The 137,837-nt window shown below is 42.9% G+C and overlaps 3 protein-coding genes across 14 annotated transcripts; all 3 read right to left on the bottom strand.

Annotated features, from left to right (window-relative positions):
* Positions 1,549–64,247, bottom strand: RHOT1 (ras homolog family member T1). Of its 7 annotated transcripts, none has more exons than XM_018064249.1 (21): positions 64,032–64,247; positions 45,611–45,669; positions 43,385–43,466; positions 41,328–41,371; positions 40,989–41,042; positions 40,787–40,839; positions 37,822–37,930; positions 37,414–37,515; positions 30,334–30,432; positions 29,706–29,814; positions 28,831–28,951; positions 26,574–26,658; positions 25,841–25,986; positions 24,465–24,565; positions 22,929–23,059; positions 22,202–22,285; positions 21,067–21,186; positions 19,684–19,886; positions 16,714–16,836; positions 4,082–4,225; positions 1,549–2,648 (listed from the first exon to the last, which is right to left on the bottom strand). In XM_018064249.1, exons 1-21 carry the CDS (start codon positions 64,105–64,107, stop codon positions 2,531–2,533), a joined length of 2,163 nt encoding a protein of 720 aa, XP_017919738.1. In that variant the 5' UTR covers positions 64,108–64,247; the 3' UTR covers positions 1,549–2,530. The 7 variants fall into 7 exon arrangements, with proteins under 7 accessions (XP_017919738.1, XP_017919739.1, XP_017919740.1 ...); XM_018064250.1 differs by lacking the exon at positions 4,082–4,225 and adding an exon at positions 18,529–18,624; XM_018064252.1 differs by lacking the exons at positions 1,549–2,648; positions 4,082–4,225 and adding exons at positions 13,388–15,217; positions 18,529–18,624.
* Positions 76,929–91,112, bottom strand: RNF135 (ring finger protein 135). 2 transcript variants are annotated; one of them, XM_018064257.1, is made up of 5 exons: positions 90,719–91,112; positions 86,450–86,575; positions 83,209–83,368; positions 79,271–79,360; positions 76,929–78,525 (listed from the first exon to the last, which is right to left on the bottom strand). In XM_018064257.1, the coding sequence occupies exons 1-5, from the start codon at positions 91,073–91,075 to the stop codon at positions 77,996–77,998; spliced, it is 1,263 nt and encodes a 420-aa protein (XP_017919746.1). In that variant the 5' UTR covers positions 91,076–91,112; the 3' UTR covers positions 76,929–77,995. The 2 variants fall into 2 exon arrangements, with proteins under 2 accessions (XP_017919746.1, XP_017919745.1); XM_018064256.1 differs by having other exon boundaries at positions 76,932–78,525; positions 86,432–86,575.
* Positions 101,617–130,778, bottom strand: ADAP2 (ArfGAP with dual PH domains 2). 5 transcript variants are annotated; one of them, XM_018064259.1, is made up of 11 exons: positions 130,575–130,778; positions 129,623–129,753; positions 127,692–127,783; positions 123,509–123,588; positions 122,177–122,289; positions 114,372–114,518; positions 109,847–109,930; positions 106,522–106,584; positions 105,102–105,179; positions 103,591–103,819; positions 101,617–102,339 (listed from the first exon to the last, which is right to left on the bottom strand). In XM_018064259.1, the coding sequence occupies exons 1-11, from the start codon at positions 130,666–130,668 to the stop codon at positions 102,305–102,307; spliced, it is 1,146 nt and encodes a 381-aa protein (XP_017919748.1). In that variant the 5' UTR covers positions 130,669–130,778; the 3' UTR covers positions 101,617–102,304. The 5 variants fall into 5 exon arrangements, with proteins under 5 accessions (XP_017919748.1, XP_017919747.1, XP_013827385.2 ...); XM_018064258.1 differs by having other exon boundaries at positions 105,102–105,248; XM_013971931.2 differs by lacking the exon at positions 130,575–130,778 and adding an exon at positions 128,112–128,231 and having other exon boundaries at positions 105,102–105,248; positions 129,623–129,705.

Raw genomic sequence — 137,837 nt, forward strand, 5'->3', positions numbered from 1 at the left:
CGGCTCAGCAGGACGCTTCCTCTGTGTTGCCTCCCCCTACAGGTGATGGGCTGATCTGCACAGATGCCTACAGCGTTCCTATCTCTTCTTTCACAGACCACTTCAGAATGGTGACATGCTCCCCAAACTCCTGACGTCAGGGCCCACTCCCACCAGCACTGGGAGCTCCGGCAGTGTGGGACATGGCCCATTGTTTTGGTCAAATGTGAAAGAGAAGGAACAGATGGATGGCAAGAAGCAACAGCATGGGATGTGCTCATTAAGGCTAAGTGACTACATCACGACAAGGGACTACAAACCTACAAAGTGACGCTCCTTCACAGGATCGCCTCAAAAATTCATTAAAACGCTGTAGCAAACAGTTTTAGAACTGTTCTTTTAAAAGAGAATGCCATTGGCACAAAGTGGAAGGTTTCCTTTCAACCCTCAAATTCCTATAGCGATCATCTGAGTATACTGTAAAAGCCAGAAGCACCCTTTTGCTGTATTCATTCACACATTTTCCTACATTAACTAGTCCCTAACATGGATATGAAAGAAGGAAAAAGACCTGCATGAGCCTGGAAGTTAAAGAGGTGAAGGCAGTGTTTCCTCTGCAAACCCATTCCCGCCTGGACTGAGAGGAGAGGGAGGCTGCTGTCAAGAGCAGGGAAAGAAACAGGGCAGCTGCCAGTCTGCCTTCTTGACAATCAGACACTTCAAACGAAAAGACTGAGAGAGAAAAATCGCAACATGTAAACACACTGCTTTTCACCTTTTTGGCAAACTACCTTCTCTCCTCTGTTTCTCACAAACACAACAATCTACAAAGCATATTCATGTAAAATAACATTTTAGTTGGAACAAGGAAGAACTTGGGAGGAAAGAATTAACTGAACTGGAAGCTGTATAACTGAAATTTATTTGGTAAATGAGGAATTCTCAGGAAATAATGAAAATGAGGTGTCACCAGACTTTTCTTCGCTCAATTCTCCTTTTCCTCAGATTCAGAATGAAAATGTGAGGGAGGGAGATGGGGAAGTGTGCAGATGAGCATGGCACACAATATTTTACAAGCTCATAGCTAGTAAATTATATTGTTACTAGCTGCTCAAGGAATGTGATCTTCGGAGAAAACACTCCTCAGAATGGCAAAGGGGAAAAAAAAAATCCATGTTAAAGGAGAAAATAAACATGTAAATCATAGTAGTAAAACTATATCAGTTAGGTATGTGTAGGGAAAAACAACTGCCTTTTCCTAATAGATTTCCCCACAACTTTAAAATAGATTTCCTCCTAATAAGTCTTCTTTCCCAATAAGTATTATCTTTCTGTATAAAAAATAATTTGCAAGATAAGAAAGACAGAAACCAGAGGAATTTCATTTCATCTGTACAGAAATAATTACTCCCCCCTCCACCCCTGTTTTGGCCACACTGTGTAGCTTGCGGGATCTTATTTCCCTGACCAGGAATTGAACCCCGGGCCACAGCAGTGAAAGGGCTGAGTCTGAACCACTGGACCACCGGGGAAATTCCCAGAAATACTTACTTTCATGAGACAAAAAACTCAAGAGCACAGTACACAGCAGTTATTTATTTAAATACTTGAAAAGGTCAATGATGGAAAAAATAGGTTTATCATGAGAGTTTATATTCATCAGATTTATTTTACCATTTAAAAAAGTGCTGCTTCTAGGTTATCCTAGCCAGATATAGAACAATTCATGACACATGCAGCTACGGTAATATACTATAATAGACACAGCCATTATAGAACAATTTACACTTTGGGAGGAAATTCAGTAGTAGTAATGGTGACCGTTTATTTAAACTAAAAACATTGATAATATACAAATCTGTTTTCTCTTTTGATTGAAAGGGCTATAAAATTCAACGTACTGACAAAGGAAGCAACATAATCACACGAGTGACACCTCGGCTAAGTGCCTTTAGCTTCCTCCTTCCTCAGAGGAGAGCCTCACGTTCAACCACACGATTTTCAGACTGCACGATGACTTCAAGGCTGGCCTACCATAAAGGACGGGACCGAAAGAAATTCATGTTTTTTAAAAACAGAGAGAAAACGGCAAATTGTGCCTTGTGTACTCAAAGTACCCAAAGATCATTCTGAGTAAATGTGAAATAAATAAGTGATTGATGAGTAAAATACAATCTCAGAGCTGACTTAAATCCAGGAGAGTGAGCCAGCTGAGCACTAACAATACCATGTCGTAACGTCCAGAAACATCATTTCTGGAACTCAGTCTGGGAGACCGTATCTTGCCTGAATATGTACATTATTTACAAAATATTCCCTTTTGGCCTCTGAAAGTTAGCCGTTTTAGTTTGGCTGTTAAGTGGTTTTTTTCATATGCTAGCCAATACTGCAGTTATAACTATCATTAAAATACTCTTATGCATGAATTACAAATATTAATAAAGTAACTCTGCAATGTATAAATATCTCAATATTTCTAGCGGAATTTAAAGCATTCAGAATGTACATAAAAGTATTTGTTTTTGGTAGGGCCAGTATTTTTTTTTTTTAATCATCGCTGTTTCAGTAATGCTTTGTACATGGCAAAGCCCAAAACTGCAAAAACAGTAGCACCAAAACTTGCTCGAAGCCAAAACGTGGAGCTCTTGAGGTCAGCTTGTGTCACGTGCCTGTAGTCAAAAAATATAATTAATGTTTAAAACATGATTAGTATGAAAAAAACAGTTATGTGGACAGTCTATTTTTAGGGAAGTATTAGCACACTTGTCAGACTAATTGCATACAGTAATGGTCACCAAAAGCATTTGTCAATAAGGCCGTATGTACACTGCTTAGAATGTCACTGTCTTAAGACATACTGTAGACATCTGGGAGTAAACAACATCTAAAATGTTAAAATTTTCTTCACAAGAGAAATGGAGAACTTGAACAAATCAACCTGCCACTGTTTAATACCAGCATGGTCCTCCAAAATGAGAGGCTAAGGCTGAAACCACACAATTTTGAGAGTCAATTTCATGGAATCGCCTGTCCCCAGGAACCAAAAGCTATCTTGTAAGCAGTTAAGTGACAAGTGACAATACTTTTCTAACAGCAACGCTTAAAATCAACTTTAGAAACACTGAGTCCCACAAAAATTTACCAAAAAAAAAAAAAAAAAAAAAAAATCCCAAAAAGGAAGGGGGAAGATTTACCAGTTTGCATTAATTTGGTTACTGCTGATTAAAGAAAGAAGAAGAAACAAACAAACCAAACTCTGGTATTAGTCAGACAGGCAGTGACAATGGTACCAACCAAAGGACATAATGTAACATGATGGACTGAAAGGTAAATGACACAAAGGAAGCCATACTATGCATGACAAGAACAAGGACAGCCTGTACCACAAACTGAGTTTGTGAGCATGCTCAGTTAATAACACTGCTAAGCACCCTCAAGGGTCTCAAGTATGACAGCTTACCATAGAGAAGATTAAGCTTCAAAGAAAAAGTTGGAACATTTTATTCAAGTGTCACTGAAGGTTTAGTTAAGTGAACATAATTGAGGTGATATAGAAAACTTACAGGATTAAGAGTTTAGAGAAACTGCCTAGGTTACTTTACAACTGAACTAATAAACAGATTTGAAGCAAGAGTCAGACATCATTAAAAGACCAAGACACTGACACAAGCGAAAGAGTTAAGAGCCAAGAATACAAAAACTGTACAAAACTACTTTGCCTTAATAACAGTCAAAAGTGAACAATCAGATTAGTTATCACACAATGCAATCTGTACGTCCCTAAGAAGCAAGGCTGTCGTACAAGCAGAGTGCTCCATGCCTTACCACCACAGAGAAACAACACACAGCACTCCAACTCCTTATCCTCCCCAGTTCCTATTTTAAAAAAGTCACTCCTTACACAATCATCATTTTACAAAGCAAAGTGATAACACAGATTCATGCTACCTTGCAAGTTAGTTCTTCCAACAGGCAATATTTCATTAAAAAGAAAAAAAAAGAGTTAGGGAAGAAAATACTTAGGTTTTTTAGTTTTTTTTCCAGTTTTTCCAATAGGAAAAACTCTAACATAGCCAACCCCACTGGTTGTGGGAAATGTTACCTGGCTTCAAGAAAAAGTGGACCGTGAGATGACTCCATGAAGATGGAATCTTCTACAGAGCTGACGGCGTGCACCTGGTGAGTAATACTGCCTTCGTCGTCTGCTAACAGCATGGCACCCCACTCAGCTACCCGGGCTCTTAACCTTTTATACACATGCATACAGTTTGCAGTTCACAGCACAGCTCACAAAAGAAGGGGACTGAAAGTAATATCTCTTGATTAAACATCCCACACATAAACTGAGTTGCCATCCTATTATATGATGCATCTCATGATTTCTATATTTAAAATGAATGTATCTGCTAGAATATTGCCAAACTTTGGAAAAAAAAAATCTATCTATATATACTCTTTTAAAACACTCACATACCATGCTGGGAAACCTAAGGCTGTTGTATACCTTCTCTATGTATCCCCCAGAGGCTGGTTCTTGGTATATCTGAAAGACTAAGAGAAGCCCTGGGAACTAATACTACAAACAGTACTTGACAATGACTTCGGTGACTAGAAGTACTTACTCAAAATGAGGCTAACAACTATTAGTCATGAAGTTGAGAGATACTTCTAATTTCTGATTACTAAAAACTACAAACATATATCTATTAAAAAAAAAAACGAGAGAGTAAAACATCCCAAACTCTGGCTGTCATGGTCCTATGACGAGTGTTTCGGAGTTTACAACTCCGAGTCAGCAGAGGTGTAGAGGACGGAAAGTGAGAACATGGACTCAAAGCGCACCAGAGTCCTGCTTCGGCTTTGGTCTCTCTGTGATTTTCATGCGTCTTCACGAACAGAAAATATTTTTACACATTTTTTTTTTTTACACTTAATTATAAAGTAGGTGTAAATGGGGTTAGGATGTTAGCTATAGTGACATTAAAATCAGTGAAAATAATTTCTTATAAATATTCTTCAAGTCTGGAATCTGTTAACACAGCTTAGCTCTCCTTGCTGTTGCTGTAGTTGTGTGGCCTTTTTTTCCTACACTGCATGGCATGTGGGATCTTAGTTCCCCAACCAGGGATCGAACCTGCAACCCCTGCAGTGGAAGCAAGGGAGCCTTAACCACTGAACCAGCCACGGGGGAAGCCTCTCCTTTTGTTGTATTCTGAGAAGTAGTACCATTTATGAAATAATATATTTTGCCTGACTTTATTGCTTAGCTTTCTTTTGCATCTCCAGATAGTAATTATTACTTTTCCCTAAGCTATAGTATAGCCTTCAATAGGCAAAACAGTGCTTCATATTTATAGATGACAAACAATACAGATACATATTCAATATACAGCTAGTTTAAATCTCAAGGGAACCATTAACTTATAAAGTACATTTCAATGACTCCACTGATGTTACAGTAGTTGTTTAAGATACTTTTAGACATGGAAAACTACTTTTTAGACAGAAAGCTACTTAAGAGAATTATTTTATGCTTTTACCATATGCATTTAAAAGCTACATTAACCAGGCTCTATTTATAAGGAAAACACATTTATAATGGATGGCACATTTGCACTGCCTGCCTAACAACACCTGAATAGACAAGAGTGTAATCTTAATTGTACCCCATAAGTGTGAAGAACTGAGCCATGCTTGTCATTTCAGGTCTCAAGCAGAAGCAGAGCAACAGTTTCAAAAAGCTGCTTCCTAATTCATGTCTAAACTCAAGCAAAAAGCAATTCTTCCACAATTCTTTCCAAATGACTCATATAAAATATCTTAGAATAAATTATAATGTCTTACTGTATGTTTTTTCTTGCGTTTTTTTGGCTATTAAAAAAGTAATATAAGCACATTATATGAGAAAATGAAAGTAGGAAGGAAAAAACCACTTAGACTCACCTAAGGCAAATAATTAAAAGTTGTGGTATTTTCTTTTAGGCTTTTTTCAAATGTATTTCTTACATAGCTGCAAACACAATGCGTATAATTTATATATTTTATATCCTTTAAATATATTACATAAGGTCTTTTCCATGAATATAGAAACATCCTTTTAAATGGCTGCATTGTATTTCTATTGGTGGCTATTTCCATTTACAGATACCTGTAACTAAAGTGATAAACACTATTTTACATAACATTTTCCACTACATTTAAAACAGTTTCCTTAACATACCTTCCCAAAATGAAAATTACAGGGTCAAAAATGTGTGTGTGTGTGTGTGTGTGTAAAAAGGTTCTTTTTTTTTCCCCAATCTATTGAATCACACATTTCCCTATTTTATGTGGAATAAAATAATTTAGGTTCAGCAGTATCTCTTTTTACAACATAAGAAATAATGACTAAATGGTAAAATATAACCTTAATTAATCATATAAAGCTTGCTAGAGCTTTTGAGTTCTTAGGCAGAGAATCCCTGTGTTCTGAATGCTGGCTTTCTGGCTTAAAAGTGCTCTGGGCCCATATGTCAATCAGACAACAAGCGCTCTTTGACCCAAGAGTGGGAGCAAACCAACAAGTTTGGACCTAGGTATTATTAAGGCTGCTACTTAATAAGGCAGAAAGAAGGAAATGTTTCCAAAATTCAGGCAATAAAGAGGTAAATTAAAAACTGTGTGAAGGTCACAGAAGGTGCGTAACGATGGACCAAAATTCCTATGCACCTTTACACAGAATGCCTTAAAGAAGGCATACAACATGCTCCAATTAACTCTGCAATTTACAGCAAATATAACAACATGAACTAAAATCTTTATGGGGTTCAGTGTATTTAACCAATAATAAAGGGAATGTTATCAATTGCAATGTTCAGAATCATAGAATAATCAAATCCTTTATAAAGGGCTCAACGGAACTAAACCTATTCCAGCTATTCCCAAGTAGGTATTTTTAATTTTGTTCTCTATAATGTGTTACAAGACTTTACATATGAGGTATAAAAACTATACAGGCATACCTCAGAGGTATTATGAGTTCAGTTCCAGAACACTGTAATAAAGTGAATATTGCAATACAGTGAGTCAGATGAACTGTTTTGTTTCCCAGTGCACAGAAAAATTATGTCTATGCTATACTGTGGTCTATTAAGTGTGCAACAGCATTATTACTAAAAAAAACAACCATACACATACTTAATTTAAAAATACTATAAATATCACTAAAAAAATGCTAACGATCACCTGAAAATGCAGTTACCACAAACCTTCAATTTGTAAAAACCACAACATCTTCGAAGCACAATAAAGCAAAGCACAATAAAATAAGGTATGCCTGTACTGCAGAGACCTAAATGTCTGAAAAAATTAGAATTTGAGGCAGGAGGAGAATTCAGAAAGGTCCAGCTATCAACTAATCTAGCCTTAGATTGCAGGCTATTATGCAGTGGAAAGAAAAGATCAATAGTACATACTCAAAAGCAGTGAAGTTAACAGACTGTGGAAGAGTAGCTTCCACCCAGTCACTTTTATCAGTCCTCCCATACAACTTCTCAGAAATAAATTTGAATTTCATATTTTTTATTCTTCTATCTCACCACTTCACCCTTCCCAAACAAGGTGTTCAAAGGCACTAAAAATGAATAATCTCTTAGTTTTATAATTCTTTTCATACATGTATCTCAGGTATGCATTTTTAAGTTAATACTATGAAACAGTCTATGCAACTGTAATGCATGTAAACCTAAAGTTAACTAGGGTTTACAGATATCATACACAGCTTTTTCCTATTTGTAATTACATATCTCAAATTGAAAATTACACTGAGGTCATTGAAACTATAGTTAAATCTTTTGTTTTTAAACTTAAAAAAAAAAAAATGTCTCTGGATCTCCCTGCTTTTCTTCCTCTCCCTGCTTTATGTTTCTTCCTGGTGAAGTAGTTTTTTATATTTATCTCTAATAATAATGCCATTACTGTTAATTATAGTTTTAATAATGACAATTCTCCTAATTGAACAATTCATACCTAGTAGGTATGAAATATTTTAATATTTCTCAAAATAGGTTAAGAAATCAAAATACAGTGTTCAAGGAAGATGAACTGCAACACAAATTGTAAGAAAGCTGTTAACTGAGCATGCCTAAACAGTAACAAACTTAGGAAAAGGACACAGGTGTGCAACGTCAAATGCTTCACCAAGCATTAGAGGAAAGAAATTCACAGATGACTGTAAATACATGGGAAATAAATAATGTTTATATGTTAACTACTGATAAAGGTTGGAATAAGCAAACTCCATTCTGTCGTGTCCTTTAAAATACTAATCAAATGGCAAAAAATTTTTAAATTATATGCAGCAGCAGCTTACTTGGCAAGAATCTATAACACAACTCTGGTGCAATTTTAAATGCATGATCATGTATATGCATTCAAATTCAAAGAAAAGCCTTGTAAGGACCTTTCATATAAATATAGAAGTTTCATATGAAATTAAAACACAGGATGCACTTCCTTAAAATGCAGTATTTTACTGTAACATGGTATCTTACAGACTCTTATATTCCCAATGGAATCTCTGCAACATTAAGATTTCTAGGAAACCACCCTCTTTATAAGGCAATCCTGTGAAAGGCAGTTCATTTTGGGGTGACAACTGTAAAACGCCTTTCTTCAAAAATAGAGTTCCTATGTTAAGTAACATGACTTTAAGAGATGTGGAGGCACTTAGGTGATTAGTAAAGTAATAAGGGCAAATGAAGTAAGTCATTAATGAATGGACTAAAATAAATGTCTCATGTATCCAAATTTTAAAAATACATTAAAAAGCAGAGTGAAAAAATACATGGGTATGACCGTCCATCATATTCAGTATAGAGCTACACACTTTGTTGCTGAAGTAAAATACTATTACCAAACTTAGGAAGTAATAGGAACAAACAATCTGTACAAAGAAATAAGAGAACCAAAATATGTATCAAAGAAAACTACACCAAAATGATAAATTGTAAAATAAACAATATGATTAAACTACAGGTTAGAAAAATGGGAAGACTAGACACTGAAACGCAGCTGGGAAAAGGATCAAGAGGAGTTAAAAAATGACTAGGTGGCACAGACAGACCAATCAAAGTGAACATCTAAAGGAAGGGGCAATTAAAGTGCTGGCTAGAGTGCACTGCACACTAGAGTTCACTGCACACTAGAGTACACTGCACACTAGAACACACTGGTGCACTACAGTACCCTGGTACACTAGAGTTCACTGCACACTAGAGTACACTGGTGCACTAGAGTACCCTGCACACTAGAGTACCCTGGTGCACTAGAGTACCCTGCACACTAGAGTACCCTGGTACACTGCAGACTAGAGTACACTGGTGCACTAGAACACACTGGTGCACTACAGTACCCTGGTACACTAGAGTACCCTGGTGCACTAGAGTACACTGCACACTAGAGTACATTGGTGCACTAGAACACACTGGTGCAGTACAGTACCCTGGTACACTAGAGTACACTGCACACTAGAGTACCCTGGTACACTAGAGTAGTACACTAGAATACACTGGTGCACTAGAGTACTCTGCACACTAGAGTACATTGGTGCACTAGAACACACTGGTGCACTACAGTACCCTGGTACACTAGAGTACCCTGGTGCACTAGAGTACACTGCACACTAGAGTACACTGCTGCACTAGAGTACCCTGGTGCACTAGAGTACACTGCTGCACTAGAACACACTGGTGCACTACAGTACCCTGGTACACTAGAGTACACTGCACACTAGAGTACATTGGTGCACTAGAGTACCCTGGTGCACTAGAGTACACTGCAGACTAGAGTACATTGGTGCACTAGAACACACTGGTGCACTACAGTACCCTGGTACACTAGAGTACACTGCACACTAGAGTACCCTGGTACACTAGAGTAGTACACTAGAATACACTGGTGCACTAGAGTACTCTGCACACTAGAGTACATTGGTGCACTAGAACATACTGGTGCACTACAGTACCCTGGTACACTAGAGTACACTGCACACTAGAGTACCCTGGTACACTAGAGTAGTACACTAGAATACACTGGTGCACTAGAGTACTCTGCACACTAGAGTACATTGGTGCACTAGAACACACTGGTGCACTACAGTACCCTGGTACACTAGAGTACCCTGGTGCACTAGAGTACACTGCACACTAGAGTACACTGCTGCACTAGAGTACCCTGGTGCACTAGAGTACACTGCTGCACTAGAACACACTGGTGCACTACAGTACCCTGGTACACTAGAGTACACTGCACACTAGAGTACATTGGTGCACTAGAGTACCCTGGTGCACTAGAGTACACTGCAGACTAGAGTACATTGGTGCACTAGAGTACCCTGGTGCACTAGAGTACACTGCAGACTAGAGTACATTGGTGCACTAGAACACACTGGTGCACTACAGTACCCTGGTACACTAGAGTACACTGCACACTAGAGTACCCTGGTACACTAGAGTAGTACACTAGAATACACTGGTGCACTAGAGTACTCTGCACACTAGAGTACATTGGTGCACTAGAACATACTGGTGCACTACAGTACCCTGGTACACTAGAGTACACTGCACACTAGAGTACCCTGGTACACTAGAGTAGTACACTAGAATACACTGGTGCACTAGAGTACTCTGCACACTAGAGTACATTGGTGCACTAGAACACACTGGTGCACTACAGTACCCTGGTACACTAGAGTACCCTGGTGCACTAGAGTACACTGCACACTAGAGTACACTGCTGCACTAGAGTACCCTGGTGCACTAGAGTACACTGCTGCACTAGAACACACTGGTGCACTACAGTACCCTGGTACACTAGAGTACACTGCACACTAGAGTACATTGGTGCACTAGAGTACCCTGGTGCACTAGAGTACACTGCAGACTAGAGTACATTGGTGCACTAGAGTACCCTGGTGCACTAGAGTACACTGCAGACTAGAGTACATTGGTGCACTAGAACACACTGGTGCACTACAGTACCCTGGTACACTAGAGTACACTGCACACTAGAGTACCCTGGTACACTAGAGTAGTACACTAGAATACACTGGTGCACTAGAGTACTCTGCACACTAGAGTACATTGGTGCACTAGAACATACTGGTGCACTACAGTACCCTGGTACACTAGAGTACACTGCACACTAGAGTACCCTGGTACACTAGAGTAGTACACTAGAATACACTGGTGCACTAGAGTACTCTGCACACTAGAGTACATTGGTGCACTAGAACACACTGGTGCACTACAGTACCCTGGTACACTAGAGTACACTGCACACTAGAGTACCCTGGTACACTAGAGTAGTACACTAGAATACACTGGTGCACTAGAGTACTCTGCACATTAGAGTACATTGGTGCACTAGAACACACTGGTGCACTACAGTACCCTGGTACACTAGAGTACACTGCACACTAGAGTACCCTGGTGCACTAGAGTACCCTGGTACACTAGAGTAGTACACTAGAGTACCCTGGTGCACTAGAGTACTCTGCACACTAGAGTACATTGGTGCACTAGAACACACTGGTGCACTACAGTACCCTGGTACACTAGAGTACACTGCACACTAGAGTACCCTGGTGCACTAGAGTACCCTGGTACACTAGAGTAGTACACTAGAGTACCCTGGTGCACTAGAGTACTCTGCACACTAGAGTACATTGGTGCACTAGAACACACTGGTGCACTACAGTACCCTGGTACACTAGAGTACACTGCACACTAGAGTACCCTGGTGCACTAGAGTACACTGCTGCACTAGAGTACACTGCACACTGGAGTAGAGCAACATCCTCATGCAAAGCAAGTGTGCTGAAATTAGAACAATAAATGCTTAATAGACTAAAACCCTGGGGAGTTCAAACCAATAAGCCAGTCCACTCCTACATAGTTCATTTTAACACCTTTAGATTTAAGAGGTATTTATAACTAAAATATAATCACAAGGTATTTTTCTCCAATGACGTGATTTGCACGGTTTGAAATGAAAGCATTGCTAAAGAATGCAATCATCTGGCCACATACGAATCACCCTCGAAACGTATTTAAATTCAAATAATTCCAGCTATTCATAAATTGTTCTCAAGAAAAACATAAACCTATCCACATCTAAAGGCTGAGACCATAATTACCCAAGAACAAAGTCACACGTCAGATATGAGTTAAACCAATATTCATTCAATTAGGGTTGAAAGAAAAAAAATTTGTATTACTACTTTCTACTTGAAATATGCCATGATAGTCAATTAGCTAAAAACAAAAACAAAAAAAGACAATTTTTTCTGGTCAAAGACAGGGCAAACATGGACAATTTCAGAAATGTTGGAACTGTTGAAACTGCCTAAGTGTAAATTAATTAATTTGACACAGATCTTCTCAGATCAGGTTTAATATTAGCATAAGGCACTAAGGTCACTGAAATATAATCAAAGTTTAAAAAATTTTAACATAATATTTAGAAACGTATTTAAATACATGCCTAGATCTTCACATTTGTATGATATTTTGCCCCAGATCACAGCAGGATCCTATCTAATGCAGGTACTTAAGTACTTAAATGAATAAATCAAAATGGTGGGAGAATGACACAAGGGGAGAATATGGGCCCAAACATGTATTATCTGGAAGTAATTTCTATTTTGGTGACCAACATTTTTATTAGCACATTAAAACAATGTACTAACTTGAGAACAGCATGCATATACCAATATTTGCATATTAATTTCTTTGCAGACATTTAACAAAATTTTTGCCTTAAAGGAAAAATTTTTAATTGTTTATTTACACATCTAAATCAAATGCTAGGCACAAAAGATTTCTAAATCCAAAGACCTGAGACTTACTGAGTAAGAAATCCTCCCTATTGAATGAAGAGGAAAAAATTCTTGTATGACTTTTACTCAATTACTAAATCTCTTTTTCCATTTATGTAATATTAAGATATACCTGGCTCAGCAAACCAATGGTGAAAAAAGTGGTTCCATAGAAAGTGGTTCCATTCTCACTCCACCAATGAGATTACTTTTTCAAGTTTTTAAAGAGAAAGGAGTAAAACTGTATGTGGGGTGTTTGTAAAAGGCATTTTCATTCCTTGCTGCTGCTAAGTCTGCTAAGTCACTTCAGTCGTGTCCGACTCTGTGCGACCCCACAGACAGAAGCCTACTAGGCTCCCCCGTCCCTGGGATTCTCCAGGCAAAAACACTGGAGTGGCTTGCCATTTCCTTCTCCAATGCATGAAAGTGAAAAGTGAAAGGGAAGTCGCTCAGTCGTGTCCGACCCTCAGCGACCCCATGGACTGCAGCCTTCCAGGCTCCTCCATCCATGGGATTTTCCAGGCAAGAGTACTGGAGTGGGGTGCCATTGCCTTCTCCGTTTCATTCCTTAGGTGTACTTATTTATTTATTTATTTTTGGCCTGCATTTTCACAACTCTAGGCTATGTCTTAAGACTGAAGTTACAAACTGGTGGCCTGCAAACATGTCTTCTTTGTTCTGATTAATACTTTAACTTTTTAATATTTCATTGCTTTCATTTAAACAGCAGGAATTTTCATATAAAAATCCCGACATCTGATGTCAGAGAATCAGAAGTCCTGGCAACATCACACTTGGACAACGACCAACAGCTGGAGCTGAGACACGGCTGCCTCTTTCAGACAGGACCTGTCATTGTCCCCACCTCTCTTACTTCTCCTTGGCCACCTTCTTTCATTAACATTATCCATCCAGGCCCTGTAGGCATTTCCATTTTTGGCTTCCACCCTCGCCTACCTCATCTAACAATCCTTTTGTGAATTCGAAGAAACTTCAATATGGAACTCATAAATTTCCACTGGACTTCTAGAAAATAAATTAGTGAAATACCTACTAGGGAAGAGGAAGGAGTTCTTTGAAAAGTGCAGGGGTTCCCCTCCTCATCTTTTTCAATCTTTCCCTTCTTGATTACCAGATGTAAGTGATGTATGCTGACATTACCATTAAATTATTTCTAGTTTATAAGCAGGCATGACAAAATGTACTGATTCTTCTTCAAGGATCACTATACAGAGCAACTTATGATGAGCAATCTCATCCAATAATGCACACCCAACCTCTTTCACTGGGAAGCTGACTAAACCAACCTAAAACTAAAACTGTCACTGAAGATGCAGACAACAAATCAATCTGCAATTATGTACAATCGAGAGCTTCTAGAAGGAAACAGATGGTTTATGATCAGCAATTATTAGGAGCCAGGGTAAGTTCATCAAGAATAAGACACCAAATAGATGTCACTTTCTATTTTGATAAAATTAACACATTGGTAGATCAGAGGAATGTGGTAGAAACTGTAATGATTTCAAAAGAGCTCTCCATGAAATTTCCTGTAAGATAACAAGGTAAAACATGGGCTGGATAATAAAATATTTTTAATTGGCAGAATAATCTTTCCCCCAAAATTCTGAATCTGTGTCACTGGGAAAAGAGTTCTCTAGTAGAGCACTAAAGGGTTTGCTGGCTTGATCAACCTCACTCTCTAGTTGCTGGGTATTCAACATTACTTTTTATCACTAACTTGAAAGATAAAAAACATAGCTACCAAATTTGCAAATAACACAATGCTGAGAAAGATATATAATGGGACAAATGACAGAAACAATGTCCGAAATGACTGAGCTAGAACAAATGGACTGAAAAGAATATGACATTTAATAGAGAGATATATGTATCTGCAGTTAGATTCAGAGGGCCAACTAATAACGTCAAAGACACAATTAGGGAGGGGACACTGCTTTCATAGCACTTCACAGGAAAAACAATCTGATTTCAGTTAACCCCAAGATTAATACACATCCACAGTGGGTTGGGGCTTCTACACAGTGAGTTCATGCAGTAGACAGGTGCTGGCCTAACTGTGGAACATGACTGCCCACCGTTATGGAAAGTCAGATTACACTTGAAGCACCATTCTCCATTCTCAGGGGCGCTTGTTAAGAGGTACTCTGAACACCTAAGGGGCTTTCAGATGAGGGAAACGAGAAATGATGAGGTCACTAAACCGACTAAGTTAAGAAACAGCTGAAAGAAATGGGGATGTTCTACCTGGAGAAGAGAAAATTAGGGGAGACATGATGGCCGTCTTCAAATGTCTGAAGGATTGCTATGTTGAAGAGGGAGTAGAATAGTCGTATGTTGTTCTAAAGGGCAGAACTAAAACTAAAGGAGAAAAAGTTAAAGGGCAATCATTTTAGTCAAAAAAAAAAAAAAAAAAAAAAAGCAAAAACAAAAACCTTCTCCAATGAGGAAAGCCATCAGCAGATAAACAATACTCTCTCAAGAAGGCTCTCAGGAAGTCAGTCTAACGGGAGGTTAGGCCAGATGAATCCTAGAATCTCTTCCAACTCTACCATTTTTGACTCCACAGCTCCTGAATGTTGTTTAGTTTAAACTAGCCTTGCATTTTCTCAGATAGCCATCATGAGAGAATCTGTGTTACTTTTTATAAGGTGCCATTCAAAAGACAAGAGGCAGAACTTCACCACCAAATGAGAGTGGTGATCCCTTCAAAGCAACCACCTGAGACAGCTGCATTCTTATTCCAGAGCTGACAGTTCTCAAAAACATCACCAAAACTCTTGTAGGATGCCTGCAGAGTCCATTTCTGATTCATATACAATACAGCCTCACTGTTTAGTAGCCATGTCTACACTGCTGGTGAACACAAACCAGCCTACTCATCTGGTACAGTTCTGGCCCTCTGTGGGAGTCCAACAGTAACCCAAATAAGATTCATTTCTAACCAAAATCTACTTAGCTTGATCATCTGTCTTAATTAAGCCCTGCTCCCAATGACATCAGGATGATTTCAAAAACCTAATTCATCCATGGACACATAAAAATTTGACATTAGATACAAATTAATATTACATTAATTAGGCTCTTAAATGCTCACAAAATGTAAAATCAATTTGAACAAAGGCAGCATGACCGGAATAAGAACATAACTTCCAAGTTTATTGCTTTGAGGGACTGTATACAACCTATTTTGTTGTTGTTGTTGCTCTTTTTTAAAAGTGTATTATGTTCTAAGCAAACTTCATGTGTTGGGTTCCGTTATAAAGACCTCAAAAACTAGTACTATAGATCTTTTTCCTTTTCCATATTCCTTTGAATCCTTAAAGTTGGCTATTGTCTTCTTTTCAAATAAATATCCAAGGTACTTAAAAAGTTAAAAAAAAAAACTATAAATAATTTAAACAACAGAAAAGTTTTTAAAACCCAAGACACTGTTCACATTAGTATGGTTTTATAAGTCGCACTGTTTGAATGCAAGCTGAATACATTATAACATTTGGGATCAATGTCTCTTTTCCTTACTAAAGTCCTAATCTATTTCTGCAACTCTCAGCCGTAAGATTTTCAATCTCCCTACACATTTTTATCCTCTAATTTAAAAAATACTTTAACTTTCTGAATTAAAAAGGCAAAAATCTTACTTTAGAGTCCCCTAAATATATCTGTTAATTTTTAAACATTGAGGATGATTCCAGAACTAAACATTATCACCACGGTGAGAATTTTAGTGGAAGTTAGTTGGGCATCAGTTGGCTTGTTGTCTTGGTAGTGAGTATCTATGTAATAAATAAGCCATCCACTTTTCTCCTTTTGTATTTTAACAGAATGCCTGGTACCCAGTAAATAAAGTTAAGAACCTGTTAAGAACTGCAGTGAAGATTTTGTTCTTTACAGATTGCAGCAAGTCTGAGTTGAGGAAGCTCTGACAGATGCAAAAGGTACACCTGTTGCAGGTGCACATACAGCGTAACCGGGCATGGCTGCGAAAACACACAGAAGGACAGGAGTTGAGTTCTTACTTACAAATATGGCACAAGTCAGAGAGTGCCAACTTAAAAAAAAAAAAAAGACTTAGGCATAAGCAACACTAAGGAAAAGGACAGTGCGGGGCATGCTAAAGTTGTGCAGAATTCCACGTTTACAAAAAAATATAATCAACAGCAATAGCTCCCTCCTCCCTCCCTATAGAAAATCTGAGGAGAATCAGCTAACACGTTTGCTTCTTTTTCGGAGGGGGGATAGAATTATTAGTACAAGGGTTTTAGTGGAATAAATATGCACAGCAATAGATGGCACCCTCATCTAAATCAATAAAAGAAAAACTGAGTAAGCCATAGCATCCACTGCAAGGTCAGAGTTGGCTAGCACTGAAACCACCACCCCCTCCTCCTCCCTCAGATCACACATGCCTGAAAACCAGGAAGGAGAACAGTGACAAATACACAAAAGAGCCGAAAGACGAGTGTGTGTATTCAACCTGAGGGGATATGAGCATCGTCTTTAGTCCATCAAGCACCATGGCTCCCCGAGGAAATCAGAGTGCTTCATATATTTCTACTTGAACCCAAAATATGGGGTTAATTTTCATCTGCTACCAGCAGCTAAGCATCTGCTAGCATAGCAGCTAAGTATGATAACATGAAACTGTGGGTAAGGGTGTAAAAATCAACAATGGATCCAATTGATCTTAGATACAAAATTTAGGGAGGCTTTCTGACTCCTTTCTGGTTGAGTGAGTTGTACTAGTTGGTACAGGCACGTGGAGCCATTTCACCTCCACTTTAAAGACCAAAGTAGGGGGTCTCCAATGACTGCTCAGTGGTCAGAGCCACTCAGACAGACAAGGCCATCACACCACCCCTCAAGAGGTACTGGCGCAGAACCCACTCAGAAGAGCGCCACTTGATGAATCGATTATATCCTTTCCTGTAACACCTGAACATTTTTCAGAGGCTTCTCTAAAGGAGAAGTCCTTCTCAAAGCACTGGCCCAAACTGACTTGGCTTAGCTTGTGAAATCTGATGAGACCACAGCACACGGTGGCATGATTGTGGAGATTAGCAGCATCCCAATAATGCCTAATTCTCAACATGAAGAAAAACAAGAATTAATTTTTCAAAAGGCTCTTATAGGCTAGAGATACTCCATTTTAAAATTTGACTTGTGATGATGAACATAGCACTGGTACTAAGTCACTGCCAGCTGTCATACTGGAATCCATCTGTTATTTTATAATTGAATCTGACTCTTCAACATACACAGGCTCCGCCCACCAAAAAGGAGGGATGCAAAGTATGCTTAGCAACAGGGAGATGCTTCATGAGTAGTTGTTTCAGATTAACCATATAAACAAGTGTCCATGTATGTACATTTATCATATACACACGTGCACACACACACACACACACACACTCACAAATATTGCAGTAAAATTTTAAAAACACAGTTGCAATTATTTACAAGATTAAGATAGTGCATTTACATAGTGAAAAAAAAAAAGACACCATAGTATACAGTTAGGCAGTAAGACTGACCAAGCAGTGCGTTTCTGGATAATTACTAATTACGGTGAAAGAGATCTGGTCATCTACAAGAAAATGTCAACAAAATCCCACAGAAGCCATAAGGAAAAAGTAACTTACAAAGGAAGCCATAAAGAAAAAGTAACTTACAAAGCAGTTTTTAGAAAGACCCAGATTTTTCTCAAATTCTCTATTCTATCAGTGCTGCCCATGTCTCGGTAGAGTCTGTCTTTGTAATGATCCTCTCTGTAGATAACATACACGAGAGTTTTAAAGCAAAGGTGAACAGAAATAAGGTTTTGCTTATCTAATAGTAATAGGAATGACTTCTCTTCCAATACAAATAGAACTTCAAGGGTTTGCTGCATTTTTTTAAAGTATTAGTTAATGGAATAGCAATAAAGTTAACTCTGCTTTGAAAAATCTGTAGAGATTAACACGCTTTTTGAAAAACCTCAGCTTCTAGCAATTTTTGAGTATTACTGTATTATACTGTTGTCTTCATAAGAAAAAAATAACTTGGAGAATAACATAATAATAAATGAAATAAACTATGAAGTTCTGAGAAACGCACTGCCTGAAAAACTACCTTGTCACAGAACAGAATTTATACGAACACAGTACTTGAGGAGAATGCCATTAAGAGCCATGCAATTTTAAGGCAGTTAGTAAACTACAAAGATGACCACAGTTATGTGCTTGTGCATATGCATGTATAAATATATAATAAATGTACATAAGACTTGTGGCTCATAACACTCAATGTAAAACATTTTTATAGAGGGAATTCCAATTACAACTGCTTTTAACAGCACTAACAAAAGATGTTATATCCTGAATTCAAACATACCCATAATTTAAACAGAGATTCATAAATGATTTTAGAATCCTTCACATACTCAAAGTCAATTGATCAGCAGAAAAAAACATAAAAATGAAATTTTTGTTCATATGAAAATGCTTTATTAGCATGATGTCAATCCCACTTTATGGCAGTAAGACTAATTTTTTAAATGCTGGGTGAGGGGCTGAGTTTTACTATACTATCTTATTAAGATAGTTACAGCCTACTCAAAAATATTCAAATATTGTCAGATTATATATACTTTATATAATTATATTCATACAATTTTATTCTGGTATTCAAACTAAACTTGCATTACTCAAACTTGTCCCTTCTCATTACAAAGTCTCTGTTGCTGAACAACTTCCCTGTGACAGAGAGTCCACCCTCATGGCTAACAATGACATGCAATGCTACCACGAACCATGCAACATGAAAATGACGGCCGAGCAAGTACTTACGGGTACATGGCCATCGTTGTCAATTTAACAAAGATATCTTTGCTGGGTGCATCAGCAGTATTGCAAGTGAAGGCTTGTGGCGGAGGCATTTTGTGTTTCCTGCAGAAATCAGTAGGTGAAATACTATACTCTTGTTTAACTTCATGCAGGTCTGACTTTGCAGCTACGATTAAGCAAGGTATTCTGCTGTCCATAAAGTGTTGCTATAGAATAAAAAGTGAAATCAAAATCTGATGACAAGCTCAAAAATTACTAAATTTCATTCAACGGGCACTGAAATTTTTCTCTAGATAGGCAATCATTAACAGTTTCAGAGAGAAAGTAAATGAAGAGGCAAGGACTGGCAGATGTCTAGGTCACTGACGTAATAAGACCAGGGCCACTTTTCTAATGCAGATAATGATACAAACCTATAACAATTCTTCAAATTCACTGTAATTAAAAAAAAATTTTTTTTAAAGATCTAATACTTTGAAATAGAAAGAAATCCACCTAATTTCTTCTATCCTAAAACACACTATTTTCATTTTTTTATATTACCTCTAGTCCTTAGGGCTTCCCTGGTAGCCCAGGACAGTAAAGAATCTGCCTGCAATGCAGGAAACCTGGGTTCGATTCTTAGACTGGGAAGATTCCCTGGAGAAGGGCATGGCTACCCACTCCAGTATTCTTGCCTGGAGAATTCCATGGATAAAGGAGCCTGGCGGGCTACACTTTCTAGTCCTTAAGCACATGCATATATATATATATACACACACACACATTCACACACACACACAGATATTTACATAGTGGCAGTCTTGCTGGATATTACTATTGAAAATACTGTATTTTCCATGTTTTCAGAATTCAAAACCTTTTTAATGACTATATAAATTTCACAGGATTATTTTATCTCAATTTGGTAAACTACCTTCCTACTGTTAGATATGTGGATTATTTCCAGGTTTTTGCTATTAAAAACAATCCTAGAGGAAATTCCTTTGTACATTTAGTTTTTTTACTTTTATTGAATCTTGTTGACAATCTCAAAGTAACTTACAACTTCTGAAGCCTCATGTTTATCTCCTTGCTCTATTAATCTTCTTGGTATAATTGGCAATATGTAAACCATGTGCATTTCTAAGAATTTTCACTAATGCAGAGGTTCTTAACCAGGGACGCACATCAGAATCACTCGTGGAAAAAAGTATTTTTAAAAATACAGATGTCTGGGACTGTACCACCTCAGAATGAAACCAGAACCTTTAGGGATAGGATGTATCTATCTTTAAAAAGCTCCACAGATAATTTTCTTGCATTTCCTTGGTTAGAAAGCACATTACAATTCCATTAAACTCCTTACAAAGTTAAACTCAGTTATAGGCCAAAATTGAAACAAACCTTAAAAATCCTGGCACAGTATTCAAAGGATTTAGGGTTACTGACATCATATACCAGGCACACAACATCACAAAGGATCTCAGCCTCAGTCAAAAATTCCGATTCTGAGATATCATGCAACTTGGAAAAAGAAAAAGACAGTGAGAAACATAAGTATCATAACACTGATGCAAAATTAAAGTCATGAAGTTTTATTACTTGCTTAATTTGACTTAATTTAAAAATACTAGTTAAGCATAATTTTCCAGACTCATTAGAAGTAAGACACAGAGATAAACAAGTAGCTTTCTGATTTTTGTAGATGAAAAATGGTGATTAAGGTCCTATAGAAACTAACATTTACTGAGTGATTACAGTGTGCTGGGCAGGCCCTTTACATGCATTCTCTACCTAGTAAAGATAACAAACAGGTTACAGAGATTAGGTCAACTGCCAAAGATAACTCAAACCAAAATATGAATTCAGATGATTCCCAATGGGAAGCCCAGGTGGCGCAGTGGTAAATAATCAGCCTGCTAAGCAGGAGACCTGGGTTCACCCGGGGTCGGGAAGATGCCCTGGAGAAGGAAACGATAACCCACACCAGTATTCTTGCCTGGAAATTCCATGGACAGAGAAGCCTGATGGGCTACAGTCCATGGGGTGGCAGAGTTGGACATGACTGGGCACATACACACGACTCCCAGGTGGTTTTTCTTTCTGCCACACCACTCTTCCTCCCCACCAATCAAAAACACAAAGCAAAGGATGGTACACTAAGGTTATCACTGACCACAGATAAACTACCACACACCTGCACTAAAGCCTTCAAACTAATTTCTAGTCAATAGTAAAGGATGTAATTTTTAAAAATATAAATGAAAGAAAGACCAAGTGGACTGAATTTTTTTTCTTACTTTTTTATGGTGGTATTACATACAATTAACCGCACAAATAGATAAATTTTTACCTGTATCTACAACCATGTAATCACCACACAGATTTAAGAGAACTAAAATTAAATCTAATGACTAAGTCAGGTAGAAAAATAAAGTCACACAAAAGCCATTAAATTAAATCCAATTACGTTCTCAAAGAGTCATTTTAAAAATGTACCCAATAATTAATAATCTTTATATGCCAGAAAATTTCTTACCAACAAATATTTCTCTTGTCCATAGACATAAACAGTGTTAATTGCATAGTACGACTTATGATCATCACGAATTTTCTTCTGCCTCTGAAAACAACCAAAAATCTCAGTATTTACAGTAAGAAATCACAGTAACTAGTTTTCATCAGCACATGTACTTTGTGTATATGTGTGGGCGTGTTACCAAAAAAAGGACATTCTTCCCTATGCTATATATTATTTACCAGTACAAAGAGCATATTGATTTTGTTTCTTAGTTCTTAGGCTCTAAAATAAGAGATGCATTTGTTCCGCAGAAAGGGAAAGCAGTAGCTGACAAGGAAGTAAACTGTATTCACTGAGCCACCTGCTGGCAGTTCTCATTACACTATGATTTGGCCTGCTATTTCACCTGAAAATATGTCAACCTCTTTACTCAAGGCAGTAGTCACAATCAGATATCAGCAATGTAGAGTGCTACATTTACTTCATGCCAAGCGCTGTGTCTGATACTTTCATATGTGTATTTATTTAATCTCCAGCTAAACGTTAAAAAAAGACACCATCAAATGATGGCTAATACCAATGAAGCAAAGATAAAGCTAGTTCAAAGAGATTACTGTTGTGTTTTAGTTGTACTTTACTATTATACCTATATTTCATCTAAAAAGGTTAACGGTTATGAAAAAATTATGTAAACACATGACTATAAGAATCTACTGAGTAAAGTTCTAACTTTCTGAGCTCTCACCGTTAAGTTTCTTCCAAGAAGAGCCTGAAGAACTCCACTTTTCCCACAGTTTTTCATCCCAATTACATTACATCGGAATACGTTTCTTTGAGTTTGTTTTTTCTGAAGGTCTATCTTTTTATCTCTTGTTACTAAAAAGGAAAGTAAAAAGCTAATTATGTACCACGTACACTCACTGAGCCTTTACTTCACCTTCTGCAAAATATGATACTGCTATTTATTATTTTTATGAAGCATTTGATCAATAAACAAACTGTATGATAGCCAACCTGTATGAAAAATGACGTACAGAAGAAAATACAGAAGGGCCACTCTAGCGAAAAAGGTGCATTTCTGAAAGTCAGTTATAAATTTCTAGCAATCACATATTTATTTTATCATAAAATAAGTAGTACCTTTACATAAGAAAACAATATTCCCAAAAGGAACGAAAATTACAATGAAGGTAGCACACACTACATCCCATCTTTTTTTCTATCACTGTCGTAACAAATGATAAACTGAAAGATGCCACCTCAAAACGTTAGTCTCTTGGGTCTGTAAACAGAAAGGTGATAGGCACTCTAGATTTCCAAGGTAAATCTGTAAAAGAGGCAATGCTGAAAACAATCCTGTATCAGCAGAGCAACAGGCATCTTCCTTGAGGGAAAGAGACCTCCTTAAGCTGCACCCAAAGATTTGATTACAAGAAAGCTCACCAGAGACACTATTTATAGTAGCAAAAAACTGAAAATGATTAAAAAACACAAAATTATGGAATAGTTCAGTAAGTTATAGACTACGCATACGATGATACGTTATATAATATTAAAGATATATAAAATACACATCGATAATAGAAATATGTCCACAATATTCTGTTGAGTGAAAGAACCTCATGCTGGCTAATTCCTTATTCTTTGGTGCTGAAGTAAATACTGTCTAATTGGTTAAGTATTTTAAAGGGTACTTGCTCTGTCAATTTTTCACAGGTTGTCTTCTTATAACAAGGCTTCCTGTAAGATACGTGCCTATTTTTCCCCACCAATTAGGATATAAAAACTTCTTGAAATGATCAGTTCCCTAATTTATTATTTCATATTACATCTATATATATTTTTTAACTGTAGCACATTGTTTGGCAAGAATGCCTGTTTAACATTACAAGATCTGTAAAAAAGTTATTAATGGTAAAAGGTTATAAAACTGAGATGTACAATCAGTTCAATATGAGGATCATGCGTTAATACCCATTGTTTTTATTATTTAAAGAAAATTAAAACACAAGATGGACTGTAAATACTTTTAATGTCTATAGCCTTCCCTAATTTTCATCCATGAAGTTACCCTCAGGGGTAGACTAGAAGTAAAACCTTTACTCTTTCTTTCTTGATAAATAAGAAATCAAGCACTTCAATTCAAAAGAGATTATCAAATCATGGGCAAACAAGAGTATAAACAGGAAGACTAATGAAGATGCATTTATTTTCACTCTTTTTACATATGAAACTCGAAACTTGAAAAAAATATCCAACTAAAGAGTATTTACACACTTACCTGTGATGGCTGAAGCCTGAGATTCTTGTTCAGTCAATATTGAATAGCCTAGATAACCCAAATACTCCAGGCACCGCTGTACATCTAAATAGGTCGTGAGCCTAGGAAAAAGTTGAAAACGTGAGAAGTTTCTAAAAGAATATCTATTTAAAAAAATCACAACAGCTCAAATAGCTTTAACACCAGACCCAGATGATTTTTGTCAGACTGCTTTAATTCCCCACATGCCCAACCATGGCTCTTCCTACAGTGACATCCTTAGGGCAGAGAAGAAAGGGGACCACCACGTAAGGGGTGGAGGAGGCTCCTGTACCTATTCCACCGGCCTGGAAAGAGCAAAGCCACACAGATGAGCAGTGAGCACCAAGAGCACCCAGTGCTCTAGGTAAGATCTACAGCACAGATATTTTATGTTATCTGCTTCCCAAGTTACACACTGTACTGCAAATACTGGCTAGTTAAGGATTTAATTCTGAAAGGGCTTGCAAAAGGTGCAAAACTGAAACGTTGAAAGGCACTTGAAATTAGTTGGCCTGTCTTAGGAGATGAAAAAGAACAGAGCCTGGTGTTGAGAAAGTTATTCTCACCAAGGTTAAAGTATTGAATCATTATGCACAAGCAGAGGATTTTCCTATCGCCCTAGACAATAGGTCAACTTTGCTGTATCTACACTGTAGACACCCTCACTAAGCCCAAGAGTGCATTCAAAGCAAACAACAATCCCTCAAAGTGTCTTCCACGTCAAGTAAAATACGCTCTCTCCACATTCCAAAAAATATGGGTTTCCCAGGTGGTGCTAATGGTTAAGAACCATCTGCCAATGCAGGAGATATAAGAGACGCGGGTTTGATCCAAGTCAGGAAGATTCCCTACAGGAAGGCATGGCAACCCACTCCAGTATTCTTGCCTGGAGAATCCCATGAACAGAGGAGCCTGGCAGGCTACAGCCCATAGGGTCACAAAGAGTTGGACATGGCTAAAGTGACTTAGCACATACATATTCCAAAAACAAAATAATTGTGCAATAACAGTGATGATTCCTATTCCCTTAATCAAAAAAGTATTAAAATACAACACTGCAAATCAACTATATTCCAATAAAATTGTTTTTAAAGTATTAATGTTTAGTTCCATTTTGATATTAATGTTTCCCTGTACATAATCCAAAAGCAAGCACATCCCTTCCTGATAAATTTATAAACATTTATAGTTCATCTTAGAGATAGCAGTGGCAGTATATTAATAAATTCTGCTCACAGGCAGCTAAGATGGAAGCATTTCCTACCATCTGACAAATTCACAAAATAACACATGTAATGCACCACAATTTCAAAGCAGCTGTAACTCTAAAGGAAAGAAGTGAGCTCTATACTCACGTCCACTGGGAAAGGAATCCCTGGTAGGTTATCCAGCCTTTTTCATTTGTACAAACTGTGTTATTCACATCTGGCCCCCAAGGTATGTAAGGGAAAACTTTAAACAAATCCTTAAGCTCATCAGGTGACAGAGCACAGTCTCTATCCTGAAGATACACAAGGAAGTATACATAATGTTTAGATATCTAAGAGGATAATTCCCAAACAGGAGAGCCTCCTAATCTTGTAAAGCTATGTTTCCAAAAACTAACCCATGAAAATAAATTTTACATTTTATCAAGAAAACTCCTTGCATGTATGTACGGAAACCTATGCAAGAATCTATCACAAACTAGACTTTTTCATCTTGAGAAAATAATAAAGTAAATAAGAAAAAGCATTTTTACTAGTTTTAAGAGCTTTTGAATAATTTTTGGCTATGAGACATGAGCGGGGCTAGTGGTAAAGAATACGTCTGCCAATACAGGAGGCATAAGAGACATGAGTTTGATCCCTGGGTCAGGAAAATTCCCTGGAGAAGGAAATGACAACCCATTCCAGTATTCTTGCCTAGAGAACCACCTGGACAGAGAAGCCTAGTGGGCTAGAGTCCACAGGGTCGCAAAGAGCCACATATGACTGAAGCGACTTAGTACACATGACATGAGCACCCAATAGCTCAGGGAACAGAGCTACATTATTCACAGGAAAACATTTTATCATACTTCACAGAGAGCTGTAGCTGAAAGCTTACCAAATCATGCTTATCAAAAGTACTTTGGAGAAACAAATATGCATGATGATTTAATTCAGTGGTGCAATCAGGAGGTATTTTTAGCCTGTTGATGAAACAAAAAAGTAAAATAAATCATTAATCAAATATTAAACTTTAATTTGAGAAATGAATATGAAATGGCAACAAGTTCTTTTTGTGAGATGAAAGCACTTACAGAATGGGTTTGCTGCAGCCATTTAGACTTTCCCAGGGGAAGTCACTGCACTGCTATGGTCATCCTCAGAAGAGCCATAATAGTGCTCCTTCCAAGGTGACATATACATTTTCTTAACTGTCTGAAGGGCAGGTTGTATTAAAAAATGCACAGACAATACTGATTAAACTCTAATCAGTTTCTAGCAGTTTCTCCTACACACCAATTGTAAGTCAAAATTACGAGCTTTACACAGTATCAACATTATAATGAGTTGAAAATGATGCAAAGAGATGTTATTTCTCCCTGATTTGATTTCTGACCCACCCTAAATTTAATCAATAAACATTTATCAAATGCACTGAGATACTGGGGACATGAAAACACGACAGGCTCTCTGCCTCTAAGGAACCACATTCAAGCTTGAGGCGGACCACAAGCAGATAATCTCACCATCTCAACGGAAAGAGGCAACCACTGCGTGGGCGAACTACAGATGCCAGGGGAGCTCCTGAGAAAGCAGACTCCTTGGTCTGGGGATGGGAAAGTGTCAGCACTGCTGAGAGACACTGTACTTGAACTGAGACTTGAAGGATAACAGACATGAGTTGGGTGGAGGGAGAAGGAGGAAGAGTAGAAATACCATGGGCAGAAGCCCAGGGTGGGAAATGCTGTCTGATCTGCGGACTACAAGTAGTTTAGTATTTACTTCTAGAGTGAAGGCAGAGAGTGAGTCAGAGCAGAACAGATCAGGAATGACTTTCTATACCTGGTTAGGAGGCTTGGGCTTTTACCCTGTCTTGAAGGCAAAGTGACATGGCAAAATCTGTGTTATGTATCTATCAGTATTAATTCTTGCCACAACGTGAAGGACAGGAGTAGAGTTTAATAAGGAGACTCAAGACGTGGCTCTAAAGGGGCTATTTTACAAGGAATTAAAGGTAGAGTGCACAAAGAAATTAAAAGAGATTTTAGCGTAAGTCACAAAGCCATAAAAGATGGAGTTTCCTTACTGTCATACTTTACAAAGCAATAAACAACTTCCTACGTTCTGTAGAATTTACCTACCCACATAAATGCCACGGAAAAGAAAGCTTGATAAAAAGGTCTTGGGACAAATGCATTCATTCCATACGTATTTATTGAAAAATCTGGGAAATTACTTAAGCCAAGTTTGAATAACTTTGACAAGGGAAGTTTCAACTTAGAACTGATTAATGGACCAGGAATCCAACCAGAGAGTATTTTGCTTCCTCGGTGATGGGGAAGGAAAAAATGACAGTTTTTCTGAACCCTTACGTGGAGAGCTAGCAGTACCATGCTAAAATTTAAAAAAAGGAGAACATGAAGATAATGTGCTATTGAAAGAATGAAGAAAAAAGGCAAAAGGATCAAAGGCCTGATCCTGGGAAGTCACCTCCCTGAGAAGCCTACTTCCCTTGGGTACAGGAGAGGCATCCTACAGTAAGGCAGTCTCCTATTTCAGGATGATGTTGGGTTCATTGCTAAACAAACAGAACTTAAACACATTACTATTTAAAGGAAACTAACCACAGAGAGACTGGTTGCTTAGGAAAAGTACTTTATCCTAAACTGAGAACAGGCTATAAAACTCAGGGAGGACAAAGAAAAATGCTAACCAATATATTTTTGACTCCTTTGATTCCAAAAACAAGTTCATCTAGCTTCTCTTATCTCCTTCCTCAATAAAACGAATTTTAAAATATAACTGTATTCTCCATAAGAAGAAGAGCAAGAGGCTGAGCCATGCTATAAATCAGTGGCTCTTAAGTGGGGATCATCTCACTCCCACGGGCACATTTCTGGCTGTCACGACTAGGGGAAGAGGTGTTGTTGGCATCTAAGGATGTGCTAATAAACATCCTGTAAAGCATAGAACAGGCTCTACAATAATGAACTATCTGGTCCAAAATGTCAACAGTGCCGAGGCTGAGAAACCCTGCTATAAACGGCTCTATAAATCTAAATTATTCCCAACTAGCTCAAAGCCTACTACCTACTTGCTAAATAAAACTTTAAAATACTGGCAAGTGAAATCAATTAGAAGCCAAAGGTACATACAAGGGGAATAAATATTCGGGTGTCAAATCCAGATCGTCATCATAACCAAATCGTCGAAGCACAGTCCAAGTAGTTTCATGTCTCCCTCTCTGAATAAAAAGTGTATGTAAAAAAAGAAAACCTGAAATAAAATAAATTAGTAAATATAGCTGATGTGCAAATGGGTACAGGGTCACATGGGAGACAAGCATGTAACACACAATGGCAAGAGCTAGACTCACGACCACATGTGTACTAGCTGTTCATACTGTAGGTCAGACCAAAACCAAGTTCACGAGCATCTCAAAGAGCTGATTTCAGAATCATTCCACATATACACCAGGTCAACAAAAGGTGGAACTGGATGAAAGGCCCCAAAACACATCCCAAGGTGTATACTGACATCCACAGAGTTATACGATAAAAACAAATAAAATCATTTTTGACATCTGTGTGCTTATTTCTGTAACGAGAAAGTTGGTTTCTGATTTCACTGTGGCTCTATAACATATTTTACTTGGTACTTGGAACATTCGGTACTTGGTAAATTTGACTGGGAGATAAAATGTCTTCCTTAAAAATAATTTCTATTTAGAGGATGCTTATGAGTAATAAGAATTTTAAGATAAATTTGTTTCAGAATTCTTTTATCTTCAAAGGGAACTCTGCACTCTTGAAATCCAATAAATTTCCCTACCTCTAATTTATACTGACAGTAGAGGTAATTATCCCCACCGATGGCCTGCCTCTTCCAACTCTGAAACATCCAGGTTAGATTTTGTTACACTAGTAAACACAGACGCTTCCCTAAACATCTAGATAGCACTATAGACAGTTTCCTGCTGCCAAATTTTTTAAAAGTTTGAGAGAGGGGGAAAAAAGCACCTTTCACCCACCTTTCAGTGTCAATCCACTGTCAGCCACACCATCACTTATATGTTTTCTGACCACATTTTTGACATCTTCCAGAGCTTGAGGGGCTAAGGGAGTGTTGAAACAAATTCTCTGGCAAAAGACATAAAGTTAAAAACAAATCAGCATTAAAGTCACAAATAATACAAATATTAATCCACAGAGCAACATTAAATCAAAAAGTTGCAACCAAAGGAAACAAATTCTGAATTAGGACAGCCTCTACTTTGTGTTAAGAAAAGCATGTCAGACCAAGAAGGGCATGTTTTTCCTACCTTCCCCATCTGGTTCCCAAAACACAGAGCTCTTTGTGTAACTATGTTATACAACACCGAGAAGGAAAAATAATTCAAAATTCAGACTTCAAGTCATTCTTAATACACCCATTGTACACTGTGAAATGACACTCTCTCAGAGTCCCCTTAACTCCTAAGCAAAAGAGATTTTAGCCCATAGGTAAAGATTAAATAGCCTGATGTAAAGAGAGATTTTACATGAAAGAGTATGCATGTTTATCAAAATACCATTCGTCATGCCAATAAATTTTTTATAGCTTCTCTCAGCAAAAAAAAATATCAAGATATACAAATATCTAAAATAAAAGAAAACTACCTGAAAGAAGTTGAGTTCAGCATCATTGAGGGTACCATCATTATCTTGATCAGATATTTTGAATATACGAGTAAGGGCTTTTATACAGGCTGGTTTCATCTATAAATCATTGAGGAAAAATAAATTGTTTTAATGAAAATAGTTGGGATTTTAAAATATGATTTTCATAAATATATTGAGAATTCTGAATGTTTTCAGTCAAATACATAACATCAAATATAAACAACATGAAAAATTAATTAAAGCAAAGCCACTTTTATCCTCAAGCCACTTTAAGTAAATGAGACAATATTTACTTGGACCAATATCTGGAATAGTTAAACTCTCCCTTCATGACCACATACCTCTGAAGATGAGCAAAAGAGAAATCCATTTTTAGAAAAAGTCATTCTTCTAGTCATTTAGAAGAGATGCCCTCTCTCATTCCATGAGCTGACTTATAAAACTATAGCAAAGGCTTTTCTCTCTCAACTTCTCTGATTTTTGACCTTCTAGCAGTCCTCTTGCCTGGAAAATCCCATGGACGGAGGAGCCTGGTGGGCTGCAGTCCATGGGGTTGCTAAGAGTCGGACACGACTGAGCGACTTCACTTTCACTTTTCACTTTCATGCACTGGAGAAGGACATGGCAGCCCACTCCAGTGTTCTTGCCTGGAGAATCCCAGGGGCGGGGGAGCCTGGTGGGCTGCCGTCTCTGGGGTCGCACAGAGTCGGACACGACTGCAGCGCCTCAGCAGCAGCGGCAGCGGCAGCAAAACAGGACCAAATGTTTCGATCTGTAGCTTGTGTTTGCGTGTGTACGTATCGGAGCTGGGATATAAAATGCACTTCTTTCCAAGAAGATGACAAAACAGCATTGGTTGATGTGCAAAAGTTCTTTCTTTTTCACTACTTGCCTATCATAAGAATTATATTTTTCAAAAAAAGAACCTTGCCTTTTGTGACTCTGTAAAACTTTTATAAGAAAAGCTGCTGGAAATATTATTTTGACAATTTTAATTTTAGGATTTATAATGGATAGAACAAATATTTGACTATTTAAAATAAGGCCCACATGCTTCTAATTTATATAATTGCTATAGGAAAATCATAGTCAACAATTCTGAGAAAATAAAACTTTCAGGGACATTTTTGAACACTGCAAATGTGGAGGGAGATATCTTATGGACATCTGAGTGCGAGAAATGAGATGGTGATGTGAGAAAATGAATACTTGTTAGTTTATTTACTCCCATGATACGGCTATCCAGAGCAAGCAGTAATGAGTTTTGGTCACACTATCATAACAAACCTAAATGCATAAAATAATTTTTTAAAAATAGTAAGGAACAATTATCTTCCAAAATATGCACAATTCCTCTTCCTTCTTTATTTTTTTTTTGGTTTAAATAGGGGCTCTAGGAGAGCAATTTGATAGAGTAATAAAAAGCTGAAATCTAAGATATAAAGACATTAGAAAGAACTGAGAAAAAGAAGTCAAACATTTAGGAAGCATGGTTAGGGATGTCTTTATAAAAAAGTGCTAAATGGACTATAACCTATCACATCCATAATCATGAATAACATGATTTTTTTAACATTTTTATTTTGTATTGGGGTATAGCCAATTAACAATTTTGCTAGTAGTTTCAGGAGAACAGCAAAGGGACTCAGCCATACCTATACATGTAATGGATAACTCTTTAAGTAAAAACAAGTTATTGCTTCTGTAAATATGATCCTAATATTAGATATTCAAGATTACTAAAGATCACATTATATTTTATTTTCTCTTCTTTTAAAAATCTGTTGCATAATAATCTAGATATCTCAAAAAGGAACAATAGGTAGAATGATGCAAAAACCAGAATCTAAAAATAACTTTTTATTTGTAAGTGTTTTTTTCTTGTATCATAAAATGCTATTTAAAAAAAAAGTAATTGAAGAAAAATAAACAGTGATGCATTTTTCATTAAAGCTTGAAATGCATCAGAAGCTAAAGTGCTCTAAGGTATTGGCTCAATATGGTATTTAAATATTAACCATCTTAAAATACAACACCAAAAAATGACTACTTCTTAAACGCATTAAAAATTATACTTCAATAAAACTTAAAAATGTGTTGTTTAGTTGCTAAGTCATGTTCAACTCTTTTGTGACCTCATCTTTTGTAGCCCATCAGGTTCCTCTGTCTGTGAGATTTTCCAGGCAAGAATACTGGAATGGGGTGCCATTTCCTTCTCCAGGGTATCTTCCTGACCCAGGGATTGAACCCATGTCTCTCGAATCGGCAGGATTCTTTACCACAGAGCCACAAGGCAAGTCCCACCCCTCTCCAAAGGAGACAAATTTTACAGTAATAAAAATAAACTCACTTTGCATGTAAGTAATCTAATCCTTGCACAGATCTGTTTCATTATTAAGGTAAGCAGAGGACTCCATGGGTCATACAGAGTCCATCAACCACTGGAAACATATTTCCAGTTCAGGCTTTAATTATCTTGATTTGACCTACCTACCTCAAATCTATGTTAAAAGCTTATGAATGTTATCTAAATAAAAGACTCTATTGTAAGTTTAGACTCAAGGCTTCTACTTGTATAAATCAAGGCATATAGTCTCTAAAAGTTACAGATTCTACCTTAGGAAGGTCTGCCTAAAAAATGACTAACAGATGGTAGTAAGTGTTTATTAGGGAAAGGAGGATTAGCAGATTAGCAGAACTAATAATAGGCCTAAGAAAAAAGTAGCAATTAGAGAACTGAGAACAAACAGAGGGGATTCAATGTACTGCCAGGCTAAGCTCAGAGGTAAATCTCTATAGAATGAGACGGCCTATTGGACTACTAGGAAAGTTCCAGAATCTGTATTTTAAACAAGTATTTTAACCTAGTGACTATTACGAGGTGAATTTCGGAAATATCGAATTAAGGGCAAGTTAGAAAGAAACATTTCAGTTAAGAATATAAACCAGGATTAAGGAAGACTAAATCAGGGTCAGATTAAGGGATAACTCAGATTAATATTTATACCAGAGGTCAGCACTTTTATGGTAAAGCAATTAATAAAGACATAATAATAATGTCTAGATAAAGACATAGCAAATACTTTAGGCATTGGTGGCCAGTAGGCAAAATCAAGGATATCATTTAGGTACTTACACAGCAAGAAATAACCAAATTTCCACAAAGTTTTATTAATTAAATTTAAAATATAATAGTAACTGAGTATACCTTTGCTCTATAGGTTTACTAATATTACAGAAGGATAGAATTCTTCTTGGAGGGATAACAACTGGCTTAGTTGGGGTTCAAAGTCAGTGTTCCCTATCTTGTAATAAACTATAATGGAAAATCAGTTCAGTTCAGTTGCTCAGTCATGTCCGACTCTTTGCGACCCTATGGATTATATAATCTGGAGAAGGAAATTATATAATAGAATATAATCTGCAAAAAATCCTACAAAAACAAAAAAGACACTGTGATACACACCAAAAACTAACCCAGTATTGTAAATCAACTATACTTTAATTTTTAAAAAAGCTAGCTTTCCCTATCATGAAAATCAATTGCAGATATTCAGCTATTAATGCTGATCTGTAATGAGATTTCACGTATTTCATCTTTGAAAATGTCTTTTTGCACAGACGAACAATCCCAATAGTGACACTGATCCATAAACATATAACTTTCTTTGAGCACATTCATCACTTGGAAGGCATTTATAGAATTCTATTTGATTATTTTCGTGATATTTGCCTGTTAACATGGCATTATACTGCAGATTAATCAGTTCCAACTGAAGGTTGGGTGGAAGCGCTTCAACTGCATGGTCAAATGGATTAGGAAATAAAAAAATTTCCTTTGCATGTGCATCGAGGTCCAAAAAAAACTGATGCTGGAATTATAGCTCAGAAAATATATCTGCTTTGCCATCTGAAGATCCACTTTTTTTCTCCTCTGTTTTGGCATATGTGTGTACTGGCAATAAGAAAATAAAATGCTACATGTGGCACATGAGAGGCTGCTGCCAAGTCTGAAGTGTGTTGGTGCAGCTCGCAGGGCGACCAGCAGTGGTGTGATGGCAGTCGCCACAGACAAGCTCCGCTGCAACCATGACTGCCCTCACAGCAGGGAAGCACAGACAGATGCGAGGGGATGAGCACGGCTGTGCTGCGACGAAGCTTACCTATGAGCGGTGAAATCTGAAGGCCTCATAAATTTCCCTATATCTCAAAACATTATTCTTTTTGACTTTTCCCCCAATCATTAAAAAATGCAAAATGTATCTTAGCTCACAGGCTATATAAAAGCTGGTGGCTGTCGACAGATGAATGGATAAAGTAGCTGTGGTACATATATATGATGGAATATTACTCAGCCATAAAAATCAATGCTATGACTGACTCGTTAGAGTCAGTTCTAATGAGGTGAATGAACCTAGTCTATTATATAGAGTGAAGGAAGTCAGAAAGAGAAAAACAAGTATCATATACTAATGCAATATATGTAATCTAGAAAGATGGTACTGATGAAATTATTTGCAGAGCAGCAATGGAGACACAGACATACAGCACAGATTTATGGACATGGTGGCAGGGAGGAAAGGGTGGGATGGATGGAGAGAATAAGATAGAAATACACATTACCATATGTAAAATAGATAGCCAATGGGAATTTGCTATATGACTCAGGGAACTCAAACCGGGGCTCTGTAACAACCTAGAGAGGCGGGATGGGGAGGGAGGTTCAAGAGCAAGGGGACATATATATATCTATGGCTGATTCATGCTGATGCTTGGCAGAAACCAACATAATTCTTTAAAGCAATTATACTTCAATTAAAAAATAAATTAAAAAAAAAGCAGGTGACAGGCCAAATTTGGCCCATGGGTCAGTTCTCCAACCATTCACCTACAAATTTTTCCTGAAAAAAATCTTTTCAGGAAGCTTTTTTTCCCCAGCAAACTTCTATTCCTTAAAAGTTCAAAATAACAACAAAAGAAACAAATAACTCAATTAAGAGGTGGATAAAATACTTAAATAGACCTTTCTCCAAAGGAGATACACAAACGGCCAATAAACACATGGAATGACGTTCAGTAGCATTAGCCATCATGGAAACGCAGTTCAAAGAATGTAAGATACCACTCCCATCTACCAGGATGACTACAAACAAAGGCCAGGGGGAGGATAATAGGTGCTGGCAAAGATGGGGAGAAATTGGGACTTTAATTTTAGTGGTTCCTCAGTATGAGTAAAACATAGAATTACCATGTGACCTAGCAATTCCACTGCTAAACAGACATTCCAAACAGGGGTTCAAACTTGTGTGTGAATGTTCTTAGCACTATTCACAACAGCCAAAACGTGGAAGCAACCCAATTATCTACCAACAGTTGAATGGATAAACAAAATATGCTATATCCGTACAATGAAGGGTCATTTGACCATAAAAAGGAATGAAGTACTAGTAACGCTACAACATGGATGTACCTTGAAAACATTATGCTCCGTCAAAGAAGCCAGACACAGAAGACCACATACTGTATGATTCCATTCATATGAAGTGCCCAAAATAGGCAAATTCAGAGAGACAGAGAGTAGACTAGTGGTTGCCGAAGACTAGGGGAAGGGGGAGGAGGGAATGGGAGTTACTGCTAATGGGTACAGGGTTTCTCTGGGGGTGATGAAATGCTCTGAAATCACACAACTTTGTGAATACACTAAAAATCACTGAAAAGAACAAAAAAGTGAATTTTATGGTATGTGAGTTATATCTCAATTTAAAATTTAATTTTAAAAGTCTATGGTGGGAGAAGGCAATGGCACCCCACTCCAGTACTCTTGCCTGGAAAATCCCATGGATGGAGGAGCCTGGTAGGCTGCAGTCCATGGGGTCGCTAAGAGTTGGACATGACTGAGCAACTTCACTTTTCACTTTCATGCATTGGAGAAGGAAATGGCAACCCACTCCGGTGTTCTTGCCTGGAGAATCCCAGGGACGGGGGAGCCTGGTGGGCTGCTGTCTGTGGGTCGCACAGAGTCGGACGCGACTGAAGCAACTTAGCAGCAGCAGCAGCATGCCTTGCTGGGGTGGCTGCTTTAGTGAGTAATCTCTCTCAGTGTCCTGGGGGACTTGTGGTGTAAATTGAGCTTTTTCAAGTACAAAACAGCCAGCCCCAGGGATGTTATCTGGGTTTAAGGACTGAAATCGTGTTCACTACTGCTTGTTAAATCAATGGTTTCTTTTATCAACTCCTAAAGGTACATCTGGAAAGCACAGCAACAACATGATGGCCAGATACAAAATCCTTGACATTCGTGTAACTTTTTTCTAGTACAGACTTTAAATTACTGCCAATTTCAAGTGTTCTTAAAGAACAAAAGAATGGTAATAAATATTTCAAGCATTTGGAAAATCATAATGAAACTTGTATTACCTTTGTATTTTTGATAAAAATTCAAAATAAACTTCTAAATATCTTTTGATAAAAAAAAAAGTCTATGGTGGTTGGCAGTGGAAAGAACCAGACTGTGTGAAATTCCTTAACTTTACTGACTTAAATAATTTTGCCTGTTACACATAATTTAAAAAAAAAAAAAACCTTTATACTTTGGCAGAAAAAAAGTCTATGGTAAAATATCATTAAATTTTAGATATTTCATTAAGGAATTACTATGTTTCTAAGCTATGGAACAAAAGGGAGTATTCCAATTGTATTATATATCATATCCATGTCAAATAATTTTACAACTTTTTCGCTTGTGTGTGTTACTAAGTTTGTGGATTTTACTGTAGCAAAGCAAATAGACCATTAGTTAAGTCTTTGGACTTTTTGTTGTTACAGTTGCCAATTCTTCTGTTTATTTTAATTATATTTCTTAAAACAGTATTTGACCTGGCATATTATTCTGAGCATTAAATGTGACTGTCTTTGAAGAAAAGTACCTAGGAAATATAACAGTTTAGTACGCAATAAATTTAAATTTCAGCAGTTTAGATGAACACTTAAGAGTTACTAACAATCAGTATCATAATGGAGTTGCTACCTACACATCCCAGTCCTTACTAACATAGTCTGATGGGATGGAGGGTTTACCTCTTTCTCCTCTGGGCAGTACAGGGGCCCTGTAGGATGAAGAACTGCTTTCTGTGCATAATAGAAGAGCTCTGATATGTTCTTCAGATTTTTTGCTGAACACTGAAAAGAAAATTTTACGCAATTCAGAGAGAGAGAGCTAAAAACATTAAAAAAAATTTTTTTTTAACTATCAAGATTCCTTGAAGAAACTGAAAAAATCCAATTTTTTTTTTTAGTGGATATCACCATATCATAGACTACAAAGAGCCCAGAGGCCAATTTCAAGTTCTCTGTTTTACTTGATTTACATGACTTCACAAACAGGAAATTTATTGCACCCCACATCTTCCCCCAGCTCCTATTCTGAACCTCAATTTAGTGAGAATTCACCAACCGTAAATTTCAAAATCAAATGAGAAGGCATACCTCCACACAGGTTTCTATTTCTGTGTACTGGTTCATAATAGGAAGGATGGTCTCCATACTACTATATTCCACCAGGTCAGATTTGTTCCCAACCAATATCAAAGGCAGCCTGAAATAAACAGGGCACATGGTAATAATAAGGAAGGCAAAAGACATTAGATTTTATTTTAATGTACATTGTAACCTGGTAAAGTACAATGATAAAGTAATTGAAGAGGGCGAACTATACAGGGTAATCAGGGAACAATCCCTCTGACAAAGCAGCATTTGAGGCAAGGAGTGAAGGATGAGATGGAACCTGTCAGGTGAAGAGCCTGGAAAGAGCTGGCTGGGATGAAGCGACAGCATGTGGGAAAGCCCCAAACTGAAGAAACATCCCCGTGAGTCCGGAGAACAGAAAAATGCCAGAGCGGCTAAGGAGTACTGGTCAAAGGGGAAGACGTATGAAGCAGAGCTGGAGAAGAGCAAAGACCAGATGCAAAAGGACTTTACAGCTACAGTAAAGAGAGTGTGTTTTAAGTGTAAAATGACATGATCTGATAGACATTTTTAAATGCAGTCACTTGTTATCTTTTAGAGATACATAGTGAAATAGTTAGAGTATGATATGATGTCTGATTTGTTCAAAATGATCCCAAAGGAAGGGGTAATAAATGAAACAACACTGGCCATGAGTTGTTAATCGTTGAAGCTGGATGATACAGAGGGATTCATTAAATTATTCTCTCTACTTATGTATATATTTGATTTTTTTTCAATAATAAAAAAGTTCTTTTAATGTGGTATCCTGGATTAGGGTAGTGAAGACAGGAATTTTCAGATTTGAGATATATTTTTGAAGGAGACCAGATAGGAGCAATGGTAGATTCGATATGGAGATTGAAGGAAAACATAAATCAAGAAAAGTACATAGATTTCTTTGGCTGGACAAAAGGAATAGATTTTTTTTTTCCATTTTCAAAGTTTTAATTGAATTTTTTACAATATATTGCTTCTGTTTTATGTTTTGGTCCTTTGGCCCAGAGGCATGTGGGATCCTAGTTCCCCGTACTGGAAGGCAAAGTCCCAGCCACTGGACTCCCAGGGAAGTCCCCAAAATGAACAAATCTTTTGAGACAGGAAAGATTGAGAAATCTGGGGGTGGGGGCAGAGGGGAATAGGCAGGAAATAACGAATTTTATTTTCAATAAATTAAGTCTGAAAGGCCTATCAGAAATCTGAATGGGAATTACCAAGGAGAACTAGCCCAGTGGAGAACAATTATTTGTACAACCCACGAGAGAGCTTAAAGAGAAGGCAAATCATCTAGCTGGTTGTAAAAGAAACACTTTCTTGTAAAAGAAACACTTGCAGGCATTTATTTAACCACCTAGTGTGTTTATTACATGTTAAAGGACTGGCCCACCACATAATCCAAACACAGATTGTTAATAGAGCCAGGAGAGTTCCCAAAAATGCACTACTTTACAACCAAAGGTGTGCTCAGAATAATTTACGGATCTTAAAAAAAGAAAACACACAAGTCCAAGCTTTACTCCAAACGGACTAATTCTAAAACTCAAACAGTAGAGCAAAGGCATCTATATTGTTGTAAGGTACTTCAGGTGACAGTGATGGGCACACTGTGATAATCATCCACAGAAGTCCTAGATAAGAACATATGTGTAACAAATATAAACTTAAGGTATGAGGCCCAGGAAAGAAGGCACTGGGAAAATGCAAAGTCCATACATTAATGAAATAGACCACCTTGGAACAAATCAACCACAAGAGAAATAAGTATGTTCCTATGATTCAGGGAAGGGTAAAGGTATACCCAGGCCTGAGAAAGCTCAATTAGATCTCCCAAACACTGAAGGCCACTTTCAGATGGCACACTAAAGGGGCATGAGACCAGCCAGCTAGTTTCTAGAGAGCAGTTTAGGAAGCTATCATGGTAGAGTCAATTTAAAAAATTCAGTTGTTCAAGCTAGTGCTTCATAGATCCTGGCAAAACTAACTTCTCGGAAGAGTCCTCGAAACAGTTCAAGAAATGAGCAAGAAAAGCAAGTGTCAGAAGCATAGAGGCATTGTTTTCTCCAAGGCAGTCCAGTCCAATACAACCTCTGTGATAACAGAAATGAACTTTATTTGTACTGTCCGTTACCTTAACCTCTAGCCACAAGTGCCTATGAAGCACTTGAATGTGGCTGCATCCGAGGCACCGAATGTTTAGTTTTATGTAATTTTACTTAAATTGCCACAACTGACTAGAAGCTACTCCACTGGACAGTATAGCTCTAGAGAGCTCCTTTCAGCTCAGTCAGTAAGTCATTACAAAGTGACTTTAAAACAGTGATAATGACTGTGCTCTTACATATTTCACATGGTGAACATTCAATGATTGGGGTAATGCCAGTCCTCAAAAGGGCATCTCAAGAAAGAGGGCACATTACAGTTTCAGAGCTCTGTTTTCTGCTTTGCTGTCAAATATGTATGCTGCTGCTGCTGCTGCTGCTGCTGCTAAGTTGCTTCAGTCGTGTCCAACTCTGTGTGACTCCACAGACGGCAGCCCACCAGGCTCCCCCGTCCCTGGGATTCTCCAGGCAAGAATACTGGAGTGGGTTGCCATTTCCTTCTCCAATGCATGAAAGTGAAAAGCGAAAATGACGTCGCTCAGTCATGTCCGACTCTTAGCGACCCCATGGACTGCAGCCTACCAGGCTCCTCCATCCATGGGATTTTCCAGGCAAGAGTACTGGGGTGGGGTGCCATTGCCCTCTCCGAAATATGTATGCAGCCTCAAGTAACTCCTCTCTGATAAAGGTGTGTGTATAAACAGACCTATTAAATAAAGCACATATGGCAAACTGTTAACTAGTAGATCTAAATGAATAGTTGACAGATGTTCATTGCACTGTTTCTTGCGACTTTTCTCTAAGTTTGAAATTTTTCAATATACAAAGTTTCAGAGAGAAGAAAGTACCTGCTGTCTTTGTCTGTTCTTTCATTTATGAGAGGAATCCATCGACTTGTTACCTAAAATGAAAATTAACAGGAGTTAAGGCCTAATGAGGATCTCCCATGAAAAATACTCCACCCTAGGACTCCTAAAATTCTAAATTGAGGATCAATTTTAAAAGTGCCCCCGCTGAAATTTAACATAGTGAAAAGTCACATATGCATACCTTATCAATGGAATGCTTGTTGTTAACAGCATAAACTATGCAGATGACATTAGCCTATAAGAAAAATAAACAAATCCATGGTATTTTAAAATAATACAAATGTAGCGTCTAATTACCAGCTAGCTAATATATTTCAGTCAAACAAGGAAAAAAATTTGAAAAATAAAAAACTTAGCATGCCTCTAAGAGCAAAAGGATTTACGGCAAAAATATATACTCAAAGTCAGCAGTGACAATAAAGAACTGAAAAAGCCCTCTCTGTGAGAGAAGGAAATGGCAGACACAGGATCATCATTGTTCTCCCACAAACAAACCTAGAATTCTTTTTTTTAAACTCACCTGTGATATTTCTTGATGAAGCTGTTCATCACTCTGTTCTGCTTCTACAAATGACAGAGTCAATTTTTTTTTTCATATTTTAAACACTTTCATAAAAATGAATAAACAACCAAGCTAAAATCCATCTGACATCCACCTAACATCCCTCAAAACCTCCCTCACCTCTCATGTCATTTACAAGATGTACTACCAGACAAGTGGCAAAGAAAAGGGAAAGCCTGAGAAAGGAAAGAGCGGAACTGTGATAAGGAAGCTGGCTGGCACGGAGAGACAAGTCTACACGAAGATAAGTCAGGCAGGGAAGAGCACAAGGCACTGAGTGATAAATCTGGGCCAGCATCTGATCCAAAGCTGAGAAGGGACTGGCAAAAGAGATCAGAAACTCAAGCAAAGAGATCAGAAACTCCTGGGTACTAAAGAGTCGGAAGCCCAGACAAAAAGTCAATACACACAGGGTCAAAAAGCCAGGTGAGAGTCTGGGAAATACAAGCTTAAGATCTAGAAAGCTGATAGAAGTAATCTTAACCAGGCCCCAGAGGCAAAACCAGAGCATGACAATGAAAAGTCAAGAATTCCCTCACTCGCCCATCTCTCTGGCTAGAACTGTTCTCATGGAGGGATATGCCTATAATCCCACAGGTGCAGGGGACGGGCATGATACACAGCTAGGAGAGAGACAGGAGAGAGAAGTAAACAAAGAGCAAAGCAATTATTGATACATCAGATCACTTTACGTTAACTGCTTCCCCTCAAAAAGTTATTTCTGACATACAAACTAATGTTACAAATGAGTACAATGGTATCTCAATTGATGCTAAATAACTGGCCATATTTCAAATATCTTCTCTAAGCTGAATAATCAAGCGGTTAAAGCTTCAACTGTAATACTGAAGTCAATCTAAACATGTAGCTACACACACTGAAAAAGAATAATTCTATACAAAGAGCTAGTTATGACACTGACTGTAGCAGGGAGCATCCAACCCCCCTCAGCTTCTAGTTCAGTACCGTCCAACAGAAATGTGATATAAACCATATATGGAATTTTAAAGTTTCTAGTAGTCACCTACTAGAAAATAAAAAGAAACAGGTAAAATGACTTTTTAAGTTAACCCAAAGTATCATAAATACCAAAATTTCAACATGTAATCAACAGAAAAATTATGAGATCCTGTACTTTCTTTATTTCATACTGTCTTCTAAGTCCACTTATATTTTACACTTAGAGCACATTTCAATTTGGACTAGACACATTTTAAGTGTTCAACAATCACATGTATTAGATTGTACAGTTCTAGTGTTTCATTTTTAGAATGGATAGGATACCAGCTCAGCAAAACAAAGTATTACCAATGTGGTTATACACATTTTTAAAAATAGATTTCATTTTTCAGAGCAGTTTTAGGTTCACAGCAAAACTGAGTAGAAGGCAGAGATTTCCCATATACCTCCTGATTTCATATAGTTTCCCCCATTATCAACAGCCCGCATCAGTGATACACGTTACAACTGACCCTTCCTTTCCAAAAGAAGTTCCAGAACAAAGCAAAACAACTTAATGATTAAAAAGTAAGTAGCATTGTGCAGAAAAACTCTACATTATTAAAAACAATACAGACGTGCTTCCATTATCATTTAATGTAAGCAAACCTGTTTCAACTTTTTTTTTTTTTTAGGAAAAACTCTGACAAATTAAAAACAAACTTGGAACTCAACAAATTTTCACATGAGAACTCTTTCTACATCACCATGCCTGAATGCCTGGTAACAAAATAACAGAACTCTGCAAATATGCTAATTCAAGGAGGGTTATGATTTATCTGGTCATTTGCCATCCCCATTTCCCTTTCATTATCATGGAACCCAACTTAGTAAATTAGGGACAGAGAACTGCTCGGTGGAGGCTTTTTGTGGGGTGTGGGTTGAGACAAGAAGAGTAAATAATCACTTACTGCGAGAAAAAGAGACACCCTCCTAAAACATTTTTAACACTTAGTATCTTTCTAAGGACTTTTAAATTAACTCTACAGCTTCACCTGCAAGAAGACATGTACTACCTGAGTAATCTACAATGTGCGTTGGAACTCTCTCAGGGGTAACATCAGCTGGAATGGTGATTTCTTCTGCCCGAGGAGGAACCTTCATTTGCAAATATAAAAGAAGGAAAAACCTTTGAATATCAGCAATCAAACTTTTTAGTAGATTATGTAAATTCATGTATAATTAGCCCTTTCACCCATGCTTACCTTTACAGGTATTTATTATAATTTTAAATGTTTATTTTTGTGCTTTACCATAGATGCAAATACATACTAATATATGGTAAAACACTAAAAAAATAAAATAAAAGCACATTTATACCTGTGTGGGCACAGGACATATTAAGGACACTTCAGCTCCCCAAACAATACTTAAATTAATTTAGTGTTTCAGAATTAGATTTCTAAAATGTAGTTTCATTCTATTTTGTTGAACCCTTAAGATATTCTGCAAGTGAAGACCTATCCTCAAGGGACTGCCCTAGCAGTTCAGTGGTTAAGATTCCATGCTCCTGTCCTTTCCAACTACGATCTAGCAGGACGGCACCCACACAAAGACAGCTAGAAGAAGGGCTGATCCACCATCAGTGAGGTGGTGACCAGGAAAATACACTATCAGCATTCACAAGTATATCCACGGAGTGGGTTTCAAGAAGTGTGCCCCCTCAGGCACTCAAAGAAATCCGGAAACTGGCCATGAAGGAGATGGGAACCCCAGAGGTTCGCACTGACACGGCTCAACAGAGCTGTCTGGGCCAAAGGAATAAGGAATGTCCCATACTGGTATGCAGCTGTCCAGAAAACAAAATTAAGATGAGACTCACCAAACGAGCTCTACACTTGGGCTACCTACGTGCCTGTCACAACTTTCAAAAATCTAGACACTTAATGTGGATGAGAACTAACTGCTGATTGTCCAATAAAGTTAATGAACTGAAAAAAAAAAAAAAAGATTCTGCACTCCCAATGCAGGAGTTATGGGTTTCATCCCCGGTCAGGGAACTAAGATTCTGCATGGCACTCGGCGCAGCCAAAAAAAAGAAATCTGCAAATAAATTATCAAAATTTATCTCTTCTAGAAGATAACTGTTTGGCTATATAAACTTTAAGCATAATAACTCCATTATTTAAAAAACTCTTTATCCACACCCAAAAGGACTATGATAAATAACAGTTTTAAACTAAGTTAAAATATCACAAAAATCTTTTATGCATTATACTCTAAGTGATTATAATTAATGTTGCTGATTTCACAAACCACATATGAAAATACACTCCACTTTACAAATTATGGTTTAACTATCTTATTTAAGAGAAAAAAAAAAACAAAGAAACAATGGTCACATGACAATTGTAATTAAATGAAATAAATACTACATAATACATTAAATTGCTCTCTCAACAATGAAATTGCACAGATATTCCTAATTATACGAGTAAATAAATCATAAATGCAAACCATGGCTCCAGTAATACCTATCACATGAAGAAAGAAAATAAAAAGAAATAATCTTTATCTCATTTACATTGATCCCATTCCTCATAACAATATCTTTACATAATGCTTTAGGCAACTGTTCATCATACTGGATCTTCCAACATGTAAATAAATACATTGCCAGCAATAACAAAACCACCATGCTTTTGCTGGTATTTTAGTAAGTTTATCTCATTTGAGACCCACAACAATTCTAGGTGGGCAAAGGTGGAATGGATTAGATTTTTTATTTGTAAAATGATGTAGGTAGATAATAACTGACATTTTCAAACACGGGTATCAGAATCCTAGTGGCTCTAATGATGTCTCAAAGACTGGGGGGAGTCAGACAGAAGGCAGGTGCGGAGCCAGACATTTCATCCTTACTTCAACTAAAGGAATACTCATCTGTTCTATGTTTGGGGCTTATAAAAACATTTTATTTTTAAGAAAGAATTACATAGCCTAGATGATCCCTAATATCCCTTTCAGCTCCCATTTTACAGATGAGACAGCTAAGGCAGAGAGATGACAAATGTCCCAGCCAAGGTCAAAAGTAAGAAACACAAAGGCCTTATGTGAACCCAGAGCTGGTTTGGCTGTCTCTCCTATATTTCAGAGATGTCTTGTAAAAACTAACATGAGCCTTTCTAAAAGTCATTAACTATCAGAAAGGAAACACACGCCAAAAAAAAACCTCAAATGTATTTCATTTAACTCAATTTTGATAAAAATTTTAAATGTAGGAAAGAAATCACAATGCCTACCTCTTCTGGGAATTCTTCACTGACTAGAGACATAATCAGTGACGTCTTCCCAACTCTAGCTGTGAAAAGGAAAAAGGATTACTTTAATAAAGTATTCAGATTCTAGAAAGCTCAAATTTAGCAACCACACAGCGAAGTACTGTTATTTGTTACCTAAAATCAGAGGATCAGAGGCATCTAAATTACCAATTTTCAGTACATCTTTTTTTTTCTGCCTAGAAAAGTTACACAGCTTCACCGTTTAAAATAAATAAATTACTAGAATATATACTATAAATGTAAACATCTCCCATAGTATCCCCCATAAACTCTTTAATATGTGTAGTCTCCCAGATCTTCCCACACTCGTATTAACATATTACAATAATTTACCACAGTAGATGAGAGCATTTATACTATTTTACAATTTTTATCACTTAATTATGTATTGGGGCAGTATTCCATGACAATCTTTAGAAATCTCCCGGAAGAGGAAAGAGAAAGTTATCACTTAATAAATACAGAGTTTTTGCTGGTAATGAAGAAGTTGCTTTAAATGTAGAAAGTGGTGATGGTTACACAACATTGCAAACATATTTAACGCCCTTGAACAGAATATTTACTAAAGGTCAAAAATGTTATGTTTTTTGTATATTTTATCACAATTTTTAAAAGCAGTAATAATAAATGCATTTTATATTAACATTTAAAAAGCTTCCTACATTATTTTTTGATAAGTGTATAAGAATCCAGTGTGTGATATGTCATAATTTATTAATATAATCTCCTAATGATGAACGGTGCTGAAATGTTAATCTCTACAGGATAAATTCCTAGAAGTGGAACTCAAGTTAGCACACATGATCTTTTTGTTTTTAATAGACATTGTTATATTATTGCCAAAAAAGAATAATTTACATCCTTAACAATAGAAGATCAGAGTGTCTATTTCTTCATATCTTTACATCCTTTCTTTTTTAAGGTATCATATTTAAAGGGTTAGTAAGAGCAAAGAAACTTCTGTTACATTTTCTAAGCTAGCAGTTTTTTTTATGTACAAACTTAAATTCTTAATTTTCTTTCTGAAACTTGACTTTCATTCCCATCATTTTCTGACCATATGATTACTATTATTAGACATTCAAATGCTTATCAACTAAAATCTTTTCGTGATTCTAGAGGAAAACAGTCCACCTGCCTGTTGATCTCTGCTGTGATAGCAAACTATAGTTTTCAAAAGTCTAAATATAAAAGAGCCGGAAAATGTTAAAGTCAAGGAAAGTCACATTCCTTTGCTAAGTAAGTGACTAAAAGAAAGTGTGACTAAAACTACAAGTCAAGTCTGTGGAAAAATAATGAGAGAGTACTGGTCAAAACAACTCAGAGGGCATGCTGCAGACAAGCGGCTGCAGCTGATAGAGGGCAGTCCAGATGCTTAACAGGCATCCTCTGCCTCTGACTCTTCCATCCTTTCAATGTACACGTGTGAGAAGGCTTGGGCCACCTTCTTCAAGGGGCTGACAATAAGGTAACATTTCCCTGAGTCAGAGAATCTGGAGCCCATCATCAGAAAACTGCTAGGAGCCAGGTACTGAAGTCAACTTATCCAGCTCCCCACAGAAATTTCAGATGAAGAGCCTGGGACCCAGCCACAGTGATTTTCTCATGGTCTCACTAGAAGACTAATAACAGACCTAGGAGAATAACCCATTTTAACACGTCAGTAATACAGAAAATGCAGAAGTCAGTGAGCACCACATACACAAATACTACATAAGATAACTAAAATAATTCACTGATTCACTGGTGACTAATCCAGCAGCTCTGGATCTTTTTATTTTTAGAAAATTCCAGATGTACTGAAAAATTGCAAAAATAATTCAAAGGACTCAAGTCTATCCTTTAACCAAATTCCCCACATGTTAGCATTTAACCATATTTGCATTATTATTCTATATGTGTGTGTGAGTCGCTCAGTCGTGCCCGACTCTTTGCAACCCCATGGACTGCAATCCACCAGGTTCCCCTGTCCATGAGATTCTCCAGGCAAGAATACTGGAGTGGGTTGCCATTTCCTTCTCCAGGGGATCTTCCCAACCCAGGGATCGAACCCGGGTCTCCTGCACTGCAGGCAAATTACTTTACCAACTGATATATATATAATTAAAAAAAAAAAATTTGAGTAAATCATAAACATGATGCCCCTTTACCCTGAAGCATTCTAGTATGTATTTCCTAGAAAGAGTATCACTCTCTTACATAACCACAGTTAAATAAAGTTATGTCAAGATCAGGAAATTAACACCGCAGAGTGCTATTATGTAATCTATAAACCTTATTCATGTCTCACTATTATCTGTTATAGAAAAGAAAAATCTCTTCTGTCCAGAATCAAATGTTCCATTTGGCTGTCATACCTCTTTAGCGTCCTTTAATCTGGAAGCTTTCCTCCATCTTTATCTTTCATGACCCTCACATTTCTGAGGACTACAAGTCATGTATTCTGTAATCTCTCTCTCAGCTGGGTCTGTATGGTGTTATCCCACGACTGATTTCAGGCTCTGCTTTTTTGGCAGAATATGAGAGAAGTGTTCCTGTGTCCTCTCAGTGTGCCATAGCAGAAAGGAGGTAATGTCAGTTTATCCCACTACTGTGATGTTCACTGTCATCACTTGGAGGAGGTGGTGTTAGGTTTCTCCAGTAAAGTTATTTTTTTCTAATTAAAAAATATCTTATGAGGAGGTACTTTGAGACTTCGTAAATTTTCTGGTTCGCATCAAACTTTTGGCTATTAGGTTTAGCAGCCATTCAAGCTTCTTGCCTAAAACAACTAAAATCCTTTTGTGAAGTATTGCTATCGTGGCTGCTAGATGGTGATTTTTTATTTCTATCTATTCTCCTATATTACTCTGCATTCTCCTGTAAGAAAAAACTTTCCCTTCTGTTTCTTATGAGTGTGGTCTCATGGATTATTATATTATTCTATGGGTTGTAATCCATTACAGTCATTATCTGGAGGCTCAAATTATTTCATTTTATTTAAAAAAATGGCAGTTAGGCCAGTATATATCACCATGAACAATATTTTCTTCTTTCCTTTTATTATTAAAAAATGGAAGCATTTCAGAAATAGTGACAACAGTGTAATCTCGTGTGTGAACCCATCACCCAACCTCATCTCCTCTCCATATTCTCTCTTGTCCTTTCCCATGAATTATTTTGAAGCAAGTCTCAAACACGTATCATCTTCACCATGTACAATATGATTTTATAAATATGTATAATTTGGGGGACTAGAAAAAGTCAACACTTTCGGGGAGATAACAATACCATCTCTTCAAGGTTCCAGTAAGAATTCAACAACATCATATATGTGAAAGTGCTTAGGCAGAGCACCTGACCTATCACTGTCTCTCAATAAAGGTTTTAACTTTCCTTCTTAAAAAACAAAAGTCACTTTGGAGGTAAAAACTATCACATTCTAAATTTACAGATGGCAACTGAAATTTACTTCAGTTTTAACTTGTTAAATGCATTCCTGCATCCCTTCTACGCATTTCTTGAGCACTTATACACTAGAGGCACTATTCCAAGTCAGAGGGATACTACTGATCAAGGAATTACATTTTCCCTACTTTTATATTCTTGGAGATTATATTCCAATGGATTTATGATATTTTTCACCAATAAGGAATGCTCTTTCTACACATCAGGATAAAAAGCTAAAAAAGAAAGCGTAACCATCTTTGCCTAACCCTTTCTACTGATCATTCAAGTTCTGTCAAACTTCCTCTGACATTAATACTCATTCCTTCCTCTCTGTTCCCAGTTTCCCCCTAAATATAGCACTTTTACCAAAACACTTCCTAGTTCACAACTTTCCACCCCCTTCCCCAGTCTCTCCTCTCATTAATGCATCAGTAATACAAATGCAGTCCATCCTTCTTACACATTCTTTACATTTCCTAACTCACCTGATCAAAAGCCATCCCTGACTCTCAATTACCTACCTCATCAAAGTGTCGCTATTCTACTGGCCTTTGAAAATCATACATAATTTAACCCAGATCATCTATCTTTCTTTCTTGCTAGTCCTCATACATGATTTACTCCAATAAGGCCATTCTGTTTGTGTAAGCCCAAACAAGCCATGACAAATCCTGGCCCCACTCACATGGTTTTCTTCATCTAAAAATACCATCCCCCTTCTCTGGTCTACTTTTCCAAACATTCACCATCTCTAAAGGACAGCTTCCTCTCTTCATTCTTTCTGGAGCTGTTTTGCCACTGATCTCCAGTAGCACCTACCGACCTGGGGAGTTCATCTTTCAGTGTCCTATCTTTTTGCCTTTTCATACTCTTCATGGGGTTCTCAAGGCAAGAATACTGAAGCGGTGTGCCATTCCCTTCTCCAGGGGCAAAGAACTCCAGTGGAGAAGAACGTTTTGTCAGAACTCTCCACCATGACCAGTCCATCATGGGTGGTCCTACACGGCATGGCTCATAGTTTTACTGAGTTAGGCAAAGCTGTGGTCCATGTGATTAGATTGGTTAGTTTTCTGTGATTGTGGTTTTCAGTCTGTCTGCCCTCTGATGGAGAAGGGTAAGAGGCTTATGGAAGCTTCCTGATGGGAGAGACCTACTGAGGGGGAAACTGGGTCTTGTTCTGATGGGTGGGGCCATGCTCAGTAAATCTTTAATCCAATTTTCTGTTGATGGTTGGAGCTGTGTTCCCTCCCTGCTATTTACCTGGGGCCAAACTATAGTGGAAAGGGTCAGTTGTCATTCCAATCCCTAAGAAAGGCAATGCCAAAGAATGCTCAAACTACTGCACAATTGCACTCATCTCACATGCTAGTAAAGAAATGCTCAAAATTCTCCAAGCCAGGCTTCAACAATAAGTGAACCATGAACTTCTTGATGTTCAAGCTGGTTTTACAAAAGGCAGAGGAACCAGAGATCAAATTGCCAACATCCGCTGGATCATCACAAAAGCAAGAGAATTCCAGAAAAACATCTATTTCTGCTTTATTGACTATGCCAAAGCCTTTGACTGTGTGGATCACAATAAACTCTGGAAAATTCTGAAAGAGATGGGAATACCAGACCACCTGACCTGCCTCTTGAGAAATCTGTATGCAGGTCAGGAAGCAACAGTTAGAACTGGACATGGAACAACAGACTGGTTCCAAATAGGAAAAAGAGTACATCAAGGCTGTATATTGTCACCCTGCTTATTTGACTTATATGCAGAGTACATCATGAGAAACGCTGGGCTGGAAGAAGCACACACTGGAATCAAGATTGCTGGGAGAAATATCAATATCCTCAGATATGCAGATGACACCACCCTTATGGCAGAAAGCAAAGAAGAACTTAAGAGCCTCTTGATGAAAGTGAAAGAGGAGAATGAAAAAGTTGGCTTAAAGCTCAACATTCAGAAAACGAATATCAGGGCATCCGGTCCCATCACTTCATGGGAAATTGGGGAAACAGTGTCAGACTTTATTTTTGGGGCTCCAAAATCACTGCAGATGGTGACTGCAGCCATGAAATTAAAAGACGCTTACTCTTTGGAAGGAAAGTTATGACCCACCTAGACAGCATATTAAAATGCAGAGACATTACTTTGTCAACAAAAGTCCATCTAGCCAAGACTATGGTTTTTCCAGTGGTCATGTATGGATGTGAGATTTGGACTGTGAAGAAAGCTGAGTGCCAAAGAAGTGATGCTTTTGAACTGTGGTGTTGGAGAAGACTCTTGAGAGTCCCCTGGACTGCAATGACATCCAACCAGTCCATCCTGAAGGAGATCAGTCCTTAGTGTTCATTGGAGGGACTGATGCTGAAGCTGAAATTCCAATACTTTGGCCACATGATACTAAGAGCTCACTCATTTGAAAAGGCCCTGATGCTGGGAAAGGTTGAAGGTGGGAGAAGGGGACGACAGAGGATGAGATGGCTGGATGGTATCACCGACTCGACGGACATGAGTTTGGGTAAACCCTGGGAGTGGGTGATGGACAGGGAGGCCTGGTGTGCTGCACCCATGGGGTCGCAGAGTCGGACACGACAGAGCAACTTAACTGAAGGACACCTCAAATTCTACCTCACAATTTGTGGGATCTGACATCCTGGGGCTACTGAAGCCTTCCTCCTCCTCTGAACTACTCCTAAGCCATTTCATACACTGTTATGAATAGAAAGTATTAATACACACTTAACATCTATGAGTCTGAATAACACAATAACCAGATATTTGAAAACACTGAATGCAATTTTCTAATTTCACACTGCAGAGGAGAGAAGAACTTGTAGCACTTCAACTAGACTGAGGTACATAACTTGATCTCACCTTGCCCCGAACACAGTGGTATTGCTGCAGCTTCAGCACTGCTGTTCTGGAAATCGGGCCTACCCTTGGGAGCTCCTGGAACTCTCCCATTCACAGCTTTTCTTAAGAGTAACTGAAGAGCTGTGAATAGCAGGAAACTGCTGACGCATTCAAAAACAATTCTAAAGTTACTCTGCTTTTAGTAAAACAAATAACTAATGTTGAAATTATAGCTAGTTCTAATCCACTTATTTTCGGCTGCATTGGGTCTTCTTTCTGCATTGGACTTCTTTGCAGTGGCTTCTCCTGTGGTGGAGGGCAGGCTCTAGGGTTTCAGCAGCTGTGGCTCCCAGGTTCCAGAGCACGGGCTCACTAATTGCGGTGCACGGGCTTAGCTGCCCCACAACATGTGGAATCTCCCCAGACAAGGGGTCGAACCCGTGTCTCCTGAACTGGCAGGCGGTTCTTAACCACTGGCCCACCAGCAAAATCCCCAAATCACAACTAGCAAAGGAGGATGTGTACAATAAAGAATACATCTGGTCTTTACGCCTAGTTCCTGGCACAGCTTCAAAAGCCCTTGGAATTTCCTGAGTGAAACCAGTGTCCTTTGTTATAGTCTCTTTCAACCATGCTTCAATTTAGCCTAATGAGGTGACTTATTAAAGGGGAAGGGAGGGCCTAGACAGCTTTCAGCATAGGGGTCAGCTGCCAGAAAAATAACCATGTGATGAGGGGGTTGGAACCTTCAGCCCCACCCCAAAACCCCTGGGGAAGTGGGGCTGGGGTGCTAGAGACTGAGTTCAATGAAGGGGCTACCTAATGAAGCCCTATATGAAAACTCTGGACATATCAAAGCTCTGGGGATCTTCCTGGCTGGTGAACACATGGGTGGACCATAAAGGTGGCACACCCTGACTCCACAGGAACAGCAGTTCCTGAGCTTAGGACCCTTCCGGACCTTCCCCCAGGTACCTCTTCATATGGCTGTTCGTCTGTGTAATCTTAAGCACTGTGCTCTCCTGAGTTCTGTGAGTCATTCTAGTGAATTACTAAACCCAAGGGGTTGTGCAAAGCCCCTAATTGTAGTCAGCCAGAAAGAAGTGCGGATAGTCTGGGGACCCCACTGGCAGATAGAAACTAAAAAGTAAAGGTGATCTTGCTGGGGATCTTGCCCCTTAATTTGTAGGATCTGAGGCTAATCCAGGGTAGTTAGTGTCAAAATTGAATTCAACTGAAGGACACCCAGGTAGTTTCAGAAAATTGTCAGACTGTAGACAGCATGATGGTTTTGCATTTCTAAAAAGAAAGGATGGCTCAAAAAACTGAGAAACACTGTTAACAGAATTTCTATCCAAGAGTACAAGTTCCACTCAGACATAGCTGTGCCCTGCCCGAAGCAAACTAGGAAAAACACTAGAAGAACACGGAGTATTATGCTTCTAATGACCCATCTTTCTTCTGCAGACTCCTAACCAGTTTATTTGATAAGTATTTACCTAGTTGTCTTCTAAGAAAGTTTAGTCTTAGATACTCTGGGGGATAATATGGGAAATGTATAAAACAACAGATAAAACTGCCATAAAATAAGTATGGATCGAGTGCTATGTTCAATCATTCTGTTTTAAAAAGGGAAGGGGAAATAAGGAAGAGCAGGAAGAAAAGTGAATATTTTCTCCTCCCAGAAGTCTCTCTAAATATAGCAGGAAATCAAAAAGCTCATAAAAGCAGCTCCCTAGAAGGAAAAAAAAAAAAAAAATCAGTAAAGATATCTAAGCAACCTTCCAGCACATCACCCGTGGTCTCCTGAAGGATCTCCTAGACCTCCTTGGCAAAAACCTGATGTGTCCTACCAGCTAATGAGTATCTCCTGAAAGACTAAGAAACAAGTATTTCATGATCACCCACAGGAAACTCCACAAGGCAGGGGACATGTTTTCCTTGCTCAGTAGTCAATCTGTAGCTCCTAGGAAATGCACTTAGTAAAATGGAGCATAGTGGCTAAGAGCACATCTTTGAATTTCAAGAAAGTGGTTGGTTACCTTTGAGGGAAAGGGAGGGAAATACAATGAGGAGGGAGCTTCAACTGATTGGTAATGTTTTATTTATTAAGCCAGGTGATGGGTATTTGTTAGATGAATCTTTTTACATTTTATACAAACATTTCACCAAAAAAAGAAAAAAAGAATATAGGCTGTGGAATGAGACAGAATTGGACTGCAATCTCGGTGTCAGCGCTTATAAGCTGTATTTCCTCAGGCGAGCCACGAAGCCTCACTTCGTTCATCTATAAAATATAATACTGAAGAGCTTTACAGAAGTGGTAAAAAGATTAAGATGACAGATACATAATGCTTGGGACAATACCTGGCACACATTAAATACGCAAAACAGTGGTAGTTGTGTTGAGGAGGAGTTTGAATTAAAGGAGTTAAGCAGGCACTGGAGCAGGATTTTGGAACCGGTTTTGCCATTAATAGCATGACCCTGAGTTGTCACTGACTCTCTCTGGGCCACCATTTTCCCATCAGTTAAAAAAAATGGATTAGATGCTATTAATGTTTATATTTATGATTTATCTAAACCAGCATGTAGCACAGCTTGAAAACAGGCCTATAACAGACAAAAGTGCACGTTACATTAATGGTAATTTATCCTGCAGTATCCTCAAAATGGCAGACAGATCCCCAAACTGCATGTTATCTGTTCTGTGTATGGGACAGTGATCTGACCAAAACTTTCATCTATCTGTAAGAACACAGAGGGACTCATGGAGCCAATATGGGGTCCAGGAATTTCTAGTACTTGATGGCTTACATTCAGCATTTCATAACTTAAATGACTCCTTCCATCACGACCTTGTTTAGGGTTCCAGCAACTCCAAACCTTCAGCCAGCTCAAGTTACTGCTCATCTCCATGTTTATAGTCTCCAACCTAATTCCACATGATTATTCACAGTGGAGGTAAAATCAAGCTGACCCTTGGACAACACAGGTATGGACTGTGCGGTCCACCTTGATAGACTTTTTTTCAATAGCAAATACCGCAGTACTACGCAATCTTCAGATTTGCGATGTGAAATCACAGACTCAGAGGAACCCAGTAAACAGAGGGCTGGTTACATGCAGATTTTCAACTGCACAGAGGGTCGGTGACCCTAACCCCTGTATTGTTCAAAGGTCAACTGGACACAACTTAGCAACTAAACAACAACAAAAGGTTATCTTAAAATGAGCCAAGCTACCCTCTTCTCACCCCAGACATTTACCAAACCTTTTAGAAGATCCAATGCCTATACAATACCTGTGACCTTTGAACTTCGGGCCCTCTCTGGCCCCAAGAGAGATGCCTGCTTTTTCCCTGGTCTCCTAAACCCAACAACTACCGCCAGCACAGAGGTCCCCAGAAACTCTTCCATTCTGAAGAACTCTCCTGGGTATCACAGACAGCTGACCCTTGAACAACCGAGGGTAAGGGACGCTGGCACAAGCACAGCTGAAAATCCTGGTATAACTTAGAGTCGACCTTCTGTATCAGCAGTTCTTCTGTATCCTCATCCCTGGATTCAACCAGCTGTGGACTGTGGAGTGCTGTAGTATTTACTATTGAAAAAGATCCTCAGATAAGTGGATCTGTGCAGTTCCAACCCGCACTGTTCAAACGTCAGCTGTACAGGTCTATAATGTTATCCTTGATCTACTATGTTAGGAATGCGAAAAAAAAATGAATCAGATCCTTAATAACTCAGACACTCCTTGGTCACGAAAACAAGTCCCACTCTTGGGTCTTGAGAAGTCTGCCTACTTTAATGTCTTGATTCTTCTCATAATCCTCTTTTTAGAATTACTGGGTTGGCCAAAAAGTTCATTTGGATTTTCCCATGAGATTGTACAGAAAAACCCAAATCAACTTTTTTGGCCAACTCATTATCTTTAAAAAATTTTATTTGTATCCTACCATTCTAAGGCCCTCACCAGTTTCAGAAGAAACCTACCCTTGAATCCTCAACTCAAAATGTTAAACAAAGTGTTCAAAATTATGTCGATTAACAATATCAAAATGCCTAGTAGTTTCTAAAACAGCTAAGGGCTTATTTCTCCTTTATCACCGTCACTCGGGTTCCCTTAGCAAAAGCAGGTCTTCAACAGGTGTTCCACGCTACCTTTAAAGCTCCCCTTAACCATACCCTTTAAAGTGCATCCATCCTTATCGCTCTTCTTAGAACAACCCCTTTTTAGTCTTAGTCCCTTTCTGCTTTCCCCAAGGACCCTTTGTACCTCCAGTGATATTTTCAGAGGAGAAAGATCACTATTTTGAAGAAAATCAGAATTTTTCACAGCTCAGCTCTTCGGGGCAGTTCTGGCTCTCTGCAGCAACTCCTGCAAAAGCACAGACCTGCCACCATGTCTGTTCCAACAGGGCAGGCCTCAGAGGCAGGAAAGGAACAGCTTGGGGGAGAGGAGGCCTTGGAAAGACAGCAGCAATTTTAAAACTTTACTTATGCTTGGTCACACAGACTTAGGAGAGCGGTACCAACAAGTAGGAATAAATTTCCGGGACCAAAAAGTAGGCATAAATTTGTATCGATACTATCTTTCAGACTGTGATATTCTCTTTACTCATTCATATTCTGCCTCATCTGTTGAGGAATCCGAGGCAGTGTAGCACTCACTAGAGTAAAAAAAATCCTATCTAGTTTCTGAAGTAATTGTCTAATAAAAGACCTTAAAAAAAAAATCAAAGAACATGAATCTCTTCCACATAAAAATCCAAGAGTGATTTCCTTTTTTAAAAGAAGTTCAAAATAATAGCAAGAGAGAGTGAGAGAGACAGTACAGTGAATTGGGAAGGAAATAAGCAGGCATGTTTTCACTAGTATCATTTGGGGTTTCCATTTGGAGGAGCAGTGAGATGATAGCTGCTGTAACTAATAAAGGGTTACACAGATATGATTTAGTTTCAAAATGCTTTGGAGAATCTAAACTAGGGCTGTTTTGCTTCTCTTAAGGTCTACCCACCTAACCTTGAGTAAGACTATCAAAGAAATAATAAAGCAGCAGGTTTAAAGTTAAAACAGGCCACTTTCAAGCTAATTTTAATTGAGAAATAAATGAATGCCTTGAAGATAAGGAAAAATGTTTTAGATTATTAGAAATTTAAAGCTATTTAACAAGCCTATGATCAAAAAAGTCCCTTATGGGAATTCCCTGGGGGGTCCAGTGGTTAGGACTCCATGCTTTCACTGCTAAGGGTGCTGGTTCAATCCCTGGTCAAGGCCAAAAAAACACAAAGTCCCTATGACAATGTCAGATGAGTATAAGCACTGTAAGCACTAAGCAGTTTTAACTACTCCAAAAAGTAAAAATTATTTCCATAAAGGAACAATATCCCAAGCTCTTCTCTAGTTATTGTATCAATTAAAAATTATACTTAATATAAATACAATATATATTAAAAATATTTTATATAGTACAGTTTTATAACAATAACTAGAATTAAATTTATTATATACGATATAAGTATTGATATGGAGGACAAAAAATTATCCTTTGTTAGCCAGCCATCTGATGGTCTCTACTTCCTCTATTTTGCCTGACAAATATTAAAGTGATCTACAAAAATTACAAGCATGGCCACAATTATTCCCAAGGACAGAAGGCCTTCTGATTCAGTTCAACACAACATGCTACAGTTCAGTCTGAAACTCCATGCTTCTAAGTAGGTCATCCATGGGAAGCATAATTCATCACTGCAGAGTAAATTATTTAGATTTATCCAGGCTAAAAATTTCTTTGTCTTTTCATCAAAGCTTTTGAACATCCAGTTCCAAATGACAGCAAATTCTTAATATTCATGAAGCGGAAATAACATTCTCTGGTTCCAATTACCATCCTACCAGCCATTTTGGGAAATTCTTCTTGATAACAAACACCCCATGCTTCAAGTAGCAAAGGGATCTACTCATTTTTATCTGCTTCTTTATTAAGAAGCCTTGTTGGCTCTTCCTAAGTTATTGTAATTAGAATACAAAGGGAGGAGGAGAGTGATGATGAAGTTGTATTTTAAACTGCAGAACTTTAAAATTTGGGGAAATAGCTGAGCACTGTTCCAAAAGAAAACTCCATTGACCATATGCAGACAATGTCAGCTGCAGAAGGACAAATGATGTGGTCTATCCCTCTCCTTCAAACTCCATCAACACTAGTGCCCAACTGGAAAACAAGTCTCAGTACGTGTATAAGGAGGATATAGAAGAGACTCTATAAACAAAACGGACTATGTATTAGGTTGGTGCAAAAGTAATTGTGGTTTTGCACTGTAGAATTCTGCCATTTGATACTGGAATATATTCTTAAATGTGGTTATGTTATACACCATTTTAATGCATATTTCTCGCTTTATGAGTTTTTGCTAATGACTAATTACTTGCTATTTATTTTACACTAGGGAAATAACGTTGGACAAAAAGCGACTTTCTTATTCAAGTTCAAAATGGGTCGTAAAACAGCGGAGACAACTCACAACATCAACACATTTGGCCCAGAAGCTGCCAACGAACATAGAGCGCAGTGGTGGTTCAAGAAGATTTGCAAAAGAAATGAGAGCCTTGAAGATGAGCTCAGTAGCCAGCCATCAGAAGTTGACAATAACCAATTGAGAATATCATCAAAGCTGATCCTTTTATGACTACATGAGAAGCTGCTGAAGAACTCAACATGGACCAATCTATGGTCATTCTGCATTTGAAGCAAATTGGAAAGGCAAAAAAACTCAGTAAGTGGGTATCCCATGCTGCTGCTGCTGCTAAGTCGCTTCAGTCATGTCCGACTCTGTGCGACCCCAGAGATGGCAGCCCACCAGGCTCCGCCGTCCCTGGGATTCTCCAGGCAAGAACACTGGAATGGGTTGCCATATCCTTCTCCAATGCATGAAAGTGAAAAGTCAAAGTGAAGTCGTTCAGTCATGTCCGACTCCTAGCGACCCCATGGACTGCAGCCCACCAGGCTCGTCTGTCCATGGGATTTTCCAGGCAAGAGTGCTAGAGTGGGTTGCCATTGCCTTCTCCAGGGTATCCCATGAGCTGACCACAAATCAAAAAAATTGTCGTTTTGAAGTGTTGTCTTCTCTTATTCTACACAACAACAAACCATTTCTTAATCAGACTGTGATATGCAACAAAAAGTGGACTGTATATAACAACCTGCGATGACCAGCTCAGTGGTTGGACCAAGGCAGCAGCTCCAAAGCACTCCACAAAGCCAAAGTTGCACCAAAAAAAGGTCACGGTCACTGTTTGGTGGTCAGCTGCCCATCTGATCCACTATAGCTTTCTGGATCCATGCAAAACCATTACAGTGGAGAAGCAGGCTCAGCAAACCAGTGAGACGCACCGAAAACTGCGACACCTGCAGCCAGCACTGGTCAACCGAAAGGGTCCAATTCTTCATGACGACACCTGACTGCACGTTCCTCACCCAATACTTTAAAAGCTAAACGAACTGGGCTACGACATTGTGCCTCATCCACCATACTCACCTGACCTCTCAGCAACCTGCTACCTCTTTTTTAAGCATCTCACAGGAGGCAGAAAATGTGTTGATTGTAATGGTTCCTCTTTTGATTAATAAAGATGTGGTTGAGCCTAGCTATAATCATTTAAAATTCACTGTCCAAAACCCCAATTACATTTGCACCAAACTAGTAGACAGGACTTTCTGTGGCCAATCACCCAGATGATAGTAGGTACCATACTGGGTTGAGTATCTATCACCCAGACACAGTATAATTAAAACTGGAGCACTTTAATCTTTAAATGTCATTCTAACAACGAACAGAATGGAGAGCAACATGGTTTTCAAAAGGATCGCTGAAAGTCTTTTTCTAAAATAAATACTAGCTTATTCCTGAAGTCTCTTTAACTCTTATACCTAAAGAATCTTTCTCTAACTCCTTCAAACCTCTAAATGGCCTCTGCTGGTTCAAGGAGAAGCTGACCTCTTTTGGCAAGGACTACAATTCCTGGCAGCCAATTCATGAACTAGACATGGCATTGCCAGAACACAGGAATCTCCTCCAACAAAATAAAGCTAAGAACATGGAACTAGAGACTGGATGAATGTGGCCCCTTCAAATCCTAACAATAACCAGAGCAGATTTGATTTTAAGAAAGGAGAATGATCACATTTTTATGACTAAGAGGAGTGGTTTAGGAAACGAAGTGTAAATAAACTAGCTTGTTTATTTACTAGTGTAAATAAACTATCATTCTTTCAACAACTATTTGAGTGCCTACTTTGTGCCAGGCCTATTCTAGGCCCCGGGGAAATGGCAATAAACAAGACAAATCCACGGTCTTTATGAAGCTTACCTTCCAGCCCAAGCAACAACAGCAACAACAAAAAGTGAACACTTATGCAAGGGAGGTGGGATAACGCCTGGGTCAGAGACTCCCTGTAGAGAAAGCAAACTAAAGGAGATAGTACAAGAGCAAAGCAAGGGCCGGATTGTGAAAGACTCCGTTAGGCCTGCTTTAAAAAGTGTGATGGCCTTTATTCTAAGTGAAAGTAGAAATCATCAGAGAATTTTTAAGCTGGGTAACAGGATCTGAGATATTTTTTAAAGATGACTCTTGTCTGCTACATGGAGAATGGACGAAATTAGAAGCAGGGACACCAGTTAAGGAGATGTTACAAAAGCCTAGGCCAGAGCCAACCAAAGCTTGAGCTAGTTTGGCAGAGGTTTTGATGATAAACTAAGCAGTTGGACAAAAAAGAGCTACCAGATTTATTTAAAAGGATGACAACAGTTCCACTTTCTTAACTGATTTGACCAGAAGACCAATATATCTCAGTTTAATTTAAAACAAGGCCACTAAAACTAAGACTATCCTGTGTACTTTTAATGTAGATACATGATTTGGATTAAAGGTTAATAAGGCTCATTCCTCATACTATAACAAGGACATTTGTTAAACATACTAATGCAAATCTAGCTAAATGCAAATTCTGGCCAATGAAATTGATTATGAAAAGTTATAACCTGAAAAACTAAGCTTTGTGTGGTTGCATTTTTAAAGGTTGTTTAAAGAATGGTATTTGACTTTTAATTTGGCCTGAATAGTACTCAGTATGCTCGGTAATTAAGGTAAAGAAGATACTTAATACTTTGGCTTTCTTTGCAAATAAACATTTTAATATTTACAGATAGCCTAGCTTTTCTGATCTAAGCAGTCAATAGGCATTAAGCAACTAGTTAGTGTTAAAACCTTGTTGGCTCAGAATCCAAATTCTGGATGGGCCAAGAAAAGATCCATTTCACCTCTAGAGTACAGTACAGGTTAAGCCAACGGACTGCTGAAACCACTCACAAGTATTCGGGAGCCTCAGTGAACGACACTGCCGCTGCGTGGTGCAGGGACTGACACTGACAGCAATAAAAGGTACTCAAGTGACAGAGAAACAGTAACGAGAGACAAGGTTCCTTTTTCTTTTCTTCTCCTATTTCCCTTAGTTAACCATCTTAAATACAATACTGTGGCCACCTGATGTGAAGAATTGACTCATTGGAAAAGACCCTGATGCTGGGAAAGATTGAAGGCAGGAGGACAAGGGGACAACAGAGGAGGAGACGGCTGGACAGAATCACTGACTCAATGGACATGAGATTGAGCAAGCTCTGGGAGTTGATGATGGACAGGGAGGCCTGGCGTGCTGCAGTCCATGGGGTCGCAGAGTCGGACACAACTGAATGACTGAACTGAACCATCTTAAAAATACAACAGAATTATTATTTCTGATAAATTTGTGTATTGGACCAGTATTAAAACAGTCCTGGGACTTCCCTGGTGGTTCAGTGGCTAACACACCATGCTTCCAATGCAGCGAGCATGGGTTTGATCCCTGATCAGAGAACTAAGATCCCACATGCTGCACAGTGGGGCCAAAAAATAAAACAGTCTTGGTCACACTACTTATCTAGCATTTACAGCTAGGCTAAGCAGCTGTCAAGATACATTAAATCTCAAAAAGTAATGTTTCACTCATTTCCCCCCAGTGTACAAGCCTTTAATATAACTAACTGAAATTAAATATTTCAAATAAGTATAACTCTTTCTAGTATTCTTAAATGTGGGAGGAAAAATCATGTATATATGATATCAGGCCTAAAGCTTTTGGTACTATTTTCTTTGAGAAAAATATCTTCCTCAGAAATGAAGGCTTTATTCTTGCCTGGGAAATCCCATGGATAGAGGAGCCTGGCGGGCTATAGTCCATGGGGTTGCAAAAGTCAGACACAACTTAGCAACTAAACCACTGCCATAAGTAACACTGTTAACATCTTAACTTTAAATGTCCTAAGGTTGACCATGTATCTCACATATGTATAGCGTTTCCATTTAGATACTTTACAGACTAACGATTACATGTAATTGCTAAATTCAATACTAAAACCAAAAGAGAGAATTTCTGCTTTAAAAAAAAAAAAATTGTCTTTCAAGCAGCAGTTTTTTCAGCCCATCATCTACTCACTACTTTCCCTATCTTGCTCCAAATGTATCAACATGAATCATCTTCCTGAACTTTGTCAAGGAAGTCCATGCAAAACACAGATTGAGATACATATGTGGTTTAAATTAAAACTAAAAATCACAGCTGCAAACCAAAAAGTAAACTGTGTCTGGCCAAGCTTACTTCTAAATTTTTATTCTAAAGGAAAATTTCTATTGATTCAACAGCAGGTGAACAAGGATTTCAATGAATAGCAAAGAACACTACAGAAGAGAGTAAAAGTATGTTAGTTTTCTTCCTTGGAGAGCATCACAGTGACCTGGAGGAGCTACTCTAGAATGGAACAGTTCAGAAAAGAAAGTTTCAAAGCAAGCAATGGTAGAGCCTTAACTTGTTTTTTCACTGTTGGGTCTGACTCTTTGTGACCCCCATGGACTACAGCCTACTAGGCTCCTCAGTCCATGGGATTTCCCAGGCAAGAATACTGGAGTGGGTTGCCATTTCCTTCTCCAAGGGATCTTCCTGACCTAGGGATTGAACCCGTGTCTCCACTTGGCAGGTGGATTCTTCACCACTGAGGCACCTGGGAAAACTAGAGCATTACCAAATGTACTTCAAAACAAACAACCCAGTCCTCCCCAGCCCGCTTTCTTGTTTTAGTCCTACCAATTGAGTCATGTACCTTGCACAACAGATATCAAGCAGTCCCTGCTGTTCTGTCCCCAAGTCAGTGAACAGACATGCTTCCTTCACTACATCTTCAAAAGTGAAATCTACGAATCTCACGGTTGGGGGGGGGGGGTCACGTATGTTGGTCTATTTGGGTCTCACGTGTGCCCGTTATTTTAAAATTAACTACCAAGTCTGAGTCTATTGTATTCTGTTACAATAATGTTTTAAAAGATGAGGGCAACTAGACTTCAGGGTTACAATAATTCTCTCAACAGACGGACCCTCCTCAGATAAGCATTCATTGAACACCTGCATAACTTGAACTTGAGAGTACGTTTTTGAGGAAAATACCCAGTGATTCCAATGCAAAGAGCAAAGATCGTTTTAAAAAATGCTCCGCGTCTTACATGTCTAGAGAGAGCGAGACCGCGAGAGCAAAAAGAGGCAGAGACACCTGACCTTGCCCACAAGTCGCCCAGTCCTGCAGCCCTCCCCCTGGCTTCCCCGGGAGAGGCGCTTCACGCCATTCCAATTGGCCGCCGGTCGGCCTGCCCGTTCCAGCACCTGCCTGGCGGGGACAGGGGCATCTCCGCGGAAGACGAGAGGGCTTGAGAGGAGGCGGCCTCGGAAACGGGGAGGCCCGGGAGGAAAGGATTCCAAGTGGGAAAGGAGGCGAGGACCTTCGGACGAATGAGGCCGGGCGGTCAGGGGTTAATGGAGACGCGGCTGGGGGGGGGCGGGGGTGGAACACGATGGTGGGACCGGGGAGGGAGGTCTCAGGAGGGACCCGGGGAGGCGAGAGGTCGAGGGCCGCAGCCGAAAGAGAAGAGCCGAGGAGCTGGGAGGCCCGGGGGCGCGGAGGGGAGGGCAGCGGGGCGGCAGGGGCTGCGGCGGCCGCGGCCAGCCCCCCGGCGCGCGGGGACTCACGTTCTCCCACCAGCAGGATCCGCACGTCTTTCTTCATGTCGGCGGCTCGCAGGGGCCGGCCTCGGCCCGCAGGCATGGAGCGGACTCCTCTAGCCGGGAGCGCCCAGCCCGCCGCGCCGCTCTCCCCGCCCCGCCGGCGCCGCCTGCCAGCCTCCCCGCGCCGCCCCTCCCGAGCCTCGGCCGCCCGGGCCCGCCGCACCGCCTCCTCAGCAGCTTCCCAGCTCGAGAGCCGGGAAGGCGCCGGCTCCGCCTCCTCCGGCTCCGCCGCGGCGGCGGGGAGGACGGGGCGCAGCGAGGGACAAGCGATTTCGCAACGCGAACGCTTTCCGTCCCGCAGCTGCGCCCCAGCTGTGCTGTGCGCCGCAGCGCATCGCCCGGGAGTCTCACTCACCCTCCTCGGGGAACACCGGTCAGGATAAGCTTTGGACCTGAAATCTGAGTGGCAGAGTCGCTAGTCTTGACCCCATTTCTTTTACAGAACAGGGGCAGAAGTTCCTCCCTCAAGGTCAGATAGCTAGAACTTGGCAGTGTGACTCGGGGCGGGAATATTCTCACCAGAATGACTATAAGCTCCAGGTGAACAGCGACCTGTTTACCTGGTTTTCAGCAGTATTCCCCCACCTTACTGGCCAAAGCCCTCGGAAAGTGCTTGATTGACTCCCAGAATCGACCCCTTTCCACTACCAAAAGTCCACCATCCTAGCTGCTTTTTACCTGTGCTGTTTATAAAATATGATTCTAAATAATGAGGTTAGTTTCTACGCTTTCAGTGTAAACAGCTTCATTTCTTTGTAACCAAACTAAATGTTTTTCCTCTCTGTGTATGGTTTACTTTAGGCAGGGTCTTCTGATACTTCTCTTTACATAGGTTTGCCCAGCACCGTACTGGGCATGTAGGTGGCACTGAATAATAAACTCTTACTGATTTGTCTAACATTGCCTTAATTTCTTCTGACTTTCTCCATCCGGAGGAATTTGTTGCTATATGTGTAATGCTTGAACAGAGGTTGGAATACAGTGGGAGCTGTTAGCTATAGAGGTATCTAGAATAAATGAAGAAACACTACGCCTAATATTCCTTTTTTTCCCATGTTAAATATTACAAAATGATTTTTTGGGTTTTTTTGGCCGTGGTATGCTGGCATGCAGGATAATTCCTGGTAATTCCCGGATCAGTGATCAAACCCATGCCCACTACAGTGGAAGAGTGGAATCTTAACCACTGGATGGCCAGCGAAGTCCCCGAAAATGAATTTTTTAAAGGAAATGACGTGTACATTATACCAACCCTCTTTTCTCCTAAGAGAAGCCTTGTGGTCTGGTGCAGCAGTTAAGACCATGCTGGCAAACTGCATGGGTTTGTATCCAGAGCCCATCACCTGATAGTTATATGATCTTGAGTAAGTTCTTTTACTTCTCCAAGACTGCCCCTTCTTCTGTAATATGTCAATAATAATAGTACCTACCTCCTTGGATGGTTGTGAAGAATAAAGATAATATATGTCAAGCATTTGCCAGACTCACAGTACTTGCTCTGTAATCTTGAGGTCATTACTGTCATAAACCTCACTGAAAAGTTGAAATCCGTAGGTTTTGAGGCAAATTCATTGCTATGTTTACAACAGTATTTCACTGTCTTATTTATATGATATCCCTAAGAAGCATAGGGGTGGAGGCCTTTCCAAAAATCACTCTGTGATATAAGGAAGAAGACAAGAAAGACACACTTTCTGCTCACTGGGAGGTAATAAGTCATATTCCAGGATGGAGGCAAATAAGATGAACTTCACAAGGCCTGATGGCCTGCTCTTTCAGAGGAAAGTATTTCTCAGAATTTTTAGTACAGTTAGTCCTCTACATGGGAACCTTCAAGTTGAGAACTTTCAAAGATGGGAACAAGTATTCACACTGAAAAGAGTCCCAACACAGTAAATGGCAGGGGGATTTTACTTTATTTAAGGAGGCACTGTTAGTTTTTGAGTCACTAGACCCAAATGTGGAACAGCACACAAATGTTACAACACCCGTTCAAAATGCAATTCAGAGCTACCGTGTCATCTAGGATGAAAAAAAAAGACCTACTACCCAGACATCACTGGATCGTTTTTTTCAAGAGGGTACATGGAATTGCATCCAGCAAGGAACCAGAACCTGTGCCATCAAGGTCAGACGTGAGTGAAATTGCAGCTTGCCCTCCATCTCCTATTGCTGATGGTCCTTCAGCTCTACCATCTCCCACCTCCTCTCTTTCCTCCAGTCATTAACTCATCTTGCCTATTCACTGGCAAGGACTAATGGTTTGTTATAAAAGAATAGCAACAGTCCCTAATGAGTGGAAGTGGAGAGCCTGACAAGCCAGAATGTGTCTCTCAAGCAATGTAAGTTTCCTTTTCACCATCCCTTCCCATTTCCCAATCAGCTATACTTCTGAAGCTTTGGCCTCCTGCCTTGCCTTGAGCTTTATGCCCTTCTCCTATGTTAACAGACATTCATCAGGGGCCACTCTGAAGTTCTCTTGCAAACAGCATAGCTCAGTGATTAAAATCAGGGACTCTGGAATCTGCCTGCCTAAGTCTGAACCTCAGCTTTACCAATTCCTAGCTGTGCATCGTCAGGCAAATTGCTTAAGCTCCTCTAAGCCTCATCTGCCAGATGGAAATAACACTTCATGAGACGGTTACAAAGATTAAATGAGTGAATATAATAGGAAAATGCTTCAAAGAATGTCTGAAACATGGTCTATAATATACACAAATGCTGAATAAATAAAATAACTCATGAGAGAAGTGACTTGTATACAACTTTCTGAGCCTGAGGACTGAGCCACACCATGACCCACACTGCAGCAAAATAGAAGTCAGAGAATGGAGTTGTTGGCAATGGATTTACAGTTGGGATATTATAGATTGATGACTGGATATTAAGTAGATTGGATAAAGCCAAGAGAACAGATTGGTATCTAGAAGGCACTGGTGGAATTTTCCTCTGGAATGCTGGGAAGCAGTTCTGCCTTCACAAGACAAACTTCATGGCTTCTCAACTGTGAAGGGGACACTGGAAAGTCTGAACAAAGTACTTTCCCCAAGAGATAAGAGGCTCCATCTTTCATACCTATCAAAGAAGGAACTTGCAACATAGCCTTTCTCTGAGATTCAGGACAGTGGAACGCCCAGGGCTACTGGGCAGGCCTGCTGGGTAGAAGATACGGTGTGTTAAATGACTAACACTGGGTGGAACAAGAGGCTGGTCTCTGATGGGTGAGTTAGACACAGTCCTGGGCAGGAAGCCAAATAAGATGGGTTGGCATTGGTCCCACTCTTCAGATCCATCTATCTTTGGTCTCTCAAATTAAACCCAAAGTGGTATCTGTCTTCACTCTTGTCTCCTGTTTCTTCCAGGAAGACTTCCTCTTTTCCTGCCAAGTTGCTCTGGCAGAGCAGAAAAGTCTAATGACTTGATAACAGAGTAAACCTTTTATCTTACCTTTGAATGCACTTGTTCTTAACTCATTGGTCAAACATCTATATCCTCTGCATAGTCACATGGATTGGTCTCCAGAGGACGTGGATTCTATTTGTTTAATTTGGCGGAAAGAGACATCATTCAGCACCTTTACTTTAAAAAGATATTTGATTATAATTAACCATACTAAGGGGACATTTTTCCAGACAAGAGCCTCATCTGGTGATGAGATTGCATCCAGTTTTCTTTTGAATTTTCTCAAATTCAAATTCAAATTCTCAAATTAAATATGAATTTTTTTCATATAATATTGTAAAAACACTCTTGATTAAGAGATAATTGACATCAAGAAGACTCTCAGAACTTCTTGCCCCCAGGTGGCCTGAATTCCCTCATGTCAAGGTTAAGAGCATGAGCTCTGGAGTCTACATTTCATCTCCAGTATTTGGCTACCTGTGCAATATTAGACAAGCTACATAACCTCTCTGAAAAACCCCATCAGCAAAATTAGTTCATAGAGCTCTTTGAGAATTAAATAATGTAATAAAACATTTATCACATTACTTAACATATGGAACATGTTCATACATCATCCTTACCAACTGCATTTTTTTAATATTTACTTATTTTTTTAGAGTACATAGATTTTTAAAATAATTTTACGTATTTATTTATTTTTGGCTATGCTGGGTGTGTGTTGCTGCTCAGATTTTTCTCTAGTTGCAGCGAGCAGTGGCTTCTCTTCATTGCGTTGTGAAGGCTTCGTACTAAAGTGGCTTTTCTTTTTGCATAGCATGGGCTTGAGGGCATACGAGTATGTGGGCTCAATGGTTAAGGTTCCTGGGCTCTAGAGCACAAGCCCAACAGTTGTGGTGCTTGGGCTGAGTTGCTCTGCTGCCTGTGGGATCTTCCTGGACCAGGAAGATTGAGCCCATGTCTCCTGCATTGGCAGGCGGATTCTTTACCACTGAACCACCAAGGAAGCCCAGCAACTGCATTTTTAAATTTGGGATTCATTTGCTGATTTGCCTTATCTTTCCAAGGGCAGATTGATTAGCCTGCCTGCCCAAATTGTAAGCTCTGAATGACAAAATGCATATAGTATAATTTTTAATTACTGCAGAGACATTAAAATTTGTGCTGACTTGTTATCTATGCCAACCAGTGATTCTCAAAAAAAATTTAGGCCACAAGCCATTTCCACAAAACAAAAAATTCTGTACAATAGTAAAATTATAATTTGCTTATCTCTGCAAAGAAATTGCCACAAGTAAATATGTTCCAAGCAAATAATCTAAAAGAAGAAATATATATCTACACATTATGCATGCATGCTAAGTCACTTCAGTCATATCCGACTCTTTGAGGTCCTCTGTCTGTGGGATGCTCCAGGCAAGAATATTGAACTGGGTTGCCATTTCCTCCTCCAGGTGATTTTTTCCGACCCAGGGACTGAACCCCCGTCTCTTGCATCTCCTGCCTTGGCAGGCAGATTCTTTACCATTGCGCCACCTGGGAGGTCATTGTTTCATATGTGTGTGTGTGTGTTAGTCCCTCAGTCATATCTGAATCTTTGCGACCCCATGGACTGTAGCCTTCAGGCTTCTCCATCCATGGGATTCTCCAGGAAAGTATACTGGAGTGGGTTGCCATGCCTTCTTCCGGGGCATCTTCCTGACTCAGGGATGGAAACCGCATCTCATGTCTCCTGCATTGGCAGGTAGGTTCTTTACCACTAGTGCCACCTGGGAAGCCCATTCTATATACCTATTCTATTTATAGCATCATTATACAGTAGTAGAAAGTGGAAAAATAGACAATGTATATTGTATAACAAAGCATAACAAAGAAATAACATGTATTTCTGTAACTTTTACCCTCCACACCTTTGCAATTTTGAACTTTAGCCGGCATGCACAGGTATTAATTGGGTAATTAAGAACTAATGGATGGGACTTCCCTGGTGGCACAGTAGATAAGAATCTGCCTGCCAATGCAGGGGTAACGGGTTCATTCCATGTTCTGGGAAGATCCCACATGCTGTAGAGTGACTAGCCCTGTGCTTTTCTGAGCCTGCGCCCTCGAGCCACAACTACTGAGAATTAATAAAGCCTGCGTGCTCTGGAGCCGCACCCTGAAACTACTGAGCGCCCGTGCTGCAACTGCTGAAGCCAGGGCGCCTAGAGCCCATGTTCTGCAACAAGAGAAGACACCGCAGTGAGAAGCCCAGGCACCGCAACAAAGAACAGCCGCTGCTCGCTGCAGCTAGAGAAAGTCCACGTGCAGCAGTGAAGACCTAGTGCAACTAAAAAAAAAACAATGATGTACATAAAAGATGAGAGCACAAAGGAGAGAGAAAACGTGCTAAAGATTAGGAATTAGTTTTTAGTACAATCATCTCTTGTAAAATGTCAACATTAATAACATCTTTTAATAAAAGTAATAGAAATATTTGGAAAAATAGCAGTGCTTTAAGTGAGACATTATTGTAGGATATCAGGGCTTCCCAGGTGATGCTAGTGGTATAGACCCTGCCTGCCAATGCAGAAGACATTAAGAGACGCAGGTTGGATCCCTAGGTCAGGAAGATGCCCTGAAGAAGGGAATGATAACCCACTCCAGCATTCTTGCCTGGAGAATCCTATGAACAGAGGAGTCTGGCAGGCTACGGTCCATAGATTCGCAAAAAGTCAGACGCAATTTAGCATGCACAAAATGTACGATATCGTGTTTATAAAATGATTTAGCAAATATTTATTGCTTCCACCATGTGCATTGCTCTGTACTAGGTTCTAAGGAAGCAGTAATAAGCAACACAGACTTATTGCGGCGGGCAAGTTATGGATAAGGAAGTCTCACCAGAATCCTCCAAATCCTTCTCCCATCAGCCCAAACTGCCTTTTTTGAAAACCTTTCACAAGAGGTAGCATCTCATAATCTAAATCTCTTTCTACCTCCTCTCTCCCCATCCCACCCCCAGCCAAAACCAGCCAGACTTGTGTGACTGTCCCACTTCTAGTAATCCGCTCCCCCTGCCTGGCTGTGTTCACAGACAGCCTCCAAGGCAACACAATGCCTTAACCAGAAAAACTGCAAATATCCCCATAAAGCTCCTAGGAAAATGACTATGATTTTAGCCTGAGTGGCCTTCCTGGACCTTCTTCTACAATTAGTGCATCAGCTTTGATCTGAGCTAAACTCGGTACACACGCACACATCACCATGTTAGACACAGTGACAGTGAGAGACTCCAGTCCCCTTGGTAGAAACCAGATCCACTCTGGGAAAACAGTTTTCAACTCTGGCCAAGGGGGTGAGAGAGAGACTCCAGGCCAAGCAAACGGCAATTGCAAAAGTATATGATGTGACATAGAGAAGGAAGCTGGGCAGGACGTTGCATCTGGGGAGATGACAGGAAATGGGGGCTAGAGGTAGGTGAGAGCAGAGACAGGAAGCAGAACTTTCTATTTTAGGAGACTTTAAGGAGCACCCAGGAGTAAGCTGGGGAGTGACATGATCTAACTCCCATTTCGGAAAGTTCACATTAGAATGAGAATAGACGGGGAGAGGGCTCCTCACTAGAGATGGAGGAACTCGAATTAAAATAATCTTGGAGAGAAGGGATGAGAGTCTGAACCAGAGCACAGATGCAGAGGGAAGAGTTGGGGGTGGGGCAGAGTTGAGATGCCTTGAGAAGGCAGAAGCTAGGCTCAGAACTTGGTGACTAATTGTAGGGAAGGTACTAACTGTACCAGAAAAGCTCCCGTGGCAACGCCCAGACACTGAGTCCTGGAGATGTCACTGACCAAAGCCATAAGTTTTCTGCCCCCAGGGTGTATTTACTCTGAAGAATAAAGGTGAAAATTTTCACTGAGCACAGTCTTCCACATTGCACCAGACCAATCTCTTAGAATCACCTGGTAAAATAAGAGGTGTATAAGTGGTGTAGGGACAGCAGAAACTGTAAGCCTTGTGGACAGAAACCTTTCTTTTTCTCTATTATCTTTCCATCCTGATTAAGTCAAGATGAAAGCCTCAGTAAATCTGTGATACCTGATAATCTTCTTTTGAGCCAGAGAGAGAGAGAGAACACTTCAGTTCAAAAACTTAAGACAAAGGTTCCAAGCTTCTTATAGTGTTTTGTTTTCCTTGAAACATACATTTACGCTTATCTCCATTTCAAACATATGATTCTGGTTTCTGTTTATATCAACTTTTTAAAGCTTCCTTTTGAAACCCATGTACCTGAAGAGGGAAGAGTGAGTTGGTTTAGGAAAGATATTAAATAAAAAATGGTACAGGAGATTTGAAGATGTAACAAAAATCATGGCACATGAAAGGCTGAAGCTTAAGAAACCTTGTCTTTAAAAAGCCTATGGCTGGTTAGGAAGAAAAAAATCACAAATCTTCAGCATAATCTAAGTATTTATAATTAAGGAAGAAAACTTCAGTCATCTGGAAGGACCCAGTGTTTAGGGTTTTGAACAATTATGAATAAGGATGAATTTGGGGCTAACGGCTCAGCAAAGTAGGGGAGATAGAGCCTTTCCGGTCAAAATCCCCAGGTGCCTCCGGGGAAGGGACTTCTCCCTCCAACAGAGCAGAGGAGGCTGAGAGGTCTCCCAGAGAGCAGCATTATTTCATTTTGTGATTTGTCTCTATAATGAGCTAGGAAATAAAGTCTTCACATTGAACTTTTCTGGGGCTTCCACGGTGGTTTAGTGGTAAAGAACCCGCCTGCCAATGCAGGAGACACAGGTTTGACCCCTGATCCTAAAAGATCCCACGTGCCATGGGGAAGCTAAGCTCCTGAGCCACAAATATTGAACCTGTGCTCTGGAGTCCAGGAGCCTCAACTCCTGCGTCAACGTGCTGCAACTACTGAAGGCCTAGAGCCCATGCTCTGCAACAAGAGAAGCCACTGCAACGCGAAGCCCACCCACCCCAGCTAGAGAGTGACCCTGACCCCTACTCATGGCAGCTAGAGAAAAGCCGTGCAGCAATGAAGACCCAGCACAGCCAGAAATAAATAAAATTTTTTTTAATTAAACTTTTCCAGAAAAAAAGAAAAAGTACCCGAGGGAGGAAAAACAAGAGACAGATAGATATAACTGTATTAGGAGCTGTCGTGAGCCTTAAGAAGGTGGTGCCTTCCTCCTTAGTAGATGGTTCTTCCAGGAACCGGAAATTCTGCTGTGCTCTGCTTAGTCGCTCAGTCGTCAGTCTTGTCTGACTCTTTGTGACCCCCGGACTGCAGTCCGCAGGCTCCTCTGTCCATGGGGATTCTCCAGGCAAGAATACTGGAGCGGGTTGCCATGCCCTCCTCCAGGGCATCTTCCCAACCCAGGGATCGAACTCAGGTCTCCTGCATTGCAGGCAGATCCTTTACTGTCTGAGCCACCATGTCAACAACCACTTAGATGTTTGAGAGAAACACCTCCAGCGGGGTGAGCGGCTGCCTTCAGAGTCCCCGACGGGAAGTCTTTCCGGCTTGGTCCTGGGATGGATGCTTCCCCCACACAGTGCAGACCCAAGTGAGAGGTCCTTTATCCACTGGCATTTCAACTTCAGTTCTTCTTCTAGGTAGGATTTTCAGTTTTGTTTGAGAAAAGGGTGTGATTGATATTTTTCACACTGCATGGGAAAGGATATGCTGACAGAAAACTCAAGGCAAGGGACTTCCCTGGTGATCCAGTGACTGGGACTTGGACCTACCAATGTAGGGGGACCTGGGTTTGATCCCTGGTCAGGGAACTGGGAGCTTCCCTGGTAGCTCAACAGTAAAGAATCCGCCTGCAATGCAGCAGCCGCAGGAGATGCGGGTTTGATCCCCTGGAGGAGGGCATGACAACTCACTCCAGCATTCTTGCCGGAGAATCCCATGGATAGAAGAGCCTGATGGGCTACAGTCCATGGGGTTGCAAAGAGTCAGACAAGACTGAATCAACTAACTGGATCTCTCATGCTGCAACTAAGAACTCACGCAGCCAAACAAATATTTAAAAAGAAAGAAAGAAAGCTTGAAAGAAAAGCAAAGAATCCAAAAATGATAAACTTCATTCCCACCTTTATAATTCTTGCGCTCTGGCTGCAGTTTGGGGAACTCATGTGACCGAAGAATTAAACCCCACTCTGACAAAGGCCCCATTGTCCAAACCACCTGAGAGGATGGTATTTAACCAAATGACTTCAATAGGCCAAAACCCTGGCCTTTACTAAGTTTTAAAAGGCAAACATCAGGGACTTCCCTGCTGGTCCAGTGGCTTGGACTCCGTGCTCCCAACGCAGGGGCCTGGGTTCCATCCCTGGTCAGGGAACTGGATCCCACGCGCTGCAAGTAGCACATCCCACCGACCGCAACTAAGACCCAGCACAGCCGAATAAAGATAATAAAGTAGAATAGAATTCATTTTTTAAAAAATGAAAGGCAAACATCAAGGTGACTCTGGGTGAGCTGATAAAGGCTCCACAAAACAGGAAGTGAGAACAGAGAGCCTTTTAATGGTCATCTGGCACAAAGAGAGAGGCCCTGGCCCTGCTTAGGAGCTTGAGGCCGCTAGACTGAGACCTGACACCAGGGAAGAAAGGGCATCTCGTGGCTTCAGTGCTGTGTCTTATCAGAGTGGACAGCCAGGTCCGGGTCTCAGCCAGGATCTTATCAAAGGATGTTAAGCTTTGAGACTAGCAGAGTGGGAACACTGGGCCGGCTCCCAGATCTGCCATGCTCAGCTGACTGATCCTGCCCAAACCCCTAAGCTGGTCCAGGCCCCAACTCCCCTCTCTCAAGCATTAACAAAAGGTGATAATACTCATCACACAGGGTAGTTTATGAGGCTCAGAGAGCAAATGAGTAGATCATGGAGGAAGAATTCGGGTACTCCAGTTTCCAAGAACATGTGTGGAAATGAGGCGTGAATCTAAAGATGCTGGAGACCCAGGTGCTCTGCTGCGCTTAATCGCTCAGTCGTGTCCGACTCTTTGCGACCCCATGGACTGTAGCCTACCAGGCTCCTCTGTCCATAGGGATTCTCCAGGCAAGAATACTGGAGTGGGTTGCCATGCTCTCCTCCAGGGGATCTCCCCAACCCAGGGGTTGAACCCAGATCTCCCACATTGCAGAATTCTTTACCATCTGAGCCACCAGGAAAGCCCAAGAATACTGGAGTGGGTAGCCTATCCCTTTTCCAGGGGATCTTCCCAACTCAGGAATTGAACTGGGGTCCCCTGCATCAGGTGGATTCTTTTCCAGCTGAGCTACCAGAGAAGCCCCAGAGATCAAGGTAGGTGATTTGAAAGTACAGTTCTGAGGCTCCCCTAGCAGTCCAATGGCTAAGACTCTGGACCTGCAATGCAGGGGGCACAAGTCCAATCCGAGGTCAGGGAACTAAGGTCCTGCATGGTGTGGCCAAAAACAGAGAAAGAAAATATCGTTCTGTTATTGTCGTCATGCTTATGACCACCCTGGCATTCTTCCAGCGTCTTCACCCATAACTTTAACTCTTTTGCAACCCTTTGAGGAACAGAAGGAAGGGCCAATAATAATGAGCGCCATTTTACAGGGGAAAGACAATGAGGTGAAACGCACTGCTAAAGGTCGCCTGGCTGGTTTGTGTGGCAAGACTTTCTGTTCAACCCAGTCCAACAGAGCTGGATTCCGCATCTCCAGCAGGTGCTCATGCAACCTGGGGGCCTAGAGATCGATTGTAAGGTGAAGAAAGGGAGAGGAAGGCTGTAGATCAGGTGACTTCAAAGACACAGCAACTGTTAATAGGAGTGATGAAAATGTTCTAAAATTAGATTATGGTGATGGTTTCACAACTCTAAATATACTAAAACACATTGATTTGTACACTTTAAATAGGTGAATTTTATAGTACGTAAATTATATCTCAACAAAGCTGTTAAGATATATCAGGGTTCGTGGTGTTTTTTTTTTTTTTTTGAGTTTATGCTAAAGATGCATGTTTGGGTGCTAAAACTCTAAAGAAATGCAAGCAAGTGATTACTGTAAAAGTCAAGATGCCTTTCAAGTGGAAAGAGGGTTTTGTAACTGGAATGGGGAAAGAGCCTCTGGAGTCGGTAGCATGGATTTATTTCTTGACCTGAAGTGTAAAGGGTGCTTAATAATAATAATGATTATTCCTTACGCTGCACATGTGCTTTGTGGTTTTCTCTATCCATTCTGTTATGGATTCTAAAAAAATGGGGGAAATCACATATGAGATGATACCATGTGATGGCCAGACTATAAGGACCACCCCCCCCCCACTTCCTGGTATTCATGTTCTTGTGAATCCTCATCCCTAAATGTGGGAAGGGCCCGTGACTTGCTTCTAATCAACAGAATAAGGCAAAGGCGAAGGGATGCGTTGGTTATATGTCCGTGTGGTTACATTCAGTTCAGTTCAGTTGAGTCGCTCAGTCGTGTCCGACTCTTTGAGACCCCATGAACTGCAGCACACCAGGCCTCCCTATCCATCACCATCTCCCGGAGTTCACTCAGACCCACATCCATCGAGTCCGTGATGCCATCCAGCCATCTCATCCTGGGTCGTCCCCTTCTCCTCCTGCCCCCAATCTCTCCCAGCATTACATAAGATTTAATGTCGGGACTGATTTGGTGGTCCTGAGGTTAAGAATTCACCTAACTCGGAGGACATTGGTTCGATCCCTTGGTCCAGGAAGATCCCACAATTCATGAGGCAACTCAGCCCATGAACCACAGCTACTAAGCCTGTGCTCGGGAGCCCGTGCTCCACAGTAAGAGAAGCCACTGCATGAGAAGCCTGTGCACCGCAACTAGAGAAGACCACATGCAGCAAAGAAGACCCAGAGCAGCCAAAACTAAATAAATTAAAAAACATTTCTACCACACATCAGCATGAATTAGCCACAGGTCCCCTCCCTCTTGAATGTCCCCTCCCTCCTGAATGTATGGCAGAAACCGAACCAGTATTATAAAGCAATTACTCTTCCATTAAAAATTAACAATTTTTTAAAAAATTAAAGTTTTTAAAAGAGTGAATGTCCACCTTTTCGGAGACTTGATCTCCCTCGTTGGCTTTGATGAAGCAAGCAGCTATGTTGCAGAGGCCCACTGGGTAAGGAACTGGGGTCCTCAGTCTGACAACCCACAAGAAACTGAATGCTGCCGACAACCACGTGAGCTTGGAAGCAAGTCCTTCCCCAGAGGAGCCTCCCTGTCAGCGGCCCTAGTTCACACTCTGACTGCAGCTTTCAAGACTCCAGAACAGAAGCCTCAGCTAAGCCTACCCTGACTGTGGCCCATAGAAGCTTTGAGATTATAAATGTGTGTTGGTTGAAGCCACTGAATGTTTGCTTGATAGCATGCCCCCTGTGGGTGGGGAGGAGGTCCCCTAAAATCAATCTCATTGTCAGTGACTCACTAGAAGGACTCACAGAATTCAGCAAAGCTGCTATACTTGTGATTACAGTTTATTACAATGAAAGGATACAGGTTAAAACCAGGAATAGAAAAAGGCACACAAGGGAGGGGTTGGGAGACCCCACCCTTCTCTCAGTGGCGTTATAGGACTGTAGCTTAGTTCTCCCAGCATGATGTGTGACAATACACGTGGAATACTGCCAATGAGGAAAGCACATCCAAGACTCGGTGTCCAAGGCCTTGATTGGCCCACGGTAGGCAGATTCCTGGGCGGCTCAGATGATCAAGAGTCTGCCTGCAATGAGGGAGATCTGGGTTCAATCCCTGGGTCAGGAAGAATCCCTGGAGAAGGAAATGGCAACCCACTCCAGCATTCTTGCCTGGAAAATCCCATGGATGGAGGAGCCTGGCAGGCTATAGTCCATGGGGTTGCAAAGAGTCAGACACGACTGAGTCACTTTATTCTGTAGGCAGAATCACTGCTCATATGGCTGATCTTAGTTTCCAGCTCCTCCAGAGATCAAGCTGATACTGTGTGGCCCAAGGGCCTCCGATAAAGACAATCTTATAAGGCAGGATAGTCCAAGGGCTTAGATGTTATCTCCTACTCAAGAGCCTATCCTTTCTTTGGACCGCGCAGGGTTTGAACAATGCAAGTTAGCCGAATTAAACAGTTACTTTGCATCCCTCAACTTTAAAAGTTCATTCCTTTATTGTTTGCAATTTCTTTATTTTTAAAAATTATTTTCGGCCGCGCAGGGTCTTGGTTGCTGCGTGCAGGCTTTCTCCAGTTGCGGTGAGCAGGAGTTATTCTTCCTTGGGGTGTGTGGTCTTCTCACTGTGGTGGCTTCTCTTGTGGCCGAGCACGGGCTCCACGGCTCCAGCGCTCAGTAGATGTGGCGCACTGGCTTAGTTGCTCTGTGGCGTGTGGGATCTTTCAGGAATCAGGGATTGAACCCGTGTCCCCTGCTTTGGCAGGTGGATTCCGAACTGTCTGGACCACCAGGGGAGTGCTGGAAGAGGGATTCTTAAGTGGCCACCCTGCTAAAAGTCAGAGAGACCAGGAAACCGCTGTGTTTTAACACCCAGGGAATGTTTACACATTCATTTGCCTTATGGTCAGAGAATTTCCAGGGTATAAGCCATACAGCCAGAAGGCAGGGTGTAGAGGAAAAGAGACAGAGACTGGGCACTCAAACAGAGGCTTCGCCTGATCTGCCTCGGAATAGAAGGCAAGTTTTCCCTCTTCAAGGTCCAGCCAGATGCCCACCACACTAGGTCTGTCTGAGCCGAGGACAGTTTCCTTGACCATGCACCATGCAGAGAGCTCACTGGTCCCTTTCCACTCTACACACCAGGAGTCCATGGTCCTTCCCAGGATCTGGTCACGCTTCATCCCCCGTGAAGCCACCCCGACTGCCCAGTGGCTACAATGCTGAGTGTCCACTTCCCAGTAATGCTGCCCAGAAGAGAGAGGCTGGGAACATAAAGCCTGGCTGGAGGCAAACCTCTCGGAACTCCAGGCATAGAACATTGGGAAGTCAGACACAGTCACTGTCCGGTGATCCACAGACACCTTTAGATTACAGGAGAGGCTCTCAAGCTCAAAGGTTGGACTGATGGCCCCTGGGGGGAAAAAACAGAACATGACCAGTCAGCTCTGATGGTTCATGCTACGAGGTACTGAAATAGCGAAAAGCAGCTGTGTATCTTTGAATGCGATCCAGTTTTTCTTTTATTAGCATTACAGTCGGAATGTCAACTTACAGTGGAAGCTTGTTATACATACCCCTGATGCTGTTCTAGTAACAATACTCCCCTCTCCCACCTTCATTTCTACTTAGCCTTCTTTCAGGAAGCTGTCTGTGAAGCCCACCCCACGAAAGTCACCTCTTGCTTTTCCCCTAATGCTTTACCTGATCACTAGTGATACTTAACCATTTTCTATCTGTAGTAGAGTGATTGATGATTATGGCTATTTACATCTCTCTGGTTACACTAAGCTTCCTGATTAAGGCTCATGTCTTATTCATTTTGTATATTCCATACTGTTTTCCACTAAGGGAGTAAATAACTGCTAATACTCGGCATTCCTACTGAAACTCATATTTACACACGTTTGCTCACTTACCCTGATGACAATCCCACAAGGAAGTAAGTACTACTATCTCCATCTTACAGATGAGGGAACTGAGGCTCAACCTGGAATTTGGGAGTCTTCAACCCCTTCTGCCTCTGTCATCAGCTCCCCATGGGGAGGGGCCAGGTGTAGAGGAACTAGCCAAGGGGTCTAACAGCAGAGAGATGGACACAAAGGCAGCTCCTTGCTCCGCCAAGCCAAACCCAAGTTGTAGGCAGATCATATACTTACATCGAGCAAACAAGGAAGCCTTCTTGGGTGCAAAGCGGCTCTGGTCAGGCAGTGGGCATGAGGAAGAAGATGGAACTTCTGGGAGTTCAACTATGGAATCAAAAATATTAGGAGAGGGAATCAGTCCCATCAAAAAAAAAAAATGCACGTAGAAGATATCCAAACATCGTGATCAACACACACAGCTTGTCTTTCTCATCATCAGCATTTGATCAGGCAGCACATCCAGCTTAGGTGTATCTAGTCCCATGTTCTTACTGTGGACTTTTTCCCCCCACTGAGTCCTAAGCTCCTTGCTGGCAGAGATTTTATTCATCTCTGTATTCTACATTGCCCATTGCCAGGTACATAGGAAGTATTTCATGCATATCTATCAAATAAATTAACTAATATGGTTCTAGGAGATCACAGCACCCTCACCCCCAGAATCTCCATGACTTCAGGTCAATGCTTTAAATCATTATTAAACTGGGAAACATGAGTTGATATGAGACTCATCACAACTGCTGATACCTATTTCCTCTCAATATACTGAAGTTCTGTTTTCATTTTATTGAAGTATAGTTGCTTTAGTGTTGTGTTAATTTCTGCTGCTGCTGTTGCTAAGTCGCTTCAGTCGTGTCCGACTCTGCAACCCCATAGACGGAAGCCCACCAGGCTCCCCCGTCCCTGGGATTCTCCAGGCAAGGACCCTGGAAAGGATTGCCATTTCTTTCTCCAATGCATGAAAGTGAAAAGTGAAAGGGAAGTCGCTCAGTTGTGTCCGACTCTTAGCGACCCCATGGACTACAGCCTACCAGCCTCCTCCGTCCATGGGATTTTCCAGGCAAGAGTACTGGAGTGGGGTGTCATTGCCTTCTCCAGTGTTAATTTCTGCTATACAACAAAGTGATTCATGTATACACATATATATTCTTGTTCATATTCTTTTCTGTTATGATTCATCACTGGCTACTGAATATAGTTCCCTGTGCTATACAATAGGGCCTTGTTGTTTATCCATCCTATATATAATAGTTATACCTGCTAATCCCAAGGCTTGTCAGGTGGCTCAGTGGTAAAGAATCCACCTGCCAATGCAGGAGCCTCAGGAGAAAAGGCTTCAATCCCTGGATTAGGAAGATCCCCTGGAGGAGGAAATGGCAACCCCTTCCAGGATTCTCGCCAGGACAATCCCATGGATAGAGGAACCTGGCAGGGTACAACCCATGGGGTTGCAAAGAGCTGGACGTGACTGAGTGACTGAGCATGTGCTAACCCCAAACTGTGCTAAATGTTATTATTACCTTAAAGCTACTGTGTGCTTACAATGACCACAGTAAGTGGCAGAAGGGAAAGTAAGGGAGATGCTAGGACACGGACTATGAAGGTGAAATCTTCCCCATTTGTATCCTGAAGTGACAGCAGCATAAACTGAACCTCAGAGCCGGATGATGTAAACTTACGGTGTAGACAGATACAGTACAGTGCTGTAACCGTATTTTCTCTTCCTTATGCTTTTCGTAATAACATTTTCTTTTATTCTAACCAACTTTACTGTAAGAACATAGTGTATAGTACACAAAACATACGAAGTATGTGTTAATCAACTGTTCATGCTGTAGTATGGCTTCCAGTCAACAGTAGGCTACTGGTAGTTAAGTTCTGGGGCAGTGAAAAGTTATAGTCAGATTTTCGGCTTCATGGGCGTTTGGTGCCCCTAATCCTCACGGGTTCAAGGGGCAACTGCACTCCTCAATAATTAAATTTGTATTACAAATAATCACCCATACTGGGTAAGCCCAAAATGGTCATCAAAACTGGAGTGTGCATTAAAATCTCCTGCAAAGTTGGTACAAATACAAATCCTTGGTACTTAGTCCCAGAGATGCTAGCTCAATAGTTTGGCAACGGGGCCTGGATTCTGAATTTTCATTGTTTAAGGGTGAGAAGATTTTTAATTAATACTATGAAGTGAGCATAATATTGATATCAAAATCAGGAAAAACACCTAAGAAAAAAAAAGTAACAACATAGGCTAACACACTGGAGATTATCTGCATTCTTTCTAGTGTTATACAGAGCCCTGGGCCATGCCTCGAGAAACACTGTGCCGTTTAGGCGGCGTGATTTCCACAGCAGCTCATGGTCTATCTCAGTTCAGTTCAGTTCAGTTCAGTCACTCAGTCGTGTCCAACTCTTTGTGACCCCATGAATCGCAGCGCACCAGACCTCCCTGTCCATCACCAACTCCCGGAGTTCACTCAGACTCACGTCTATCGAGTCAGTGATGCCATCCAGCCATCTCATCCTCTGTCGTCCCCCTTCTCCTCCTGCCCCCAATCCCTCCCAGCATCAGAGTCTTTTCCAATGAATCAACTCTTCACATGAGGTGGCCAAAGTACTGGAGTTTCAGCTTTAGCATCATTCCTTCCAAAGAAATCCCAGGGCTGATCTCCTTCAGAATGGACTGGTTGGATCTCCTTGCAGTCCAAGGGACTCTCAAGAGTCTCCTCCAACACCACAGTTCAAAAGCATCAATTCTTTGGCACTCAGCCTTCTTCACAGTCCAACTCTCACATCCATACATGACCACTGGAAAAACCATAGCCTTGACTAGACGGACTGTAGTCAGCAAAGTATTGTCTCTGCTTTTGAATATGCTATCTAGGTTGGTCATAACTTTTCTTCCAAGGGGTAAGTGTCTTTCAGTTTCATAGCTGCAATCACCATCTGCAGTGATTTTAGAGCCCAAAATAATAAAGTCTGACACTGTTCCCACTGTTTCCCCATCTATTTACATAGGGTCAAAGGAAATCATTGTGAGGAGGCCAAATTGCTTAGCAGCTGTTAAAGTGCTGACTTGAAGAACAGCTAATCTATTGTCTTAAAAACAATCTTGTGAGAACTTCAGGGAATGATGTTTCAGGAAATATTCAGATCCTGTGTTTTAAAGCTGCCCTGGACTGGTCCAAACAATCAAAATCAAAACACCCGAAACAGGGGCTTCCCTGGAGGTCCACAATGGCAACCGGCAGTCCCGTGGTTAAGTCTCTGAGTTTCCAGTGCAGGGGTTGCAAGTTCTGTCCCAGGTCAGGGAAACTAAGACTCCATGTGCCTTGATACCATCCCCGCCCCCCCCAAAAAGACTCCTTTTTCCCCTACAGCGGAATGAGCTTAAAAAAAAAAAAGCCAAGATAATAAAAATTGTACTCGCTAAGACATACTTGAATTTTCTAAGTTAAATTTTTTTAAAAACTATTTTATTTCTGAAGTTGCAGTGAACGGGGGCTACTCTCTCACTGCGGTCTCAGGCTTCTCATAGTGGTGACTTCTCTTGTTCTAGGGTGTGCGGGCGTCGGTTGTCATGGTTCTCGGGCTCTAGAGCAGAGGCTAAGTAGTTGTATTGCACAGGCTTAGTTGCTTCTCAGCATGTGGGATCTTAGTTCCCTGACCTGGGATTGAACCAGTTTCCCCTGCACTGACAGGTGGATTCTTACCCACTGGGACACCAGCTAACTTCTGTTATAATCTACGTTGTTACTACTTAACATGTTAACACTCCCACCAGAGATTATAGTTGAATAGAACTGTACACAAAGTTGCATTCTTCATTAATAAGACATTTACTAGTGAAAAATTAAAAAGCCGCCTATTTCTGAATCTCCTCAAGTAGAATAACACAGGTGTGCAGTGAGCTAGCAAAATCAGGTCTAGGTTCTGGATTTATAGGTCTTAGAAAATGAGTTTCTGTCTATTAAGGGCCTGTGTTATATCACACCTCCAGTCAGGTCCGAAAACACATCCAGCCACAAAAATAGCTCAGCCCACTCCTTCCTCATTCATATCCCAGAGAACACACAGCTGGGCTCAGAGAGCCTGTTCCCTCAAAACGAAGCCGTGGGACACTGGCCTGGCTTCCATAATCAAACCTCCTATACCAAATAACATCAACTCACCCTGTGTTTGTTCTTTAAGGGCCCCTTTCTGCGTGAAGTTTTCTCGTAATTTTTCTTGGATCTTTTCTAGGTCATGGAGAATATCTTTCATTTTTTGCTCAGGTGGGCTGGAACTCACTTTGGGAGAAGCCAAGGAAAGGTCCACCCCTTCCAACAAAGTCTATTGATGAATAAGAACAGAATGAAAGAAAGGGAGAGAGAGGGAGGGGGAAGGGAGAGGGAAGGAAGGAAGGAAGAAAGAAAACCTTCTAAAGAATGCATCAAATATATTCCAGTCCTGCCAACCATCTATAATTTTCTACTTACCTCCCAACAGGTTTTTCAAAATATAATTAGGCCCTCAAAATACGTGCCTTGAAAACAATCTGGAATACACTATTATGGCAATAATATTAGAGAGTAGCGATTTCTGGTTAATGGGGTTATGGATGGGTTGTGGGTCTTAAACTGCTATGTATTTTCTAGTATTTTGTACAACAGATACAGAATTCTTAGCTCATACCTCCCCAAAAAAAGTTTTAAAGTTTTAGGTCCATCTTATAGGGGCCTTACAAAATAAATAATACAGATAGTCACTAAGATAAGCCACAGAGGCTGAAATAGTCCTCCCCCGACTGCTATCATCTTATCATAGTAACTCTTCCCCTGGGCCAAGGCAATCATGTGGCCTGCATCCAGTCTCTGGAGCCTCCAACACACACTCTCTGCTTTTCTTTACCTTCAGGTCCTGTTTTTCCCCAGCACAGCTTCTCATCTGCTCACCACCTTCCTACCTCCAGCACTTGACTTTCCTTTCCAACTTAGGAAAACCCATTTCCCATTCTTTTCGTCAGTCATGACAGGAGTAGGTACCACCTCTTGTGTATTTTCCACTGCTCACCTCTAACTACCTAACAACCTTCCAAGATAGGTTTGTTACCCCCATTTTGCAAAAGAAGGTTAGGGCTGTGTGTGTGTGTGTGCTCAGTCCTGTCCGACCCCATGGACTGTAACCCATCAGCCTCCTCTATCCATGGAATTTTCTAGGAAAGAATACTGGAATGGGTCGCCATTTCCAGGGTTAGGGTTAGGGTTAGTTAACTAAATTGCCACAGTTAATTTGATTGTCCCACATTTTCACATTGCTTAAGGACATTTTAAAACAAGATATTAAAAAAAAAAATCTTCCCATTAAACCAATGAGGAGCAGGCCACAGATCATTTGTTGTTGTTTTACAGAGAGAAGCCTGAGACTCAGAAAGATGAAATGACTGGCCCAAGGTCATAACACTAGTGAGTAACCACATCAGGACTGACAAACTCTCAGACTTTCTGCCCCAACACACTGCATCCCTGAGGACCCATTTATTCACTCATTCACATACTCTGGGTATTTACTGAGCATTTACTATGTCCCCAGCACTGTGCCAGGCCTGGGAAAACAAAAATGAACAAAAGAACAAGTCATCAAGGTCTCTGCCCTCCTAGAGCTTAGAGTCCAGTGCTTGGGAAGACGAATGAAAGACAATAAATTAATAAATTATGGTGTCAATCACTATCAAGTCACAAGTCTGACAACTGCTGCAAACGAAAGGGACATAGAATCACACACATGAGAGCCTTAGTAAGGGAACTTGACTTCTTCAAGGAAGTGATAATCTAGTCGAGGTCTGAAGGACGAGCAGGCATGACCTACATGACAGGGGAAAAGAAGAACATTCCATGGTATGGGCCCCGTAATGAGAAGCAGTGTGACTCTATAGTGGGAACAGAACGGAGTGATTAGGAGGCTTTGCTAGAAATCCAGATCAGAGATGGTCATAGGATTGGATTAGAGATGTTTTTAAGGAGCTCCAGAATAGTAAATAGGTTCAAGAGATGTTTAGCCAGGTGATGGAGGAGGGCAACATGATCCTCAGCTTTCTGACTTGGGCACTTGGAAGGGTTACAGGGTCAGCTGCTCAGACAGGGTACCTAGAGGAGAGACAGCTCAGGATGGATTAAGTGTGATGTGCCTCTGAGATGCCAAGAGGAAAAGACGAAAAGGAAGACACCAGATCAGAGGAGGGTCCAGACTGAAGCTACGTTTGTGCCCAGGGTGGGTAATGAAAGCCACAGGTGTGGACAGGGCCATCTGAGGGAAAGAGACAGTGACCTACAACTCAGCCTTGAGGAATCCCAGCATTTCACTGCTTAGCAGAGGAGAGTAAACCTGCCAAACAGACGGAAAAAGAGCAGCCAGAGAGACATGGGGGAAAACTGGAAGACTCGTATCTCAGAGCTAAGGGGAAAGAAAGCTTCAAGAATGAAGTTGTGAGAAGCAGCAGACTCACTGATATACAGAAAACAAATCTGCGGTTAGCAGTAGCTAGTGGGAGGTTGCTGTATATCGCAGGGAGCTCAGCTGGGTGCTCTCTAATGACCTAGGGGGGTGGGATGGGAGGGGGACAGGAGGGAGGCTCAAGAGAGAGGGGGGAGTATATGTATTCGTGTAGCTGATTCACTGTGTTGTACGGCAGAAACAAACATGACACTGTGAAGCAACTGCATTCCAAAAATAAAATTTTTTTTAAAAAGAAAAAAGGGGGAAGAAAAAGATCTTTTATCTCTGGTCATAGCAGAACAGGTTTCAAAAACACATTTTCTTTTAAATATATTCAGCTATTACACAGTGTTTTGTAAATATATATATTAAATATATATAAATATTAAAAACCAAACAAATCATTGGGGAGAGAGGGGAAGAGAGGCAACCCGGGGGCAGGGGAGTGAGCGGTAAAAACTGCTGGGTGTGAGACAGGCCAGGAGGATGTGTTGTGCAACACTGGGAACATAGCCGATATTTTGTAACAACTGTAAATGAAGTATAACTTTTAAAAATCATACAGAATCTTTAAAAAATTTAAAAAAAAAAAGAATGATGCTGTGGTCAACTATGTCATAGGTGGCTGAAAGGCCAATGAGAATAAAAGCTAGAAGGTCTGGAGGATTTGTATAGAGGTCACTGGTGATCTTTGGGGAGTAAGCTGGTTACGTGGAGTGGCAAGAATGGGTGCCTTCACACCTCACCTCAAACATTCCAAACTCCCAATTATCTGTGTTGGGTAGTGAAGAGCAAGGTGAAAGATTGGGATTTAGCGCATCCTTCAAGGGCAAACATATTCATCTTGCTTCCCAGCGGTTCCAGGGAGTTGTCCCTAGCCCCACCCCCTAGCACATCCTTTCTTCTCCCAGATGAGCCTACCATAGCCAGAATGCTCACTTCTTTATCTGGTTCAGATTCTGGGAGGCGTCTCGGACTCTGAAGGTTCCTGACAATATCTATAAGCCGTTCCACCAGCTTTGCCAGCTCCCGGTCAACTTCTGTGATGCTCCTCGGTGCCTCCACCTTTAAAAGAGCAAAGCAGAACACAAAGCTGGACCCGGGAACCAGCTCTAGACAGAGGGAGCTGTAAACACTGGATAAAGGAAGTGACAAAAATGTCTAGAGGAAAAGGAGGTGAAGTCCTCGGACTTTCCACATTCCCACGTTCCCCTCCTGGTTGTCCAGTAGCCGTACCAGGGAAGCAGCGTTCATCCATCAGATGGGGCCAGGGGAGTGGGGGGTGGGAGTGAGGCATGAAGGGAAGACTGGGGTTATTTTGAACTGGGGAAGTCAGACAAAGTAGGGTGGGAGCCTGGAGATTTGGTGCAGGTGGCAGCTGGTAAGTTGAGTGGAAGGCATTTAGCTCAGGCTTTAGCTCCATTCTCACCTCTGACTCATCCTGCGTCTTCACCACTCCTTTCAAAAATTAAAGCGACCACCCCTAGTTCCCTTTAACAGTGAAAAGCATCTACTATGAAAGGATCGTGGAGATTCTAGATTGCTGTACAGATGCAAGCTCTTTTTGTTTATCGGCGTCCTTCACATTTAAAGAAACATTCAGATGAGAATGCTAAACAACTCCGCTTCCAGAGCTTCATCTGCGCAGCTGCCTGGCTGAGAGTGGGAGGAAGTTTGGCCACCAACATATTCTGGCAAGAACCTCAAGACCTGGTGACCATCATCAGAGGCAGGCGGGGCCCAGAAGTCATTGGAGAAATCTGAACTACCTCCCAAAGTGGTCCTACATAGAACCACAGAAATACAAGATTTTCATTATTCTACTCTAAATAAACCAGAGTTTTTAACAACTTTGGGGGGACAGCTCTCACTTTTTAAATTATGCTGGAACCTCCAAAACTGGAACTAATTTTTCATCTCTAAGAAGCACTTATGTCCCTCAAAATAGCATGTGTTTCAGAGGCCATATGCAGACTAATTTTCAGAGGAAGGTGGCTGACCACTGGTAACATTGTTTGCTCTTGTATATCCAGGTCTCACTCCTAAACATTCTGGCAGCTGGAATTCTGGAGTGGAGCCCTTATCTAGACACCTGAGCAAATTAAAAACTTTTATAAATAAGTGTTGGTGCTTTTTCTATCCATAAAACTGCACACTTATCGTGATGAATGTAGAAAATGCACAGAATTGAAAGAAGAAACATTTTAAATCATCCAATATCTTACTATCCACAGACAATTGTAATCTGAAAGCCAATGCAAAGTATATTCAGTCACTATACTAACAAATAGTTTTAAGGACCTGAGGGATAATGCTGAATTTATTCATCTGTGGCCACACCGCTCAGCTTGTAGGGTCTCAGTCCCCTGACCAGGGATAGAACCTGGGCCACGGCAGTGAAAGCGCTGAATCCTAACCACTAGACCACCAGGGAATTTCCAATGCTGTGTTTATAACCAAAAAGAAGAAAACAGCTTTAATTATAAGGGGGGGGGGGGAGGAAGCAACCAATATGTCCATTAAAAGGTGAATAGACAAACTGTGGGACATGTATGCAATGGAATATTATTTGGCAATAAAAAGAAATGAACAGTCAAGCCACAAATCTTAATTATGTTTAGTGAAAGAAACTAGTCTGAGAAAGCTAGACACTGTATGATGCCAATGGTATGACATTCTGGAAAAGCCAAAGAGATAGCAAAAAAAAATCAGTCATTGCCAGGGGTTGGCAGGGGGTGAGGGGATACACAAAGGTGGGGCTCAGGGGGTTTTGAAGGCAGTACAACTATAACTGCAGCTACCTGACTTCGTGCATTTGTCAAAACGCATAGAATGGTACAACACAGAGCGAACTGCAACTATGGATTTTAGTAAATGACAATGTATCAATATTGGTTCACGGGACTCCCCTGGTGGTCCAGTGGTTAAGAATCCACCTGCCAATGCAGGGGATTGACCCCTGATCCGGGAAGATTCCACACGCCACCGGGCAAGTAACCCTGTGCACCACCGCCACTGAGCCCCCGTGCCCTAGAGGCCCTGCTCCACAACAAGTAGCCACCGCAATAAGCGCAAGCACGGAAACTAGAGCGTAGCCCCCACTCAACACAACTAGAGAAAGCCCATGGGCAGCAGTGAAGACCCAGTGCAGCCAAAAAAATAAATGAAAATTTTAAAAACTGGTTCACAAATTGTAACAGAGGAACCAAACTAATGCAAGAGAGTAGTAATAAGGAAAACTGTGAGGGGAATAAGGGAACTTTCTGCACTATCTGCTCAATTTTCTATAAATCTAGAACTGCTCTAAAGTCTATTAATTATTTTTGGGAAAAAAAAAAAAAAGGAGTAGATAGCTCCAAGCTTTCTGACCCTCCATCAGTCCCTAGCCTGTCCCAACACATCACACACAGAAACGTCACAAAACAAGCAAAAACTGTCAGAATCAACTTTTTGAGGCAGAACTCTGGCAATCACTGACTCAAAAAAACACAACCTGGCAGTAGGAAGCTTTGTGACATTCTGACCTGCACTCACCTCATTCCCTTCCTGGCTCAGTGACAGTACTGAAAATTTCCAGCATGAAACTCTGGTCCTGGTTCCCAAAGACACAGAAGAGATCTTATTCCCAAACCATTGCATATGTCTGTTCTAACCAGGCTCAGGGTTCCCAAACCATTGCATATGCCTGTTCTAAGCAGGCTCGGGGCTGTCTGAAGGAATGACACAGGGTGCTCATTCATCTTTGTTTCACCTAACTTGGAGCTCAGCTCAGAGAGGTGGTGGGCATTGCTCAGAAATGCTGCAAGAGGAGTCAGCCTTGCAGGTGTCCGGGGCAAAAGAGCATGGTGTAAACTGACAATACCCTAAGTCACGGTGGCTAACAGATGAGGAGCAAATAGACCTAAGTCCCTGGAGCAAAAGTTGAGAACTGGAACCCTTCTACTTTGTTAATGGGAATGCAAAATATTTTTGCTGTGTGGAATGCAGTTTGGCTATTCCTCAGTTAGCTAAACACAGACCTGTCACATGGGCCAACAATTCTGCTCCTACCGGAAAGAACTGAAAATAGGAGCTCGGATATCTGTACACCAACGTTCACTGCAATGTTACTTATGATAACCAAAAGGTGGAAACAATCCAAATGTCCATCAATGTTTGAATGGATTAAAAAAAAAAAAGAGTGGTATAATCAAACAAGGGAATTATCATTCAGCCACAAAAAAGGGAATGAAGTTCGGACCTCCTTGGTGGCCCAGTGGATACCAATCTGCCTGCCAATTTAGGGGACATGGGTTCGATCCCTGGTCTGGGAAGATTCCCCCTACCTCAAAACAACTAAGCTCCTGCCCAACAACTTCTGAGCCTGTGCTCTAGAGCCTGAGAGCCGCAACTACTGAAGCCTGCGTGCCCTACAGCCAAGGCTGGGCAACAAGAAAAGCCACCGGAATGAGAAGCCTTCACACCGCAACCAGACAGTAGCCCCCACTCACAACTAGAAAGCCTGAGAATAGCAATGAAGATCCGGTGCAACCGAAAATAAACAAATGAATGAATAGTTTTAAAAAAAAAAGGACTGAATTTCAGATATATGCTACAACACAAATGAATCTTGAAAATGGTATAGCAACTGAAAGAAGCCAAAGCTAGAAACGAAGCGGCAAATACTACATGACTCCACTTGTATGAAATACATAGAGTAGGCCAAGTCATAGAGACAGAAAGTAGATGAGAAGGTGCCACGGGCTGGAGGGAAGGGAGAGGTCATTGCTTCATGGGTACAGAATTACTGTTTGTAGTGATGAAAAAGTTTTGGAACTAGACAGTGTTGATCATTGCACAGCAATGTGAATATAATGCCACTGAACTGTACATTTAAACATGGTTAAATGGCAATTTTCTGTTATATAACGTAAACATATTTTAGCACAATTAAAAATCGTCAGAGAGGCTGCAGAAAGACTGGAAATAAGTGGAAATAGTCCAGGGTAGATAGCACTTAAGTTGATAGGATTTCAGACTTGGATTTTTTTTCTCCTGCTTCTTCATATTTCTCTGAACTTTCCAAAGAACGGGTTCTATGTACAGCCTGAGAAAACTAAAGTGAAAGGAGAAACAAACAGGAAGAGAGGAAGCGCCCTGTGGGTACCGCGGTGCAGGCGGCGCGGATGAGCGGAGGGCAGAGGGCAACCGCTGGTCCCGCCTCCCTACCCGCAGCTGCGCCGTGGGGCGCCCGGGTCGGGGCGCCGGGCGAGGTGCTGGACCCGGCTCCGGGCCGGGGTACGGGCTCAGGCCCTCCAGCTCTCGCGCCGCCAGCCTGTATTTGTCCGCCAGGGCCTCCAGCATTGTGTTCTTCCGCAGCTGCGGCGGCCGGGGGGCGCCCTCGCGGCAGGTGGGGCAGAACCGGCCGCGACTCGCGGCCCACAGGTCCAGCAGGCAGTCGCGACAGAAAGTGTGGCCGCAGGGCAGCGTGGCGGGCCAGGCCAGCAGATCGTGACAGATGATGCAGCCCAAGTCGTCCTCCGCCAGCCACACGGGGATCGCCGGGCCCGCGTCCAGGCCCGCCATGGTCCCAGGCCGCCCCGCGGTGGGCGGGGAAGTCGGGGCCACGTGGGGACCGCCAGCTCCTCCCTCGCTCTCTGCCTGTCCGCTCCTCCTTCGCTGACGCTCAGGTCCACCCTCGTTTCCTTTTTACTGTCCCCCTGCGAGCTCACTGGGAAATTAGCTCGCCCCAAGTCGCTAGAAACACGCCGATGCCATAAACAAAAAGGAATCTGAGTCCGGCTGTAGTGACCCAAAGCCTGTTATACAGTGAAGTAAGTCGGAAAGAGAAAAACAAATATTGTATATTAACACACACACCAGCCAATCAACCCTGAATTTGGAAGGACTGAAGCTGAAGCTCCGATACTTTGGCCACCTGATGCGAAGAGCTGACTCATTGGAAAAGACCCTGATGCTGGGAAAGAGTAAAGGCAGGAGGAGAAGGGGACCACAGAGGGTGAGATGGTTGGATGGTATCATGGACTCAATGGGCTGAGTTTGAGCAAACTCCGGGAGATGGTGAAGGACCAGGAAGCCTGGCCCGCTGCCGTCCATGGGGTCGCAAAGAGTTGGACACAGCTGAGCAACTCAACAACAAAAAACAACAGCATACACAAATGCACACACATATGTATAGAATCTAAAAAAAATGGTACCGTTGAATCTATTTTCAGGGCGGGAATAAAGACACAGGCATAAAGAACGGCCTTGTGGGCACAGCCAGGGGAGAAGGCGGGGAAATTGAGAGAGGAGCGTTGACATATATACATTCATGCCAGTGTTCAGTGACTTGAGTCATGTGCGACTGTTTGTGACTCCATGAACTGTAGGCCACCAGGCTCCTCTGTCCATGGGATTTTTTTTAGGCAAGGATACTGGAGTGGGTTGCCATGTCCTCCTCCAGGGGATCTTCCCCACCTAGGGATGGAACCTGCTGTCTCCTGCATTGCAGGAGGATTCTTTACCGCTGAACCACCAGGGAAGCCGCATATATACCCTACTATGTGTGAAGTAGATAGCTAGTGGGAAGCTGCTGTATAGCAAAAGGAGCTTGGCTCAGTGCTCTGTGATGTGAGGGAGGCTCAAGAGGGAGGGGAATGTATGTATACTTTAAAGCTTATTCTTGTACAGTGGAAACCAACACAGTATTGTAAAGCAACTATCCTCCAATTAAAAAAGAGAGAAAAACCAGCTCATTAAAACTATAAAATTTTTTAAAAAGAAAGAAATGTGCTGGTATCCCCAAATTAGCTTTATGTTCCCCTGCTGCTGCTGCTGCTAAGTCTCTTCAGTCGTGTCCGACTCTGTGTGACCCCGTAGATGGCAGTCCACCAGGCTCCCCCGTCCCTGGGAGTCTTCAGGCAATAACACTGGAGTGGGCTGCCATTTCCTTCTCCAGTGCATGAAAGTGAAAAGTGAAAGTGAAGTAGCTCAGTCATATCCGACTCTTAGCAATCCCATGGACTGCAGCCTACCAGGTTCCCCCGTCCATGGGAGTTTCCAGGCAAGAGTACTGGAGTGGGTCGCCAGTGCCTTCTCCATTATGTTCCCCAACCCCCAATAAATTGCGACCTGGACAACTCTCTGGAGAAGAAAAAGGAGAGGATCCAAGAAGTGTTTTCTGAGCTGCGCCCACTAGGTGTCATTCAGCTACACCATCAAGCAGTGAGGGATTGAAGAGTGCTGGGTGCAGGTAGCTGGCAAACGCTTTAAAGGCTGATTTCTTTGTCTAGGGTGGAAACCCGGCATGGGTAGTTTTTAAAGCCTGACCCAGATGATTCTGGGGCTTCTCAGGTGGCTCTAGTGGTAAAGAATCCACCTACCAATGCAAGAGATGCAAGAGACACTGGTTTGATCCTGTATTCTTGCCTGGAAAACTCCATGGGACAGAGGAACCTGGTGGACTACAGGCCGTGGGGCTGCAGAGAGTCGGACACAACTGAGCGCACACACACACACAGATGCCTCTAAGGTGTAGCCAAAGTTAAGTCACCCTTAGATTTTTAAATTGTTATTACAATGCAGAATTGTGCCACTGTTTCCTTACTGCTCCCTGCTGGCTGAAAGCACTTTGCCTGCTAGACTTCAGGATGAAAATAACTAAAGTCTGTTTTCTTGAGGGAGCACGCCTGGCCCGGGTGGGGCTTTCTCTCTTCCTCCTCTCTTATTCTAGTCCTATGTGCATGACAAACATAACATATAAGAGCTGGAAAAGCAAAGTCCCCAAGAGGCAAATGAACTTGCAGGCTTACATAGCAATACCTGAATGGCAGAGACCCGGACCCTTATCTCCGTTATCTGTTGAAATGAACTAAAAGTGTCCTATATTTTATTTCACCCCATATTGCCTGGGATCAAAATACAGGTACGGGATAATATGAATTTGTGGCTATTTCCAATACTGGAAATGACAAGAAATACTCTTTAGTGCTGCTCATCAAAGTCTGCACTATCTATATGTTAAAAAAAGCATAGTGATGCACCACCAGACATTATTTTTAATAACCTCTCAGCTGACAACTTGATTAGATTTTCCTTTGTTGTTGTTGTTGAAAGGAAAGAATTTGAAACCACCTGTGTTGCAAAAGTTATTGGAATTAACCACGTTCTCATTTTCTGGGAGGTAGGCTAAAAAGACTTTGAAAAAAGTGTGGAAGTATCTCAGTTGTGTCCAGCAACCCCATGGATTGTAGCCCACCAAGCTCCTCTGTCCATGGAATTCTCCAGGCAAGACTAGTGGAGTGGGTTGCCATTCCCTTCTCCACGGGATCTTTCTGACCCAGGGATTGAACCCAGATCAGACACTATCAATTATACCAGTTACTCTTTTACTTAGAGGCACATTGTTTAACATGATATACTCAGAAAGGCCTAGGAGAATTAGAATATTGTTCATTTATATAGACCTTTGTTAATCTAATTTTTTGGAAAGATACTTGTATCTTAAATGCTTGAAGGAGGAGAAGGGGACCACAGAGGGTGAGATGGTTGGATGGTATCATGGACTCAATGGACATGAGTTTGAGCAAACTCCGGGAGATGGTGAAGGACCAGGAAGCCTGGCCTGATGCAGTCCATGGGATCGCAAAATATTTCCTTCAAAAGTTTGGAGCTGCAAAATTAGCTCATTCAGTACAGGTAAAATATATGCCACACAATCTAATTGGCTGTGCCAGTTCTCATAGTTAAACCAGTTGGTCAAATCAAACTCCTTTTCTATCAGAGAGTCTGACATCATTGTTAAATTTGAGTGGATATGTTAATATGCATCCCTGTGATGCTGAGCTCTAATGCTAAGTCAGATGGGAAAGCACAAGGGTCTTGAGTTTGTATGCAACTGCCATTATTATATTCTGTCAGGGCTCCTTTCTTTGTTTTGTTCTCACTTCAGGGACAAAGCATATTTTGTCAGGGGAAACATCAGTAAACTGCTAACCTAAAATAATAAAACAGCCAGTTATTTTACCAGCAAAAGGAGCAGCAAAGAATTGCAATTCAGGACGGAATTATGGTGAACCACGTACAACTCCAGTTATGCAAAGGATGGGAAACTTCTATTATAGAGAAGGAGGGGAAGTTGGGCTAGACTTCCAGAAACAAAAGGTCCATTGGGGGAGTTTGAAGTACAGTGGCTTTTTATTGGCTGAGCTGTTGCCAGGCAAGGGGAAAAATCTTTCTGCCCCCTGCTGGCAGAAATAAAGCAGTGTCATTCCCTGCTGGCGATGCAAGGTACCTCTCTTCCTATAGTGAAGTGAAGTCGCTCAGTAGCGTCTTAGTCATCTGGACTCAGACTCACTGTGTGCACCTCCACTCCACTGGAGGTTTAAAGTGAAGTCGTTCAGGCGTGTCCTACTCTTTTTGACCCCATGGACTGTAGCCTAACCAGACTCCTCCGTCCATGGGATTTTCCAGGCAAGAATACTGGAGTGGCTTGTCATTTCCTTCTCCAGGAGATCTACCCCACCCAGGGATCGAACCAGGTCTCCTGCATTGTAGACAGACGCTGTACCGTCTGAGCCACCAGGGAAGTCACATCTCTTCCTATAGGGGTCTGTACTGACGTGGAGTTGTATGTACCTGATAGAGCTTCCTGCTTCTGGCCTCCTGACTCCACGTTAGTTTTCCCTTAATTAATTTTCACCAAACATACATCACCCATATTTCCACTCTACATGAATGCAAAACACCCAAATATAAGCCAAACACCCTACTTTTAATGCCAAACTTTGTCACCAACAAATATCTGCATTAAATGAAGGAAATCACAAACCCTGACCTCAATGCCTTGATTTTAAAAAAACTTCACTGACACTGTTAGAAGAATGAAAAGCTATAGACTGGAGGAAAATATTTGCAAATCCTATATCTATCAAAGGACTTGTATCTAGAACCCAGAAGAAAATTTTCAAAACAGTAAGAAAACGAACCATTTAATATCACATTTGCATTGACAAAACTGTTTCATCTTCTGGGGATAATTGCTTTAACTTTAAAGAAAAGCATATTAGTTTGAAAACTGTGCCTCTCCAAGTTGAATACATCTGCAAACTCTAGTGTAAACTAGTATTATTTTAAAGGGAGACTACATAAATTTAAGAGCAAGTTCAGTATCAATAAAGTGTCCTGCAAATTCCTCTTACAGCTTTTTTGGACAATTTACCTTACTTCTGGTTATAATTAAAGTGTTCTGTATATTGATTCATGTTAGAAGAGTGTATTACCAACAAGGACCTACTGAATAGCACATGAAACTCGGCTCGATGTTATGGGGCAGCCTGGATGTAAGGGGAGTTTAAGGGAGAATGGAAACATGTATATGTGTAGCTGAGGCCCTTTGCTGTTCACCTGAAACTATCACATCATTGTTAATTGGCTATAAAAATGTTATTACTGATTTGTATTATTAAATGTTTTCATCTCAACATAAATTCTTGTAACTGCTTAGCTAAGTCACATATTACCTTTTCTTAGAACTTCAAAATTAGCTCATTCATATGCCGTGTGACATCAGTGAGAAAACATAATCACACTGCCTTAGGCCTTTGATTGTTGACTATTTTGCAAGCGCTCCTTTAGTTTCAAGAAAATCTTGAGTTGAAATGAACAGTACATTAAATAATTGTAAAACTTGTTCAAAACTCAAATGAAAAAATGTGAGCTCACTGAATTGTCTTCCATATCTTTCAACAGTTCTATAAATTGGCAGTGCTTCATAGCATTTTCATGTACGTGCTGAGCAATTTTAACAATTGTATCCATGACAGTTTTCATAGTCTGTTTCAGAAAACTGAACATAAATATTTTTACTTTGTGTCACACAATGGAACCCTTATTTTAAAATTTCAGTATTTGAATTTTTGACCTAACACAGCTAAAGGAACCATCTGTCACAATAAAGATTGGGTTTTCCATATCTACCTGAAATTCTTTTCTTACAGATGTAAAAGATTCAAAAATATCTACAGCATGAGTTTGACTTTTTAGGCAGTGGATTGACATTTCCTCATAAATGTAAAAGTCCTTTGAAACAAAACTTACCCATATTATTCATTGTTAGTCTAGTATCACATAACTCAAAACTAAAACAACAACAAAAAAAAGTCTGCAGTTTTTTCAAATTTTGAATCAGTTGATCTCTGACATTATTAGGGAAAAAATCTCATATTCTATAGGTAATCATTTGGCAGCTGAATTGAAGATACTTCACTTTTTATAAAATTGAGTTCTTACTTTTTTCCATATCATTACATTTTTTTCCACAACTAAAATAATAGCTATCTAATGCACTGCAGGGCTTCCCTGGTGGCTCAGAGGATAAAGTGTCTGCCTACAATATAGGAGACCAGGGTTCGATCCCTGGGTTAGGAAGATTCCCCTGGATGGCTAAATTAAAATATGTCTTACCAAAGCTACTAAGATGTGTCTGAAGTAATGATGTTTTACACTGCTCCAGTTTTCTCATTTTAAATTTAAATTACTTAAATTTAGGGACTCTCCTCCTGGTAGTCCAGTGGTTAAAATTCCATGCTTCCACTGCAGGGGGCATGGGCTTGATTCTTGGTTGGGGAACTAAGATCCTTCATACCAGGGGGCACGGCAAAAAATAAATTTTTTCAAATTATAAAATTAGATAAAATGAAGTAAAATTAAAAATTCATTTCCTCAGTTACGTTAATCACATTTCAGTGCTAAACGAAACCATGTGGCTATTGTCACCATATAGGGTAGTACAGCTGTAGGTCATTGATTCTTTTTTCTCCAATTTCAGTGTAGTTAATTTGCAATACTGTGTTAATGTCTGCTGTACAGCAAAGTGACTCAGTCACATACACATTCTTTTTTATCTTCTTTTCCACTATGGTTTATCCCAGGATATTGAATATAGCTCCCTGTGCCATACAGTAGGATCTGTTTTCTGTGTGCGTGCCCATTCAGTCAGTCATTTCTGGCTCTTTGTGACCCCATGGACTGTAGCCTGCCAGGATCCTCTGTCCACGAAATGTTCCAAGCAAGCATGCTGGGGTGGGTCGCCGTGCCCTCCCTCCAGGGGATCTTCCTGACCCAGGGACTGAACCTGCATCTCTTTCATCTCTTGCACTGGCAGGCGGATTCTTTGCCACTGCACCACCTGGGAAGGCCAAATACGCTGTCTGCGTAGGTCACTGATTCTTATGCGTTTCCCTTTAATCAATGCTTTAGCTGCACCATTTCAATTTTGAAACTTTTATTATCATTCAGTTATAAATCTTTCTAATTTCCCATCTGGTTTCTTTTTCTGATCCATGATTATATTGATGCGTCTATTTTTCCCTTAAATTTTTCCCATTTTTGCTGCATGTACTTTGGGGCTCTGTTTTTAGGCACATGCCACATCTATGATCCATTATGTCTTTTAATGAATTACACCTTTTATAGTTATGAGACATTACTCTTTATTTCTGGTGTTACTCCTTATCTTGAAAAAAGTACTTTATCTGATCTCAGTATAGCCTCTGCAGCCATTTTATTGTTACTGTCTGCGTGGTGTATATTTCTCCATACTTGTTACTTCAACTTATCTATGTCTTAAAATGTCTTTTTATGGGGGAGGAGTCAGACCTTGTGGCATGCAGGATCTTCTGACCAGGGATTGAACCTGTGCCCCTCTGTAGTAGAGGGGCAGAGTCCTAAGCAGTGGGCCACCAAGGATGTCCCCTAAAATGTCTTTTTAACATCATGCAATTGGATCATGCTTCCTCATCTTCTCTGACAATCGTGTACTTTAATATAAAAGTTTAATCCACTAATATTGAATGCATCAATTATTGATATGACCAGGTCTCCCTTTTGCTCTTTATTTTCAGCTTGTCCCATCTATTCTTTATTCATTTTGTCCTTCCTGTCCTGCCTTCTTCTGGATTAATCAAATGCTTTTAAAAATTCTGTTTTAATTTCCTTGTTAGCTTTCTAGCTATACCTCTTTGCACTACAAGTTAGTGATTCATTAAGAATTACAGCAGACATCCCTGACTTTTCACAATCTACTTAGACTTCCTTTTGCATCACTTCTTGTAAAATATAAGAAGCTTGAAGTGTGTGGTTCCATTTACTTCCCCTCCAGGCCTCCATGAGGTAGTTGTCATATACATCACCTCTACAGATGCTATGAACCATAACACATGTAATTCTTGCTTTAAATAGGCAGCCTTTTATTTACTTATATCTTTACCATCTCTATTACGCTTTATAGATCAGATCAGAGTTTCTGTTTGGTATCATTTCCTTCTACCTCAAAGGACTTTCTTTAGTACTTCTTATACTATAATTCTGTCAGAAATCTATACTTATCTTTATGGGAAATGTGTTTTGTTTGCCTTTAAAAAATAAAAATCTACCTTTATGCATTTTTTATTGTGATAAAATATAACCAACAGGAAGTTTACCATTTTAATCATTTTAGGTGTTCAATTCAGTGATATTTTGCCTTCTTTTCTAAAGATTTTTTGCTTTATCTATATAGAATTCCAGATATATATATCTGGAATTCTCCAGGCAAGAATACTTGAGTGGGTAGCCATTCCTTTCTCCAGGAAATCTTCTTGACCCAGGAATCAAATCCAGGACTCCTACATTGCAGGCAGATTCTTTGCCATCTGAGCCACTAGGGAAGCCCCAATATCTATCTCAGTTCAGTTCAGTTCAGTTCAGTCACTCAGTCGTGTCCGACTCTTTGCGACCCCATGAATTGCAGTACGCCAGGCCTCCCTGTTCATCACCATTTCCTGGAGTTCACTCAGACTCATGTCCATCGAGTCTGTGATGCCATTCTTGAAAGATGTTTTTTCTAGTGTTCTAATTTGATTTTTTTCCTTAGAAATTAATTCCTTTTGTAATCTTATTTTTAATTTTTAAAATTTATTTTTAATTGAAGGATAATTGCTTTACAGTAATGTGTTGGGTTTCTGCCAAACATCAACACGAATCACCATAGGTACACATATGTCCCCTCCCTGATTTTTTTCCTTTTAGAGCTTTAAAAATTTATTTTCACTGTCTTCTGGCCTCCTTTGTTTCTCATTAGAAACAGTATTTCCTTGTATGTAATGTATCATTTTTCACTGGCTGCTTTCAAAATTTTTATCTTTGGTTTTCAGCAGATTGGCAGTAATGTACCTGAGTGTGACTTTCTTTGTATTTATTCTACTTAAAGTTTGCCAAGCTTCTTCTCTTTAATAAAGTGTTCTCTTTCTTTTTTTTAAAAAAAAAATTAATTAATTTTAATTGGAGGGGAATGACTTTACAATATTGTGGTGGTTTTTGCCATACATCGACATGAATCAGCCATGGGTGTACAAGTGTCCCACCATCTTGAATAAAGTGTTCTTTTTTAAATATTTACTTACTTGGCTGCATCAGGTCTTAGTTGCGGCAAGTGGGCTTAGCTGCCCCGTGGCAAGTGGAATTTCCCAGAGCAGAGATAGAACCATGTCCTCTGCATTGGCAGGCAATTCTTAACCACTGGACCACCAAGGAAGTCTCCATCTCATATCTGTTCTCGGCCCCTCTGAGGGGCTCCTAAGAATCCCAAATTGCTCCTCCAAGTAGTTTTGTTATTGCCTGTTTCCTTCTCTTTCTTCTTCTCAGGACCACAAGCTCCTTTATTGAGTCTCTCATTCTCAGAACTTAGCAGAGTACAGCCAACAGAATGTAACAGTGTGGTTAGAAAAAAAAAAAAAGGCAGGCAAGTAACATGACCCTTAATATACATACAGCCCAGCAGGTGCTGAAACAGACATTTTCAAGGTGCTTTAGGGGATAGAAGAGGAAGCAAGCATGTCTTCATCTGGGCAGTCAGGAAGCCTCAATGATGTTGCTTGTCCTCTGATCAAAGGAAAATCCCATGAAAAAGCAGAGACTCTCTTAAAGACCCTCCCAACCCTGTGGGTCTCCACTGAAATGAAAACAATGTCTTTCTTCACGTCACTCGAAGGGATAATGAATCATAGAGCCTAGACCTGGGTGATCTATTTCTCTAACATTGCAGCCACCCGCGATTTCTTTCCGTTCCTCTTGCCCATCTGGGAGCCTTTGAACATTTTCCTCCCTTACCCTAGAGTGTTTTCCTGGCCCTCTTCTCTTTGACTAACCTCTGAAGAGTTTAAGGTTTCGACTTAGACGTCACTTTCTGAGAGAAGAAGGAGGCTCCCTCCTCCCGCTCAGGGTGAACCCCGTTGCCACACACCCTGCAGCGGCCCACACATCCCCTTTCTGGACACTTGCCTCATTGTCTTGCCCTCTGTTAGGGCTGCTGTCTGGCGGGCTGAAATCTGTGACAGCAGGGACTGCGTCATCTGGTTCCTGCCCGTGCAGAGCCTGGCACCTGGGAGGTGCTCAGAAATAGCTGTTGCTTCCATTGAATTTTAGCAGTTGCTACAACTTCCTCGTTTGAAAGAGAAAAACCAAGGCACAGAAGTGGGGAAGTGAGTTTTCCAACAGTCTCATTCGTGGCACCAGTATTCTTGCCTGGAAAATCCCATGGATGGAGGAGCCTGGTGGGATACAGTCCACCAGGTCGCAAAGAGTCAGACACGACTGGGACACGACCAGGGGACTGAGCACGCACACATGCATTAGTGGCAGGGCCAGACATGGCATTCAGGCTGGATAGCTCTCCCCCTGGAGTCCAGCTGAGTTGTCTTGTCCTCCTTCTTTCCTTCCAGAGTGTGTGGATGGGAACACTGTGCTTTGAGGGGAGGGGGGTTGTTTGTTCTTATGTATTAGCTACTAAGATGTGCACAAAGGTAGAACTCTCCCAGGAACATTTTCGATTCATGGGAAAACTTACTACTTTTGAAGAGTGAAAAGTGGATGCTTTTAAAGTAATTTCACCCTAACTTTTAAATTCGAAAACTTTCAAGCCTGTAGGAAGTTTGCATGAATTGGACAATAAGCATCCAGCTATACCTCACCTAGATGAAGTTGCTAACATTTTGCACAGTGGTCAGCTTTGTCTCTCTCCCCCTGAGTGTGTGTGTACACAGACTTTCTTTTTCATAAATACACACTTTATCTATGTATATACTCTGTATGTACAAATACATTTATATTTTGCTGAACCATTTAGGTCAGTTGTAGACATATTATATTTTATCCCTGACCACTTCAGAATCCCTAAGAACAAGAGCATCCTCCTACACAAATACAGCACAATATCACAATACTTCTAGCTAATATACATCCATATTGGAACTTCCCCAGTTATCTCGATTACATCTCAAAACCTGTTTCTTTTAAAATCCAAGATCTAATCAAGAATCATGAATTGCACTTTGTGGCTATGTCTCTTTAGTCTTGTCTAATCTAGAACAGTTTTCAGACTACTTGACCTTTCATGATACTGGCAGTGTTGAAGTGTCTAGCCAGTCGTTTTGCAGAATTCCTCTAATGTGGACTTGTCCGATTGTTTCCTCCTGGTTGGATTCAGATTAAACTTTTTGTTGTTTTCTGTTTTTTTCAGCAAGCTTGGCTGATGCCATGGGTGCCTTCCCATTGCAGTGCCTTCATTCCCGGTGTCCTGAGCCCGGAGGACATTTACCAGCTCCCCAGACCCCTAGGGTAGTGGGGAGGCCCAGGGAGCCAGCAGGTAAAGGCCAAAGCTTTGGTCTTGGCAGAGTTCACTGCCCGTGACAGCTGCTGACTTGGGGGGGGCACTCCTGCGGGGCCCCCAAGGCTGAAGTGGCAACTCTCCACCAGGCGCGCTGGGTGGCCAGTGGGTCACCTGTGGCTGCAGTCACTCTCTGTTGACACAGCTACAAAGGGAACAAAAAGAGGGCTGGGGGTGTGGCTGTGCCAGCGTAGTCCCACTGGAGGGAAGGGACGGCAAGAGGAGAGGGGAGCAATGACAGAGAGAAACAGAATAAAAAAACAGACCAGAAAGTGGTAGATGAAGGGGACACACACACAGCAGAGGAGAGAAAAGCAGAAACAGACGGCAGCAGAGACTCAGAAGCACAGGCCCCCCGGGGTGGGCGGGGAAGAACACCAGCTACTGTTCCTCGTTAACAACTTCCCAGTCCATTTCAGAGGCCCTTCAGCTTTGGGATTTTTGGAGAGTGAAGCAAGTCTGTGTTTATCCTGGTCAGACTCAAAGGGCACCAGGGTTTCTCCCCAGGGGCCGCGTGGGGTCACCTACTCAGGCTCTACTTTTCCAAACACGGAACTTCTCCTCGGTGTCCCAGGAGCCAGAAAGCCCTGGGCCAGAAGTTTCCTGCTCAGAATGTCTCCCCTCCTTCCATGAGGCTGTCTGCAGATGGGGAAGCCTGCTTGAGACACATCTGGGGCAAAGGGGAGGAGCAGGAAAGGAGCAGACAGACCAGGGCCCAGAGAAGAGCAGCACCCTAAAAATAGCCTTCCCTCTGAGTGGGGAGGAACCCAGAATCCCAGGAGCTGCCGGCGGGTGTGACCTTCCTAACAGGCCGAGGATTTCTCACGGGAAAAGGGACTCAGGGGCAGGGATCGGAGGGGCAGAGAGGCTGCTCGGCTCCTGGGAGGGAGCAGGGTAGAAAACGGGACCTAAGCGATAGTTCGGGCTTCCCTGGGGGCTCAGTGGTAAAGAACCCGCTTGCCAATGTGGGAGCTGTGGGTTCGATCCCTGAGTTGGGAAGATTCCCTGGAGGAGGAGATGGCAACCCACTCCAGTAATCTTGCCTGGGAAATCCCACGGACAGAGGCGCCTGGCAGGGCTACAGTTCACGGGATCGCAGAAGAGTCAGGCACAGCTTAGAAACTGAACAAAAGCGACAGCTCTACCAAGACGAAGCTCATCCGGATGCCACTAGGGAAGGCCTCCCGGTAGAGGAACCTAACGTGGACAGAGAGGGTTTTCGGGCAATGATGTGCACTGTCTGAACTTCTGTTGGGCCAGAAGAGAAGAAAAGGGAAAGAGGGCAGTCAGGAGCCATGACCCCGGTTTCAGGACTCACAGCTGAACCCAAGCAAAGAAGCCCCTTTCGGCCCACTTTCCTTGGCCAAAGGAACACACGCAGGGCCCTGTATCTTACCAAGGAGGTTGAGGGGCGTCAAGGGGCTGGAGAGGACCTCTCGAAAACTCTCCAACCATTCACGCTGCTCCTTCTCGCTGGGGCAGGTGAAGACGAACCTCCGGTGGGGGGTGACGATGGTGAGGCCAGCTTTCCAGCGGTTTCCTCGGATGCCCTTGGGCAGGTCTTCAAATACCTGGTACCCCTGTTCATTGCTCCCAAGAAACACCTGGCCCAGCTCGAAGGCATCCTGAAAAGAGAGGACAGAGGTCCTCAGAGGCCACACCTGGGGCAGAGGGCCACCTGCAGGCCTGAGAGCCCCCAGGTCCATCTTAGTAAGAGGGCTGTGTGTGTGTTGGGTGGGGGGCTCTGTTGGGGATTTCAGCTAAGTGGACCCCTGACTTTAAAAGGCTCAAACTATAAAGGAAATCACACACAGCCTCTGTTTAAATGAGCTTCTCTGGTGGCTCAGTGGCGAAGAACCTGCCTGCAAAGCAGAAGAGGTCGGTTGGATCCCTGGGTCAGGAAGATCCCATAGAAGAGGGCACCGCAAACCACTCCATATCCTTGCCTGGGGAATCCCATGAACAGAGGAGCCTGGCAGGCTGCGGTCCATGGAGTCACAAAGAGTCAGACACGACTTAGCAACTAAACAACAACATCTGTTTAAATGATACTTAATGTTTGCGTGTGTGCATGCTAAGTGACTTCAGCCACGTTAGACTCTTTGTGACCCCATGGACTGTAGCCCGTCAGATTCCTCTGTTCATGGGATTCTCCAGGCAAGAATACTGGAGTGAGTTGCCATGCCCTTCTCTAGGAAATCTTCCCAACCCAGCGATCGAACCTGCACCTCTTAGGTCCCCTGCATTGGTAGACGGGTTCTTTACCACTAGCACCACGTGGGAAGTCCCATACTCAGTGTTTATGGAGAGCTAACTCTGGGAGTTGGCGATGGACAGAGAGGCCTAGCATGCTGCAGTCCATGGGGTCGCAAAGAGTCAGACATGACTGAGCAACTGAACTGAACTGAACTCTGCACTAATTCAAGTGCTTTATGTATAGTAACTCATAGACTAATCCTCAGGGCAACCTCTGAAGACGGCAGTGTTATTAAGTCACCTCCTGATTGAGGAAACTGAGGCAAGGAGAACTGAGTGCTCTGCCAAAATGCCACGGGTGCACCCCCAAAAGTGGCAGGGCTGGTCCCAGAGCCCAGACAGTCAAGTTCTAGAGCTCTTACTCCCAACCGTGACTCTCCACAGCCTCCATGTTGGAAGGCAGCCCTGGAGACTAGAGGATGGGGAGCCCCTCTCTTGGCTACATTGGCAGCTTTTGGATACACGTGAAGGACTTCCTGAAGGTGAGGGAGAGCACAGTGTCATGCACAGGATGACTTAGAGACAACCAGTGATGGAGGGGCGTCTCTCGCTGGGTCTCTCCAGCCCTGTCGCATCCCCATGGTCCCCGACCAGCTCTGACCCCACCGCTGCCTGCTGGTGCTCAGCAGAGGGGCCATCAGTGACTCTTACCAGTGGGTTCTTGTAATAAAGCAGCCTGCGCTCTTGGGAATCCAGAGCAAACCACCTTTTCTTGAAAGGTTCTCTCTGCTGCAGAAGAGGGAACTTTGTATCAGGCTTGGCCAGGCAGGGGTGAGGCACAGAGGTCAGAGGGCCAGCCTGGGCCAGGACGAGGGAGCCGGTCAGTTCCTGGCTTGGCAGTCGGACACCCCAGTGCTCGCCCCACCCCCTGGCCTCGAGCTCTGACGGCTCCAAACACCCTCCTCCACCCCAGCTTTCCCTTGCAGCCTCCAGCCTCTGCCTATGTGCGTTGGAAGAAGCATTTTCCTCTTTCTCAGGCTGTGGACAAGACATCTCAGAAAAAGGAACCTGGGAAATCAGAAGTGGCTACTGCTCAGCGCTTCTGAAAGCCCTGGCCTTGGCCAAATTCTAACCTAGGTCAGGGGAAGGAAAGTCCCCCTAAGAGCCACAGGGGCGGTGCCACCAGCTGGTGAAGGACGAAAACCTGCAACCCTTTACCCAGCCGTCTGAGGCTTCCTTTACTGTGACTGCCTAACACTTTTCACTGTCATCTTAACAAACATCGCGTCAGCGTTATTACACCTTAAAAAAAAAAAAAAAAAGCATCGGAAAGCCGTTGCTTTGGGGTTTTTTCTTTTTTTCTTTTTTTTAGGGAGTTCCTCTGCTTTTCTCTGGGAGAAGGAAATGACACCCCACTCCAGTATTCTTGCCTAGGAAATCCCATGGACAGAGGAGCCTGGCAGGCTACAGTCCATGGTGTCGCAAAGAGTCAGACACAGCTGAGAGCACACACATCTGCTTGCTTCTTTCTTCCTTCTCCTCCTCCCTTCCCCGCTTCCCTGCACCGCCCCCTCTGCGCAACCCCCCACCATCTCCATCTTCTGGCTTGGAGCTTCACCCCACCAGCATCCAGGCTGGGTCGGAGACGTCCTGGGGTGGCAGGGGCCTCACTGGCATCCAAGCACAGGTACCGAGGTGAGTTCTCTCAGACCAGTCACTAGTCCTGCCTCACTTGAACGGTCCTGGTAGGGCCCCAGCTTGGAGCACACAAGTGTTCAAGAGCTGCCCCCCAAAGGAGCTGTGCTTTTCAGCTCTGCTTTCCCTTTTCAGCTGTGCTTTCCCAAGAACAGGGTCAGTTAGATGGTGTAAAGATGAGAGCCACTGATGGTGATGCTGATCAAGAAGGAAGATGCCCAGTTGCAGGGAGAAGCATCTGCAGTGAGGCTGGACCACCCTCCAGCCACCCTGTCTCCACTTGGTCCTTCACCCCTGGAACTCACAAAAGTCCATTTACTTCCGCTTCCTCCCTCCTCCCTGCCCCTGGTTCCTCATTTTCCCACCTCCCCACTTTGGCCCCACTGCCCACTGGGACTGAGGCCATGAAAGTCCCCCCCGGGAACATGGGATGTACCTTCGGACCGGTCTTTTCCATGAAGCCTTGTTTGAGATAGTTCCTGGTGATGAGGGGCACAAGCTGGGGGAAGAGAGACACACATTGACCCCCTGCCTCCCACCCAAGAGGCCGAGCTTCCCCAGTGAACTTGGCTCCCCAACAAAGGGGGAAGTTTGCAATGGGGAAGGATGTGTGCACATGGTTATATTTGGTATGGATGCAACGCTAACATTTCGACAGAGCCCGACAACAGCACCCCAGATGTCTGCAGAGCTAATCAACACAGCTAAGTCTTGGTATAAAGACTTAGGTTAAGGGTTCTTTCAGCAATTCCAGGAGGAGGACGCAGGTCAGGCTCTGAGGAGACCCTCCTGGTATCAGGGGGGGTTGTATTCTGAGTATCTACTGTGTGTCATCGGTTGGATGGCGTGACCGACTCGATGGATGTGGGTTTGAGCAAGCTCCGGGAATAGGTGATGGGCAGGGAAGCCTGGTGTGCTGCAGTCCATGGGGTCACAAAGAACTGGACACGACTGAGCAACTGAACTGACTGACTGACTGTGTGTCAGACTCTGCGTGTAATTCTCAACCACCCTGTGAGGTGGATGTTATCATTTTCATGCTCTGTATGAAGAAACAACACCTCAGAAAAGTCACTGAGGATTTTCCCGAAGACATGTCGCCGGTAGGATGAACTTTCGCCACCGAGAGCCAACAGACACCAGCCAGACCCTAGTAGTAGCTCTAAGATGCTGCTACTCTGTGATGCTCAAGTATAAATATGCCAGAACCTTCTGATCAGGCCCTTGGCCAAGACCTGGGCATTGGCAGGGATTCTGAGCCAGGGCCATAGAAGGCGATGGCAGGATGCATTAAGTAGAGAAAGCTCTGGACTGGGAGTCAGGAGACTTGAGTTCTAGCTCCAGGTCTGACCTCAACCAGCTGTGTTACCTTGGTAAGACCTTATACCTCTCTCGGCCTGTTTCCTTCTGTGTAATAAGGATACCGCATTATGTGATCTACAAGACCGTCCTACGCTCAGAGAAGCTTCCAGGGATTGACACTGGCCTCCTATGCTCCAGGGTTTCAAACTGGCAAGTCTAGAGCTTCAGATGAGAACGGAGCCTGGGTCGAGAGCAGGGGCAAAGGCGATGTAAGGTTTGGGAGTAGGAATGGGAAGTCTGAAGGGAGAAAGTTGTGAATGAGAAACCAAAAATATAGAGGACACCACTCCCCTTTCCCTAAAGTGCATTCTGTAGGCTTTAATTCCTTCATTTGGAGCAAAGACAAGAGTCCTAATCGCTCAGTCGTCTGAACTGAAGCCAGAGCAGGGTGAATCTAGGCCTTGAGAAGGAGAAAGAGGCCAGGAATGGGGTACTATGCCCTGCACCTTAGACGCCTTGGCTCACTGGACACATGCAGCCCTGGAGGCAGGGACTGTCCCAGTGGTGACAGATGAGTAAACTGGGGCTTGGAGAGGTGAGGCCACTTGCTTTGCATGACACATCAGCTTCCCTGCCTTCGGGTCCATGTGTTTCTTTTTACAGGACCACAATCCCACTGGGGTCCCCCAGGTTTCTGGCATTGGATCCCTGAGCTCGGGCAAGACTTGGGTGGTTGCTCAGAACCTCACACCCTATGTAGACATGGGGGGAGAAAAGACGGGGAGAGAGGCAGGCGGGGAGGAAACTAGGGGAGGAAAAGGGGTAACGATAGTGGAGGCGGGAGGAAGAGGACATTGAGGATGCTGACCAAAGCCCAGTTTCCCCCGCATGGGTCGGGCGAGTTGGAGAGCTGCCCAGACAATGAGGCGGGGCGTCTGCAGTTTGTCCTCAGTGTCTCCAGGCAGCAGTCAGCACCCCCACGCCACGCCCATGCAAGTGGGCATTCACCCGCTATGGCTGCTGACTCTGCAGGCCGGGAGGGCCCTGAGCCAGGCCTGGCTGGAGGAACTCGTGGAGACGTGCCGTCTCAGTGCATCCCTAGGTCTGGAGAGGACCCCTGTTCCAGACACTTTGCTCCCTGCAAACTGGGGAATTAAGGAGCACTTAGGCTTTCAAGAAGGGTCTAACAGTTGGGAATAAGAAAGTCCCAGGAATGGGACTTCCCTGGTGGTCCAGTGGTTAAGACTCTGCACTTCTACTGCAGGGGGCCCAGGTCCCATCCCTGATCAGGGAAATAATGCTCCACATGCTGGGTGGTATGGCCAAAAAAAAAGTCACACGATTAACATGGTCTTTCCACCCCCTATCTCTTACAAAATCCTTCCAGAGCAGGCCTAACCTAGGGACTAGAGCACAGCACCTCAGAGTTAGAAGAGGCCCTGAAGATGACCCAGACCAAGCGCCGCCTTACACATGTGGGAACAGATGCTCAGAGAGGCAGCTCCACCTGCAGTGGTCACACAGCATGTCAGCAGCAGAGCATCCACAAAGGCCCAGGCCTCTCAGCTCCATACCCTCTGGCCCACTCTATACAGCTTCCCCAGCCAAGCCTGAGGGAGGTACATGGATGCCCCAGACCTCTGAAGACAACCGAAATGAACTTCTCAGGCTCACTGTCACCTTGGCCAAGAAAGGCAGACTCTTTCTGTTAGAATGATAATGGGGCAGCAGAGCATCCACAAGGGCCCGGGCCTCCCAGCTCACACCCTCCGGCCCACTCTATACAGCTTCCCCAGCCAAGCCTGAGGGAGGTACATGGATGCCCCAGACCTCTGAAGACAACTGAAATGAACTTCTCAGGCTCACTGTCACCTTGGCCAAGAAAGGCAGACTCTTTCTGTTAGAATGATAATGGGAAAGATCCCACTGCCTTCCTAAAAGCAGGCTAGGAAAGGGCAAAGTAGGGGATGTTCAAGTGGGAAGAACACCTTCGGTTACACACTTGACCTTCCTGGGACTCAATTTCGCATCACTGGAATGGGAATAATCACCTCACCTAACTGCTGGCCACAAAGGACGGTTAGATAAAAGGGATGACAAGATAAACCAGGTTTAGAAGCACGTTGTAAGCAGTATGTGAGGGACCATTTGTACATTGCAGTGGGAGAAGTCAGGAAGAGATGCCCAAATCCTGAGCCTTTTGACACTGTGAGTGACGGATCCCGAAAGGGAGAGTCTGATCTGCTTTTTGGAGACTGCCTTGCCAACAGTGAGGCCATACCCCCCGCCTCCCCAGGAGAAAGCTTTTGGTTTCCCGCTGAGGTCCCCAACCCCAAGGCTCAAGGTCTTTGCTGCAGTCAAACTGAGTCTGGCCTCTGTGTGTCTTTGAGGTCAGCCAACCAGGAGCACAGGAGGTGGCAGATAGGAGCCGTGGAAGTTGGGGTCTGCATTTAGCTCACCTCAGACTCTGGGAGCTCAGGAAAGGCCATTTTTAGGTATTGGAGACGAGCTGCACGGAGGGCGTTGAACCAGTCCACTATCTCCTGCAGAGAGACAGGCAAAGGACAGACAGACAGTCAATGAGACTGAGAGCCAGTGGGGGCCAGGGGGATGCGGGCAGCTGAGGCTGGCAGCAGGCAGCCAGCTGGATCTTCAGGTTTGGGCACATGCACACCCCCGAGTCCTACTCAGGCTGATCCCAGGTACCTGGGAGGATGGTGCCAGAACCCAGGGCGTCACCCGAGCAAGTGGGAAACAGATCCCCAGAGCCATGGGAAAGGACCAAGGCCAACCGCACAGGAGTTATGCAGTGGCCCAGCACAGTGCTTGGCTCTTGCTACTGTGTGTATGCATCACCCGAGGATCTCGTTAAAATGCAGATTTGAATTCAGTGGGTTTGGGGTGGGGCCTGAGATTCTGCATTCCTAACAAGTTCACAGATGATGAGCTGCTGGTCACTGGGAGACACGTTGAGGAGCAAAGGTCCTCAGATGTCAAAGACCAGCTTTCAGGTGGGGGCAGGTGTTCCTGGGGATGCGCCATCAATACAATGCTCATTACCTGGAGTGCAACTTAGGCCGAAGCTGGCATGGACCTCCTGTGTCCCTCTGGGAGAGCGCCTCCCTCAGCAGTATCCACCCTCGTCTCTCACCTGCTGAACCCGTTATTCCAGCTGGTTCTGCCTCTGCTCTGCAGCTCTTCATTCAGTCCTTACGGCAGCCAGAGTGATTTCCAAATTGCAAATCTAACTGAGTCTAGCTTGGAGTCCTCTCCACTACCCTCAGGGGAAGAGCCTTAAGTTCTTTAGTATGACTTACTTTGCCCTCTGGACTTCCCTGACAGCTCAGACAGTAAAAATTCTGCCTGCGAATCTGCAGGAGACCCAGGTTCTATCCCTAAGTTGGGAAGATCCCCTGGAGAAGGAAACGGCTACCCACTGCAGTATTCTTGCCTGGAGAATGCCATGGACAGAGGAGCCTAGTGGGCTACAGTCCGTGGGGTCACAAAGAGTTGGACAGGACGGAGTGACTAACACTGTCACTTCCACTTTCCTCTCTGAGCTCTTTCCATACAAAATCATTTGCAATCGCTGCCCCCATGTTCTTCCCTTCTCTTGGAACATTCTGCCTCACCCACCTCTCTGCCCTCACCCTTGATACACCTTTTATCTAGAACATTGTATTCATCCTGAGAGTGAGTTTAGATGGAATAGATTTTTGCTCCACCCAAACCCTGATTCTATGAAAAATGCCCCATCCATTCTCAGCCGCACACCACCCATCCACAGTTGCAGTCACACTTGCTGCTATGTCCTACCCCTTCTTGGCCACAGAAAATGGATGAGGGCTGGACCAGCACAGGGGCTGAACAGGGCTTATCGGATTCTGTCTCACAGGAGTATGGAAGAGGAGAGGAAAGACCTGCTCAAATAGCTGCCGTGCTGCACTCGGATGCAATACAATGATTGAGAAATTCATTTGAACTTGGTTTCAAAGGTATGAAACATCAGTACCTTTCCTCCGTTTTAGGCCAAGCTTTGCTGGTTCAATATTCCTAAACTCTCTTGACCAGGGCATGAAGAACCTTATAGGGTTTCAGGCACTAAGGGAAGGGGGTCATCCCCACGGAAGACCCCCCCAGGCCTTCACTTTGGAAAGACTCTTCCAGTCACAAATCCAACCTGCATACAGCTTGGTTTGTCCTTAAGTTTTGCCTGTTTCAGTTCTCTATACACGTGTTCCTGTTTGCCACAGACTTAAGGCTGTCCACTTTACTTTTAATTTGCTCACCTGGCTTCTGCAGGCGTGAGTTTCTGGCCCCCCATTTATGCCCATCTAAGGGAGAAGCTGCGGCATCATCAGGGAGAGGAGACTGGCCGGAACCAGGTTGTCAGCTGCTCTACAGCTGGGCCAGTGGGAAGGAGTCAGGTACCATAAGTGTCTGAGATCGTGGGCACCTCAGCAAAAGTCCTTTAGCAGCGATGGGCATGGAGAGGTAGCCACTGGTATCCAGTTAGTCTGGACATGGGGCCACAGCAGTGAGCCCGGCATGGACTGAGAGCCAGGGATCTCCAGCATGTCTCCTGGACTGCACGAGTCCCAAGATTCTGGAAAAGCCAATGGAGGGAGCCGAGAAAAATGAGTGGCACTAGACTTCTTGGCAGTTTGGGGAATGAGATCCTTGCATTTAGAGAAACAAAGAAGCAAGACGTTACTTGCACTCCTGGTTTTATAGAACAACGTGTTCCTGTTAAGAGTGTATTCTCTCTCTCTCCAAACACACACAGAATCACACACATCACAGTTCTTAATTCTAGCCTCTCAGGTGGCCCAACCATGCTTCTGTCCTTTGAAATAAATACCCCTGTTTCTTTTCCACGCATGACCCTTTTAAGCTGGTTTGAGTGTTCTCCTTCTCAGCATACTCACACAGTTCTTAAGTAGAACCTCCCTCTTTGGATAGCCTTTTAGAGTGCCCCTCCCCCAGACTAGGCTACTTACATGTCTCCTGTGTGTCTCTAGCACGGCCGCTACCGGCATCATCACACAGTATCTTCAGTGCCTATTTCCCCATCTGTCTCTTTCCCAAGACTATGAGATCCCAGAAGCCCATTCACTACACACCCCAGTGCTGTGCACGTTGCAGGGAGGGGCGCTATAAGGATTTACTGAAAGAGTGAAGTCCTGAACACAGAAATGATCAGGAAAGGCTCGCAAGAGCTTGTCTTCCGCTGCTGCCACAATCATGAACAAATAACAACAGTGACAACTAATGTTTACAATGCACTTCTCAGTAATGAGATGCATTCACATTCATGGTTCAGAGTCTCTCGATCCTCAAGACCCCTCCAGGAAGTGGGTATTATCAACCATACACAGGCAGACTTGGGAGGGGAAGGGACCTGCCCTCGTAACACACAAGGGAGTGGCAGAAGCAGGGTCCCAACTTCTGACTCCAAACCCCAGCTCTTCAGACCACGCCAGGAAGTCAGCCCAGAGGCTGGAGAGAGCAGGAAGCCTGCTAGGAGGACGAGCCACGGTCAGTATCCCAGTGCTGGGGCCTCTTGGGAAGATCCAGACCCTGTATCTAGTTTCTGACTCCTGCTGGCAAGGGTCTTCCTCCAGCAGAGGCACATGGGATGGTAAGACAGGTGCAGGGTTCAGGAACCATCGGCCACATGACTCTGAGCAAATTACTTAACACACCCATGCCTCAGTGCATGGGTACTAAGTTGCTTCAGTCATGTGTGACCCTTCGAGATGCTCTGGACCGTAACCCGCCAGGTTCCTCTGTCCATGGGATTCTCCAGGCAAGAATACTGGAGTGGGTTGCCATGGCTTCCTCCAGGGGATCTTCCTGACCCAGGGATTGAAACTTCATCTCCTGAAACTCCTGCATTGCAGGTGGATTCTTTACCGCTGAGCCACCAAGGAAGTCACATGCCTTAGTAACATGGAGATACAACATTTCCAGGGTTGTTTTGAAGATTAAGAACTGATGTACAGGACTTCCCTGGCAGTCCAGTGATTAAGACTCTATGCTTCCAATGGGTCCATCTTTGGTCAGAGAATGAAGATCCCACATGCTGCACGGTGCAGGCAAATTAATTAATTAATTAATTAATTAAAAAGAAAAGAAATGATGTATAGTGATCACCAAGAAAAGTGCCCAGCACAGAATTAATAGCAAATCACAAAACGTCAGCCCCCACCTTTGCACCTCCTCACCTCCACTTAGCATCTCTGACTCTTGCCCAGTCACATGACCCTGCCATTTAGAGCCGGCTTTTGTCTTTGCAGCTGTACTATTGGCCTGCTCTTCTCTGACGGAGCTGACTTCCTGGACCTTTGATAGTGCTTCTCAAACTTCAGCGTGCCTGAGTATCACCTAGGGATCCTGTGAAAACGCAGTTTTAACTCAGCAGGTCCAGGATGGGCCCAAGACACTAGTTCTAACAAGCTCCCAGGTGATGCTCACGCAGTTGGTGCCGGACCACACACTGCGAAGGCAGGCCATGGGATGCACTGCTGTTTGAGCTTCGAGTCATCCCTCCTCTCATATCTGGAATCTCTGGCTGCACCTGATTTGCCACCTCTGGGCATAGTCCCGTCTGCTAACCGGATGGCCCTTGGTGGCTGTGCACCATCCAGACACACCCCTGGTCCCCGCCTGGTTCCTCTCCCAGATCTCGCTCTGCCTTAACTTCTGCTCTGTCCCAACCAGAAGTGACAGCAGGGACTTCCCTGACGGTTTGGTGGTTCGGACTCGGTGCTGTCATTGCCATGGGCCCGAGTTTGATCCCTGGTTGGGGAACTAAGATCCCACAAGTCACACAGTGTGGCCAAACACAGAAAGTGACAACAGATGAAAGCGAACAGCAGCGGCACGTCTCAAGAGGCTGCTGCGCCAGGGAGCCAGGGAGCTGCGTCTGCAAGGTTCGAGGCTGCTGAGCTGGAGTATGGAGAGGCAACGCCATCCTCTCACCTTCCCATTCTCGTGGTACACAAAGAGGTTCCGAACATGGCTATCTCTCCGGTAGGTGATCTGCAGCCCGTGGGGGTTCCCAATCTTCTCTGTCTGGAAGGTGGCATTCAAGTCCTTGATGCTGATGACAGCTTTGGGGTCTTTACCCTGAAAGAGAGGAATCGGATACTCAGGATGCCCACAGTCAGTGGAGTGACTTCTCCTCACCTTCGCCATCAAGTCTTAAGCCAAACATGACCAATTCGGAACTCCACATAGGTTTTGTAATGTTCTTGCTCTAATATCAAGGTCCACAGATATTCTACTATTCTCTGTATCCAGCCATTCCACTAATACTACTACTACTAAGTTGCTTCAGACGCGTCCGACTCTATGCAACCCCATAGACGGCAGCCCACCAGGCTCCCCCATTCCTGGGATTCTCCAGGCAAGAACACTGGAGTGGGTTGCCATTGCCTTCTCCAACGCATGAAAGTGAAAAGTGAAAGTGAAGTCGCTCAGTCGTGTCCGACTCTTAGCGACCCCATGGACTGCAGCCCACCAGGCTCCTCCGCCCATGGGATTTCCCAGGCAAGAGTACTGGAGTGGGGTGCCATTGCCTTCTCCGAGCCATTCCACTAATCCTGCTTAATCAGTTGGCTTCTCTGAGCTGGAAGGGGGCTTGGAAAGACCGTAACTTGGCCTTTTCAAGTTTTTCAGCCATAGAACTTTTTCTAAAATAAATCATTAGGATTTCCCTTAGCGGCCCAGTGGTTAGGACTCCACGCTTCCACTGTAGGGGCCACGGGTTCAGTTCCTGGTCAGGGAACTAAGATCCTTCATGCTGTGCAACCAAAAAAAACCACAAGAATTTATAATGAATATCCATGGAAGCCAATCAAATGAAACAGATAAACCAATAAAAGCAGGGGTGGGCCTCAAAGCGTGCCTTCCCACACTATACTCTGTTCTCAGGGTCTGAACACATTTTGAGCACTCTCTGATGCTAAGAAGGCAAAGGGAAAACAAATGTTTCCTTTCATAACTGATGAGAGGAAGAAAAATGATACCAACAATCTGGTCCCATAGTAGCTGTAGCTGTAGTCACATGTAGATATTAAAATGAATTAAAATTAGGACTTCAGAGACTTCCCTGGTGGTCCAGTGGCTAAGACTCGGTGCTTCCAATGCAAGGGGCCCAGGTTTGACCCCTGGTCAGGATCTAGGTCCCATAGCTGCATGAAGTTCCTGCACACCACAACGAAGACCAAAGATCCTGAGTGCAGCAACTAAGACCCATCACAGCCAAATAAATAAGCAAATTTTTTTTCAAAAGAGACTTTAGTTCCTTGGCACACGTAGTCCCATTTCAGTACTCAGTGGCCATCTGTGGCTAGTGGTTAGGGTGTTGGACAGATACAGACAGAACATTTCCATCACTGACAAAAGTTCTAATGGACAGTCTTCTCTAGAGGGAAATTTGGTCTTATTTATTAAAACATTGACTGTTTCGCTCTAACCCACAATTTCACATCTCAGAATCTATCTGAGAAAGTAACTGCATTACTATGCAAATATATATATGTCAAAAGAGGTTTTACTACCATGTTGCTTATATTAGTTTAAAAAAATTATTTAAATGTCCATCAATGATAATGGGTTAAATAAATAAATAAATCATGGCACATCCACACAACGAAATATCACAGAATTGTTTAAGGAAAATTTAAATCAATATTACTAATATGAAAAAACATCCATGATATCCACGTGTAAGAAATACCAAGTACTAGGATAGGATATATAGTAGGAACCTATTAATGCAAAAATTGTACACACATATATATCCATATGCTACCTGCATATAGTGTATATATGATGTACATAAACTATATGTATATATGTTTATTTGCACATACATAAGAAGTATGGACAGATTCAGGCCAACACTCTTCATAACGGCTTTCTTGAAAGATTGCTAGAAGAATATTTCCTTTAAAAATATTTACTATGAAAAATACTAAAAATACAAAAAAGTATATTTTGACAATATTGTTCCTTAAAAGGAAATTTATTTTAAAAATATGACATTACGAATAAAGTCAAAATCCCTTTAATTACTACTTACCCTGTCCCTTCCCCTCCTCCATTCCCCACAGTCAATCACTGTCATGAGTTTGATGTTCATCTTTCTAGCTCACTTCTTATACTTTTATACACACATACACATGCTTATGAACATACATGTGTTATGTGGCTTTAATTTACATAAATGGTATCATATAACTCACTCTACATCTTACTTTTGTCACGCAACCTTGTAGTTTTTAGTTCTATCCATGTTCAAATAAATCCACCTACTCAGCTCTTGTAAATGACTACACCAAAAGTTATCCATTTATTTTCCTGGTGACAAATATTGGGATCGTTTCTAATTTTTTGGTGCAGTCAGCTGGCATCCCTGGTATACATCTGTAAGGGTGTCTCTAGGTCACAGTACATACTTAGGAATGGAATTGCTATCTTATAAGTGTATGCATCTTTGACTTACTGAAAACTGCCAAATAATTTCACTAACTAGCTCTCCACAGTGGTTGCACCAATATTTACTTCCAGCAATAACACAGAATAGTTTTCCTTTCTCCATATCCTCACCAACACTTGATGCTGCCAGTTTTTTAACATTTTGCCAACACGGTGAGTTTGACTGACTCAATTTGTTGTTAATTTTCACTTACTCAACTTAACTGAGGTATAATTTATAAGCAATAAATGGAACTCATTTTAAGAGTACAGTTTTTTGACAAGCGTATATACTCACGTAACCACCATCACAATCAAGATACACAACATCAGGAACTTCCCTGGTGGTCCAGTGATTAAGAATCCCCCTTGCAATCCAGGGGACAAAGGCTCAGTCCCTGGTCAGGGAACTAAGATCCTACACGCCGCAGAGCAACCAAGTCCAGGAGCCACAGCTACTGAGCTGGTGTGCTCTACAGCCCATGGTCCCCAGCAAGAGAATCAACCAGAATGAGGAGCCTGTGTACCACTAGAGAGCAACTCCTGCTCGCCACAACTAGAGAAAGCTTGAGTGCAGCAGTGAAGACCCAGCACAGCCAAAAACAAGGAATAAATAAGTATTTAAAAAAAAAGAGGGGCAATCTCTATCCCCTCCCCAAGGACTGATGTTGAAGCTGAAACTCCAATACTTTGGCCAACTGATGGGAAGAACTGACTCCTTTGGAAAGGCCCTGATGCTGGGAAAGATCGAAGGCTGGAGGAGAAGGGGACAACAGAGGATGAGATGGTTGGATGGCATCACCAACTCAATGGACATGCATTTGGGGAAACTGCAGGAGTTGGTGATGGACAGGGAGGCCTGGCATGCTGCAGTCCATGGGATCGCAAAGAGTCGAACGTGACTGAGCGACTGAACTGACCTGAACTGAATTGGTTTTGGTTGCATGACTTGAATTGACCAATAGCAGGCAGTTGATGGCCTAAGCTTTGGGGCCTGGCAGCATCCTCGTTTGCTTGGGGGAAGTCGGCCGCCATGCTGTAACAAAGCTTGAGCTGGACTCCTGAATGAGGAACATTCACAGAGAGAAAAGCCACAAGGGAGCAAAGCACGAGACACGTGAGTGAAGGCTTTCTGGGTCTCCTAGCCGAGCCCAGGAAAATGGAGCAGAGGGAATGACCCAGCTGAAGTCACAGGGAGTACCCTGCAGCAGCTACCACCTGCTCAAATTCCTGACCCCAGAGGATTATGAGACACAATCAACTGTTATTTCAAGCCACTAAGTTTCACGGTGGTGTGTCACTCAGTAACAAATACCTAAAATACTCGGTCCTTAGACATCTTTTTCATTCACCCCCACCACCCCCCACCTCGGTGATTCCAACCAGTCCTGTTGCTCAACCAGTTTGCATGCTGCTGACTCCAGCTCAAAACTTTCCCCAAACCTCTAGACTCAGAACTTCTGAGAACGTCTTCCTCAGTCTCTACGTGGATGACTAATAAGCATCTCAAATGAAAAAGGACTCATGATCATCCCCTTAGGGAGCTAAATTTTTGCCATCTCAGCAAATGACAAACTAACCTCATAGTTGCATAAGGCAAAAAATCTGGGATGCATTCTTATTTTTTGCTGTGCTGGGTCTTCACTGCTGCCCTTGGGCTTTCTCTAGCTGAAGCGAGAGGAGGCTACTCTCTCTCTAGTTGCATGGGCTTCTCACCGCGGTGTCTTCTCTTGTTGTGGCTCACAGGCTCCAGAGCACTTGGCTCAGTAGTTGCGGCACACAGGCTTAGTTCTTCACAGCACATGGAATCTTCCTGGAGCAGAGATCAAACCTGTGTCTTCTGCACTGGCGGGTGGATTCTTAAGCATTGGACCACCAGGGAAGTCCTGTGGATCATTCTTGATCCCTCTCACTTTCACACCCCGTGTCCAGTCCTTCGGTAGATCTCATTGGCTCTATTTCCAAAATGCAAGCAGACCACTTTTAATCATCTCCAACACCATTGTCCCGATCTTGGATTATTGTAGTAGCTTCCTAACTGGTTTCTCTGCTTCTACTCTTGCCTCCTCCTGCCCCACTCTTGCCCAAGTAGCAGCCAGAGTGCCTCTTTTTCAAAGTTTTAGTCAAAGCTTATCACATTTCTGCTCAAAACCCTCCTGTGTGCATGCTAAGTCACTTCAGTTGTGTCTGATTCTTTGCGATGCTATGGATCATAGCCCACCAGGCTCCAAAGTCCAGGGGTTTCTCCAGTCAAGAACGTTGGAGTGGGTTGCCATGCCCTCCTGCAGGGGATCTTCCTGACCCAGGGATAGAACGTGGGTCTCTTACAGCTCCTGCATTCGTAGGCAGGTTCTTTACCACTGGTGCCACCTGAGAAGCCCCAAAACCCACGTATGTCTTCCCAATAGCAGAGTAAAATCCAAACACAGACATTTTTTTGTAAAAATATTCATAATGAAATATTCATAATGAAAAAGAATATTAAGAAATAAGATGTAACTTAAAAAAAATCATATACCCAATAAGGGCCTTGTATATAGACTATATAAATAACTATTACAGCTCAAAAAGAAAAACAAATAACATAATAAAAATATGAGAAAAGGCTGTGAATAAACATTTCTACAAAGAAGATGTGCAACTGGCCAGTAAGTACATGAGAAGACACACAACATCACTAGCCATCGAGGAAATGCAAATCAAAATCACAGTGAGATATTATCTTGTACCCATTAAGATGGCTATGATCAAAAGGACAGATAATAACAAACATTGGTGAGGATGTGGAGAACCCTCATACATTGTTGGTGGGAATGTAAAATGGTGCAGCTACTTTGGAAAAATTCCTCAAAAAATTAAACAAAGAGTTATTACCATATGACTCAGCAGTTCCACTCCTAGGGAGAATTACCCAAGAAAATTGGAAACGTAGATTCACATAAAACCTTGTACATGAATGTTCATAGCAGCATTATTCATACTAGCCCAAAAGTGGAAACAACTCAACTGTCTATCAGCTGATGAATAAATAAGTGAAATGTGGTATATCCATACAGTGGAATATTACTTGGCAATAAAAAGAAATGAAGTACTGATACATGCTACCACATGAATGATCCTTAAAAACCTAATGCTAAATGAAGGGAGTCTGCTATAAAAGACCACATATTTGTATGAAATGTCAAGAACAGGCAAATCTGACAATAGATTAGTGGTTGCCTAGGGCAAGGGGCAGAGAAGGCAATGGCGCCCTACTCCAGTACTCTTCCCTGGAAAATCCCACGGACGGAGGAGCCTGGAAGGCTGCAGTCCATGGGGTCGCTACGAGTTGGACATGACTGAGCGACTTCACTTTCACTTTTCACTTTCATGCATTGGAGAAGGACATGGCAACCCACTCCAGTGTTCTGGCCTGGAGAATTCCAGGGATGGGGGAGCCTGGTGGGCTGCCATCTATGGGGTCACACAGAGTCGGACACGACTGAAGCGACTTAGCAGCAGCAGCAGCAGCAGGGCAAGGGGAGGGCTTCCCTGGTGATTCAGTGGTAAAGAATCCACCTGCCAAGCAGCAGACCTGGGTTCCACCCATGAGTCGGGAAGACCTCCTGGAGTAGGAAATGGCAATCCCCTGGGAAACCCCATGGACAGAGGAGCCTGGCGGGCTATAGTCCACGGAATTGCAAAGAGTCAAACAGGACTGAGAGACTAAACAACAGGGCTGGGGGAGGCTAGTAGAGTGGAGAACTAGAGCTCACACATGTTCTTTTTAGGGTAATGAAAATGTTCTAAAATTGACTGTGGTGAAAGTTGTACAACTCCACGAATATACTAAAAGTTATTCATTACATACTTTAAATGGGTGAACTGCAAAGAGCTGACTCGTTGGAAAAGACCCTGATGCTGGGAAAGATTGAGGGCAGGAGGAGAAGGGGACGACAGAAGATGAGATGGTTGGATGGCATCACCGACTCAATGGACATGGGTTTGGGTGGACTCCAGGAGTTGGTGATGGACAGGGAGGCCTGGCGTGCTGCAGTTCATGGGGTCGGAGTCGGACACGACCAAACGACTGAACTGAACTGACACAGGTGAATCCTGTGGTATGTGAATTTACATTTCAATAAAGCTGTTAAAAAACCCATCTTCCAATGGTCTTCAAAGTCTTCCACTATGTGAGCTCATCTCTCTCCAGTATTTTTTTTGCTCACTCTGTACCAGGCACTCTGGCCTCCTTCATGCCCTATAGACTCACCAAATACACTCCCAGCTCAAGCCACGGCTATGCCTCATGGTTGGGCAGTTTGTGCACTGAACAGAAAGCTCCTGGCTGAAGGGATGGGGGAGAAGCGGTATCCAGGCTTCTGCTTGCCTAGACTGGGACCAGGGATGCACCCTCTCGGAGGCGTCATCTTTTCTAATCAGCACACGTGACCATGCTCCTGCACATACTGTTCTCTCTGCTTCTTCTACCCCTCCCCCACATATCCACAGAACTTACTCATGTTTATTCAGTTCTGTGCTCAAAGGTCATCAGAGAGGCCTCCTCTGACCATCTCCCCTTGCCCCACTTGTATCATGCTCTAACCCTTCACCCTCTTTTATTTTACTTCATAGAACTTATTGCCACTGGGTAGGTAACATATATTTTGGTTATTACCTGTCTCTATTCACTAGAATGAAAGCCCCAAGAGATCAGCAACTTCGTTTAGTTCACTGCTGTATCTTCATGCTTGGAATAAGGTCTAGCATAGTAGGTGCTCAATGAATATATATTTTTTGGCTGTGATGAGTTTCCATTGCTGCGTGAGGGCTTACTCTAGTTGCAGGGATCCGGGACTACTCTGCAGTTGCAGGTTTCTCACTGAGGTGGCTTCTCTTGTTCTGGAGCACAGGCTCAAGGGCACACAGGCTTCAGGAGTTGCAGCATACAGGCTTAGTTGCCCTGCGGCATGTGGGATCTTCCTGGACCAGGGGTCGAACCCATGTCCCCTGCATTGGCAGGCGGATTCTTAACCCCTGGACCACCAAGGAAGCCCAATAAATATTTCTTGAGTGAATGAATCGATGAAGTAAAGTCAAGTGATCATCAAAAGCTTAATCATGGACCAATCTACGCCCATTCAAGGTGAAGAGAAGGTGAGGTTTTCAGTGGACTGGATGGATTGTATAATGAGGAAACGTAGCAGCATGTGGTACCTAAGTCTCAGTGACTGAGCTCATCTGTAAGACCAGGCACCGTTGATCAAAACATAGACCGGAGAGGGGTGCGTGCCCTTGCTTGGGCAGGAGTAAGAGAAGCTTACCTCTTCTTTAGTGTAGTACTTCAGAAGGCCTTCTCTTGCCAGGAGGACAAACCTCCTTTTCAGGAACTGTGCGTTGTCCCTTCCCCGCTTCCACAGGAACCCTTCTCTGTTACCTGCCACCAAAGACGAGAAAGAGTGAACCACCACAGCTCTAAGACCAACAGGCAACTCTCACCTGCCTATTGGTGACCCCGTGCCGTGCAGTCTCAGGGGTGGAGTGGACCTCCCACCTGCTGCTGAAACGTCTCGGATCTGATTTAGCTCTTACAGCTGCAGGATGTGGGGTCCTTTGCAATGCTGTATGATTTTAGTTGGGGGTCCCCTCCAACTTTCTTTCTTGGCTGTTTCCTAAGAAGACACAGTAAACCTTTAGGTGGGGACTTCCCTGGTGGTCCAGTGGTTAAGAATCCACCTGCCAATGCAAGGGACATGGGTTCAATCTCCGGTCTGGGAAGATCCTACATGCTGCAGAGCAACTAAGCCCACGTGCCACCACTACTGAGCCATGTGCCACAACTATTGGAGCCTGCCTGCCCAGAGCCTGCGCTCTGCAACAGGAGAAGGCACCACAACCGGAGAGCAGCCAGGGCAGCAACAAACACCCAGCACAGCCAAAAATAAATAGATAAATTTAAATTTCAAGGAACCCTTAAGTAGGCTAAAAACTGAGAAACTGGACTGATTTTGAAAGAGGCCCAACTTCACGCTGATATCAGCCAACTGAAAGTCTCCCAAGTACGGGAATAATGAGTGACCTCTAGGTCCCTGCTGGTGGATGAACACTCTGTGATCCTGGCGGCTACGAGCGTTCAGCACTGGCTGCCTCTGGTCCTCGAGAGGACCAAATGTTTTGTATATTTTGCTCTCTGGGACAGTGTCCATTTGGACTCACAGCAGAGGGGTAGAATGTGCCACAGGTCCAAGGCCACTGATGAGGTCATGCCCTACACAAAGGCGGGAAGGGAGGCAAAATCCAGCCCATTCTCCTTCTCAAGGCTTGTGCCACACTAGGGTCCGTTAGCCAGAAACAGATTGTCTATTTCTACCTGGTCTCCCCAGGGGGTGAATCTTCTTGCAATTTATACTAAGACTCTGTACACCCTGTGGTCCTTCGGGGACCTGAAACGAATGAGCTTCTCAGCCAAGAAGACCATAAAACCCCACCAGCCGATGTGTTGCTATTTCAGAAGCAGAGGAACCCACACCTTGGTCTCTGGGGCCAGAGCGAGGGCGGCAGGTATCTCTCTGCTGACCTTGTTCCTAATACTCAGGCACTTTGTTTTCTAGAATGCATCAGAATCAGCCCTCAAGAGATGATGAAAATAACTTTACCTGGGGCTGAGGTGGTTTTCCCATCAGCCATAAATTCCTGTCTCTCATACTTAGCTCGAATCCACTGTTCTTTTAAGACCCTAAAAAGAGAGAACCTTTAGTCAGCTGTGTCTGGTGCATCCTCTTTTCATGGCAATTTTATGAGACCCTGTAGCTGAGGATGGGAGCTTCACAGCAATGCCTGGCTACCTGCCCAGCCTGGTCAAGTTTCTCCACCTGCATACTATTAATACTTGGGACCAGGTAATGCTTCATGGTGGGGGACTATCTCGTGCTTTGTAGGATGTTTAGCAGTATCTCAGACCTCCACCCTCTTGATACCAATAGCAACCCTTCCCAAGTTGTGATACTCCAAAATGTCTGCAGACAAGGCCAGTATCTCACCAGGGAATAATATCTCCCCTCAGGGGCTAAATTCAAACCGCTATGCTATTCCAACCTCAGCCCCAATCCTCTAGGTCAATGAGACAGATGCCAGCTTTCCTGGACCGTCTAGTCGGCCACATTGCACTGTGTGTTCATGAGCTTAAGCCAGGAGAGTCCATGAGCCTCTCCCCAAGGCCCACCCATGAGATGTGGGCATGCTACAATGGACAGAGCAGTGGTCTCAGGGTCTCACCCTCTGCGACCTGGTCCTAGTGAAGTCATTTAGTTGTGTCCGACTCTTTGTGACCCCATGGACTGTAGCCTACCAGGCTCCTCCCTCCGTGGGATTCTCCAGGCAAGAATACTGGAGTAGATTGCCATTTCCTTCTCCAGGGGATCTTCCCGACCCAGGGATCGAACCCAGGTCTCCAGCATTCCAGGCAGATGCTTTAACCTCTGAGCCACCTGGTCCTACTCTGCCATTTATCCACTGTGTGACCAAGGGCAAGTTACTTTACTCCTCTGAACTTGGGGAGTAATATTATATCTACCTATTCCTTAGAGTTGTTGAGAGGTTTAAATGCATACAGAGGGCCTAGTACTATGCTGAGCACATAATAGGCATTTGATGTTAGCCCAACCAGACACTGTCACCCACGACCCCTACAGAAAATCCACACAGCTGAGAAGGACTTCATTCCAATTGTTTGGTTCCCTCTTGCCTTTTCCAGGCAAACGTTCCCAGGTTGATATGACCTCATCCCATGGCCACAGGGAATGACCTAGAACTGAGTACCTGACCCAAATTGGTCAATCAGAGCTTGGCCCTGGGCTGTGGGGACCAAAAGGAGTAAAACTGAGAGAGGTGGATTGAAAGCCCGCTCTCCAAGGTTGAGCTGGGAGCTGGAGCTGGGAACATGGATATGGTGTTGCTCCCAGCTAGAGGAAGAAGTATATTGAAAAGCAGAGACATTGCTTTGCCAACAAAGGTCTATATAGCCAGAGCTATGTTTTTCCAGTAGTCATGTATGGATGTGAGGACTGGACCATAAAGAAGGCTGAGCACTGAACAACTGATGCTTTCTATCTGTGGTGCTGGAGGAGACTCTTGAGAGTCCCTGGGACTGCAAGGAGATGAAACCAGTCAATCCTAAAGGAAATCAATCCTAAATATTCATTGGAAGGACTGATGCTGAAGCTTAAGTTCTGATACTTTGGCCACCTGATGCGAAGAGCTGACTCATTGGAAAAGGAGCTGACTCCCTGATGCTGGGAAAGATTGAGGGCAAGAGGAGAAGGGGGCGACAGCGGGTGAGATGGTTGGATGGCATCATCGACTCCATGGACATGAGTTTGAATAAACTCCAGGAGATAGTGAAGCCTGGCATGCTGCAGTCCATGGGGTCACAAAGAATTGGACACAACTGAGCAACTGAACAACAACAGGAAGAAAGCCTGGCTGAGAAAAAGAGGTAAGAATGGGAACCAGAGGGATTTCAGAGACTTGATAGTGCTGGAGCCTCCAGCCTGTCCTTCCGGAGGGTGGCTCCACCTCTGTTCTTTGTGTGGTCTGATCCAAACCCAGAAAATCACCTTGTGCATAAGCTGGTTTAAATTGGGTTTCTGTTGTGTGTAGTCAAGAGCCCTGCTGAATGCACAGCCCTTGGCCCCAGGACACGAAGGAACACTGAATCACAGGATCAGAGCTGGGAGAGAATGGAGACCGACATTCTGGAGGTGGAGAATTCAGGGGACTTTCAGAATTAGGGATGGAGTTATAGTATTCAACCAGAAGGGATTACAGTTCAGGGCTGTAGCTGGGGTCATGACACATAGCGTCTGTGTAGCACTGGCAGAGAGCCTTGAGCTCAGTAGATGCTCACCAAGTACCCGGTCCCTTCCCCCTGGAGCAAAGGGTTGGGTGGCAGCGGTGAGGCAAAAGGAGCCCTTTCACATTAAGCCTGGCACATCCCACAACTGGGCCAGCCACCAGCCAGTATGCCAAAGTGGACGTAGAAATAGATTAAAACTGGCATGAAGGGGTTTCCCTGGTGGTCCAGCTGTGAAGAATCTGCCTTGCAAGGCAAGGGACACCAGTAGGATCCCTGGTCTGGGAGGATTCCATATGCTGAGGAGCAACTAAGCCCGCATGCTCTAGGGCCCGCACGCCACTGCTCCTGGGCCCACAGTGCTGCAACTGCTGAAGCCCATGTGCCTAGAGCCTGTGCTCCACGAGAGAAGCCACCACAGGGAGAAGCCAGCGCATCTCAACGAAGAGCAGCCCCAGCTTGTTGCAACCAGAGAAAGCCTGCACACAGCAGCGAAGACCAACACAGCCAAACAAATAAAAAGAAGTAAATAAATCCTTTAAAAAGAATGGCATGAGGGGTGTCTTGTGAGATGTTTTACCTAAGTGATCTCCTTTAATCTCTACCATCATGCCTACCAAACGTGGGCATCACTGTCTACGTTTCACAGATGAGGCTGCCACGAGGTGCAGAGTTCTGCTCCCTTGTCTACCTTTTCACAGCTGAATAGAGACAGAGAAGCGTCCTGGGGTCTCCTGGGTGCAAAGCTGTGCCTGCTCTGCCACGCGCAGGTTGTTTAAATACCGGGACATCACAGGACACTAGATACGGTTGCATAGTTTATGCACTGTCCACCAGCATCCTGCCACGGTTAGAGGTCAATGGCGGCAGAAATGCAGCCTGTTTCCAGCAAGCCACGCCTCCTGTCTGCCTGGAGATAACCCTTCTCCCCATTTACACTCCATTCACACTCAGCCAAGATGCTGAGTCCCTGGGAGGGAAGCTCAGGCTCAGACAGTCTGGCCTGCAGAGGTCTGGGGTCACTACAGACCAGTGTCACCCCCACCCCTCACCCCCAGGGGACCTGAACCCTCCTGCTGCTCCACAGCATGCAATCCCAGTACACTGGACTTTTTTTCCCAGCACCTTGGTACAGTCACGAAGGCCCTGGTGTCAGATGGGCTAGTCCCAGCTCTGCCTCTATCAGCCTCAAGTTTTTCATCTTTATGGTGGGGATAATGCAGTATGATCTCATAGGGTTGCTGAGAGAACGAAAATTAACACACACAAGCATTTAACACAGGGCCTGATACAGAGTAAAGCTCAATAAATATTTGAAAGTGAAGTCACTCAGTCGTGTCTGACTATTTGCGACCCTGTGGACTGTAGCCCACCAGGCTCCTCAGTCCACGGGATTCTCTCCAGGCAAGAATACTGGAGTGGGTTGCCATTTCCTTCTCCAGGGGATCTTCCCAACCCAGGGATCGAACCCGGGTCTCCCACATTGCAGGCAGACGCTTTAACTTCTGAGCTACCAGGGAAGCCCCAATAAATCTTAGTAGCTACAAGTATTTCTATGGTTATTATTTGGGGATCTGGGGCCTAAGCAGCTGCCTTGGAGCCATGCTGAGCTTAGGTGGGACAGCTCTGGGCACAAGATTCCATGCAAAGTAGCTGAAGCACATTGATTCTGCTAGAATACTGGCATTACTCTTGTTAATCAAGTGAGTCATCACCTGTAGGCTATGAGAACATCAAGGCAAAGGGGCAGAAACTAAAGCAGATGACCCATTTCACAGATGAGTCCAGGAAACTGAGTCCCAAAGAGGGGAGGTGATGACCCAAGCTTCGAAGGTAGAGGGCCTTACACAGGTCTGTGTGTTCTCATGTACCAAATGCTCTCCTGGCTCCACCTGCTGGGCAGATCCACAGAAAAGACTGCCAGAGACAAAGGCACTGGAGATGGGGTAGCGGTGGGAGTGGGTGGGACCAGGAAATCACCCACTCACATGCAGTCGCTGGCCTGGGGGATATAGTAGAATGCAGGGACTCTGGCTTCGTACTTGGCCTTCACTCGGAGGTTCCCGTTGTGGGTCATAAACTGCAAGACAACAGCAACTTGGGGTAATGTTAGAACTTGAAAAATGTGAAATGAAACCGCAGTCTACCCAGAAGGCCACTGTTCTCACTGACTCCTAGGCTGAGTCAGGAGACACTCCTCCTGGAGTTTGACATCTCCCCCAACCCAGCTTGGTCACGCGTGATGCTCACAAGTCCCAGCCTGGAACAATGTAACAACCAGGCCTCATACAGGCATAGCACTTTATAGCTCTCTCACATTATTCCATTTGATCCCCTCAATCACTGTAATATTACTGTCCCTGTTATAAAACAAGGACAGCAAGGCTCAGAGAGGTTAGGCAACTTACCCAAGGTAACACAGCGAGTCAGTGGAGAGCTGGAATTTGAACCCAGACCTGCCTAACTCCAAAGCTCATGTACTTTCTCCACTGCCCTCCACAGATGGCCAGGACCACCAGCAGTAGTCCCTGCAAGTCCATAGGAGATAGATGGAACTGAAGGATGGCGCACTTTAGTGCTCCACCCCATAGCGTATGCTCCACCCCATAGCGTATGCTCCACCCCATAGCGTATGTGGGTCAGGAAGATCGCACCAGAGAGACCCACGGGCACGCGTGTGTCAGGAGCGGCCCTGGCCATCAGTCAGCACTCAGTAACATCGGTGGCATATCTGGGCTGGGGACATGTGGGAAAAAAACAGCCCATCTCTTGGAAAGAGTGAACTCTATTCTTCCCTTCCCCACTGGCCACTGGGTTGTCGCAGGATTTGCATGGGCTTTGAGTTTCCATAGAGCAGGGTTCCCATTGGGCTACACTTAATCCCCTGAGCTTCAGGGATCTCACCTGCAAAGATGAAGAAGCTATAACTGGGGAGTGCTAAGTGTTAAGTTGCTTCAGTCGTGTCCGACTCTTTGTGACCCCCTGGTTTGTAGCCCACCAGGCTCCTCTGTCCATGGGATTTCCCAGGCAAGAACACTGGAGTGGGTTGCCATTTCCTTCTCCAGGGGATCTTCCCAACCCAAGGATCGAACCCATGTCTCCTGCATTGGCAGGCAGGTTCTTTTCCACTGAGCCACCACAAAGCCCATAATGGGGGAGTGATGAGGCACAAAGAAACAACCTTCAGGTTTATATGCCAGTTTCTGGTCTTTTTCCTGCACTAGAATGTAAGCTCCACGTAAGGAGAGACTTTATCTTCACTGCTCTGTCCTACACCCAGCAAATGCAGGCTTACAGTAATGAATGAATGAATAAAGCATCGAGCCCAGTGGTCTAGCACAGTGCCTGGCACAGACAGGGGTACTCAGTAAACATGGGTCTGCTTCCCTGATTCCTTGAAATCCTCAGCCAGCCCAGTTTAGGACTGCCTGCTCTCTGAAGGTTTTCTGGCCAGAATGGTGTCATCATCCAGGCTGAAAGTGTTCTCCATCTCTGGAGATCAGGAGAACACGGTGGCTCCCTCCCTGGCTAGGGGGACTGGAGAAGGGCTATGGATCATGAATCAGGATACTTCTGCTCTGGTCCAGGACTTCAGCTACTAAGAACAGCAGCTGTTAACTGACTATTTACATTGTACTTGCCTTGAGTCAGCATTTAATCCTCATAGCAACCCTGTGAAGGGATAGTGGTATATTTATAATACACATGTGGAAAGGGCCCACAGCTAGTGTTAAATAGCAGGCTCCGGACCTCACAGCTTGCAAGTAAGTAAGCCATGGAGCTAGGATTTGAACTCAGGGCCTCTGTCTAAGGCAACTCTAACTGGCTCCTTACTGCCCCTCTCTCGGCCTCAGTTTCCTTCCCTGGAGAAGGGGAGCAGGCTCCTGTTCAAAGGCTCTCCACGTGTGCCCCTTGCTACCTCCACGATACTGTCGTCCCAGAAGTCAAGTCTGACGGATTTCACTTTGCTGATGTCTGGAAAGTTGCGGTGGACTCCGGAGCAGTTCAGACAGATAAAGATGCCCAGCTTGTAAGAGGCCCAGTCGGGATCTGCGGGGTGAGAGAGCAGGGTGGGGAGCTGGGTGAAGAGCTGGCTGAAGAAACCAAGGCTAGGCTAGGGGCGCCAGGAGAGGCAAGGGCTTGGCAGGTACCAACAGCCCATGCCTTCCCTCTCAGCCTCCCCTCCTTGCGCGAACTAAGATACCAACATGAAACCCTCTGGTCAGCCCACTTGGCCCTGACGCGGCTGCGGCGGCGGCCAGAATGAAGATCTTGGAAGGAGTCCGGGGGATGGAGAGCGAGAGGCTGAGGCGGCGCGAAGTGGAAGTGACAGCACTTCAAGGAACCGAGAGGAGAGCGCGGAAGGACGGACCCGCAGCTCGACGCCGGGAGCTGCCGATGGAGGTGGGTCAGAGTCCCTTGGCGTGCGCCGGGTCTGAGCGCGCACAACCCCGGGGACGTCCGAGGCGCGGGAGGGGACACTGGACCACCCGGGAAGACCTGGGTCCGGGGTCTGGGAACCGTGGTGTGTGGGATGTTTGGATCCGAGGGTGGGGGAAGAGGCTGGGTCCGAAAGAAGAGGTCAAGGACCGTGGTCCGAGTGGGCAGGGTGTCTGGCAGAGGGAGGTGAGTAGAATGGGCAGGGCACCCTGGGCTGGGATCTAGTGTCGAGGTCCAGAGGGTCAGGGGTCCCGGCTTCGAGTGGGGGCAGTACTGGCCGAGGAGAGGGCTGTTGGGGGCTCGGGTCCGAAGGTGATATAAGAGTCGTGCGCGGGGGCCTGGGACTCGCCCGGGTCTGGAGGCAGGGGACGGGACCCGTGGGCCGCGGGCCGGCCCAGAGTACCGGGCTACACGCGCCGCCGCGACCTTACCCGCCGCCCCGCAGTCTGCGCAGTACGCGTTGCCGGTGCCCGCCGCCTGCAGCAGCTCCAGCAGCCGCTTCTTATTGCGCTCGCGGTCGCCCATGGCCGGCCCCGGCGGGCTCAGGGCTCAGCCCGGCAGCCCCTTGGCACACGGCAGTCCATGGCCAGCTCGCTCGCCCGCAGGTGGAGCGGGAAGCAGCCTCAGCGCCTGCAGCCAAGTCCTCGCCGCCAGCCCCGCCCCCGGGCGTTAAGCCCCGCCCACTCCGGACTTTCCGCCCCGCCCCCGGCTCTTCCAGTTTGCCCCTGCTGCGAGGATCCAGGGTGAGGCCCTCTCTAAGTCCGCACCCGTCCCGGAGGGACCCAGCGCTGGGCTTGGAGTCGCTCACTCTGGCCGCTGATCAAATCCTGGCCTATCACCGGCTAGCGTTGTGACTGTGGACAACCTGATCAACCGCTCTGGGCCTCAGTTTTCGCCTCTGTAAAAGGAGAAGGAGGACATATGTCCTTGGAAAACTAGAAAGGTTCTAACTTCCGTTAAGGCATTCTCCTGATGTAGGTGCTGTGTAGTGCTTAGTTGCTCAGTCGTGTCGGACTCTGCGACCTCATGGACCGGAGCCCGCCAGGCTCCTCTGTCCATGGGGATTCTCCAGGCAAGAATACTGGAGTGGATTGCCATGTCCTCCTCCAGGGGGAAGCCCAGAGATTGAACCCAGGTCTTCCGTATTGCAGATGGATTCTTTACCGACTGAGCCACCAGGGAAACCCAAGAATGCTGGAGTGGGTAGCCATTCCCTTCTCCAGGGGATCTTCCCTACCCAGGAGTCAAACTGGGCTCTCCTGCATTGCAGGTGGATTATTTACCAGCTGAGCTAGTAGGAAATATCTGTGTAGATCCTACATCTACTTAAAGACATAGAGACGTCAAATGCCACCTCCTCAGGAAGCCCTCCTTGATACTTAGCTAGCTTGGAGTGACCTCTCCAGCTTCTGGTCTTGCTAGAATACTGGCCCTTATAGGATCCATTTCTCCCTTTGGCCCTGAGAGCTTTCAACCAACTTTGCATCACAGTTATTTATATATTTATGTTAATTTCTCCCCAACTTCCAACACACACTAGTTTGATGTCAGAAGTTTTACTTCTGTATCCCACACAGCTCCTAGAAACAGCACCTGCACATTTTTAGAAGTTCAATAAATAGTTGTTTGACTGTGTTCCCCAGGAAGTGAGGCTTTACCTTTATAAAGTGAGGCTTTATTCTCACTGAGAATGGTCATCACTTAAAGTATGGGGAGAGTTTAGGTGGTCTTGAATCTGGGCATTTCATGAATCCCCCCCTCCCTTCCGCATTCCTGTCCTTCCTTGACATCATCCTCAGTGATGCGCAGACTCCCGGTAAGGCACTCGCTGTGCACACGTGCCATTCCCTCTGTATACAAACACCTATCTGTCATAAGCATAAGGCTTAATGCACATAGATCTTCAGTTTCCATCCTGGTGGGTTGCAGCTGATCTTCTAGCTGACCTGCCAGCATCTCCAATTCATCACACATGCATATATGCATGCGAACATGTAAGGCAGCACGGTATAATGGAATGGATTCAGGAATCTAGACTTTGAATCTTGGCTCTATCACTTACTAGCTGTGTGGCCTTGGGCAAGTTCCTTCACTTCTCAGAGCCTTGGACTTCTCATCTGTAAAATGAGGGTCGAGAGATCACCGAATAGGGTCATTGAGACGGTCATTGGTACACAAAGCTCTCAAAACTCAGTAGCTCCCTTGCTTCCCCTCTGGGCAGCTCATGGGATCATCTGTTGGAATGCTCTGTGTCATTTCCCATCTTCTCCAGGGTGGAGGAGGTCAGGCCTCCAGTCCCTGGGGGAGGGGAATATGACCAAGAATAACCAGCCAGGACGGTCTTGGCTGTGGGGGTGCTGCCTGGCCTAGGAACATCTCCAGAGGAACCAGTGAGAGAGCCTAGAGAAGGGTCAGAGACTGTTTACCAAACAGGCCGAAAGATGATTCATTTCCGCTGCTTTACATGAAAAAGAGACAAAAATAGATCTCCCAGGAGAAAGATGGGAAAAGCAACCTAAGGTATGAAGGCACGGCAAGGGGGAAGAGGGGGACAAACGGGACAGGCCAAGGACATCATTTCTCCACTGAATGCCAGGGCAGAATGGTGATGTTGGGATGGTTCTTGGGCGCTTTTGTCCCACTGAGCTGCCCCCCTTTGCACCTTGAGTCTCAGCATCCCCTCTCTGGAAGTCCCGCAAAAAACAACTGAAGGAAAAAAACAGCATCTCTTTCATGGTGAGAAGCCAAATATTGAGAGGTTCCTTTAGTTTCCTCTCTTCCTTATTTCTGGAAGTTTCCAGTTAACAGAATTTCAAGGGACTTCCCTGGCAGTCCAGTGGTTTGGACTCCGCGCTTCCCCTGTAGCAGGTGTGGGTTCGATCCCTGGTGGGGGAACTAAGATCCCACATGCCGCAGGGCTTGGCTAAACTTTTTTTAAATTAAAATACATTTTTTTAACTAAAAAAAAAAAAACAAACAGAATTTCAAGCCTCAAGATTTGCCAAGAACAAACAAATTAAAAAAAAAAACAGTACTGTTATACTTCTGGTGATGAATTTCTTCCTTTCCTTCTTTTTTTGGGAAGGGGAGATAATTCTAATTTAAAAGTATTGAGTGTTATTTTGGAGAGTTTTACAGTTTTTTATCACATTTGCATCCCGTGAAAGCCATCTGAGGACAGCTTGCTACCCTCATGGAGGATGAGACGTTAAGGTACCCAAGGTCATCATCAGCAAGGGTGGGAACGGGGTTTACACCCAGTTCTCCTATTGTAGTGACCACCAAACCCCACAGGACAAGCCTCTTTCCCTTTAGTCTTCTTCCCACAACTGGATTTTTTTTCCACTTTAAAAAAATTGTGACAAAAATCTCCATAAAGTTGGCTATTTGAATCATTTTCAAATGCACAGTTCAACGGCACTCATTCCATTCACAATGCTGTGCAACCATCACCACTGTCTAGTTCCAAACGTTTTTCAAAGCCATAAGAAGAGGCTCTGTAGCCCCCTCATGGGGATTGGACACGATCAAAATCAAGCTCAGCTCTGTATTCGGGAGCCAGAAGCTGCTTCTAAGGGAAGAATTCTGTGCCAAAGGAGGTTGTGACCCAGCGGAACACTGGGATCAGCCAGAGGCAGCCCCCCTTATCGGCTCAGTCCATACAGCAGCTGCTGGGGTGAGGGGGCAGTCGGGCCCTGGGACACAGTGTTCTCTGTAAATAAAGCTCCCAGTGTCCCTCAGAGCATGGACATCAGTGGTGCTCCCAGGATCAAGGTCTCTGTCGAGCTGAGCCCAGCTTTGACAGGGCTGGAAGAAAGCCTTCAACCGCATTCCCAGGCCTGGACTGGGCTTAAGATCCCCACGGGATAGACCACAACTCCCTGGAAATTTTAAATAATTGTGTTTATTAGTTATACAGAATTTGAAAACTATAATTATAGGAAATTTGGAATACATAATAAAGAAAGAAAACACCACCCACACTTGGGCCATTTATTCAGGGCATTATTCAGGGATTGCTGTATGTTAGGCCCCTTATGGGCATTATTATTCCATTTCCTCTTGAATATAACCCTGAGGTGTAGATTACTACTTTTATGCCCATTTTATAGATGAGACAACTGAGGCCCTGAGAGAGAATCTAAATAAATTTGTCTAACCAGTGTTACACAACTGAGACGATGCATACTGGATGATACAAAGGACCAGATCTGGGATTCAAACCCAAGTTCATCTTGAGCTCTTTGCAACAAAATATTATGTTGAAATGTGTAGAGTCGACTTATGAAAATAGTAATGTCACGCAGTTCAACCTAGTGCTCTTTTAACGGACCTATCACCAAGATTTACTATCATGAATATTTACATGGATTTCCTTCTAGTCTTTTATACGTCTTTTTATCATTGCAGCCATATTTTTCATATAATTGTTTATCCTTTAAAACTTTCTTATCTTATATTACTATGGATGCTTCATGACATCATTTTAATAGCTTTATAATTGTCCATGGGGTATATGTATTTCCATATTCTTGGACACATAGATCATGACTGATTTTTTGCTGTTACGCATAGCACTATAATGAGTAACTTTGTACCCAAAGCCTTTTCCCTCTTTAACACTGAATTTTCAAGCACCCAGCTCTGCTGTACTTGCTCACTGGTCTCCCTCACTCATCCAAGATCTGTGAAGACAGAGTCAGATCAGTGTATCACCATTGTACCCCCAGCACCTGTCTGCCACAAAACAAGGATTCAATAAATACTTGTGAAAAAAATGAAATAAGTGGGGGTAAAAAAAAATAGCAAGCAATAAAGTGAGAGGACTTGAGGTCACAAAAGTATATTCCTTTCTTTTTTAAAAAATTGAAGTATAGGGACTTCTCTGGTGGCTCAGTGGTAAAGAATCTGCCTGCAATGCAGAAGACACGGGTTCAATCTCTGGGTTGGGAAGACCCCTGGAGAAGGGCAATGTGCTCCAATATTCTTGCCTGGGAAATCTCAGGGACAGAGGAGCCTGGTGGGCTACAGTCCTTGGGTTGCAAAGAGTCAGACACGACTGAGCAACTAAACACCACCACCATGTGCTTAATTGTTCAACTGTGTCCAACTCTTTGCCGCCCCATGGATTGTAGCCCGCCAGGCTCCTCTGTCCATGGGGTTTTACAGACAAGAACACTGGAGTGGGTTGTCATTTCCTCCTCCAGGGGATTTTCTTGACCCAGGGATCAAACTCCTGTGTCTTTTGCTTTGCAAGCAGATTCTTTACTCGCTGAGCCATTGGAGAAGGCCAATAACAACATACAGCACAGGAATTAATTTACTCATATGTATATGTATATATATTTATATATATATTCTTCTCCAGATTCTCTTCCCTTATACATTATTATAAAATATTGAGTATGGTTCCTTGTACTATGCGGTAGATCCCTGTTGGAAGTGTTTTCCTTTCTGAAGGAAAGAAATAATGGGCAGGCATGTGTAACAGCTGAAACTCAAGCAGTCCTACAGAAGAATCTGATGGATTTCACCTATTTATTTGTCTGTTCAATATCACTTTGTCTTCACCAGCAGCTAGTACAGAGCTGAGAGGGACTCCCAACTGCCGTACTGCCAAGGTGTTTGCTCATTTACTCATGACATATTTCCAGGCTGCATACTGTGTGGCAGGTACTGTTGTGTAGGTACTGAGGACACAGTTATAAAGAAAGCAAACGGCTCTGCCTTCGGGCAACTTACCTTCAAGTGGGGGAGACAGAAAATGCTATGAAGGGAAACAACCAGAGTAAGGGGATAGAGGGATATGGAAGATTCTATTTTGATAGAGAGGTCAAGGAGGTCCTCTCTGAGGAGGTGACTTTGTAGCAAAGATCTGAAAAGGAAGAGGTCCCCATCTGAAAGAAGATGGTCCCAGCAAAAGGGGACAGCGAGTGCAAAGGCCCTGGGGTGGGGACATGCTTGGGGTTGCCCTGCTCACACTCTTCCTGTCCCACTCCAGCTCCCTCTTTTCTACTCCATCCTCCTGCCCAGCCCTCACTGGTCTAGCAAACTCCTGCCCCCACCCCCAGATGCAAATCTTAACTTCCTGCAGCATCCTTTTTCTCCCTCATCTGTTTTCCCACAATGTTCGTACTTTTATTTCAATAATCATCACATCACCTTGTACATTAATTTTTTAAACTCTCTTTCATCCCAGTTGGAAGTGATCTCATTTAAGAGCAGCTTGTCATATTCATCTTTGAACCCGTGGTGCCTAGCAGTGCTGAGCCTGAAAAATATTGGTTGATCCATTTGTGTAAAATGTGCAAGACAGGCACATCCATACAGACAGGAAGCAGACTTGTGGTTGCCTGGGGTTTGGGGAAGGGAGGACAAAGAGGGACTGCTAAATAGTGTCGACAAGGTTTTTTTTAGGGTGTTAGAAGTGTTCTGGAACTAGATCACGGTGATGACTGCATAACATTGTGAATGCCGCTAAATTGTAGACTTCAAAATGGTTAAAATGGTGAATTTTATGTGTACCTTTGTACAATAAAAAATATTGAATGACTTGAATTGAGTAGAGCTGAGAGCCACGTTACAAAGGTAGTTGGCTTATGGGAATTTGCATTATGAATAAAATACAACCATCCAGGGATCTGGAGAGTTGAAGAATCCAGTTATGAAATCTGAAGAGCCTGAATAAACACAAGATAGTTAAGTGTTTACATTTTACATCATTACCTGGAGCCCTGAGTGAGAAGTTATTGCTACAGTTGAAGGGATTTGGGTGACGTTTTGATTTGAACACTGGGGTACTTCCCTATTGAACTAGAGTTTTTAAATTGAGTTCAAAATCTAAGACTTTCATTTCTTTTAGTTTCACCTAAATCAGTTACATAAATAATTATCTTATAAAGCATCTGGGTATTGCCCCTTGAGATCATTTCTTAGACAACCACATCTCATCTCAACCTATATAACCAATTGTCCAATTAATAACCTCACTCACTGTAAAACATTTTCTAATCTACCAATCACCCATATAATTTCATTTTGACAACTGCCTTGTAGGTAGAGGCATTTTGAGCTTTATTTTGCAGGAGAGAAGACTATTCTTATAGCAATAAACTGATATATACATATATAATACAGTTCAAGTATTCTGATTCTGGGTCTCAAAGTGCGAATGCTGTTTTTCAGTTTGAAAGAATTTAAAATATGTGCTGGATATTATAACAGATATAATTACAGTTCGAATCCCTTATGCACTCTAGGAGGATCTGAAGAGGCATGGAGAGGTAATGTCACTTGCCCTAGGTCACAATGCTGGTTTGCCCGGTTAAAACCAGGTTAAAACACAGGACTGAATGATCTCAAAGTTTAAGCATAACCACTGAGCTCCTCTGTCTCCAGGAGAGCTGTTGAGCCACAGGAATGCCTTTCTGTTTTGTTTTGTTTGGGATCAATATGTACACACCACTTTACTTATTTCTGGCTGTGCTGGGTCTTCATTGCTTTGTGTGGCTTTCTCTAGTTGTGGCCAGTGGGGGTTGCAGGGCACAGGCTTCTCTCGTTGTGAAGCACAGGCTGTAGGCTCACGGGCTTCAGTAGTTGCGGCACATGAGTTTAGTTGCTCCAGGGCACGTGGGATTTTTCTGGACCAGAAATCAAACACGCTCCCTGCATTGGCACCACTGCACCACCAGGAA

This window comes from Capra hircus, chromosome 19 (assembly GCF_001704415.2).
Source record: "Capra hircus breed San Clemente chromosome 19, ASM170441v1, whole genome shotgun sequence".
Taxonomy (NCBI): Eukaryota; Metazoa; Chordata; class Mammalia; order Artiodactyla; family Bovidae; genus Capra; species Capra hircus.

What these genes read in the sequence shown, in the direction of transcription:
- ADAP2 (XM_018064258.1), bottom strand. Translation starts at nt 130,668, where the DNA reads ATGGGCGACCGCGAGCGCAATAAGAAGCGGCTGCTGGAGCTGCTGCAG. An exon ending in CGCAGACTGCGGGGCGGCGG is followed by an intron (nt 129,754 to 130,574) that starts GTAAGGTCGCGG and finishes CTCACCCCGCAG; the next exon opens with ATCCCGACTGGGCCTCTTAC. An exon ending in GAAAACCACCTCAGCCCCAG is followed by an intron (nt 122,290 to 123,508) that starts GTAAAGTTATTT and finishes CTTTGGTGGCAG; the next exon opens with GTAACAGAGAAGGGTTCCTG.
- RHOT1 (XM_018064249.1), bottom strand. Translation starts at nt 64,107, where the DNA reads ATGCCTGCGGGCCGAGGCCGGCCCCTGCGAGCCGCCGACATGAAGAAA. An exon ending in GTGAAGAATTCCCAGAAGAG is followed by an intron (nt 43,467 to 45,610) that starts GTAGGCATTGTG and finishes TTGCAAATGAAG; the next exon opens with GTTCCTCCTCGGGCAGAAGA. An exon ending in AAATAGAAACCTGTGTGGAG is followed by an intron (nt 37,516 to 37,821) that starts GTATGCCTTCTC and finishes TTTTCTTTTCAG; the next exon opens with TGTTCAGCAAAAAATCTGAA.
- RNF135 (XM_018064256.1), bottom strand. Translation starts at nt 91,075, where the DNA reads ATGGCGGGCCTGGACGCGGGCCCGGCGATCCCCGTGTGGCTGGCGGAG. An exon ending in CCTTAAAGAACAAACACAGG is followed by an intron (nt 79,361 to 83,208) that starts GTGAGTTGATGT and finishes TTGATTCCATAG; the next exon opens with TTGAACTCCCAGAAGTTCCA. An exon ending in GGCTTCCTTGTTTGCTCGAT is followed by an intron (nt 78,526 to 79,270) that starts GTAAGTATATGA and finishes TTTTCCCCCCAG; the next exon opens with GGGCCATCAGTCCAACCTTT.